This window comes from Artibeus jamaicensis, unplaced genomic scaffold (genome assembly GCF_021234435.1).
Source record: "Artibeus jamaicensis isolate MK-2021 breed Jamaican fruit bat unplaced genomic scaffold, CSHL_Jam_final contig_519, whole genome shotgun sequence".
Lineage (NCBI taxonomy): Eukaryota > Metazoa > Chordata > Mammalia > Chiroptera > Phyllostomidae > Artibeus > Artibeus jamaicensis.
In genome coordinates, this window is record NW_026521871.1 from 35146554 (window position 1) to 35290732 (window position 144179).

At 41.2% G+C, this 144179-nt stretch overlaps 2 protein-coding genes, 1 non-coding gene and 1 pseudogene across 6 annotated transcripts; 2 read left to right on the forward strand and 2 right to left on the reverse strand.

The window, feature by feature from the left end:
• Positions 1 to 1386: 1386 nt before the first annotated feature.
• On the forward strand, positions 1387 to 95229 carry KAT2B (lysine acetyltransferase 2B). Of its 3 annotated transcripts, XM_037143981.2 has the most exons (18): positions 1388 to 1790; positions 29862 to 29988; positions 46103 to 46248; positions 49918 to 50010; positions 51355 to 51536; positions 58275 to 58466; positions 63125 to 63231; positions 67337 to 67462; positions 69717 to 69853; positions 72303 to 72511; positions 73744 to 73870; positions 79851 to 79961; positions 82470 to 82613; positions 86594 to 86708; positions 89058 to 89094; positions 89340 to 89403; positions 89502 to 89586; positions 93175 to 95229. In XM_037143981.2, the coding sequence occupies exons 1-18, from the start codon at positions 1485 to 1487 to the stop codon at positions 93366 to 93368; spliced, it is 2502 nt and encodes an 833-aa protein (XP_036999876.2). In that variant the 5' UTR covers positions 1388 to 1484; the 3' UTR covers positions 93369 to 95229. The 3 variants fall into 3 exon arrangements, with proteins under 3 accessions (XP_053525240.1, XP_053525241.1, XP_036999876.2); XM_053669265.1 differs by lacking the exon at positions 67337 to 67462 and having other exon boundaries at positions 1387 to 1790; XM_053669266.1 differs by lacking the exon at positions 89502 to 89586 and having other exon boundaries at positions 1387 to 1790; positions 93175 to 93266.
• Positions 86696 to 86770, reverse strand: LOC119048415 (uncharacterized; annotated as a pseudogene).
• Positions 95230 to 100066: 4837 nt separating the features above from the next.
• Positions 100067 to 115466, reverse strand: SGO1 (shugoshin 1). 2 transcript variants are annotated; one of them, XM_037143983.2, is made up of 8 exons: positions 115310 to 115466; positions 113090 to 113238; positions 112813 to 113009; positions 107348 to 107421; positions 105640 to 105698; positions 103433 to 104248; positions 101118 to 101307; positions 100067 to 100900 (listed from the first exon to the last, which is right to left on the reverse strand). In XM_037143983.2, the coding sequence occupies exons 2-8, from the start codon at positions 113229 to 113231 to the stop codon at positions 100783 to 100785; spliced, it is 1596 nt and encodes a 531-aa protein (XP_036999878.2). In that variant the 5' UTR covers positions 113232 to 113238; positions 115310 to 115466; the 3' UTR covers positions 100067 to 100782. The 2 variants fall into 2 exon arrangements, with proteins under 2 accessions (XP_036999878.2, XP_036999877.2); XM_037143982.2 differs by having other exon boundaries at positions 105631 to 105698.
• A 10622-nt stretch (positions 115467 to 126088) lies between these two features.
• On the forward strand, positions 126089 to 126192 carry LOC119048431 (U6 spliceosomal RNA). The gene has a single exon (XR_005082334.2). It is a non-coding gene; the product is annotated as a U6 spliceosomal RNA (small nuclear RNA).
• Positions 126193 to 144179: the final 17987 nt, after the last annotated feature.

A 144179-nucleotide genomic window follows, 5' to 3' on the forward strand; every position in this document is an offset into this window, starting at 1 on the left:
GGAGTTGCATGAGAGCTTTATGGCATGCCGAGAATTTTATAATCCTCTATTACATAAAAATTATGACTCATGTTATAAAAGCGGGGCACTTGGCGAAGGGTCCTGGGGAATAGCCCCCGGCTTTTAAAAACTGCTTTAGAAAGACCGATCAAGGGGGCACAAGTTTCCAATGAAAAACTGAAATGTTTATGCCATGTCACTAAACAGCACCGTCATTGTCATCAACAATTTAACAGTTTCGGCGATAGTTGAAGACGCTGAGTTAAGGTTTTCTTTTTTCTTTCTTTTTTAAATTAAGGCCAAAATCAACATTCATTTTTTTTTATGCTTAAATTTTTTTCTTGGTTAATATGTATGCTGGTACATACATAAAAATTTCCAAGTTTTGAAAATTGGAACATTATAGAAAAGAATAGAGCAGGATTATAATCCCACCATGCAGAGATGAGCCCTATTAACAAACTTTCTGTATTCAGACTTTTCCCATTGGGCATACATTTCATTTCGACAGTGCTTTTAGACAACTTCTTTTAACAACTAGCATTTTCGAAAAAATTAACAGAAAATATTAATATAGTTTTTCCTTTCCTCTGGCAGACTGGATCCAGTAATTGCCAGAGAAAAAGAAGTGTTCTTCATTTTTTAAAAAAGTTGGACAGAAAAGTACTTAAAAAGAGAAACAGAAAACATTACGCCTTTATTTTGGGGAATTAGCAACAAAGAAAGGATTAGCATGGACGGGTACTTTGCAAAAATATTTTTTTTTCCCTCTGGCTCCCGCTAGGGTGAAGGAAGTTCTCGGTTCCGAGAGAGGATGGAACAAAGTGGAAGAGCAAATGACTGGGAATCTCGCCGCTGCGCCGCCGCCCCCACTCCAGCGCCTCACCCCCGGCTCGGAGTACGGGGTCGGCTTTGGGGGCTGCGGAGACAGAGGCGGCCAGCAGGTGCCAGGGCTCTGGCTCCCGATCCCCCGCCCCCCATCCCTCAACCCCACCCGAGCTTGGCCTCGCCCCCTGGCGGGGGAGCGCTAGGTGTAGAGGCTCCCGGGCGGGCGGGGGGCGCCCACCCCACGGGCAGCTGGAAGGAGGCCGAGGGAAGCCTCTGTGCTCCTGCATCGCCGGAGACTGGCAGCGCCTGCACGCACCCTCCCCTCCGCTCGCAGCCCGAGGAACATGTCCGCGGCCCGCGCGCAGAGCAGAGCCCCGGGGAGGAGAGCCCGGGGAGGGCGTGTGCAGTGGCGGCGCCTCCGCTAGTGCCCTCCCTCCTGGGGGAACAGCTGCCGCCGCCGCCACCAGCAGCGCCGGCCGCGGCCGGAGCGAGTCGGCTAGCGCGCGAGGGGGAGGGCTGGGGCGGGGAGGGGGGTGGGCGCAGGGGCGGGAGGGCGTGGGGGAGGGTCTCGCTCTCCCTGAGACCAGAGCCCGGGAGGGAGACCCTGGCGGCGGCGGCGCCTGACACTCGGCACCTCCTGCGGTGCTGCGGGCGGCATGTCCGAGGCTGGCGGGGTCGGACCGGGCGGCGGAGCCGGGGCCGGGGCCGGGGTGGGTGCCGGGCTTGGGGGGCTGCCCCCACAGCCCCCCGCGCCGCCGCCGATGCCGCCGCAGGGCTCCCCGTGCGCAGCCGCCGCCGGGGGCTCGGGCTCCTGCGGACCGGCGACGGCAGTGGCGGCAGCGGGCACCGCCGAAGGACCGGGAGGAGGCGGCTCGGCCCGAATCGCCGTGAAGAAGGCGCAACTGCGCTCCGCTCCGCGGGCCAAGAAACTGGAGAAACTCGGAGTGTACTCCGCCTGCAAGGTACTCGCTCGCGGCTCGCGACCGCCGAAGGGGCTGGGGCCCAGCCCGCGGGACCCCCGCCCTCTCCCCTTCCCCCCGCCCGCCCCTGCCTCCCGCCTCCCGCCTCCCGCCTCCTACCTCCTGCCTCCCGCCTGGGGCCGCTGCACCGCGGAAGTGCTCCTGTCGCCCGCGCCCAGTTAGCTTCTCCTCGGACAGGAGTGCTGTTGGGTTGGAAGAAGGGGGATCACTGAGACCGAGCCTTTCTTGCCTCCGTCTTGGAAGGAGTTACCTATGTACCAGCGCCCCTGGGCTGTCCTGGGGCTTTGTTGCTTTGTAGGAGCTCGCCAGGAGCGCCTTCCAAAGAGTGGAACTGTGCTCACTGTGGCGAGCGCCCCAGGACCAAGGGAACGTCTTGGGGGGGGGGATCTGAAAGCCCCTTCTCGTGCCCTTTCCTCGTGTCCCATTGGGAGGACTTGGGGGAGGGAGTGCGGGTAGGAAAGGCTCGCGGACTCCTGCGCTTTTCCGGAGGCAGACGGGGCGAACGCGCCCACTGGGAAGGTGGGCGCAGAGCCAGGTGAGGGTCCTGGAGCTCCAGGCGCCCTCCGAAGAGGGAGGAGGTACCGTGGGGCGCAGTTACAGCCCAGTCAGTGTTGTATTATTGTTTAGTTAAAATGTTGACCCGGAGGCTGGGGGTGTAAACAGGATTTGGCGAAGTGACACCCCAGCGCCCTGGGCGCTATTGCTCAGTTTGAGGACACACGTTTCTTGCCATAGCCTCTTCATCCCAGCACTCGGCACCCCGTAGTCCCTCAGCTGCAGATCCAGCTGTGGGCGTTGTGCTCCCACGGTGGGAGGATTGCCGGAGGCCGCGGGGCAGCCTGGCCGAGTGCTGTCAGCAGCAGCTTTGTTTTGACAGGGTGACAGCTGAGGGGGGCGGGGACTTGGCCTTGTCAGCTCCTGCGGCCTGTGGCTGAGTCGGGGAAGAGACACCCTCACACACTCACACACCTCCCATGTATTCCTCTTGCTTGCTGCAAACAGGGTCAAGTTCCCAGATTCCAGAGTCCCATAACCGAGCTGCAATGGCTGGCCACTTTTGAATTTTGCAGTAAAGATTATTAACCCTGATAGAACTCTCTACCCAGTTCGGCTGTTTTTAGTATTTTCACACGAGCTTCTCAACCGCAGGAGAATGTCTGTGTGTACCCTCTTCCCACGCCATTCACATCCTCATGTATATGTTGACCACCTAACTGTGAACCCTATACTGGGTCACTAAGTATTTGTCGAATGAATGCAGGATCTATCTCAGTGCTTCTGAAACTTTAATGTTTCAGAAGGAATCACCTGGGGTTAAATGGTTGATTCTAATTCAGTAAGTCTGGGGTGGAGCTGAGATTTATCACCACCTCTCAGGTGGTGTGGTGCTAGTCCACTGATCCCAGGCCAAGTGGCAGGACTCTAGTTCAGGCCTGGATAATACACAGGGTCCGGCAGAAGTAACACCTGCGTGTGGTTGGTAGGGTAATAATGTGGATGCAATAATTTATAGTTTTAATTTGAACATTTCACCTACAATGTCATATCATATGAGTGTGACATTGTTATGTTACAGAATCACATGCTTATGATTCTGTAAAAAAAATATTTTGTAATAAAAAGGGATGTTATTAGTGCCAGACCCTGTTATTATTTGTTTCTTTTGAAGTCAGCTAAGAAAACGGAAACTGACACAATGATGCCACATGGTTGGTGTTTCAGAAGGAATGCAAAAAAGATAAAGTGGGGAGTGTGCTTCTAAGAAAGGTGAAGGGCCAGGAGTTGGTTATGAAGGGAGTTAGTCTAATTAAGAGCAAGGTCAGTTACTCAGTGGACTTGTTTAGCAATCAGAGTTGGCCCGTGTAGGAACTGTCAGTTCAGTGTTTCTGTCCTGGCTTTTTATTGGGTTACTATCACGAGCACCTTCTCTCCCTGTTGCCTATTATTGCCTTAGTATCTGGAAACTTTTCCTGAAGTTTTGGTCCTAGCTGACCTTATGTATGAATATATGTGCCTTTGAGATTTCCAAGAGTGAGATGTAGCACTTTTCCTAAAGTTTGTGACTTGAGTCTTTCATGTTCATATGCACAATCAAACTTACAGGAAAGGAAAAACTCCTTCATTCAACCAGTATTTAAAGGGGTCCCAACTGGGTGCCAAGCGTTGCGCCAGATGCCAGAGCTCTGACACCCAGACTCTGTCCTTCTGGAGTTACTGACTCTTTGTGTGTGTGTGTGTGTGTGCATGTGTTGGGGGCCTGGGGAGGTGGGCAGTGAACCAGTTACAATGACATTTTTTAAAAATTGCTTTCTTAGAGTGGTGTTGGAACTTGTAGCAGGGCAGTTTGTGGGCTGGAGCACCGCTGGGGTAGGAATGGCTTCCTGGAGGAAGTGTCAGCGGGTGTTAAGGACTCTTGGCAGAGCGGAGTCGGGTGAGGCGAGGCTTCTTGTAGTGGAGAAACTGAAAGTAGTTATGAAAGCCTGGAGCTGTGCCAACAGGAGCTAGTGCTCCATTGGCTGGGGCCCCCAGTTTGGGGGTGGGTGTGTGTGTGTGTGGCCAAGAGAGCATCGTGGAATTCAGGAATCCTAACACCTCTGGAGTGACATGATCTCAGATTTGCTTTTATTTTATTTTTTTTAACTACTTGACGGGGCATGAGGGGGTGTAAGAGAGCAGAATCAGTGGTTCTTTTGCAGCTTGCCTGTCTCTATACTTTTGGTATGACTGGCCCCTTGGCAAGTCAGAGAGGGCAGAGAGGTTAGAGAATGAGGAGGGACCTGGAAAGATACAAGGTAGTTTGCTGGGGACTGTTGAAAGAAAAACAGGTCCCAGACCTGATAAAAGATCTGGCCTTTAAACTTCACAAGTGAAACAGAAAAAAGAAGGGAGCTGGTTCACAGACAGGGTGGTGTGCCACACCCTAGAGAGAAGAAAAAAGAAAAAAGAAACAAACAAACTTGTTTTGCAGGATCCAGTGTAGAGTTTTTGCTCTATGTTTTGGCAGCAGAGTTCCGTGGCTGGCATGTGGCACATCGCCAGAATGATCATTAAAAATGTAGGTCTGACTGTGTGTTGCTTCTGCTTAGGCCCCTTTAACCTCTCTTTACTGAGTCCCCAAGGCCCTGCATGGCCTGGTTATTGCTATCTCTGGCCCCTTTTCAAGGTCATGGCTTGCTGCAAGGTTCTCTTCTTTCTAAGGGCCTTTGCACATACTGTTCCCTGGTACTGAAGGTCTTCTCACCTTCTCAACTTTCCTTGCAAATATTAGACTCCTTACATTTCCTTTTTTTTTTTTTTTAAAGAGGGAGGGGAAAGGAGGGACAAAGAGAGAGAAACATCCATGTGAGAAAGAAATGTTGATCCATGATGCCTCTTGCATGTGCCCCTACCCAGGACTGAACCAGTAACCTAGGCATGTGCCCTGACCTGAAATTGAACTGGCGACCTTTCAGTTTGTGGGATGATGCCCAAGTCACTGAGTCACACCAGTCAAGGCTCCTTGCGTTCCCTTTATTGCCTTGTCTAGCCTTCCCACTATAAGTTTTTTGAACCCTCTGCACTTTTTCTTCCTGGTGCTTTGATCAGGTTTGAATTGTGTGATCATTGGATGTATGTTTGTTTCTCTGAATAGATTTTAAGTGAAGTGCTTATTGACTGAATGAAAGAACTAGAGAAGAGAAAACTGAGAGATGATTAGCAGGCTAGTAGTAGTGAAATTTTAACTTGACTGCTTCTCGATAATTTGTTTTGTTTCATGCAGGGCACATCTAGGCACCTCACAGATGTCCATGGGACCATGTTTTTAGTGTTATAAAAGAAACCCTAAGTGAATGTATGGCCCCAAACCCAAATCCCCTTGAAGTAAAGTGTAATTTATCTACTAAAAAATGAAAGTCATGGACTGACTCTTCTTAATGAGATAAGCCATTTATACTTGAGGAGGAGCAGTAGGATTTAGGGCCAGACCACAGAGATCAGAGTTCAAACTGACTGTATTTGAAATTTAGGATATCCAGCTGTGTGACCTTGGACAAGGACTTTACCTCAGCCTCCATTACTTTGTCTGTAAAGTAGGAATGATAATGCTACCCTCATGGTTTAACAGTGAGGATTTAAAATGGGCTAATAGGTTTGAGTCAAGCAGCAGGGTGTCTGGCCCATGTGAGCTCCTTGTAAAGCAGCTCAGATTAGAATACCCTTTTAACTCTGAAGTCAAAAAGAACATGGGACCTAGAGTTTGTAATTTTAGCTCTGCCTCTCGTGTGATCTTGGGCATAATTCAGTTTCTCTCTGAGCCTTGATCAGTTCATCTATAAAATGGGGGCCATAAATTCAACCTTGAAATTAAAAGAAGGTCCCCCAAAGTTCCTGGAGCCTAAAATTGCTGGGTTAATGCTGGCTAAATTGAATTGTCTGGTGTTTGACTCATTGTCTCAGAGTCAGTGGCCACGAAGCATTTAAGGAAAACACAGTTGCTTCAGTTCTTGGCAGAGTGCCATACCTAGAGAGTCGCACAGGCACAGGGCTATACAATTAGCCTTAATTTAAAAAACAATGCTTTATACCGGTGTCCAGCCTGCAGCCCAGAATGGCTATGAATGCAGCCCAACGCAAAAATCATACATGTACTCAGAACTTTCTTTTTTTGCTCATCAGCTTTCATTAGTGTTGACGTATTGAATGTGTGGCCCAGGACAACTCTTCTTCCAGTGTGGCCCAGAGATGCCAAAAGGGTGGTGACACTGTATAAAATGGAGAGAGTGGAGGCAGCAGTGCCACCAAGAGAGAAAAAGTGGCCTCTGTTGGCTGGGGGCTGGTGAATGGGGTACCAGGACAAGCCTTAAAGTTGGGGAGAGTCCCGGTCGCTTTGTACTCGTCAGTCCCTCCCTCAGAGAGCAGATGTCTTTTCCAGCTTGTCACCATCTAGAGCAGTGACTATCTCCCAGGAGGTATTCTGCCTGCAAGGGATATTTAGCCATTGTAATGTGGGGAAGGGATTGCTTCTGGCTCTTAGTGATTACAGGCCAGGGTTGTTGCTAAACATCCCATGATGCAAAGGACATCTCCCCCCTCCCCCCAAATCCCAAAGAATTTTCTGGCCCCAAATGATAATAATGCCACAGTTGAGAAACCCTGCTTCAGAGGAAAATTGTGTTGTCCCATAATATTAATACCATTAAATATAGGGGCAGCACAGGAAAAGTTAATGCCTTTAATGTTAACTTGAGTAAGACTCAACATCTGAAATGCTTTGTCGATCATGGGCATATTTTTTTATCACCTTTACTGTGGTACATACTATAGATCATAAAACTCACTTAAGTGTGCAGTTGGTTGCTTTTGAGTAAGTGCATACAGTTAGTTGGGCGTCCCTCACCAAAACCCAGTAAGAACTCTTCCGTCTGCTGCAGAAGGTTTGTTGTTTTAAGATGCTATTTTGTGTCAGTTGATTGTAGGTTTGCAAATACAAGCAATTAAGAATATCTTTCGGAGACTCTTCAGGTAAGTAGTGTTGCTACAGCAAAGCACAAAACATGGAGGGGGGGGTAAATAAAATGCTTAAAAAAATCTGTCTTGAGCCACGTAACGTCTATAGCATACCATTATTTCATGTGTGGTGACTTCTCTGAAAGGACGTATCATGGAGCCAACACACACAGGAAAAATGTTTCATTTGGCCGGCCTGACACACAAAGTCTGAGAGAAATAGGACCAATTTTAATTCTGTTTGCTCATAAACTTTCAGGGAAGATGGAAATTCAAGCCTGCAAAGCCTTCAGATTGCAATTTGCAGTTTTATGTAACTGAGAAACTAGTTTATAGGGCAAAACACAAAATCTGCTGAGGACTGTTTTGTTTTAGGAAAGCATATGCTTCCAAATAACATTCTGTGATGCAGTGCTGGTGGGGTTTTTGTTTCTTGTTACTGGTGGTTTTTTTTTTTTTTAAAGCACTAAGAAACCTAGTTACCTGTCCACATGGGCAGGACTTGATTCCGTGTCTGTGAGGTAAAGCCATAGGGTGGGGCCTGTCATAGGGAGTTGAGAGGGTAAGATATAGAGTTTCACGGGAGGTACCTCGGAATAATGAAAACATCTGCTTCTCAGATGAAAGATCTGGATACTTAGTACAGTGCCAATAAAATATGGATTTCCAAGGCGCAGTGGCTGCTGATTTAGTTCATTTGTCTCTGAATGTAGAGAAAGGTTGCTATTTAGGAACAGCAGCCAATGGTTTCCTAGTCTTAATGGTTTCCTACCCCTAATCCGTTGCAAACCCAAAGGCACCTGTGGCAGAAGAGCATGCGCGCTGACGACCCAGCTGCTTGGTGAAAACCGGAGCATCGCCCTTCTCGGGAGTGTGCTGAGTGCCCTTGGGCACCCGCTTCGCTGCCTGTGTTTCGGTTTCCTCTTTGGTGAAGTGGGAATCAAGGTGCCATCTCATCGACTTACTGTGAAGATGAAATCATTTAGCAGATGTGAAAGTTCTTGGAACACAGGCATTTCACAGACTTCTATTTTATTTCAGTGTTAAAAACTCCATCGGTCTCAGCAGTTTGTGTTTCGCCGAAGTGTAGGCCTCATGTTACTTGATTGTCCTGGGGTTACCTGGGGTTAAAAGAAAGGTGTGGAAGGTCATTTTCTAGCAGGGAACCGAGACCCAAAGAGGTGAAGCAACTTCCTCAAGCTGCAGCAGTGGTTGCTGAGGGAGGAGTTAGCTCACCTGGCTTCTCTTTCCAGGGCAGGGTTTCGCATCTCTTCCCGAACTTGCTCATGGGGTAGAAGCGGTGATGTCCCTCCAGATGGTTGACAGAGAGGATTTCATTTGTTACAGGCATTCTGCTGCTCTCACTGAGGTTTATGGTCCCGCTATTGAGAGGTGTGTTCAAAGACTTTTCTAGGTGGTTGGAGCCCTGCAGGCCATAAAACAAACAGTAAGTGTCCCTTATGACTGGCCCAGGGCAGACAGATGCATACCTTGATTGTTTTAGAGCTGACCACCACAAATGGTAACTGTGTTGGCCCAGTAGAATTTCCTGTAGGAAGGAAGGAAGATGAAAGAGATCCCTACTCAGGTTGTAGGAGGTGCCAGGAGTGCCAGAGAAGTAAGGAAATGACTGTCCTGGATGCTTTAGAAGTCCCCACACTGCTGTAAACAAGGCAGCCTGCATAGCAATGTTTCAGCACGATCCAACGGAAAGTCACTTTTTAAGTTTTAGTTTTATTATCAGACAGTAAAGGGCTGAAATTAGAAACACTGTCTCTAGCCCAGTGAATTTTTAATTCTGTATATATCCATGCAGCTGCCACCCAGAAAAAGCTATAGAGCATTTCTAGCACTTGAGAGGGTTCCCTCATGCCCCTTCCCCACCCCGGGAAACCCTCATTCTGATGTCATTACCAGAAATTAGTTTGCCTTTCTGAAACTTCCCCTCGGTGGAACCACACGGTATGGACTGTTTTGCATCTGGCTTCTGTCACTCAAAATGATGTCTGTGAGCTGCGTCCGTGGTGTGGCGTCTAGCAGTTGAGTGTAAAGACACATTTTTAAAACAAAAATAAGTTAAAAATTGTCAACCAATTTCAGGATGGAAGGCACTGGACGTGGACAGCTTTCTAAAATGGATTTTAGTTGGGCTTTTGAAAGAAAAGATGGGAATTCAAAATCCTGAGTCACTGGGAAGACCCCCCGAGGGCAGGGATATGGACAGGAAGTCAGGCAGGTGTATTTCGCCAACAGGTGTAGATAAGGGTTGCGGTGGAGGGAGTCACAGAGCTGGGGAGGCGCGGGCGGGGCAGGGCTGGTGTCACGGCGGGTGGAATGCCCAGCCTGCAGAGCTCTTGTCCCTTGGTGTCTGTTTCAGAGAGTCCTTACTCTGCTGTCACCCCGTCCTGGTTCTGGAAGATGACTATAGTTCCACCTCTTGTCCTGCGTGCCAGGCAGAACCACACGTGTTGGGACCTGTGGCAGGGTTCCTAGAAGACTGGGCAGAACCTAGTGTATGAAGCTCCAGTGGATATGGGCACCTTTGTGAAACTGACAGCAATTCATCCTAGAAAACTTGTATTAAAATATAAGATAAGCTTATTACTTAATGGAATCATATGGACCATCCACTTACAAGTTTTCCCATAGGCTATATATTTAATGTGATTGGATTTTCATCTCTTTTACGTGTCCATGCATGTACACAGGGGTGTTTATATCTATTGTCATTTATTTATTCATTTAACATTTATTTCTATGGGCCACTTTAGAAGATTTCTGTTCAGGTAGCTCCTGTCTAAACTCCTATGACAGTCACCAACTGATAATTGAAATAGAATGGATTCCTTTGTAATGGCTTTCCTCTCTGGCATCTGATTGTGCCTGCTGGTACTCCCTGCACTGCACACTTTGCTTCTCCAGGTACTGGTGTGGCTCGTTGTCAATTCTCATTTAAGGCCAGCTTCTCAGAGAAGCTTTCCTGACCAGCCCCCTGCCCTGCCCCAGGTCGAAAATAGCAGCATCTCCTCACTGTACAATCTTACCTTGCTTTTCTTTTCTTTACTGCATTTATCAAGACTGGAAAATCACATGTTTATTTAAAATAACTTCTGGTCTGTTTCCTTTATGACAATGGAAACTCCGTGAAGCAGGGGCTTCGGTTTGTTCCGTATCCCAGGTCTGTGCACTGTGCCTTGTGTGTAGTAGGTACTCAACACAGATTTATTAAGTAAATGGGTCATTTCACATTCACCTGTGAGACTGGAGGGAAGAAAGTCCTTTCTTAAAGATGAGGACACTGAGGCTCTGAGAGGTGGGGTAATGCACCCCAAGCATGTGGTTGGCGGCAGGGTGGCCCTGATAACGTCTGCTGACTCAGAGCTGAGGGAGGGTCCCATGACCCCGGTGCACCTGGCGACACAGGACTTGTCTCATGGCCTGGATTTCTGCTCTAAGATGGAGCAAGTCCCATCCACTCTAAGCAAATGACATGACCTTCTCTGACCAATGGTTTCTCTTCCTCAAATGAGAATTAAAATCTCATCAGGGTATCATGAGTATTGTGAGATCAGAGAGTTAAAACCTATGACGTGACAAAAAGGCCCTACGGTATAGTCTAAAAGTCAACATTATGTTACTGAACTAGAAAAAAAATTAATGGCCTGTAAAGGCATGTTTTCTAACTATATTTTTTGCTGCCAGCTTTAACTAAAGACTTTCATAGGTTTTCTTTCATTTGTGCTTCTGTTTGCATACAGAGACCCAGGCACATGGCTTATTATTTTGTTAATCAGGAGATGAATGTATTTATTTTGGGAACAGAGTGTGAATAATATCTCTAAAGATCCACTTGGAATGATACGCCACCTCGCCTTAGGAGGAGGCTTTGCGTAATCTCTTAAGTGACCTCAGGGGAAGACGCAAGACGCTTCCATTAATTCCACCCTGTGCTTATCAGTTCCATTCATTGGGTGCTCTTATCCAGTGTGACCTGTGAGGCATCAGTGGTATGCAGGAGATTCCAGAAGCACAGGAAGGAGACCTGAGTGCTATCGTACTGCCCGATGGTGGCAGCTCTAATTTGCATCAGCTCTAACAAGCTGGTGTTGAAACTGGATGGCCGGGTTCCAAAGAAGCGAAGGTCAGCAGACTTTGAAATAGTGTAGTGAGTCATATAACCCAGGATTTGCACATACCCACAGGGCTACCTGACTCACGCCACCTCCAAGGGAACACGTTCATGAGTGTTGGTTAGGAGCCCGTGCCCAGCTCTGTCCTAGGAGTGTGGTGAGTGACAAAAGGAAGTCAGAGTCACTAGGAACTCCTCATCTTGCTCAGGATACTGATTTAGAGGGAAAGAAATATTAAAGTGAATAATTGAGTGTGAAATCAATGGAGAGCGAAGCCGTCATGAGCAGGGGTCACGTGGACGGGCAGGAGAGGCCAGGCGCAGGCAGAGAGGGAACTCTACAAAACAAAGAAACATAGTTGATGTGAGCAAAGACTCCAGAATGGTTGCAATGTGGACCTGTGCAACAGATGGCCCGGGTGCGAATTCTGATGCGCCGCTTTCTTGCTACGTGGCCCTGGGGGAGATTACTTACCCTTTGCTAGCTGTAAAACTGAGATTGTGGTGATGTCAACTTTTTCCATTCATTCAACAAATTGTTATCTAATGTGCTAGGCGTTGATTCAGGGACTGGGCAGACAGTGGCAGATGGGTCCTTACTCTCGCAGAGCTTGCTTTCAGTGGCAGAAGCAGACAGTACATAAGAAAATAACAGAAAGGCGTAAGTGCCACACAGAGAATGAAAACAGGGAAGTAAATGAGAGTGCCGGGTGGCGGGGCGGGGGTGGGTTCCTTCAGACGCGTGCCCCGAAAGGTCTTTCTGTGGAGGGTGCAGGATCTGGGGCCTGAGTGAAGCCAAGTGGAGGGTGCCATGTGGGGAGTGCAAACACTTGGGGCCAGAAATGGCTTGGTGAGTTCACAAGCCGCCAGGCAACCATTGTGACTAGTTGGGGACAGGTGGGGGTGGGGTGGGGGGCAGAGTAGGAGGAGAGTTGGAAGAGCTAAGTGGTAGATGGGGCCAGGTGGCCCAAGTGTAATTTTCACGCCGTGAACTGATCAGATCTTCATCTCTGATCTGTTTTGACAAATGTGTATCAAGACACAAAACGGTTCCATTGCCCTGGACAGTTCCTTCGTCCTCCTGGCCATTCACATCTCTCTCCCCACCCAGAGGCAACCACTGAGCTAGTCTATGTCCCCCAGGTTAGTTTTGGTATTCTAGATTTCATATACATGATGTCACATGGTACAATCCACACTCTTGTTCACTCAGCATAGTATTTTTGAGATTCATCCACATTGTTGCATGTATCAGTAGTTATTATTATACTATTTTTTGCTGAGGTGTATTGCACTGTGTGGATGTACCGCAGTTTGTTTACCATTTACCTGTTATGGACACTTGGGCTGTTTCTGACGGTTTCAGATTAGATTTGCATTTTAAAGCATCACCTTTGACTGGTCTGGGGAGAATAAAGTATTCTTATTAATAAAGAAAACCAGCCAAAGAATAGAAGGACTAGAGAAAGAGTAGAAAATGAGAGCCAGACGGAGTTACTGAAGTCCGGGTATAAGTGGATAGTGGTGCTTGGCTGAGCGTTAGCAGTTAGAGGGGGCGAAGTAGATAGTTTGGGGCCATATTTTGAGTGTAGCAGCAATGGAATTTGATCCATTCCATCCTCATCCACCCTAATTCATCCATGGTTGGAGGGTGTTGTGTGAATGAAATACAGAAGTGAACCTAATATCGAATTTGTTGGCCTGAACAACTGAAAGGATGGTAGTTTAATTTGCCAAGATGGGCAAGACCATGGGAGAAATAAGTTTGGGGTGGGTGGGAACCAAGAGTTCTTTCTGGGAGGGGTTAAATTAAATCTGTCCCTTAGTAGTCAAGTGTTTTGATAAAATGAGATAATTTATTTAGCAGTTTGGGATAATATCTGGAACATTGTAAATGCTCAGGAAATGGTAGCTAATATCCCACTTAAAAGCGGTGCCAAATCATAATTATTGTGCTTACAAAAGAGACCAGCCAAATGGGAGAAAGATGAAGAAAGAGTAAACAGGAATAGTGAGAAATAGGATCCAGTGGGTAAGGAGGAAATAAATCAGTTGGGAGAAGGTTTTGAATTTCAGGTAGAAAATTTTGAATGGGATCCACTAGAGAATAATGTGTCCTTGCCCTTTAAGAAGGAGGAGGCACCCGGTATTTAGAGAGCCTCTAGGTTTTGGCTCCTGGCTCCTGGGTGAGCTGGGTGAACTCGGGCAAGCCACACCCCTTCTCCAGGCATTGAATTACTTGTCTTATGGGATTGCGGGGAGGGGAAAATAAGATGATGCAGGCTAAAATTACATTGGAAGCTATCAAACAAATGCTCCACATTATTACATGGCCTTTTGGAGTTGTGTGATGTGTTAGACAGTGGGCCCTAGGAATGGGGCTGGAAGTGGGAATGACTTGTAAGTGGGGAGAAAGCTGTGTCTTTTAGCTGACTTTTAAGGGCCTTCCCTGGAACCTTATGAGAATGAAAAAGGTACAAATCTGGGAGAGACTTTGAAAGAAGAATCAGATGGCTGAGGCTGAGGGCCTTGAATGCAGATGAATTGAACCTCCGGAGCTGGGGGAACATTGAGGCCAGTGAAGAGAACAGGATAGCTGAAAAGGCCCCCTTTGGCATTGAGGAAAAACCTTACTGGGCAGATGTGCCAGAGGTAGGCAGTTGGGAATGTGGGTTGAAAGCTCTGTTTTGCAGGTTTGGCTGGTTATGTGTGTTTGCAAGTCATCAGCCCAGATAATGACTGATACCAAGAGATCATGAGCTGTCTAAGGAAGCAACATATATGGCGCTGTTTATTTTGCTCATCCTGGTTGATTTGGTGCCAGAACAACATGCTGAAGAGTGAGAAATGCTGTCAGTCAGCCAGTTGTCTGGGCTGCTCAGTGCCAGCCAAGCAGTTTGACAAACCTTCCAGTGTGCTGAAGACCGAGCCGACCTCTTTGGCAAGTTCACCGATGAAGTCTGGAGTTGGATCTGTGTGTATTAAAAGAGATTCCAGGAATTGTCCTGGATTTAGAATTCTGTGACACACCAGTTCCTCTGCCCTCACGCAGGACCTCTTGAAGCCCTTTTGGGGGTGGCGCGTGTTTGGGTTTGCTCCTGGAGAGGTGAGTCAGATGTGATGAATGGTCTAGCCCACCCCTAGGACGTTTGGTAGTGGTGGAGTCATTCGAGCACCTTCTGAGATGACGTCTGAGTGAGCTGGGTCCTTGGTTCAAGCAGACCTGGTTGTTTAGCATAAAGAGGGCAGTTCCTTGTTGAACTCCAGCACGGGCACAAGCACAAGCACAAGCACTTCCTCCAGATGGGGATGTCCTGCTGGTTTTCTGTTGCTCTGATGTTAATCTTAGCATGGAAGTAAGCTCTCAAATAGGGTGTTTATACCTGCTTTTCAAAATTGATTAATGAATGAATTTTTATCCTCACCTAAGGACATGCCCACTGACTAGAGGAAGAGGAAGGGAGGGAGAGAAACATCACTCAGTTGCCTTTCCCATGTTCCCCAACTGGGAACTGAACCCACAACCCGGACGTTGTTCCCTGACTGGAATCAAACCCATGACCTTTCAGTTTATGGGACAATACACCAACCAACTGAGCTACACCAGCCAGGGCTACACCTGGCTTGTTTTACCCTGGGTCCTTTCTTCATGACATGACTGCATTATCTTTCTCTGTCTTTGACGATTCGATTGTTGTAGTTGTTGTTTCTTGTGGCTTTCCAGACCAAAACTGCACTTGTAATTAAGGTGTTCAGAGCCACTTCTGCTCCCGAGTTACCTCACCGGTGAACTTCTCTGCCCTTCTAGTTCTGTTTTCACTTTCAATTCCAGGCAGATTTGATTTTCTGAGCTCCCCCACTCCTCTTCCCCCACTCCCACTCTTCTTTTCACTTGTGCCAAAAGTTCCCAGATTTCTAAAATCCCAGTTTTAAGTCATAGCTTGTTGGTATCTGCTGGCCTTCCACGTACAACTGGGTGACCCAGAAGGATTGTCCCACAGCGGAGAAAGCAAGAGGGATTGTGTCCTGGAAAGCATTACCTCACCATTTAAATGGAAGCTGTACATGGAAAGCTAACATGGGGAGAGGAGAGTGGTATTCACACCTGCATCCCTCAGACCATGTTTTCCCCTTTCAGATCTTTGATACTCATAGTGTTTCTTCACATGGAAACTCTTTAGAAATGCAGACTCTCAGGCCCCACCCTGGACCTGCTGAATCCGAACCGCATGTCCACAAGATGTCCCAGGTGATTCCGGAGCAGGTTCAAGTTTGAGAAGCGCTGCTGCAAATCACAAGGGCAGTGTTCAGACTGTTTCCAAAGCAGTTCACTGGCAAAGACGAAATTTACTGGAGTCACAACTGCATGCAGCAGACTCCAGGTGGTGTGGTGCTTTTTAAATAGGATTAAAAGATTTTTTTTCCCAAGTAATACATGCACTCCATTAAGAGGAACATTCAGACAGCTCACAGGGGCAGCCAATGAGAACGTAGACCCCCTTACCCCAATTCTCCCCATCCCAGCCTCACTCCTCACCCCTTTTAATCATTTCCAGAAGTTGTTCGCCTCCCCTCCCCGACCCTGTGCTGCAGCTTACATTTTATGCTGCGGTTCCAGGAGGGGAACTCGATTCACTGGACAGAAATCCGCTCTAGATTCCAATGAAGCGCGAGTGAATTCGTGAACGTGCTAGAAAGTTGGGTGTCAAAGGAGCTGTGTGAGGGAGGCCAAAAGGAACACTAGCAACGTGGCCTTGTTATTAGCAAGTTTTAATTGTTTGAAACTCGCCACTAATTTTAAAAACAGGGCAACCTACTTTATGACTCACTTATTCCTGTTATTTGCTCTTTCTTTCTTGCTGAGACAGATTCTGTCAGCGGACGTGTGACCACCTAGACACTGTAATGCTTTCTTTTTTAGATCGGAAAAGGGCAGGTAGAGACCCCCATGTGCTGGTCTTTTTACTTGTTCTTTTTCTTTTTACCCCCAAATGTGATTAAGCTCTTGAATTTGTGAGGAGAAATTAACCCTCAGTTTTGGGATGCACTTCGATGCCACTTTGCAGAAGACTTATTTGAAGATGATTAGTTGCTCGCAGTTCCTGCCTTTAGAACAACAATAACTTTACTGAGTTGTAATTCGCATGCCATAACATTCTGACTTTAAGTGTATAATCTTAAATACTTAAAATCTTACTGTGGTTTTTAGGAAATTGACGGAATTGTACAATTATCATAATCCAGCTTTAGAAGGTGTCTACCACCCCCAAAAGATCCCTGTGTCCATTAGTGGTCAGCCAGACTTGAATCCCCAGCCTGCTACTCTACTTTCTGGCTCTATAAATCTGCTTTTTCTGGACATTCATATAAATAGAATGATACAATATGTGGTGTTTTGCAACTCTCTTCTTACACCTAGTATCCTGTTTTGGAGGGTCACCTGTTGTAGCATATATCAGCGTTTCATTGTTTCTTATTGCCAAGTAATATTCTAACATAGGATCTGCCACATGTTGTCTCTACAGTCGCCAGCTGATGGACATTTGGGTTCTTTCCACTGTTTTGCTGATACAAATGATGTTGCTGCGGACATCTATCTGTGCAGCCGTTGTGTGGGTGTATGTTTCCGCTCCTCTTGGCTTCAACACTAGAAGCGGGTTTGCTGGGTCCGTGGTAGATGTATGTTTAATCTTAAACACATTTTTTTTTTTTTAGTTGTGGCACAAGACGCATCACATAAAATTGAACTATTAACTATCTTAACTATTTTTAACTGTACAGTTTCCATGGCATTAAGCAATTCACATTGTTGTGTAAGCACCACACCATCAAGCCACAGAACTGTTTCCGTCTTGCAAAACTGAAACCTGGTACCCATTCAGCAGGAACTTCCCATTTCTTTCCTCCCAACCCCTGGCATCCACTGTTCTACTTTTCCAACAATTTGACTATTTTATATAAGTGGAATCATACAGTCCGTCTCCTTTTGTGACGGGCTTATTTCACTTAGTGCAGTGTCTTCAAGGTTCATCTGTGTTGTAGCCTATGTCAGAATTTCCCTTCTTTTAAGGCTGACTGGTGCTCCATTGAATGCGTAGCCTGCATTTTGTTTGTCCACTCATCTGCCGATGGATACTTGGATCACTTCTGCCTCTGGCTGTTGTAAATGATGCTTCTGTGAACACGGGTGTACAAACACTCTTCGAGTTCCTGCTGTCACCTGTTTTGGGTATGTAGCCAGTGTGGAATTTCTGGATCATACGGTAATTCTATTCTTAATTTTTTGAGGAATCGCCATACGGTTTTCCAGAGTGGACCATTTTGCATTCCCAACAGTCGTGCACCAGGGTTTTGGCTTCTCCACATGCTCACCAACACTTGTGTTCTGTGTTTTTGGTGATAGCCATCTCAGCTGGTGTGAGGTGGTATCTTATTGTGGTTTTGGTTTGCGCTTCCCTAATGATTAGTGACAGTGAATGTCTTTTCATGGGCCTATTGGTCCTTTGTATGTCTCTGCAGAAATGTCTGTTTGTCCTTTGCCCATTTTTTAAAATCAGGTCATTTATTTTTGTTGTTGTAAACAAATAAGAATATTTATATATTCTGGATCTTCAGCCCACATCAGCTGTTTGATTTGTGAATATCATCTCCCAGTTTGCGGGTTGCCTTTTCACCCTGTTGATTATATTCTTTGATGCACACACGTTTTAGTTTTTGATTGTTCAGTTTTTTTTCTTTTGTTGCCTGTGATTTTGGTGTTGTATTTCAAGATCGCCAAATCCGGTGTCATGAAACTTTCCTCCTAGGGTTTCTTTTAAGAGTTTCATAGTTTTAGGTTTTATGTTTAGGGCTTTGATCCATTTGGAGTGAATTTTTGTTTGTGGTGTAAGGTTAGCGGCTAGCAACTGCATTCTTTGGCCTGTAATTACCCAGTTTTTCCTGCATCATTTGTTGAAAATACTCCCCTTTCCCCCACTGAGTGGCCTTGGCATCTTGTTAAAAATCTTTTTTTTTCTAGTGATCTTTTGCCCTATAAATGCCTTCTTTCAAGAGACTTTTCAGGGAAGTCCTAGCCTAAACGTCTGTAGAGGGCCCAAGAAAATCAGTCGATCACATACGTGAGGGTTTATATTCGGGCCGTCTATTTATTCTACTTCACTGGTCTGTGTGTAACTTTTGAAGAAACTGCCAAACCGTTTTCTCAGGTGGCTACACCACTTTACAGCCCCTCCAACATTGTGTGGGGCTTCCCCTTCTTTTACATCCTCCATGGCACTGGTTGTCGTCTGCCCTTTTGATTGCAGTTTCCCTGTGGGCGTAAGGTTGTATCTCATTATTGTTCTGCTCCTTGACTTTTAAACACTCTGCCATTGTCCAGTCTGGAGCAGAGATGTCGTATAATAGAGTGAGGACCACACACAGCCACAGGAGCAGTTAGTTACCTGCCTACACTCAGTGCCTTTGCAGAGCGGACTGAATATGCTCAGGCAAGTCTCGTAGCCTCTTAGAGCCTCATAATCTTAGATCTTATGAATAATGGGGAACAATGAATATCTTCCTCACACAAAGATTCAAGTGCTGTACTTATTTTGGGTGCTTGGTAGATGTTGGGTTCATGCTTTTTTTACTCCATACATTTCCTGTCCATGTGTTCTTGCTGTGGGACATCCCTGTCACTGGTTTAAGTTTTCCAGCAAATAATGACTTTTAAGGATGACAGAATCTTGCCAGACAGCTTGGCTGTCTCTCTGCAGGTCTGGATGCTGCCCAGATACCTTCACACCCCGCTTACTCATCCACACGGAGTGAACTGCGCGAGCCCTACACCCTTGTCTGTCATCTGGGTCATGATCACTTGTTTATCCAGATTAGCTTCCTTCTCACCATGCATCCTGGCTTCTGTATCCTATGACGACGTCTGTTGCATTCTCTCGACCTCTACCTCTGGATCCTGTTGTGGCATAAACATTTCAGTCCTGCCCCCATCAAAAGCAGTGTGGTGGCCTTTCCTTTCTCAGTTCTGCTCCATCTGCAGAGACTTGCTCGTGGGGGCAGTGAAGTCACCTGGGCAGGCTTCCCCTCCCGGTGCCTGGGCTGCTGGCTGCTGCAGTAATTGGCTTGGCCGCACACTCCCGAAAACACTGCCCTTTAGCTGGTACTTGTTTGAAGCTGCACGGCCATTTCCCCTGCGAGTTCCCGGAGACAGCAGCTGTCTCGCCTAATTAAGGAGAGACATGGGAAAGGTGTTTTGAAGGGAGCCCTCTTATCTTGAAGAACGGTGGCTGGGTTGAACATATGGGAGGGAGATAAGAAGACCAAGGCAGAGGGTATGGTGGCAGCAACTTGGAACATTTGGCAGAAAATGTGTTGCTGGCAGTCAAAGGATAATGTTTGAATGCTTTCTAAAGGACTGAGCATGCCCTCCTTAGTAAATTGGGCAGTGAGTCCCACATGCACTAGAAATTTTGTGCACTTAGGTTTCGAAGTGTCTTTGTCCTATGATACATAGGCAGGAAGCACTTTTCGTAGCCTACCCAAAAACCTTCTAAAGCAAGTGAGCAAAGCTATCACAAAAGGGTGTGTAACGGTCACCACACAGGGCCATTTAGGAACTGTTGGAACTATTCTGTGCCTAAGCTGTTAGGGTTCATAGTGAAGCTGTTGCTTTTGGGTTCCTTTTAAACTCCAATCCAGCAGTGTCCAATAGGAATAAACTGTCGGCTACAAGTAACTTAACATTTTTAAGTAGCCAGATATATTAGTTTCCTAGGACCACCATGACTAATGATCACAAATAGGGTGGATTAGGCAACAGGGAGTTTCTTTATTCACAGATGTGGAGGCCAGAGGTTGGGAAGTCTAGGTGTCAGCAGGGCCATACTCGCCCTGAAGGCTCCAGGAGGAACCCTTCCCTGCCTGGTCGCAGCGTCCAGTGGCTCCTGGCAATGCTTGGGCTTCTTGTAGATACACATGACTCCAGTCTCTGCCTCTGGCTTCACATGGCCGCCTCCCCTGTGTCCCTGTCTCCTTCTCCTTTCTCTCCTACAGACACCAGGTGCTGGGTTTAGGGCCGAGTCTGAATCCAGAATAATTTCATCTCAAGAACCTCAAGACATCATATCTCTTTCCAAACAAGGTCCCATTCTGAGATTCCAGGTGGACGTGAACTCTGGGAGACACTGGTCAACCCACATTACCTGAAAAGTGAGAAAAATGATCAGTTAAATTTCATTAAATTTTCTGTCTTATTTAACCCAACTTTGAAATACCATTATACATGTTAAGGAATTTTTAATGATGTATTTTAACTTTTTTTTGTGCTAAGTCTTTGAAGTCCGGAGTGTATTTTACACTCACACAGCTGGTCAGTGTGGACCTGCCGCCTTTCAAAGACTTGCCCCCCACGTGTGGTTGGCTGCCATGTACGTACTGGCCCACACAACTGGAGGGCCGTGAGGCTGGCGTGGCTGTAGTGCTTCTCAGGGTCTCGCCCTGTATTTTGTCCCTCACTCTTTTCCTCTCTCTCCCCCTTTCATCCTTCTCTTCGTTTTTAGGGAATTTTTTGTCCACTTGGAAAAAGTCTCCATTGTTCTGAACAAAACAAATGAAAATCTACTTAGTAAAAACTACTGGGATCCCAAGACTCAGGGGGAGAAGAACAAAGTTAGCTAGTTTTGAAAGAAAAGTCCTTTATTCAGTTACATTTCTGAGCATCAGTGTTTATTGTTGGTAGAATTCATCAGGCACTTCAGTCGCAAGTGGCTTAAATAAGCGTGGTTACTCTTTGGGATGTAACGTTTTTACACTGAGTATGGGAAACACAAGACTTTATTATTACGAATCCCCCTGCCCTGAGCTTCGTGACCCACCCATTTATCTGCCCCCATGAACACTGCCATTATTCTCTGTCAAGTTCAGACAAGAAATTGCATAAATTTCTTTCTGGGCTGATTGCTGCATGTCTGTTGTAATAATGAAATTAAACTTTATACATCTTTAAAAATCTGTGTTGTCTCTCCAAGAATTGCAAGCTTGTTGGTTGCTTTTGGCTTGAGCCTCGGTGAGGAGGAGGGGGCTTTATAAGCAGGCCCACAGGGAGGACAGTTTTGGACCCTTGAATTCTTAAATGTGGTTTGGGATAAGATGTAGTTCCCACCCCTCCTGGCCCAGCCGATTTATGCTGAGCCTGTGTTACTGTCCTTGGAACTTTTCCCTCAGATGAATCAGTGTTAAAAAAATTAGCAAACAACCTGTGAATATGAGTATCATGGGGAAGAATATGGAGTGCGATGTGAAGGTCCTTCTCCTATCTCACTTTTGCCCCTACATGGGTATATATTTATCTAGTTGCTCTGTATATCCACATACATACATATTTAAATTGCTTATTCCTGTCTGTCTAAAAAACATAATCACATTATGCTAAGTATTGTTCTGTAGCTTGCTTTTCTGCCATTCACAGGGACTCAGAGAGTTTCCACATCAGTATAAATAGCCTTATTCATTTTTTCTATCATCACCATGAGGACATTTTTTTTTTTATCCATTGCTCTCAGAGAGAGAGGAAGGGAGGGAGAGAAACATCCACGGGAGAGAGAAACATCTTTTGGTCATCTCCCGCGTGTGCTTGGGCTGGGGATTGCATGCACCCGGACCTGGGATCCAACTGCAACCTGGGCAGGTGCCCTGACTGGGAATTGAACCCGAAACCTTATGGTTATGGGACAACGCTCTAACAAACTGAGCAACACTGGCCAGGGCCAAATAGCCTTTTTTTTTGATAAAGGTGGCATAATAGTCCGTGGTATCAATCTACCTAATTTTCTTGTCTTATTGAGCAAATCTTAGGGGACATTTTTTTGCTCTGATAAATGGTGTACACGTATCATTGAGCATAAGTGATTATTTCTGTAGGAGAGTTTCCTAGTGGTGTAGTGGGGCCAAGGGGCACGGACATGCCAGTTTGGCTTCCTGAAGGCTGTGCCACAACCAGCCTGTCCTCGCTGACATGGTGTATGAGGGGGGCTGTGCCCTCAGATCTCGGTCAGCTTATGGCAGCATCACGGTCAGCCCATCATTTTTACCCAGTCCACTTACTCTGAGGAAATATCTCCCAGGGCTTTTGATCTGTCGTTTCTCCATTACTATTTACTTTGGTCATTTTGTATAGGTTTATCTTCCGTCAGTTATTTATTTTTCTTTGAATCACCTGAATTTGTCCTTTTTTTCCTTTCAGACTGTGCCCTTTTCTTACTGTTATAGATGACTTTTACATATTCTGGTTAAGTCTTTGATATGTATATTGTAAGTATATGTTCTCTCAACTGATCTGACTTATAAAATTCATAGGTTAACTTGAGAATTGATATCTTCACAATATACAGTCTTCCTATGAAGAACAATGCTTATTTCTTCATTCATTCAGTCTTTAGTAGAAAGTTGACGTTTTTCCTATATAGCTAGTACTTATTTCCTTGAAGATGTATTTTATGACTCTTGCTATTAGGATTTTTTTTTCTGTTACATTTTTAAGTGGTTATTGCCAACATGGAGGGAAGCTTCCGAGTTTTATATGCTGGTGTTGTATCTAAATGACTTATTGACTTCTTTGTTGGTGTTGGTAATCTCTAAGAATCGCATCCCAATTTTTATATATTTTTTATACTTCTAGTACAATGTTGAATAGTGGACAAATTGAGGGAATTCCTTTGTTTTGTTGTTAACTTTAATGGGAATGTACAGTGTAATGTTTGTTTTCCAGTTAAGACAATTTCCTTCTGTACCAAATTTGCTATTTAAAAAAAATTCAGAAATTGATGTTGAATTTTATGAAAAGCTTTTTGTAATCAGTTGCAATGATTTTTTTACCCATTAATTTGTTCACATAATTAATCAATTTATTTCAAAGGGTCTGCTTTTGCATTTCTGTAATAAACTGGGCCTTTTGAGTGACTTCCCATTTCTGTCACCTCTGGTGGGAACGGGGCTGATCTATTCTGTAAGGAGTATAACTTTTCATTTGTTTAGTAAGTGCTGTGGCCGATTTCATAGTGCTTGGGGCCATGGGGTCACCTTAAGCTACACTGAGTGGTCACATCATCTTCAAGTCCTTGCTTTAAAGTATTAACTCTCACAGGTCATCATGACTTGCAAAGCTCTTGGTCCCCGCTGACCCTTCCACCTAACAGGACACTCCTGGTATATTATCATTAACATCTCTATCATCTTCCATTCATATAGCACCTACGTACATTAATTACTTAATGCTCCAGCACTCTTGTGAGATGGATATTTTTATGCTCATGTTTTAGATTGGGAAGCTTGGAGAGGGTAAGTGATTTGCCCAGGGTTCCCACAGTTAGTAAATGTTAGAGTTAAGGTTTAAAACCACGTTTATGTAACTGCGAGGCCTATCTTCTTGACCATGTCACGGATACCGTCACTGGCAGCCTTTCTGCCAACTTCCACCGAAGCTGAAACGGTTTGCCGACCATGACTTTGCCTCTATTGCTTCTCCTGTTGCTGCTGTGGCTTGTTTGAGGGCAGAGTGTCGAGGGACGGTGGGAGAAGGGAACAGGCCCTTGCAGGTGTGCTCAGCAAGGACGCCTGTCCCCAGGTCTCTCGCCTGTCTCTCCTGTGATAGAGGATGGCCTCCAACATCCCATCTCCCTTACCCTCTGGCCCCTTTTCTCTGTGTCTGGCTGCTTTGCTCCGCCAGAATCTAAGGAAGGCAGGATGTTCTGAAAGAACATTCTAGTTTTGCTACAAGAAGATCCAGTCTCTTTCTACAAGGCTACCAGGGAAAATTTCCAGGAAATCTGTTTGCCAAGCAGAGCTTCTGGAGGAATAGGTATAATACCTCAGCCTCTTTGATTCAGTCCCAGAGTCTTATGTTTTCTAGGTCGGTAGTTCCCAGCCTTTTGTTTTTAACTTAGGTTAACTTTTTAAGACAAATATCATAACTAACAAAGGCAAGGGTATTTTTGTTTATAATATTTTTGTTTATGGTGGTAATTTTAGAATTTTAAATTAGATATGTTCTTCTGTCCCCTTTGTAAAAATCCTAGAAAATTCTGACATGGGGAAAGAGTTATTACCTCCCCTTACCCCCTGCCTTTCCTCTCTGTCACACTTCAGATGAGCCTCACTGGTCTCATATCGCATAAAGATGTTCTAGAGGGAGGAAGCGCCTACATGTATTTAACTGTACCCGAGGTGGGGGGGAAGAGGTGTGTCCCAAAGCACGCACATACTATGCTCTTCTGAAATGAACTATCCCACTTGACATTCCCCCTCATCCGTTTAGGTCTCCCAGGCATACCTGTTAGCACGCTTAAAAAAAAAACAAAACAACTGAGGTACCATTGGCTTAAAACAGTATGTGTTCAGGCGCACATTATGATTTGATACCTGTGTACACTGTAGTGCGCTCACCCCCCAAATTCTAGTTTTTATCCAGCACCATGTATTTGACCCCCTTTACTCATTTATTGCTCCCCTCCCCCTCTTCCCCTCTGCTAACCACCAACCTGTTGTCCATATCTCTAAGTTTGTTTTTTGTATTACGTGTGAACAAAATCATACAATTTTTGTCCTTTTTCATCTGACTTATTTTGTTTAGCATAATCCCCTCAGGGTTCATCCATGTCGTTGCAGATGACAACAGCTTATCTTTTTTATGGCTGAGTAGTATTTCATTGTGTGTGTGTGTGTATGTGTGCGTGTGTGTGCATGTATGTATCATATATCTTTATTCATCAGTCAGTGCACACTTAAGTTGTTTCCGTATCTTGGCTATTGTAAATAATGCTGCAGTGAACATAGGGGTGCACATACACCTTTTTGAATTAGTGTTTTCATAATCTTTGGAGAACCCAGAAGGGGAAAGAACCAAAAGACAACCAACAGAATGGGAGAAGATATTTGCAAATGCTATTTTTGATAAGGGCTAATATCCAAAATATTTTAAAAACTCATACAACTCAACAGGAAGAACAAACAACCTGATTAAAAAATGGCAGAGAATCTAAACAGACATTTTTCTAAGGAAGACCTACATATGGCCAGCAGGCACAAGAAAACAGTTCAATGTCTCTAATTACTAGGGATATGCAAATCAAAACCACTTGTTAGAGTGGCTACTAATCAAAAATACAGGAAAACACAAGTGTTGGAGAAGACGTGGAGGAAAGGGAACCCCCGTACACAGTGGCTGTGATTGTACATTGGCGCGGCCACCATGGAATATGGTATGGAGGTTCCTTGAAAAATTGAGACCAGACCTATCGTATGATCCAGCATGTTGTTTTTTAATGGATCCATTGCTAGTGTCCTTTTCTTTTAGATCAGAGCTGCTCATCATTGGCTACACATGGGACTCACTAGCTTAAAAAATACTGATGCCTGTGACCTGTCCCCAGAGATTATGACTTGGTCTGGAGTCAGGTGTGGCTTTTGAGCTTTAAGGAGCTCCTGAGTACTTCCACTGTTTCTCTGTGTTTGAGAACCACTGGGGTAGATTTTGATTTCCGCAGAGATTGCTTGTGTCCCTAGTATCCAGTCCTGTGTTGACATGTGGTAGGTGCTCAGTGTTTGATGAATAGCTAGATGAGATGAGAGGTACATGAGAGCCGAAGTTCGTGTTTAGTTTACTCTCGTCCCTCTCCTCTCTGTGCTCTGCTCATTACCCCCCAAATGCAAAGAAAATGTTCATCATTAGCATTGTGTTCTGAAATAATCCAGTCCTAACCCTGTCTTGTGTGAAAAACAATGGTAAGGTCCCATAGGCGTCAACCTCAAGCGTAGCACTGAGATTTCTGACCTGTGGATGCGTGTTTGGAACCAAGAAGTGGTGCTTTGTCGAGGTTGTTGGAACTTCCTGCAGAAGTAGAGTGTAGGCTGGCAAAACTTTTGGATTGATTCAGAGCAAGTTTGGCTTCTCAAACTTCCTTGTAATGAAGGCACTTCATGCTTAACTAGCTGACTGTGTCTCTGAGACATGGAGTCACAGTGCTGGCCATGGTTGGTTTTAGTCTGATTCATACAGAGTTCCTGCCACATTGACTTCCTGTCCAAGGACACCTGCTGCAGGAGACTTAGAGCATGGTTGCCAGTGTGTCCAGAGATGCAAAATCCATCATGTTTGTCAAAACTGAAATGGTTACAAAGGCACATGCAGACTGATTCCTAAATCCCATGCTTCTTTGGAGTTTTGAACTTCATTCATTACCCATCTGACCCCTACCCTGAAGTAAATCTCGGGCCTTAATAAGAAATGAAACACTTACCTAGACAACTTGGTGTCTTTATGATTTAGGAGAATCTGTGTTTCCTTGGTGGGCCTTGGCTAAGGCCAAGGCCATATGTTCACATATGTATGTGTGTCCCTCCCGATGGCAGAGATTGTATTAGTGACTGTTGTGCTTTCCTGTGCCATAGAATGCATGGTAGATCCTGACCAGGCAGTTTAAAAGAAAACGGAAATAGGATGTCAGGAAATCACTGACAGGAAAATGGATGGATTTTTTTTTAAGCTTCAGTGACTGTTTTTAATGAGAAAAGAAAGTGGGGATGCTTTACCATAATGACCGAAACAAATAGTGAAAGAGAAACAAGGGCATTTGAAGACGTCTGCCTCATGCCCTTATGTTCCGTCCTTATCCCTGTTTCATACCTGGGAGATCTATTTGAGGACAGGACAGATCACATAAACCAGCTAAAGTCCTTATAATTGCCTACAAGCTGGGTCGGCCTTATAGGATGCCTTCCACTCCCCACTTACCTTAATGTCTACAACTGTTTGCTTTACTTACTATGCTCTAGCCACACTAGTCTTGGCTCTTAATGAAGCCAGGTACTCTTTGCCTTTGCATTGGCTGTTCCCTCTGCTTGGGGCACTCTTCCACCAGATAGTTAATGGTCAGCTTCCTCTGTTCCATCAAGTCTTTGCTTTAATGCCACCTTCTTGAAAATACTCAGGAATAATTAAAATAAGTCTATTCCCCCTCTCCCCCCAGTTCTCCTTTCCTCATGTCTTCATCTTTCATTTCATAGCACTATCACTTACAAATGTATTATATAATCACTTTTTTGTGTAGCCTGTTTTCTCATCTCCCAGCACCCCTGTGTCATTTCCACGAGGGCAGGATCATTGTTCCCTTACATACCTAGCAAAAGTACCCAGCACATAGTAGGCCCTCAGTCTGTACTCTTGAATGAATGCCTCAATATGATTCTTTGCCAGTGATTCTTTGGCTTAGAATGCTGTTCTCCAAACTTGAAGGTTCTGGCTATTACAGTTTTTTCCTTTGAGGTTTGGCCTGCCATACTTAATTGATTTGTTGTGACTGTTTTGTCATTATTCTGTCTCTAACCAAAGAGACAGAAAGCGCAGTCAGATCAGGCCAACTGCTCAGAAAAGCCGGAGGGTTTGGGACTTCATCAAAGTAGCTATTCCACTATTAGGAGAGGAGCGGTCCACCGAGGGGCTGGTTTCCTCTGTTCCTACAAAGCTGGTAGGGATGCAAGTTCTCATGAGCGTCTTCCTCAAGAACACAGCGTCTGAGATCTTCCCAGTCTCAGAAGAGGTGGGTGGCTCATTGCAGAGAATTCCAAGGCCCAGTTCAGCTTAGTATCAGAGCAGTGGGGTAACGGCCAGGTCCTTCCTGACACCTGGCAAAATGAAAGAGGGTCACTTGAGCTACTTACGAGCACTTGTGCCTTTGTGGTTGCTGACGTAGGGTCCTGCTTTTGGTCCTGCCTTCTCCATATTCAGTGTGGTGAAATGCGACAAGCAGTAGGCTGGGGCTTGCCAGATTTGCAGGGCCAATGAAAAGGACTTCGCTTCAAAAGCAGATTTTCCTTCTTTCCCCTTGACCCTTCTTGCCTTGCCAATTACTTATTCTTTTTCTCCTACTCTTCTATATATACACATACTTTGGGAACTGTCCCTGTGTTGGAGAGTTTTCTGTATGTGGTCAAGGCAGCAGCCATTCTATAATCTTCTACAAATCAGACTTCTACTAACGCCAGCTGTCTGGTAGACACGGGGCGGCGTGGGGAGGCCACTGCAGGGAGAGAAGGCCTCCGAGGGAACCAAGCTCTAACCCAAAGTCCAAGCACAGAAATCCATGCAATTTGTTTTATAGACCAGCACTGCCTATTAGGCATACCATATGAGCCGTAGGTGTAATTGTAAATGTTCTGGTAGCCACATTAAAGAAGGAGAAAGAACCAGGTCAGATGAATTTTAGTATCTTTTGTTCAGTTCCATGTATCTAAAGTACCAGTGTTTCAGCATGTGATTAATAGTGAAGATTATTGATAAGAAATTTTGCTTTATTTTTGTACCAGCCTTCTAACTCTGGTATGTATTGGACATCTACAGTGCATTTCAACTTGGGCGCTCCTGTGCTCAGTAGCCATGGGAGGCAAGTGGCTACCCTGCTGGACGTGTACCCAGAAAACTCCCACCCAGAGTGATTCAGCCAATGCTGCATGTTATTCTAACAGTTTTCTGGTTTCCCAGCCACAGCAAATTCAAAACATTAAATTCACGGAGTGGTAAACAACAGCAGGGAATGGGTGGAAGTGGCTGGAGTCACTCACTGCAAACATGCCAGCCTCCCAGCCCTTAGGGCCCTCGGAGTATGCAGTGTGGTAGCTTGGTAGAGCAACTGAAAATAACCAATAGCTTTCCATGTTTGTCTTCCTCTTCATAACCCAAGTCACCCCCAAAAGGCTAAATCACATTCGTTGTTCTCTAAGAAAGTAGGTGAGGGTGAGAGTTTCTGGAAAGAGTTAAGGAAGGTTTCTACCAAGTGTTGCTAAAATCCCAGCGGCCTAGTACAGGAGGCGCAGCAAACAGGCACAGATAGGGATCCCAGACTGTCTGATGGGGCCTCTCCGTGTTGTCAAGCTAGGAGTCCACAGAAGACTTGGACAAGTGTGGCTTCAGCTGGGTGCGTCCCTCTGTACGTCCTGAGGATTGCTAACTTCTTCATTTCCACGTGTTTCCTTTCTGGCCCCTGGGGCAGACCCGCAGCTGGAGCCTGGGAGCCAGCAAGGCTCACCCATCATAGCTTGGGCCCCAGCTGTGTTCTAGAGACCTCAGGAATCCGGCTTCTCACTGTGGGAAGCTTTGTGGATGGACTGACCTCTCGGTGGACATTTGCTTGGGGCAGGGGCACCAAAGCATCTGGGATTGCTGTGTGGGCCGCAGGACTCAGAGTCCAGCCAGCAGAAAACGCAATAGCAACAAAACCCCAAATGCTCGAATCTGATACCCTCTGCCTTTTTTCCCTTTTTGTTTCTTGTGCATATTTAGAAAATTATAAAGTCAGGAGCGGAAGGGTAGCTGTCATATAACTAGTGTGTATTGTTCTCATGGAAAAGATTCAGTCTGTTGCATAATTTTGTCTCTTTATTCCTTTTTTTAGGCTGAGGAGTCTTGTAAATGCAATGGCTGGAAAAACCCCAACCCTTCTCCCACTCCCCCCAGAGCCGATCTGCAGCAGATGATTGTCAGTCTGACAGAATCCTGCCGGAGCTGTAGCCATGCCCTAGGTGAGTCCCTAAACCTTCCAGGAAACTCACATGATGTCATTGTTGCCAGAAAGTTCTAACTTACATAAATTCCATGGGTTAAGCAAACTTATCATGAACTCTGGGTTAACCAAACTCTATATGAGACAACAACAAAACAGTCTCTTTAGTCTCGTGAATTTGCTTGGGTGGGGGGTGCGCTTCATGGGAGAGACAAACCCTGCACTGTCTGCACTGGTTCTTCCCCTGTTCCCCGAGAGCCACGTTCCACTGGGGGGTTGCCAGGTAAGATGAATGGGACAGCCGAGCTAGAGTAACATGTATAGGGAGTCCTGATTCGTTCCGATGGGGACCTGCAGGTCTGTGGCCCCCCCAAGGTTGAAACTTCAGTGGAATAGTTGGTTGTCTTATTGCTGTTATTATTTTCTGGTTCCCTCTACTTTCTGGAAATGCTTCATTTTATCTTCCTATTCTTTAGTTTCCTTCATCTGATGGCTCTTTCCTCCTTGGGGTTGTGCTCAGGAAACGTTTACTCATATTTTTCCATTCAGCTTTATCTGTTCCTACAAGGTAGTCAATCACCACGCTGGCAGGACAGACTCTGCCAGAGTTACTCAACTGGACTGTGCTAATACGGTCTTGACCTCATACTAGTTTGAGGTTATTTTTTAAAATTGTATTATGTTTGAGTAGATAAAAGTTAATGGGTAATATGGGTAGTTTTCCTTAGATATTAAAATTCTAGTTCATAAAGGATCTTGGAAGATTATACTTACGTTTTTGCCTTCAGTTATTCAGCGTCCCAAAGAATGTCTTTATGTCCGGTTTACTGTCCAGTGTTGCAAATATTCTCACTAAAGTAGCATTTTCCACCTGACCATTTATAAGTGGGTGGCTTCTTTTTGACATCATTTTTCTCACAAGCTTCCAGCTGATATCAAATGGTACAGCATTGACCTTCAAGGTCAGCATGGTGTTACGCCGAGTCTCAGGTTTTATTTTGTACTCAGCCACAGAGTATCTCAATACTTAACAGGGCGAAACTGTGGAGAGCATGATCTCCCCAGGAAGTTACTGTCCTGGAGTAACCTGAAAAGGGAAGTAGAGAAAGAACACTGATCTCACAAATGAAATAAACATGCTAATAGTTGCATCACCATGTTGATTTAAGTGGCATCTAAAATAGTATAAGTTCTGCCCTGGCTGGTATAGCTCAGTGGATTGAGCACGGGCCTGTGAAGCAAAGATCGCTGGTTCTATTCCCAGTCAGGGCACATGCCTGGGTTGCAGGCCAGGTCCCCAGTAGGGGATACATGAGAGGCAACCACACATTGATGTTTCTTTCCCACTCTTTCTCCTTCCTGTCCCCTCTCTAAAAAGAAATAAATAAATAAAATATTTAAAAAATAGTATAAGTTCTGATTTTTGAAGCAGCCAGTGCAGAGGACAGATTTCAGAAGTTAGAGCAACACCTTTGCTTATCACTTTACCTTTTCCACAACTGATCCCTGAGTGAATGCCCTTTAGAGTCACCTCAGCAAAGGAGCAGTAAAAAGCTGGGCTCAGGCAGACCTGTGGCCCTGGGATTGAACTGTTTTTGGCATTGATTGGGAAACGTCAGTTCTAGTTCAAGAACAGAGTCTTTTTCTCAGCTGAGCACAGTGTCTCCATGTTGAGTATGTGAACGCATGTGAATGCCCACAGGCAAACTAACTTTGTTCCCTTTCATATTTCTTAACCAGATTTGAAAACAAATATCTTTATTTGACAGTGGATAATAGAATGGGGATGAAAGTATACATTTCTTTTACCTGGCAAGTTTATGCCAAAAATTTAACCTACAAGTGAGTTATGATGTACCTTCAAATTAACCAATAAGACAGTTATAGACCTTTGAAAAAATGATATTAAAAAACTACAAACAACTTAAACTTCTCAACATAGGAGATAGATGGTTAAATTATGAAAATCTATGTTATGAAATTTACTATGGCCATTAGAAAAGATGTATTTTCCCACATGGGAAGATATGATTAAAATTAAAATATTATTAGCAGAAAAAGCAGGTCATAGAGCAGCTTAATTGGAGGGTTTATAACTTAGGAAGTATAGGATCCATCAGCCTGGGTTCACATTCTGGTTCTACGACCAGTAGCTGTGAGTTGGAGCATTTTATTTAGATCTGCCTGGATCTCAGTTTTCTTTGTTCAAAGATGGAGTTAATAAGAGTATCTAGCCCTGGCCAGTGTGGGCTCAGTTGGAGCGTCATCCTGTAACTGAAAGCTTGTGGGTTCCATTCCCAGTCAGGGCACATTACCTGGGTTTGCAGGTTCTGTGGCTGGTTTAGGTGTGGCTGTGTGTGACCCCTGATCCTGTTGCTGGTCCTGGGTCGGGGCTTCTCCCTCGCATCAATGTTTCTCTTTTTCCCTTTCTCTCGCTGTAAAAGCAATATATATATAAAAAGTCCTGTCTGGGGTGGTAGTGGGGGTGGGGATAAAAAAATTAAAAATGTAGTATCTACCTCATAGGATTGTTGTGAGAATTCAATGAGGTAACACATGTAAAGGTTTTAGAATGGTGCCCAGCAAATTAATGCATTATTACAAGCTCTTCTTTCACTTCCAGCAACACGGATGAATTCTGTGTAGTTTAAATAAGAAAACTGTGTATAAGAAGGGTACGGGGATAGGTCCTCGAAGCTGAGCACAAAGGAAGACCAGGTTGCAGCAGAGGACCTCAGCTGCTGGAGTTTACGGGCCTTCTGTCCTGGACATCACTGCCCGGCGGTTCTGTTCCAGCTGCCTCCCTCCCTGTGGCTCAGGATCTGAATCCCCAGAAAAGGGGATCTGCTTGGTGTTGGGCCTGTCACGTGCCCAGCTCTCAGAGTGTCACCCACACAGAGAGCTACACAGAAGGTGGTCATCCCCAAATGCATGGGTGTTGACTCAAGAACAGCCCCATGAGAATAATCCCATTTTGTGAGTTTAGAAAATACAACATATTTTAATACATGCAAACAGGAAAATATCTGGAAGGATGGATGTTGAGTTGCTGACAGTGATTTTTTTTCAGGGTATTGGTGCTTTCACAATGTTTTCCCCTTCTTTCTTTTCTCCCTCTTTCCCCTACTGTTGCTCTTCAGTCTGTTTTCTTAAAATTAAAATGTCTACACCTTTTCCAGGACTCTTGGAATTATTTCAGAAAGCCGTAGTATCTTAGCATCAGGGCTGTAGGAAACCTTTCTCTGAGATTATGTTTCCTCCCACTTCCTCCCTTTAAGATTTTTTTTTATTATGTAAAGCTTCAAACATATATAAAGCTAGAACAAATAGTATCAAGGCTCTAGAAAAACCTTTTTCCTGAGATTGGGTCTCCTTCCTCCCTCTTAAAAAAAACCTTTTATTATGGAAAGTTTCAAACATCTGTAAAGTAGAAAGAATAGTTCAATAAACTACCTTCTTCTCATCACCTTATTTACATTTGCCATTTACCCTCCCTGTTTTTTTATCCCCCAGAGTAGTTTAAGCAAATTGCGACAGTCTTTTCTTATTCATGCAGATCACTTTTTTCCAAATGGATAGTTACTTACTTACTTACTTTATTTATTTATACCCCATCACGTGCCCCCTCACGAATTTCCAGTGTCTGTCTGACACCATACATAGTATGTTGTTATTATTATGTTCCCTGTGCTGTACTTTGCATCCCCAAGACTATTTTGTGTCTACTTCTGGAGAAGTCTGTACTTCTCCATCCCTTCTTCACCTTTTTTCACCTAGTCCCCAAGCCCCTCCCCTCTGCCAGCCATCTGCCTGTCCTCTGTGTCTAGAGTCTGTGTCTAGAGTCTGTGTCTAGAGTCTGTGTCTGTTTTGTTTGTCTGTACTGTTCTTCAGGTTCCACATATAAATGAAATCTTATGGTATTTGTCTTTCTCTGACTTCCTTCACTTACATGCAGATTACTTCGTAATGTTTACCAGCAGAGTAGAGGTTGGGGTCCAGGGAATTCTGCAAAGCATCATGCAAGCCTTAATTCTCAAATACCTTTCAATTTGTGCATGCTGTTCTGCTTTCACTGCTCTGAGCGTGGTTAGTTTAGGCACCAGTAATCATATACATGTGTCACTATGTAATACCGCTGGACTTGTAGAAACAAAACATTCAGGCTCATCGATTGAGGGGATATCTAGTCTGTTGATTTGCTGTTGGGCATCGCTTGGCTCAGCCGTACGTGTTCTTTCGACAGCGAGCTCTGGTTTCATGTGGTCTGACAGTCCCTTCCATGCCAGGCGTCCGTGGCCTGCCATCATTTGATACTGTCCTGTGTCTCCCGGGTATGAAACACAGGACTGACAACAGTCCCATCAAGCGGAAATAACATTCACCGGGGAGTTAAGAAGTAAGAATTCTAGGCCTGGCTCAGCTGGTTACCAAGCCCCGTAACCTCTTTTTTCAGTTCAGTGTCTTCATCTGCAGAGTGAAATGGTTTGTCTCGTCCTTCTGTCTAATAATAGAGATGCTCAATACATGGGGCTAATGAGCACATGAAATGTCGCTACTCCGATTTCAGATGTGCTGTGAGTGTAGATAGAATACATGTGAGATTTTGAAAGCTTATTATAAAAAAAGTAAGATACCTTATTAATACTGATTTATATGCCAAAATAATGTTGGATGTATTGTGTTAACAAAATTTATTAAAATTAGTTTCACCTATTTCTTACACATAAAATATGTGTATGGCTCATATTATATTTCTATTGCGTAGTGATGGTCTAGAACCTTATAGTCCATTTTCTGGGATTATTTGATTTTTGAGATTGGTACAAATTTATTTATAAACCTTTTTTGACAAGATTTTATTTATTTTTAGAGAAAGGGGAAGGGAGGAAGAAAGAGAGGGAAAGAAACATCAGTGTGTGGTTGCCTTTCATGTGTCCCCCACTGGGGACCTGGCCCGCAACCCAGGCTTGTGTTCTGACTGGGAATCGAACTGGCGACCCTTTGCTTTGCAGCCTATGCTCAGTCCACTGAAGTACACCAGCCAGGGCTATTTTATAAACATTTGATGAAGGGTGCTAACAAAGTACTTCAGTTAGCCCAAACATATCTGCTTATATTATATAGTATTAATAAAAATTCCTGACTTTGAGCCAGCGTGTTCAAATAGCTACCTGTTCCCATGACCAGCAAAGGAAGAAACACCATTGTTATCAAAACACAATTGGAATTTTTGTCATTTTGGAGTCCATTGTTCTGAACTGTGCCAGAACATACTGATTATTAAACTTGACTACTAAAAATTTTTTTGGTAGTTTTATGTAGAAGGTGTTGATAATTTTTCAACACCATCAGTTTTTTCCTGATATATATTTAGTATATATGATATAATACTTAACATATGTCATATATATTGTATGCACACATATATATTTAAACATTGCAGTAATGGAAAATGGCAGTTGTTTATTACTATGGTTACCTCTGCCACCTGCTTATTTACAGTAGAAACTTTCAAGGAAAGTAAAGAGTTAGCATTAGCAATTATACCAGAACTTGAATAGTATGAAGTATGAAGGGACTACCAGTATTTTTTTATGCACTTATTTCACGCACTTAGATCATAGGCAAATCATTTGATCTAGTACATTTTCTTTGGCCTTCCCACATTTGCACAGACCTCTGCCAGTTCAGTCGCCCCATAGTCCCCATTTCCACGTGTGCCGTGCACATGCCAGATGACGTGGTGCTCAGCCAGCACCCTGACACAGCCACCTGAGTCAGCGTATTTCTCTTGGCTGGGTGTCCTCTGTTTTCCTAATGCTGCCTTTTACACATAGGTCTCAGAGCTGTCCGGACCCGTGATTCTGGGACAGCAGGAGGGAAGGGGCTAAACTGATAATATTGTTTTGCTTGATATAGATTCCTTGCACCTACCTTTCTCTGGTCATGATGTCCTGTTGCTTTGCTCTCCATGTGCCCTCTTTGGCACTGCCAAAGTTCAGGCTTCTTCCCTCAATTTTTTAGCTGTGTCTGCACCAGGGCCTGGAGTACTTACCTCGGTTCTTATGCACCCAACTGCCCAAGGAAGTAGTGATCTACTCTGATCGCATTCTCCAGCATAACCCCTCTGAGCTCCCCATTATTCTTAGAATGAAGTGCAGCTTCAGTTGGGCATGTGGGATTGTTCAGGCCTCTACCATCTGGCCTCCCCCCACCACCCAGGCTGCATTTTGGCCCCCAGGCTGTTTCATGTTCCTTACACTTCCTCTCACCTCTACCTTAGAGGTGGAGGAGACTCGCACCACCTGCAATGCCTTTCCTTCATTTTCTGCCAGGGGAACCCTACTCACCTTCAAGGTTTTACTGCGATAGAACTCGGTACAGAGAATAGAGACACCTTCTTGGAGCTCGATTGCCATGCATCTTTCTGGACAACTACAATTATCTGTACCCTTGTTGGTTTTCTCTACCGGACTGAGGTTAAGGACTGCTCTGGTTCCTAATATATCTAGTTCCTTCACTGATAAATATTCATTAAATTCAGTAATAGTAACAAGGTGGCTGGTTGCTTTTGACCAGAGGCTTTCATAGCTTGTCACCTGTACCTGCTCAGGCCAACACAGTAGTCACTAGACGTGTGTGGTTGCTGAGCACCTGAAGTGTGGCCAGCTTGAATTGAAATGCATCGTGAATGTTACATGTACACAGTTTTATTTACTTATTTTTTTTTTAAGATTTTATTTATTTATTTTAGAGAGACAAAAAGGGAGGGAGAAAAAGAGGGAGAGAAACATCAATGTGTTGAGAGACACATCAGTTGGTTGAATTGTGCTCACCCCTAACCGGGGACCTGGCCCACACAACCCAGGCATGTGCCCTGACTGGGAACCGAACCTGTGGCCTTTCAGTCTGCAGGCTGCGCTCCATCCACTGAGCCACACCAGCCAGGGCTAAATGCACACAGTTTTAAAGCCTTCATACGACGGAACAATGTAAAACATTAATACTTCTTTATATTGGGTACATGTTGAAATGAATAATTTGGTATGTATTAGATTAAATAAGATATATTATTAAAATTAATTTCACCAATTTCTTTAACTCTTTTAAAGTGGCTACTAGAATATTTAAATGGACATATGTGGCTTACATTGTATTTTTACTGGATTCAATTCACCTTTAGGACTCTTAACCTTAAACTTCTCTTTTTCTCCACTCCAGAGGTGAGATTACAAAAGATGAAACCACTTTTAAACTGTAAGCCTTTTGCACATCATCAATTCACAAGGTTTCATTGAAGGAATTTGTTTTACCTCTTTTAGCCTTGATCTCAAATTCCCATGAACCAGAAATGTATTTGAACAGCTTACAAATCCTACAGATGCCCTGCCGTTTGCTTTCTTTCCAGTGCAAGGAGCCAGAGACACATTAGCTGCTGGCCCGGCTGCTGCTGCCTGCTCACCCTGCCTGGCATGTGAGGACTGGCAGGCCGTCCTCCAGTGGTACATGGAGCCAGAGCTTAGCGAGGGTCAGGCACAGGGTGACAGTGCACTTCCTGCTCCCAGCAAGGCAACAGCTGCGCCATGATTCCTAGCAGCAGGCTTTTGGCAGTTCACTCTGTGGCACCCTGGGTATTTGCAAGGCTGACACAGCACTGAGAGGTGCCGTGGCATACCCTCCTGGAGAGATGTAACCACGGCAAAGCCTTCCCCTGTCCTCTGACTCACACCTCTCCTCCCTCCTGCCCTCCAGGCTCGACCAAGAGGAGTGAGCTCTTCCCAAGAGTCAGGGGTTGGCCATTCTAGGGTAATGAGAGCAATGCTTTGTTCCAGGCTCTTGGAAGGCTGTTTGAAAGGAAAGCAGGGTTGTTGACATTTGACATTGAAATTCCACGTGGAGGAAAGATTTTTTAAAAACTTTTTATTTGGACATAATTTTAAACTTACAGAAAAGTCTTGAGAATGAAAAGGAAGAACATCTCTTATACCTTTTGATCATATTTACCTACTGTTGTCGGACTTGGACCAGGAGCAAAGTGGGTCTGCTGTCTGGTCTGGAGATAGGATTCTTGTACAGTCGAGAGAAAAGAGTTTCAGGGACTCTTGCATGGGAGCCTTTGAGGTGTGGTGGAAGATTTATTGGAAGGGTACAGATGCCCCTGAAGACGCCACTGCACTACCGCATCCATGACCAGGTGGCTTAGCTCCCTTGTTCTGCAGGACTCCAGCCTCTGGGACTGCACGAAACCCAGGAAGAGAGCCATGGCTCAGAGATTCTGTGCCCTTACCAGAGAATCAGCACCCGAAGCTTCAGAAGTCTTCAGCTTAGCCTTTGTTGTCCTGCAGCCCACTTTCCACGTTGTTCTTTGTCCTGTGTGGCTGCCACCCCCAGGCCCGTTTGGCTGCTACAGAGAAAACATGTATATCTTGGGCCTTTGTTAAGCTTTGATTACATTTACTTGGGTTTGGGAATGGTTAGGCTTTGTTTTAAACTATTCGGTCTCTTTTCTGGGGCTATGCTGGTGCCTCCCCCTGTCCAGTTTTTCTCTTGGACCTTTTTGGGTTCTGTGCCCTTAACCTATCTGATCCTCTTTGCAGATTTTCCCAGGCTAGACTCCTTCCCTTTATGGTTGCTGTGTTAGCTCCTACTGTGCATACCTCAGAGTTCTGCTTCCTCATCTGGCTTCTGCTGCACATGAGCCCAGCAAAGGAATTTTCCCCTTACTCTTTATGGCCCCCTTCTCCCATTGGTAATCTAGTTAATGGAGGCTGGTAGTTAACCAAAGAGATTAAGAAAGCCAGTCTTTCCTGCCTGGTCAGGATTAAGTCCCCTGGGCTGTTGCTTGGGGTTCTGTGCAGCTTTCTAGTTAGTTAATCAGTCTTAGGTAGTTTAGTTCCCTTCTCTCTTTTTTTAAATACCTAACTAGCTACCTGTGCTAACACTACAGTAACATTTTATCCTATTCGGTTTTGAGTTTCTCTTATATATATAAGTGAGTGAGCGTGTGTACTGTGTGGCTGTTGCATTCAAAATGACTGAGCAAGGAGAGCAATGAATCTGCATCACATTTTGCATTAAGCTTGAACATTCCTCCATGGAAACTATTGGGATGACTCGGAAGGCTGCAGCTACGGGCAACTGGTGATTGGCAGCTTCATCACAACAACGTGTCTGCTCATGCATCACTTCTTGTGTAGTTTTTGGAAAAATACCAAATCACCCAGGTGACTCAGCCCCGCTATAGGCCAGATTGGGTGCCTTGTGACTCCTGGCTTTTCCCAAAACTAAAATCACCTCTGAAAGGGGACAGATTTCAGACTGTTGATGAGATTCAGAAAAATACGATTGGGCAGTTTATGGTGATTGGGAGAACTGTGTGAGGACCCAAGGTGCCCAATTTGAAGGGGACTGAGTTGTCATTGTCCTGTGTACAGTATTTCCTGTATCTTATATCTTCTTTAGTAAACTGCTACATGTTTTTTCATACTACATGGCTGGATACCTTCTAGACAGACCTCATGTATATATGTGTGTGTATGTACACAAACATGAGTCTGTACATATGTGTTTGTGTTTGTACATGTATAGTTCTTTTTTTCCTGGATCACATGAGAATAAGTTACATATGTATCATGGCCCCGTCCCCTAAATACTTAAGTATATATTTCCTAAAAATAAGGATATTCTTTTACATAACCTCAGTTCAGTTACCAACTTCAGTAAATTTTAACATGAATGTAATACTTTATTTAATCTACTGTTGGTATTCCAGTTTTATGAGTTGACCCAAAAATGTTCATTACAGCATATTCTCCTCTCATTAAGCATCTAGTCTGGAATCGCAGACATGTGTAGTTGTTATATGAAGGGAAAAGAGTTCATCTGCTCACACTCAACAGTTCTGACATCCATTGTGTGGGCTTTTCCTCACCACGCAAGTCTCCCAACTCTCCAGTGGACACGGACCTGGTGCCCTACCATTGAACTCAGTTCTGACACTAACTGCGTGTAGGTAGTGCAGACCCTGCAGGTTAAGGGCTCAGTGCCCCTCTCCTCCCCACTTCAGATGCCAATCTCAAGTCCAAGTTACTACCTGTGCTTCTGACAAACCTGCTGTAAATGAGAGGTTCCCATGACCCCCTCTTCAAGTTTGATAATTTTCTCGAGTGACTCACAGAGCTCAGGAAAACAGTTTACTTATTAGATGACCAGTTTATTAGAAAAGGATGCAACTCAGGAGCAGCTGGATGGAAGAGATGCACCGGGCAAGTTGCAGGGAGGAGCGCGGAGCTGCTGTGCCTCTCGGGGTGTGCCACCCGCCCAGCACCTCTGCCTGGACATTGGCCTGGAAGCTCCTGACGCTGTCAGTAAGGGTATTTATGGAGGCCTCATCAGAAGGCATGATTGATTAAGTCAATGGCTACTAGTGATTAAGTCAGCCTCCAGACGCTCTCTCCTCCTGGAGGTGGAGTGATGGCCTGAAAATTCCAACTCTTTAGTCACTTTTTTTGGTGCCCTGGGAATCAGTACCCCCTAACCTCACCCTTAGGGGTTTTCCAAAAGTCACTTAGTTAATATAAACTCAGGTTTGGTTGAAAGGAACTTGTTGTAAGACCCCCCCCTTTCACCTTTCTTGCTCTCATTTCTTATGGAATTCCAACAGATTTAGGAGCACTGTGCCAGGAAAGGGAATTAAGACCAAATATATTTATTTCTTCTTATAAATCACAGTATCAAAGCAGGTCTCTTTAGCCTCTTTTAATCAGCCAGAGTTCTCAGCCTTTCTCTTTTATGACTTCGACATGTTGGTTGGAGGGATGTTTTAAATGTGAAAAAAACCTGTTAAAGAGCTGGCAGAAAATACATTTTGTTATCTTTTGTTGGAAGAGGAAAGACTTTTGCGAGCAAGACCTTAAAGAAATGCCAACTGTAGATTTCACTTGTAAAAAAATGTAAAGTTCCTATACCACCAAACCAACCACCCAATTCAAAACCGCAGCAAAGTCCAGGGGCAGTTGCATTGAACACGACAGACATAACCAAACCAAAACAAAAACCCAACAAACTAAAAAAACAAAACGAAACTTTTCAAACCAAAAAGCCAGCACCCTTAGAAAGCAGGCAGAGGACATGAAAGAGGCAGTGCACAAAGGGACAGGTACAAGTCACCAGGAACACGGAGAGCAACTCCGGGGCGTGCCAGTGAGTGCTGATCAGAACACTGGGGGGCCTGTGGTAACATTTTGGAGTGACTGATTAAATTATTGAGATGGATTCTCCACTGTTGGCAAGGGTGGGGAGAGGTGTGTGCTCTCACACTGATGATGTAACATGTGATACACTGATGCCAAGTTCATTGGAGGGGAAGTTAGAACCTATATCAAAGGTGTAAATAATGAAGGTTTAGTGTTATGAGTTCTGTGGCAGATTAACTACTATTGACGTGTGCCCTGTACTTTACAGATTTTTGTTTCACTTTATTATTTTTACTTTTAATAATGCTTCCAGACTTCTGTCGCAGAGGCAGGAACTTAACTCTCTCAGGTTCTTTTGGCTGGTCTACTCATTTAATTGAAGTGAGACGGGTTAACAAAAGAACCAAGTTTAATTACATACATAGACGTGGTAATCCCACATACATGGGGGAGTCGGAGGCCCCCATCCCACACACAGGAGGTTCCAAGACAGAAAGTTGAGATGAGGTGTGCGTGACATTCTGGGCTGAAGGTGGGGGAGGGCAGTTTGGAGCGTCAGAGGGGAGGAAAGTCACCCTGGATGCTGGCAGATGTTCAGTAATCAGTAGTTTGCCCTGCCATGTAGATTGGTCAACCAAAAGCTATTTCTGGTGATAACTTTTATTATGGGTGAGGCCCCTAATTTAAATTCTTTAAGGGAGAGGTAAAAGTTTCTCACGAGACTCAGGATCTTGATTGCCTTCAACTCAAAATAATTTATATGTCAAAGTGGAACATTTTGGGAGCCCTTTTCAGAACCCCCACACTTGTAACTAATAGAGGTATATCATTTTAAGAAGAGAAAAACATGCTTTCAGATAATCGAAAGAAACCTATTTGCATCAAAAATGCTTCTTTGGAAAAGATTAAGAGAAGGGTTTCTTTCAATAATGAGTGACCTTTTTTAAAATTAAATATGAGTTGACTTTCAGTACAATAAATGGTTTAATTTTACAGCTAGAGGGAAGTGTGCCCCTGGCTGTTGGCATGGGTTGGGATTGGTTGTGGGCCCCTGAGTGAGCCCCGTCTAATTCTGGTCAGGGCTTACTCAGGAACAGAATTCAGATTCGGGGAGACGGTTGTCTGAGGGAAGTGGTGGCGTAGACAACAGTCTGGGGATTCTGTTGGTACCGTAGACTTGAGACCAGAGGTGGGAGTGATGTTGACTTGGAGAGAATGAGGAAGCTCAGCTGATTCTGGTGACTGGCCATGTGTGGGAGGTAAAGGACGATGAACGAATGAATGATGGGCTCCTTGGCAGAAACTGGGCTGGCAAGAGGGAGACAGTAGTTTGAGGAGGGCCACGAGGCTTTTACTGCGAGTCAAGTTTGTTGTGACGATGGAACACTCAACATCATTAGGGTGGAAAGGCTGTGAGGGGGCATTTAGTGAAGACCTGAGCTTCAGGAGAGGTTTGGTAAGAAAAAAAGCAGAGAGTTAGGTGCTCAGGGACTGAAAAGGAGTCTTGGTCAAAAGGAGTCCCTGGTGGGAGCATCTGGGAACATGGCAACCAGGAGACTGTGTATTCAAAATTTGTAGTTAGTCCTAACTGTCCTTACCTGGCTTTCTTATGACGGGGAAGCTCCTCTTTCACAGCAACTTGTCCAGACCTTCTGTCTTCCTTCCGAAGCAGGTGGTTCACTCCATCTTCTTTCCTCTGATCTTCCCTTCCCGCCTCATTCATTCTAGGAAGCCTGACTCTTTCCATACCTGTGTTTACCCCCTTCCCACCCGATCCCTGCCTTTCCTTCATTCTCAGAGGAACAGAAACCCACCTCTGCTATAGAAGTCGCCCTCATTAGTCCAGTAGAGTCTCACCCTGCCTCTTCTGGGAGCCTTGCAGCTTCCTTTCCATTTCCGTCCATCTTCAGCCTCTTATTCCTTCATGCTTTGGGTTATACTCAGAGATCTGAGGGAGATCACAGATTCCCTCCTCAGCAGAGTCAGAGGGAAATGAACTTCCTCAGGTCTCGATTCTTAAGCATTTTATTTTATTTCATTATTTTTAAAAAGATTTTATTTATTTATCTTTAGAGAGGAAGGGAAGGATAGAGGGAGAGAAATATCAATGTATGGTTGCCTCTCGTGAGTCCCCTGCCGGGAACTGGCCTGCAACCCAGGCATGTACCCTGACTGGGAATTGAACTGCAGTTTTTTGGTTCACAGGCCCATGCTCAATCCACTGAGCTACACCAGCCAGGGCAATTCTTAAGCATTTAAATTTTTATCTGGTCTGCTCTTCAAAGTATGTGAGAAAATGTTTCCGAACTGGTTTTCAGACCATGGAGCCCCCACAAGGGGACGGCCTTCTGAAAATAGGACTCTCCACCCCCGGTTCAGAACAGCCTTTCTAATTCTGATCAGGGATTCCTTTGGGTGAAGTAGTTTGTGGGTTAATAAAAAGTGAGCCACTGGTTTTAACAATAAATCACGGCACGTTCTTCTGTGAGTTATATGCTAACACTCTGTGTTAGCACCTCGGAGTGTTTCATCTGCAGAAATTTATCTTATATTGTAGACTGCTTCTTTTCACAGCTTATCACTGGAAAGAAATGAAAACATGGCTAGGTAAAAATAGTCTTAAGTGAAATTACTTCTGTGCATAACCGACATAAAAATCTTGACCTAATTGTCTTCGGAATGAGGCTTATCTCCCAAAGGCTGCAGACTGAACTCAAGGGAAATGTTTCAGTCTTCAGGAAAGGGTGACCTGGCAAACATACTACTTAAAAAGAAGTCTAATTTCAGGCCCCTTTTAGAATGTGAGGAAGCCACAGCATGTATAGCCAAGTGTAAAATAATAGATTCGAAGATTAATTTTTGTGTTTTCACACATATATATTTGTAGCTTTTCTATGATGCAAATCACTTAGAAACACTTGAGTCCACTTGTTCCTTTTCTATTTGATTATGTGATAATACAGTATTGGCACTTTAAAGTGTAGATGCATCCTTAGATTTGCTCTGCGATATCTAAGGCAGACAGGTCACCAAAATTTTCTTCCTCCATCTTACGATTTAAAAATGCTGTCTGTGGGCGCACACACACACGCACATGCAGTCGTGTGCACACGCACACTCATCACCAGTGTCCTATGACCTTGGGCCCATCACTCTGCTTTTCCACAGGTCCACTGCATTAGATAGGAATTTCAGTTGGGTGGCCTCTGTCCCTCTAATTTTAACCCCATTAATCTGGTTTCCTCATGGACACGGAAAGTGCACTCTCGCTATTTAATCCTCCTACCTCTTTGAAATTGCTTTTGATCAGCTATCTTAGTTTGGACTTCCTCAGAAGCAGACTGCAGACAAGGATTTAAGTGCAAGTAGTTTATTTGGGGTAAAGGTCGGGAGTGGAAAAGTGCGACAAAGAGGATGAGGTGGTCAATAAAGAGTGTGTGCTAAGCCAGCTCCCACTGCGGACAGCCGGTGCTCGGGTCTGGGGGAGAATGTGGGAGCCGGTGTAGAATGTTTTCCTCACAGTTATTCCACCTGAGGGGTGAGGGAGGGGAACTTGTACTGTAACTTCTCCAGTCTTTGGTTGAAGGCTGCTCTTGAGGGGCAAGAGTGTGGCAGTGCTTTTTACAGATCAGCAGCCAGGATGTGTGTCCTGAAGTGGTAGGAGAGAGCATGTGGGCAGGGCACCCACAGCACTTTCTGTCCCAGGCTCCTGACTGAACTTTGTGGTTTAATGTCAAGAGCACCATGGTTTCTGGAGTAGACTGACCCATGCTGACACCTCACAGGTATTCCTGAATAATGTTCAGTCCCATCTGCCTTTAGAAAGGCAAGGAAAAGCCTGACTCTACTGCACATATTAGTCTTTCTTTAAAGAGCATCCCAAGCCCTTCAGTGTCTAAGCAAGAGCACACCAAGAGCAATGCCTGAGAGGACCGTGTCCACTCTGCAGCAAGCGTGGCGATAAGTGCTGGGGATCCAGAAAGCAGAGACCTGCTCCTGGCCCAGAGGAGCTCGTGGGCTAGTGGGTGATGATTGGGTGGCTTTCCGAGAGAGGCCTTGTCAACTGGGAAAGGACTTGAAGTGAATTAGCTACTCATAACAAATTTGTTTGTGGGTGCTTTAGAATTTGGGTCAAACCTTCTTCACTTTCAGGCCCTGGTTCTTCCTTGTTGGCTGAATAACATGGCGTGAAACAGCCTGCAGTCTCTCTGAGCCTCAGTTTCCTCGGCCGCCAATAGGATTACTGATACCTATTTCATGAGATTGTTTGAGGATTAACTAAGATAACCTTGAAAACTAAAATAACCTTGGATTTGGGTAGAAGAGAGGACAGGGATGTGGGAGAGAAGGTTAACAGATAAGTCGCTTAACTGTAGTAAGACAGCAGGACAGAGACCGGAAGAGTGGGTTTGGGGTCTTGACCCTGGAGGATGTTCAATCTCAAGCTCCAGTGGGAACTTTGCTGCAGAGAGTGAGGTTCATTGTGTTCAGAAAGGTTGAGGGAAAGGGCCTTCATTTAGTCTTTGTACTGATACGATACTGAACCATTCACAGCATCTAGAACTCAGCTTTCAGGGAGTTTGCTTTTAATGTCCCTCAAGCGCAGACCTCCAAATCCCAGATCCACCTCTAGGACCACAGAACCCTCTTGATGTGGTGGAGCATTTGCTGATAGGGAAACACAGAAGAATTTGACACCATGATGACCTGACTTGGTGCCAAGGAGTTCTGGACTTTAAATATATGTTAGTTAGTATTAGACTGGTTAGCCTCTGGTCCATTTTCGAGGCAGAGGTTCAGAAATTTCCTGTTTGCCATGCAACCTCATGGGTTGGTGTCCTTGAAGGTTTGTGAGAGACAACCTTCCATTCTCAAGTTGAGAGTGTTTGCAGTTTCCAACTAACTTCTCACATATGTTCCTTTCATCTTTGTCCTAAGCTGCTCACGTCTCCCACTTGGAGAACGTATCAGAGGAAGAAATGAATAGACTCCTGGGAATAGTGTTGGATGTGGAGTATCTCTTTACCTGTGTGCACAAGGAAGAGGATGCTGACACCAAGCAAGTTTATTTCTACCTATTCAAGGTACGATTCTAACCTTGTAAAAGGCTTTTCCTCTTTCTCTCATTGTTCGAATGTGCTCCGTTTCCACGTACCAGGTCATGGGCAGGAAGGCTCTCAGCTCTTGGTACATTTTGCCCACAGGGTTTGCTGGCACATGTGTTTCTGCATGACGCACCATATGTTGAACACCTGACTCTCCTTGAGAGCCTTCAGACTTGTATGCCAAGTTCAGTGTCCTTGTTTGCTTGTGCTTATGATTTCTGTCCATCCCCCCATCCATTCACCCACGCGACAGATGTGTATTGCACTCCTGCTCTTCGCATGGCATCCTGTAGGCATAAGGGATAGATCCGTGGGCAAGGAAGTCTTTGCCCTCATGGAGTTTCCATTTGGGTAGAAGAGGCAGACAACCAACAAGTAAATAATATATTTGCAGGTAGTGATAAGTGCTGCGAAGAGAAACAAAGTGTAGGGTAAATGGAATCAGAAGGGCAGGGATGGTGGTGTGGTCGGGGGGCACGGTAGCGAGGAAGCGCAGTTAGGAAAGGCCCCTCAGAGATGACAGTTGAACAGAGATGCAAAAGAGGTGATAGGAGCCTTCTCTGAAAAGGGTTGGGGGAAGAGCCTTCCAGCCAGCAGGAGGCACAAGTGTCTGGGCTGTGTGCCAGATGAGGTGGATGTGACATGGGAATAGCAAGGAGACCAGTGTGCGGAGCCTAGTGAGTGAGGGGAGGCTGGGAGGAGGTGGGCTCAGGGTGGTGGTGTTGGGGGCTTTGACTCTTTAGGCTTCGAGGGGAGCAGTTAGGAATTTCCATATTTGCTCTGGCATCTTCCCACTCTTCTCTGCGTCTTGTTGACGCGAGTCACTGACTAGTGAGTGCCACCGCTCCCCATAGCTGTGTCTTCATGGCTCCACCTCAGGTCCTTTGGATCCTGTCCCTTCCCTGCTTCCAGACCTGTGTCCCCCCAAGCTTCTAATTTCAGTTGGACTGAGAGAGGTGGGAGGGAAACTGGTAATGGGACTAAAAATCGATTCAGAAAGAAGGATGACAAAAGGAATAATTTAAAAAACCAACCTGTTATTGAAGACACTACTGTGCTGTAGTTTGTAAACTTACGAGGATCTTTTAAAAACAAAAACAAAACCCCGAACACTCCATTAGAGCTAGGGAACATTTTCTGCTTCCAGTGAATGCTGGGCTTCATTTTATATGATGAGGGCAGATACATTTTCCACTGAGTTCCCTCTTTTGCTGCTAGGAGTCTTGGTGAAAATTCCGTGCCCAGTTCCTGTAGGTTTTTTGTTGTTTGTTTGAATTTACTTGGTACACCATTTTCCCTTCTTTTTTTTAACTAATGGGTTTTTTGGAGGTCGATAGGGGATAGGAGTGAAGAATAGTATTTTTAAATTAGGGGGTCCTAAGGAAATATTAACTCTAAAAAGGTTAGTTGGGAGGAGAAAGAGAGAAAAGAAGGAGAGAGAGAAAATGTATGAATGAATAACAATTCCCCACAGCCATTAGCAGGCACTGGGCTACTCCAGGTGACAATTTGTTGACATGGCTCTGAGGCCTGAGTCATCAAGGTTGAGCCCTGGCAGGTTCATACGGTTTAGAGCTTCTTTGGAAAAAGATCTGAGTCGAAGGAAAACAGTGCTTGCATGGCTGCAGCTACTATTTGTCTTGGAACTTAGCTCCCTGGCTGTCCCCTGTGCCCTGTTGGAAGTGGAAGGTGGTGTCAAGGTTTCCATCCTGTCAGCCTCCTCTTGACCCACCAAGCACTGCTCTGCTTGGAAGTGCGTCCTCTCTCTCCCTCTTACCGCCCTCTTCTTTAACAGCGCCAATATTTTTGCTTGGGGAACAAGATCCAAAATACTCAGCATTCTTCCCCTCTCCTCCCCACCAAGTCATTCTTTGGGCAAATTTAGTTCTCAATCATTCTTCCTTAACTTTTAAGAGGCAGCTCTCGTGTCTCATACGTTTCAATGATTCAAATGTAGTATACATTTTAGTAGCATTAAAAATAAACTGAAGTCTTAGATGTTGAAAATAAACTCAGTTGAAAAGCTGAGTGCTAAAGCTCAGTGTCTCCCCCGCGCCTGTGAATGTGGCCCCGGAGCCCAGCTCTCTGGGGTTAAATCCAGCTGCATCACTTACCAAATGTGACCTTGGGCTAGTCCTTCTCTCTCAGTTTCCTTATCTGCAAAATGCAAACAATAATAGCCCCTGTGTCAACAGATTGTTTTGACTATTAGATAATATGTACCAAGAACTACAGAGAATGCCTGGCAGAAGTGAGGATGCAAATGCTTGCTATTATTAAAATTTGTTGATACGCCCATTTATCCCAGTGTTATTCTTTTGTAGAAAATAAGATTCAACAGTTCCCCAGTCCAGCAGTTTATCTCCGCAATGAAACCCCCCACAGGCCAAGTTCCCAAACGGTCTTATTTTTACTGGAGGGAAAAAATGGCAACCAGAATTATTTGTATTTAAATTTTATGATCAATTTTTATGTATCCTTAGAATCACGCACAGTGGCTTATTGCACATTTGCTCTTGTAAAGATGGGCATAACACAGCGACTGGATCGACAGCGCCCTGCACTAATAATTTACATGACACCCCTAGAGACCACTGAGGCCCTTGTAGTACATACCCAGATGGGGACACCTGGGGACCTTCAACCTTGTGGGGTTGTCCATGTTCATTAACTCTTAGGAGAATGGGTGCCTTGTTTTGTTTGTATTGAAAAGGCAGTGAGTCGAGAGAGGAGGGGGAAAAAGTAACCAATAAATGCAGGGTCATGTATCATCACTAGCCCACATGTGAAGGTTCGAGCAAAGGTGGAAGGTAAAGAATTTTAATATTAAATTTATTTCCAAACTAGGTTTTGATTAGTGGCTCTCTGTTTTCTTCTCTCTCTGATATTTGCTCTTTGAGGGCTTAGAATTCCAATGGCAGGGATTAGAGCAGCGTTTTGTTTTGTTGGTATTGAAATGCCAGAACACTTGGCCTGCGTTCTGCAGGCGGAGAGGAAATGAAAAAAGACCGCAACAGTGAAAGTTGCCAGTTGAGAGCCCTGCAAAATGCCTTCCAAAGAAGCTCGGGCCTTGGGATTCTGACGGTGATATACGGCTGCCACAGACAGTCCCCGCCTCCCCGACCCCCCACCTCATTTGTGCAAAATAGATCTTGGCCTTTCCGGGGCTTAAACAGGACCCCCCTCTAGGGTGTTATTTAGCATACCTTCAGTGTTCTAGATGGGTGTGTGCAAAGTTTGCATGGTGTACACCAGACCCCTGGGTCAGTCAGTGGAAAGCCAGAAACAGAGTGGGGAGAGGGGACAGTGCGTAGGATACAGGTGTCTGGTGGCCTCTGCTGCCCCAGGCTGCCCACAGTGTGAAAGGTGTCTAGTTCCTCGTGGCTCTGCTCGTGGGTGTGTGCAAACTTGGGTTACCTGGTAGTCAACCCATTTCGTGATTTAAGGCTTTGTTTACATGTAGTTGAGATAAATAGAATATGGTGACTTTCCTTCAAAGCCTCTGTGTGTGTGTGTGTGTGTGTGTGTGTGTGTGTGTGTGTGTGAGAAAGAGAGGGAGGGAGGGAGGGAGGGAGGGAGGGAGGGAGAGGGACAGAGAGGGACAGAGAGAGAAGCTCTGATTGATTTTTAAAAATGATTTCTTTGCAGCTCTTGAGAAAGTCTATTTTACAAAGAGGAAAACCTGTGGTTGAAGGCTCTTTGGAGAAGAAACCCCCATTTGAAAAACCTAGTATTGAACAGGTAAAAAGAGAAAAAGAGAAGTCCCCCCCCCCCCCCCCGCTTTTAAAAATTGCTTTAAGGCTGAATGAACCTTTTAATCTTCCTTTCACATCTTTTTTTCTATCCTCCATACCCCCCTTAGAGATGCTCCCAGTCTGTAGAAATTGTCCTGGGCCCTTTGGCTCAGAAGTGAATACTTAATTAATGACCTAGCTTTTGTCTTTTAGGGTTGCCGTATACTCAGAAATCACTGTGTATTTGGGGAAGGAAAAAATTAAGTAGAACATGTAATTTGTAAAAATATATAAAATATGCTTCTTCTTGGTGTTCATGTTTAAAAATTAAGTCTTTCATTCCTTTGCTTGGAATTGTCTGAAAAAGCTTGTCGATGTGAGGGAATTCAGTAGCAGTGTGAAAAAACTGTGAGCCCAGCAAGCAAAGCAAAAAAGAAATGAGGTTTTTGAGTCCAGAAATTGACTTCCCGCTATATTGTGATTCCTGGAAAGAAGTCGATCTACTCGGGAAATCCGTTGACACGTGCAGACTTTTTCTGTTAGGTGTTGTCAGTCTCTTTCACCAGCATCGTTCTTTAGCCTGTCGTTTGGCTGAATAAATCTCGTACTGTTGACTGAATCTCTTGATGAGGATGATTACAGAAGACACGGTATCAGAGCCCTTATAAATAAATCTATTTTTATCAGTCTGTTTGCAGTAGAAGAAATTTTGTTTTCAAACTCTATTAAATAAGAATTTGTTGTTGTTTTTTAAAATTTGACATTAGGTTAGACGGGACTGTTCTGTAGACAGATTAAATTAATCCACAGATTCTTGACAAAGCTCATAATTTTGAATAGGATTTGTTTTTGGAGGGTAAGCTTGCTGAGACTGAGAGTGACAGTAAAGAGCTTAAAATCTAGTGGAGTTTAGGTATACTAGTGGTCTTTTCATTAAAATTTTGCTAATGTAAAAACATTATTTATCCACGAGCCTCATTAAATGTGAGCTATTGTGTTGATAGTACAGCAAGAATTATTCTGCAAAGTGGTCATATTTTATTGTTTAAGGGGCTTTGACCTTTTCAGTCTGTGATTTTGATTTTCTTTTTAACCTGTCAGGATTGCGGCAGGCACAGAATTGCAACTCACAGCCTCTCTCTCCTGTCACTTTTCATTTGCTGTGATCTGAGGCACAGCGGATGCCCTCTTGGCATTCCTGCTCTCTAACAGGGAAAAGGAAGAGCTTTTTTGTGACTAGGGAAATGTCTGTTCCTTTGCTAAGAATGCACCAGTGCTGCTGTCTGTGTGGGTGTTCAGAATTAGTGTCATTCCAAAGCTGCATGGATAAATTGCCTTTCTTCCTTTTAAGGGCGTGAATAACTTTGTACAGTACAAGTTTAGTCACCTGCCACCCAAAGAAAGGCAGACAATAATGGAGTTGGCCAAAATGTTCCTAAACCGGATCAACTATTGGCATCTGGAGGCCCCATCTCAGCGAAGACTGCGATCTCCCAATGACGATATTTCTGGCTACAAAGAAAACTACACAAGGTAATCAGGTGACCAGTTCTTTGCCGTTGGGCCCCATAGAGCACATCACAGACACAAAATTGCTACTTGTCTCTGCAAGCAAAGGGTTGTCCATTTCCCATGGTGACATCATCAATTCAGAGAAAATGTCTGTGTAGTTTAAGGGTCCAGACTTCCACTTTTTATTCATATCATGATGTTTTGGGGGGTGAGGGATGCAAACCGTAGAGCTGTACTTTCCAATATGATAGCTGCTACTCACAGGGGGCTTCTGAGTGCTCAAAAAATGTGGCTAGGAAAAAGAATGTGAAGTATTTCATCAATAGTGTCTTCTGTTGATTACATTTTAAAATGGTAATATTTTAGATGCATTGAATTAACTAAAATATGTTAATTTTACCTGTTTCTTTTTATTCTTTGATATGACTAGTGGAAAATTTTAAATTGCATGTGGCTTGCATTATATTTCTATTGAACATCGCTGATTTAGATAACAATACCATAACTCTGTAATTCTCACACAAAGATCTCATTTGAAAAATGCAATGACCAGGAATATAAAAAATTTTTAAAGCAATTTTTTAAAAAAGTTTTTTTAAACAGAGGGGAAGGGAGAGAGGAAGAGAAAGAGAGAAACACTGATGTTGGGATCAGTTGGTTGCCTCTCCCACACCCTCAACTGGGGACCTGGCCTGCAAACCAGGCATGTGCCCTGACTGGGAATTGCACTGGCGACCAGTCTGTTTGCAGGCCGGCACTCATCCACTGAGCCACACCAGCCAGGGCTAAAGAATTTGTTTTTAAAGAAGGGGAGGTCACCCTAGTCCCAGCACCATGACAGAACTAATGTTGGTATAGATATTATCTTCCAGCCTTTACTTTTTTAAGTAAATATTTGACATTAGTTAGAATGAAAGAAAATACAGAATTTGCATCCTTTTTGTCTCTCCACTTAACACCTATTGTTTTACTAGCTATGTTATAGTTCGTTGAGTTGATGTACCACAATTTACCTAACCATTTCCCTGTTGGTGGGTATCAAACTCTGAAGACTCTTGGATTGCACATGTTTTTTCCTAAAGTGGGAGTTTATTTTGATTGCTTAGGAACTGATAAATTGCCTTAAAAAATCTTAAACATGGGCTATGCACAATAGAATGACCTATATTTGTTTTCATTAAAGTAAGAAAGTGACTTGGATTCTCCATTCTATTCCTCCTTTATACCTTTCCCTGTAGATTTAATGGGCATAACGAGCTTGCTTAGGGGAATATTATGAGTGTGTGTGTGTGTGTGTATATATATATATATATATATATATATATATATATATATATTTCAGATTTAAAGTACAGAGTGATTTTCATTCTGTACTTTAAAGACCACTCGTCCCCAGGTTATTTTCAGTGATGGCGTGTAGGGATGGGTGTAGTTTAAGGTAGGGCTTTCCCCTCCTGTTCACTGGCCTGATTTCATGAGAACTTCCCCTTTTTCCTCACCTCCCTCCTTTTATAGTAGATACTCCCTCTCTTTTAAGAGAAAGTATTTTCTCTTAATTATCGACTTTTTGAGGAATTACAGATTTCTTGAGAATCAGTTGTTAAAGTATACCTTCATTTCTGCACCTCCATTTTAGAGTTTTACATTAATAACAATTTCTGTATTGTTGTAATGGTTGTTTGAAATGAGTTGAGGTATATCTCTCAAAGATAAATGCCCTTTAACCCCATCTGTGAACAGTGGGCAAAGCCGAATGTTTGTCAGAATATTTGCCATTCTTAACAGGAACAATTGTTTCATCAAGAAGAGGAATTAAATGTGAAGCAACATGGAAGATATTACAGTGTTTTAGAAAGCAGAATGAAAATACTATTAGCACTCAGGACTGACCAAGAAACAGGTGGAACTTACGAATACTTAGGGAGCAGTAAAACTAGAAATACGCGTTTGAACGTATTTTGGGTTTGAACCACAGCCCTGTTCCTTCCTGGTTCTGTGTTTAGACCATCCTTTCACCTCCTGGACCTTCAGTGTCTCTCTGTCCAAGTCTCACTCGGGTGGTGAGTGTTCCACGAGGTGGTTTTGTGCAAAGCGTCTGGTGCCCAGGACAGGTGCTGGGCAGACACTAGTCATCGTTTCCTCCCACACATGTTGTCGCCAAAAGCTCTGTCACTGCCAACAGGGGACTCTTAAGCTAGAGCGTGTACCGCTGAATAAGTGCACCGAGAGTGCACTTGTTGGAACATCACTTTAGAAACTAAGGTCACAAGGGGAAAGGCAGCAGCGGAGTCCTCTTCAGCCCAGCAGCCCGCGCCAACAGCTGAAGGCAGAGAAGGGGAGTCAGCCAGTGATGAAGACAAACCCGCTCAGAGGCTGAAATGAATAGGCCCTGATGAGTTCTGAAACCTGCTGATTTCTAGGTGGAATGTAGACCAAGAGCCTCTGTTAATAATACATAAGGAAATGAAGGTAGACAACCCTTCCTCTGCTTCCCCACCATCACGGATGAAGAAAGGGAAGTAGAAACAACCTGTGAAAATTATGAGGATGATTGTTTCAGGGTAAAACCTCACTGTCCTGACGACTTGGGAATTTAAATAACCACACATTACTGCAACATGGTGTCTCGCTGATACTAATCTTCTAAAAAAAATGGGTAATATTACAGGCTGCAGGCACACTGGACTTTATCTTGATGTGTAAGTGAGCCTCAAGGCCGGTAATGCTGGCTCAGGATATAATTTACAGCAATTGTGGCGATTAGAACCAAGGGGCTGAACCTGGAGCTCCCATCAGAATGAACATGGGGTGAGATGGGATTCTCTGAGGACGAGAGTGGACTCAGAAAATGGTCTGTCTGCTACAGAGCTAACTCTTGAACACTGACCCGATAAAGAAAATTGAACATAAATTGAACAGTAGAACTGCTTAAATTACTTGTACTCTCTGTTTTGAGTGGAGGAAAGATATCTATATTGAAAACATTTGACATCAATGTTAAGATAGACTTAAAGTTGATCATTGGTACAGGTGTATATCAAATATACATTATATATAGTCCCCAGAAATCACCATCGTTTCAAAAAAAAAAAATCTGGGCAAATTTTTGAAATTCCCTGAATTTCATGATGGTGCACTAATATAATTATTCAATGAAGAAATAACCTGCAAATAAAGTATTAGAGGAATGTGATCTATTATAAAATACACCTGACCAACAGAATATGCTAAAAGAAAGTGGCAAATAATTTGTCTTTAATGCTGAGATGTGCAGAACTTTTGAAAGTTAATGTCACCTCTATATTGGGGAGATGTTTTGTAAGGCTGTAGGGCAAGTTAGAAGTAACTAAGTTGATTTTGGTGAAACAATTTCAGGTGAACATCATTCGGTGAAGTATGGCCAGCCACCATCCTTCCTGGGCATTCATAACTAGCCATGTAAGTCTAGGACAGTCTATGAGCAAGCACAGAAGGAACAGTGGGTTAGGGGATGGGAGACCTAGCTTCTAGTCTAAACTCTAATAGTAAGTAGCCTTTAGTTTGGGCGAACTAGGAGAGGTCACTTCAATCCTTTGAAACCCTTAGGACTTTCAGCAAGTAAAGACGAAGACATGGTCTGCTGCCCTCAGGCTCCCCAGTTCTGTCCATGCTTTAAAGAAAGCAAGGTGGTTGAGAATGATCATGACCTGTAAAAAATCTGAGTTATTTGAACAATGAGTAAAGAGCATGCACAGGCCATCACTATTAGGCATGCAAAAATGAATGAGCTAGCCCTTCACTTCTTTTCAGATGTGAAACCAGTCACCTAGGCAGAATCTTTCTCTACATTTAAGTCTTTGGAGGGATGTGTGTGCAGAGACGGGGCACACAAGTTCCCATTTCCATCTCACTACACGCAGGGTCCCTGTCAGTTATTGAAACAGTGCCGAAACGCTGCACTTTGACTCAGTCTCCTTGTCTTATCAAACTTATTTATAAAGTACAATTGGTCTTGGAAGGAAATACAAAACAAAACTAAAAAGTGTCCACTGAGTTCTATAAAATAGTTTTCAAGGAAATGAATGGAAACTTATTATTGGAAAAATTTTTCTAGATGATAAACTGTGCTGCCTCCCTCTTATCCTGGGAAGATTAAATGACCTTGGAAGTACTTTTGGGTAACATTTTATGTTTTTATGATAATACTTATAACCTACCTTTGCTGTAGCAGAAATAACATCTTTCGTAAGTACAGTTGCAGACATCTGTGATCCTTCCTCAGATGGAAATGCTTTTTGGAAAGTAGCACTGCCCAAGAGGTACATAATGTGAACCACACGTGTAATTGAAAATTTCTTTAAAAAAATTATCTATTTATTTATTTTTAGAGAGGCGAAGGGAGGGAGGAAGAGGGAGAGAAACATTGATGTATGAGAGATACATCGATTGGTTGCCTCTCACACACCTCCAACCGGGGACGTGGCCTGCAACCCAGGCATGTCTGACTGGTAATGGAACCAGTGACCTTTCTGTTTGCAGGCCAGCGCTCAGTCCACTGAGCCCCACCAGCCAGGATTAATTTAAATTTTTCTTGTAGCTACATTTTAAAAAGTAAATAAACACAGGACATTTCGCTTTCATGTTTTATTTTACCCAATATATAAAAATATTATTTCATTGTATAATATGAAAAAGTATTCATGATATATTTTTTCCTACTAAGTCTTTTAAATCCAGTGTGTATTTTATACTTACAGCATATCTCAGTTCATTCACTAAATTTTAGGTGGTTGAAGCTAAATGGAGACCTACCAAAACAATAAAGTAGTGGTTAATAGAAAAATATTTCACTTAAATATTTCATGTAAAATATTTCACTTAAAATAAAATTTTAATTTTATTTCATAAAATTAAAAGTAAATTTAAAATAGATTAAAATTAAATAACACTAAAAGTTAAGCTTCTTGGTGTACTAACCACATTATAAGTGCTCAGTACTTAGCTGTGGCTGGTGGCTACTGGTAGCAGCACAGGTGAAGAACATACTCATCATCACAGACAGCTTGATTGGACACTACTGGTCTGAATCCTCAAACTCTGAAATCTTCCATTGGAGGAGATTGGACGTATTTTAATATTAAGTCTTTCAGATAGCCTTGTGAGAGCCTAAGTCTCGTGAAACTGAACTTCACATTATTAAGGTTTGTGAGTGTTTAACTCTTAACATTTGTAGTTTCATACTATTCCTCTAACCTCATTAGGGGGCCACAGACTGACTAACATCCAGAAATGGTCGGCCTTGACAGTGATGAATTTCTCTTTGAAGTGCCCTGTGGATTAACAAAATAAATGCACTTCCTAGCTTGTTTTTGCTACCAAACAAGATCACTGTTTGTGACTTGACAAGATGCAACACAGCACTTAAGATCCCCATTTTGGTATTGCAGTCATAAAGACATTTGAGCGTAAATTATTAAGACAGAAAAGTTGAATGAAGAGTTGAAATGATAGCAGAGTTTTAAGGTTCATTTTGAACGGACTCACACTTTAGGAAAGTTTTCTTTCCTAAAGATGAAAAACCACATACACACACCCCAACACACGGGAAATATGAAGTAATACAGAGTAAGAAAAAAAGCCAATAAGCACCAGTAAATCCATATTACTCCACTCCTCACTGAAGGGCTGAGAGCCCCCGGGAGCTTCCCATAGCTGCTTGGGCACGCCAGCGCCCTTCCGTCCACTGTGAAGGAGGTGCGGAAGACACACGCGGTGGCTAGGTTTCAATTTTTAGAAAGCAGGCCTGACCTGGAAGAGGATGTTTAGATCTGCTACCAAGGAATAAGGATCTGTGCAGTGAAGTTTCTGACCCTGTCCGGGTCTGGCACTGCTCTCTGTGACCCTCAGGGTACATTCCTGTCGCCCTGTCCTGGCATAGCTCTGGGAGACCAACAGGAAAGAGGGCTGATTTTTGAGGAGCTTTCCCGGACTAAACGAGCTTTCCAAATCACGTGCCCTTCCTAGCCAGTGAACCCCAGAACTGTGGTCAGATCTCAAGAAAGCCCCTGGTTTCCCTCTGGGCCTGGGCATTCCTCCAGCCTGGTGCAATGCTGGAGCATAATTTCGACTTTGAGTCTGAGTCATGAAGATGTACCTAAGCAACAGATGGTGGAAGCTTATTACTTCCTGCATTTTGTGACTGAGTTTTAAACAGCCTTGAAGATCTTTATCTCCTCACCAAAGCTTCAGGGGTATGTTGAGTGCTGTGTAGGCATTTTAAAGAAACCTTAAGTTTTTCTCAGAGGACTTGATGGTGAAATTCTAATTCTTTCACAAAAGCTTCCCCTTTCATTTCTTTTTTTTTTTTAAAAATCTTAAGCTACTATTTATGTGCCAGAATCTCTAATTGCTATATGCACTTTTCTGCCCATTTTACAGGTAAGGACATGGAGACTTAAGGGTATAATCAAATTTCCAAAGTCATGCAGCCAGCTAAGTGACATAGCAGAAATTTGACGCCCGGGCTCTCAGATGCAGGACTCCATGCACGGCACTATGAAGTGGAAGGGTTTTCGTAGAGTTGGACCCAAGCGGTTGGTTGTACAAGGGCGAGCTGGTCTCATTCACAGGTTTCACTAGCGGCTAGTGAGACTGTTGTTTGTCCTTGCAGCCCCAGTTTCTGCTGCTCTGGTTCATAGTGTGAGAGAAGCCATAATGAAAGATTTCAGATGATCTGGGGCTTTAAGAGATATTGACCGTGCTTGTCTCCTCTTGCCACAGGTGGCTGTGTTACTGCAACGTGCCCCAGTTCTGTGACAGTCTACCTCGGTATGAGACCACCCAGGTGTTTGGGAGGACACTGCTTCGCTCCGTCTTCACCGTCATGAGACGGCAACTCCTGGAACAAGCGAGGCAGGAAAAAGACAAACTGCCACTTGAGAAACGAACTCTAATCCTCACCCATTTCCCAAAGTAAGGGAGTGGTCTAGTGAGTCTTTGTTTCATCTGGGAGCTTGAGATCGATAAATACGTGCCAAAGCCTGAATCAATAACAAGATCAGCAATGCTAGGAAAAGCATTCAGGGAAGAGGGACAAAGGGACCCCCTGCTCCTCAGCCCCCTCTGAGAGTCCTCCTGGGGACTGCACAGTCCATCTATTGTTAGCTCAAATATGTGTTAACTGCCGCCATAGCTCCCTCAGCCCCCGCCTCATCCCACCTGCGTGCCATTGTCTCTGAGCTTCATAGATTCGGGTGGTGCTTTGTTTTGAGCATTCAGCTGCCAGGAAGCTGGAGGGGGATGGGAGGGGGGCGGTGTGCAGAAGCAGTTTCCATCTACCCAGAAGTGGTGCGAGAGAACGCAAGTGGTTGGTTTTTTCCATCCTAGACCTCCAACCCTTTCTAAGACTAGTGCATCGCTCCTGCCTCAGCTGCAGTGGGCCTGCCCGCTCCCTCTTTGTAAACCAGACTCCCGGAGTGGAGCTGGACAGGAAGAGGGGCCTTCTTCACAGTGCTCTTTGTACCTCAGACGCTCGGTTGCTTGTCGCATGCACATACTCTCGTGCACCTTGCTCCTGGTGCGTGCCAGAGCTCCAATATAGAAATAATCATTTAAACACTTTTCAAATGGGAATAGGAAGTTGCAGTGTTGCACTCGTGGCTTTGGAGATGCATTTCCCAATCTGAGAACTGAATATCTAAGCTAAGAGGCTGGCTGCTGGTGACGGGGAGTGAGTGTGCATGGATGACTTGTCAGGGAGCGGTGACAGCAAAACATGAATGAGACGGTTCATTTTGTGTGTGTCATGCTGCCCAGAGCAGGGCTGGGTAGCGGAGGTAGAAGTGAAAATCTAAAAAGGCTTTCTCAGCTTGCTGGTGTAAAGGAAAAATAGAACTTAAGAGAGAAGGTATTATATTCTTTGACCAAAAACGGAGGGGACCCTGCTTTACCTGTAAAACTAGGTTTTTATTATTAAGTTACTATGACTGGAGTACCTAGTTTGTATCATAAGAACGACAATTTTAAGTTTTTTTAAAAATAAGGTAGGTCCCCACCCTGATCTGTGCAGCTCAGTGGGTTGGGCATCTTCCCACAAAGCAGAAGGTCAACGGTTCGATTCTCAGTCAGGAGACAGGCCTGGGATGCAGGTTCAGTTCCTGGTCAGGGCATGTACGAGAAGCAACTGACTGATGTTGCTCTTGCTCTCATATCGATGTCTCTCTCCCTTTCTTTCTCCCTCCCTTTCCCTCTCTTTAAAAAAAAAATAAGTTAGGTCCAAAACAACCACAAAACAACCACAATCTTTCTACCTGAAAGATTTGCAGGTAGCAATGGAGTGAAAACTCCTCTTGCTCAATACAAACCATAAGCCTTAGGTGAAGATAAAGGGTCCGTCTCATGAGATTTCAGGGAACAGCCAGTATTCACACATAAGTCCTAGCATCCTGACTTTCAGTATTTTCCTGAGAAAACCGGCAACCGAGATAGGACGTGAACAATTTGTCTCCCTCCAGGGGGGAAGGTTCAGAAGCACTTAAATGGCTGTTTGAATGTTACCCCTAAATGCGTTATAACTCCGGGCATGCTGGTCTGTTTCAGTGGCTGCCTTTTAACTAGTCTAAGCTCCTCTCTTTAGAGATTAAAGCAATTTTCTTGCTACTGTCTCTATTGCATTTGCCACATAAGCAGCAGTTTATGTTTTCAGATTATTGTCATCATTTGGTCTCTAAGCCAAGGGACAAAGAGGAAAAGAGGACCCCCCCATTTTTGATGGTGCTTAAAGAAAAATTTTAATTTCGTTGCATAGTGACAGTTTTTTTTCCCCATAGCAAATGTATTTCGCTTCTTGCTGATATTTGCTAATTATAGGGCGGTTTGTTCCTTCAACCCGTAGTCCTGGCGTGCTTGTGCTGTTGAGCTAATCAGTGCTGCTTTTTCTTCTCTTTTACTAATGGTAGGGTAAAATTACCACCCACTTCTCTTTTTAAATCTCTTTTCATGGACTAGGACAACATTGGAGGTTATTAGGGATTTGCACCAACAGGTTTGGCAGCAGAATCACACATGTGTTGAGGCCTGAGGTTGAGTCTTGCACACAGTCGTCAAGCGGGACCTGCGCATACCCTGCCCCCCAGACCCCCAGGGAGGTCACTTGTTCTCAGAGGCGGATTCAGGGCCTTCCTCCTTACCTGCCTCCTCTTCATGCCTTGCCTACATGGCTTTAACTTGTGTCTTTCCCCATCTACCTGCTTACTAGGTTATTATTAAAAGGAGTTTAGTATCTATATTTCATTCTAAAAGTGATACATGTGCATGTTGGTGGAACTCTGGTTAAGAAGCAGCAGAACATCAGCCACAGCCTTACATTTAGTGCTTTCGGATATTTCTATATCTTCTACATGTATTTTTGTTCTTTTACTCTTCATGCAATTTTGTATCCTGTGCTTATAAAATAAGCACACTCTCATGTATTATATGAAACTGTTCTTTACTGTTATGAAATAACTACATATGTATATGCATATATAACACACACAGGATTATTTTCCTAAATTGCTAAAGGCATTTTTCTTTGGCAGGTCCATGCCCCTCTTTGTGAAGAGTGTTCTGATCGTATAATTACTAACAAAGAAGGAGTCTAGAAAAGGAGAGGGAATTCACTTCTGTGATGAAAGGCAGCTGGGCAAATCTTGAGGGCTGTGTAAGGGAAAGGCAGTTCTGCTTAGGAAAAGGGGGCAGTGAATCAAGAACCTCTCATGTGCAAGATCAGCATGTGTGTGATCTTAGGAAGGATTTTAGCTCTTATTGCTGTCTGTCATTCTGTGTTTGGTAGGACACATGCTAATGTGCTTTAAAACATGCCTTAATGGTGGCTTGCTTAGCAAGAAGGAGCAACTCCTGTGGTATCTATAAAGCATGAATTACTCTATTGAGTGAGGTTAGGTATTCACTCAAATGGATCTTGTTTTTAAATCTTCTGTGAGCAGCAAGTCAGAACTCCCAGAACTTTTTCCCATCAGTTTTTACTTCCAAGAAACCATCTCCTCTCTCCCCTGAAACCATCTAAAATCTCACAGACATTGACAAATGAGAAGAATAGTAGTATTTTTACTAATAGTGCTGCTGCTGCTGCTAATGGTGATAACAAGTCTTCGATCAGTTATTCAGAACCTTGGTACTAGATATGTTTTACAATACAAGTATTTAAACATTTTCTAAAGGTAGTCAATATAATGCATGTGCCATATATTAGCTTCAAGGGTGGGGTTAATTCTCCTAAATTAAATCCATTTATAATTATAAAGACTACAAATAGGCTTATGTATGTTAAAGTCAGTTTTTGTTGCCAAATGGGTTATGGGAAATCTTTTTTTAAGGGCTTTTGGATTCTGTGATTTCAGAGAAGGGATATAGATGGCTTATAATAGCTAACCTTTATTATATCATTACCTGTAAACTCCATGAGGACAACTGGTTGTTTTGTCCCTGTCCTTCTAGCACCTAACTCAGTGTCTGGCCCATGGTAGGTGTGCAATCGATACATTTGTTGAATGAATGAATGAATGAATGAATGAAGCACATGCTAGGGCTCAGGCACCATTTTAGGCATGCGCATTAGCTCATCCCTCCCGACCACGCTATGTAGGAATTACTGTTGATATTTCCTTTTTATAAAAGAGATTGGGGAAGAGGAAAGTTAATAACTTGTTTCAAGATCATACAAATAAGTGGTGGTGAGCTTTGTAAATGAATTCTAGCGCCCAAGCTCTTAGCCAGTGTTCTTTGTTCTTCCCCTAGAATTAATGTGTCTTAAAAGTGGCTTGCCGGAAAATATTCCAGTACCAGAGGTGTAGATTTGTGTTGGTATTTTAGCCATAGTTCTTCAGTTTTGGTGTACATGAGTTGTCCAAGGCATGTGCCAAAATTTAGTCCTCAAAGCCTCTTCTCACAGACTTGGATTCAGTATGCCTGGGTAACTGTATTTCAAACAAGGTCTCCAGGTAATTTCTATGGGCCTCTAGAACTTGAGATCCATTGGGTTTACAACGCAACATGGCAGTGTAACTTAGTAATTAACCACTAGTTCAATCTTGGTCCTGAATTACTAACTGTGGGACTTGGTCCCAGTTATTTAACCTCTCTCTGCCATAAGTTTTTTCATCCATAAGGTTATGAAGATCAAATAGGTTAGAGTAAGAGCTGTGTGTGTGTGTGGATGGGGGTAAAGAAAAATAAAATGTATAACTCACTGGGTGGACGTGAGGATTCAGTGAGTCATGAGAACAGTGCAGGCTCGTAGCAAGCACTCGGTGAAGGGTAGCAGCCTCTGTTATGGAAATCACAGCTGCCTGAAGGACTGGAGTCTGCATTTCCACTGGTGTAATGCTCTGTGTAGTCTGTTGTCAGTCTATGCAGAGTCAAAACAAAAGAAAACAAATTTGTAGAATTGCATTTTTGTAAATGTTCCAGGGCTACTCGACTAAGTCATTTAAGTCATAATTGACTAGTGTGTCTCCGAGTTGAATGTGAGATGCTGATGTTCAGGCGATTGTCACAGATGTTGAGGGCTTCCATTTCTCTGGCAGTGCATTAGTTTTGGCTCTTACTATTGCTTTTGCTCTTGTGTCCAGGTTTCTGTCCATGTTAGAAGAAGAAGTTTATAGCCAAAACTCGCCCATCTGGGATCAGGACTTCCTATCAGCCTCTTCCAGAACCAGCCAGCTAGGAATCCAAACAGGTAAATTTCTTTTCGCGTCAATCAGAACAACCAGGAAGTGTTGCTTGCAGTTCACTCTGCATTTATTTGTGTTTTTCATCAAGAAATTGAAGACTGGAGCCAGCAAATTTTGCATCTGCACCTCTGTTACTGAGAAGAGCAGGTGCAAATCAGTTAGAACAATTACTGCTCCTACTCTTGGGTTTGCTTGGCTTGCACATCACAATTTTGTAGGAGGTGTAAAATACCAGGCAGTTCAGCTCTGTAGTCCATTCCTGGCTGTTTTTAAAGGCACTTAACAGTCTTGGTCAATGGCCTGATATGCCCAGGAATCAAGGTTCAGTCTGGTTTCTGCATGCATGATGTCTGTTTTGTGTATCAAATTACCATCATGTATAATGATAGGACGGTGAGTGGAAGACAGCAATCTTGAGTCTCAGGACACGATGAACTTCTCAGTAGGGCCAGGACATCCTTGCCGTTGTTTTGAGTCAGCCAGTGGCATCACCGAGCAATTTTGTGGGGATGGGAGACATGTGATTCGTGGAGTCACACTGATTCCACTGAGAGGATCTGGATTTTTACCTTTGATACTAGGAGAATTGAGAGGTGCCAAAACAGTCATTCATATGTTTCTATGTGGCCATTGGGAGAAACAGAATGCAGAAAAAACTTTAAAGATTTTATTTAGTTTTTTTAGAGGGGAAGGGAGGGAGAAAGAGGGAGAGAAACATCGATATGCAAGAGAAGCACTGATTGGCTGCTGCTTTTGTGCCCCTAACCGGGGACCTGGCCTGCAACCCAGGTATGTGCCCCGACCAGGAATCAAACTGGCTACCTTTCGGTTTGCAGGCACTCAGTCAACTGATCCTCACCAGCAAGGGTAGAATGCAGAATTTTGATCTTAGAGCTTTTAGTATCTCTAGGTCAATGGGTAATAGGGGGGGCTTGTGGGCATCAGTGCCAGGAAAGATAATTTCATTCTTGCTTTTTTTTTCCAAAAAGAATTTTACATGAAATAAAAGTGGCCCTTTTTAGTATATGGTTCTGTGAATTTTTGACAAACACACATTACTGTGTAACCACCACTGCCATCGAAATATAGAACAGTTGCATCGCCCTGAGAAATTCTGTCGCACCCTATATGGTTCTTTCATTGCCATACCCCCAGCCCTGGTGACCCCAATTGGTTTTATTTTCCCCGTAGTTATTATTATTTTTTGCCTTTTCTAAAAGGTACATAGCTTTCTTAGTATGGCTCCTTTTACTCAGCATCATGCATTTGAGAAGGCGTTTAAAGATTTTTTTATTTCACGTAGAGCCCAAGTTTGGGTGTAAATATAATTAAACTCCTACAATGCAGAACACGTAAGGAATGAGGTATTTTGTTTTGGGTCAAACCATTTTAGTTTGCATTCTTGGTACTAAAAGCATGTTTGTGTTTTTTGTTTATTTCGCCTTGGGTCATAGAAGATCATTACCTGTTTCTCTGGCCCAGACCTGTCCAGCTCTGGCGTCTGTCTGTGCATCCTGCGTGCTTCCCCCAAACCGGAGTTCAGTGGACGTGTTTTCTGTGGTGGCTGGGCACATGCCTTTGTGTCCCTGTGCTGTTCACTTTGTCTTTGTCCTGATTCTGCTAGCTTTCAAATGGCATCTCTCCCACACACGCCTCCCTAATTCTTCCTGTGCCCTCCAGCCAACACTGGACCCTCTTCCTCACTTCCACAGAACCTTGACTGTATCCTCCCCTTGGTTCTCAAACTTGGCTGCACAGTAGCATCACCCATGGTGATTTAAAGTAACATTAATTTCTGAGTTCCTTCCCAAGAATGTGCAATGTAATGTGCCTAGGGTGAGGCCAGGATGTTTTAAAAGCTCCCGGGCGACTCTGATGTGTAGCAGTATTTGAGACCTGCTGGCTCATACAACACTTCCCTCATGTCGTCCTGGGCCCATTTTTTAATGGGCACCTTCTCTCTCCTATGAGTGTGACTCCTAACTGGTCAGAGACCCAATTTTGTCACAGTAATAATAATGAATGATACTTCCCTTAAGTGCTTGCCTATGAAGTGTGCTTCATGTCTTTAAGCTTTAACACAAAGCCTGGGAAGTTGCTATTTCAATCTCCCTAACTTCTAGGTGGGAGTTGCCCAAGACCAGGTCTTATTAAGTGATGGAACTGGGTTTTACACCTGGGTCTGTCTAATTCTTAAACACTGTACACTGAATGACAAGCCAGAGCTATAGCTGCTGCATTGCACTGCTTTGCTGTGCATTGCAAATGTGGAGGGAATGAGTGAAGGACATAGTTTCCTCCTTCAAGCAGGGGGACACTGAAGCTATTCAGCACTTAGGTCTTCCCTGGGGGGTCTTCTGGAGAGACCCTCCCTGTTCAGAAGTCCCCCTAACCCTTGCCTGCCCAAAGTGCTTCCCAGTTTGTTCTGATTCCACAAATTACCTGTCATGCACAAGATGGAGAAGGCCGAGGTTGTCACTGTCCCTCTGGGAATTGCATGTTTATTTCTGTAGCTAAGGTTGTAACCCAGTTCAGCTGGATGGTACTCTTCAGCATTACCTGGAGCCATCGGAAACAGGCTGTCTTTTCCTGTTCTACTTTAATTGCAGTGTGTTCTCTTTGGGGAAAGAAGAGTGCAATCATCGACCTAATTGGCATGTCTGCACATCTGTGTAACTGTGATAAATGACATTCATAATGATGGCTCTGCAGTTGTGCAAGATACTCAGATGTCTTCAGAGTCACCAGCGCTACCTCTTTGTGTACACTCACTCCAGTATGCTTTGAGATTCAGGAGGCCTGCATGCGAGAAGGAAAACCATATAGCCTGGCACTTGAGTATATTCTGAGTCTTTCACACAGACGACTGTTGCTCAGTTAGGAGTGCTGCAGACTGGTATCTCTGAGGCTTGAGTTACTTATTCCATCACTTTCTTGGCTGCTGGGAGTGTCCTCTGCACACTGAACGTGGCTGCATTGAAACTTAGGTGAACATTCTCTCTGGACATCTGCCTGCCTTGCTCTACTCTGTTGTATATGTGACCAGTGTGACTGAAAGGGTCTGTATCCCTTATCCACTCTCACCTCATCAGCTACAGATCAGCCCGCACCCTAGCAAAGCAACATCCTATTTCTTACAATAGCTTTAGAAAAATGTTTTGTTCGGAAATGCTCTCAAACTTACTGAAAAGTTAAAAAACAGAACAAAGAAATTTTGTGTACTGTGTATACTTTCCCCGGATTGACCGATGGTTAACATGTTGCCATGCTTGCTTTCTCCCCCCTTCCGTTCTCTCTCTGTTTCTGTTCTATCTCTGTCCCTCTCTCTGTTTTTTCCTAAACTACTTGAAAGTTGCAAACATCATGCCCCTTGGCTGACTTCAGTGGGTATCTCCTAAGAACAAGGCCATTCTCTTACTTAACAGTATAGTTATCAAAGTGAGGAATTTTCATCTCGGTGCAAGGTCAAACCTTATTACTTAATCTATAAGCTCTTTTGTCTTTTTGCCTCTTAATCTCAGTCGTGTGGTTTATAGCATCCTTTGTACCACATCAGGGGCACGTAATGATGGCCTGTCCTGTTTTGTTGGTGTGAAGTTGGATCGCTTGGTCAAGGTGGTATTTTACGAGGTTTCTCCACTGCAATGGTGTCACTTTCCCTTTTGTAATAAAAAAGTACTTTTGTGGGGTGATACTCGGAAACTCTCTGTCTTCATCAGCATTATACTCACAAGGTTTAGCCTACACAGATGATTCTCCTGAACCGATTATTATATGCTGGCTGCCAGTTGTTTTCCTAACTTCCATCATTCCTTCCTTATTTATTTGTTGGCATTCTTCTGTAAGAAAGAGCTTTACCTTCTCCCCACTTATTTATTTTTCTTTTCATTTGTGATTTAATCGGTGTGGACTGAGGTATTTTTATTCTGTTCAGTGGGCTGTAATCCATTGCTGTCTTTATTATCATGCTCACATTGACCCCATTGCTTTTATTTTAAAGGCGACTTCTTTGAGGTATTGGGCGGGAATGGGACAGTCTCACGTACACTTGGTTCCTCATTGCCTAAGAAAAGAGTCATCTAATACCTTATTTTCCTTTCCTTGGGACAGTCATCAATCCACCTCCTGTGGCTGGGACGATTTCGTACAATTCAAACTCATCTTCCCTTGAGCAGCCGAATGGAGGGAGCGCCAGTCCTTCTGGCAAAGGCTCTTCTGGGCTTGAGGCAAACCCAGGTAATCACTTAGGGGACACGACAAAGGGCTGTGAATTGCCTTAGAGGTTCTCTTGTGATCTGAGAAGTACCAGAAGTAGACTTAGACCAACTACAGGTTGTTCATGTCCAGGATTTTAGTGGCTAGAACTGACTTTGAGCTGTATTGGGTAGTTCCTACTGTGTAACATACCAGCCAAAATGCAGAGCCTTAAAACCAAACCATAATCTTTTATTATCACAGCTCGCTCATTCTGTGTGTTACCTGGTCGGTGGCTGCTCTCAGCTGCCGCATTATTAAGTCTTGGCCAGGCTTCCCGAGTCCTACCTGTGGACTGGGGCTCTGTGCCGGGCTCGGCAAGAATACTCAAGCTGGAGCATCTCTGTTCCACATATTTCTCACCCTCCTGGGATCATTGGGCTTTTTTTTTCCCTTCTTTTTTAGGACAGAATATGTCCTTATAATAATGTCAGAAGCACCAGAGAGGAGGCAGAAATAGTTTCTTGAAGCCTAGGCTTAGAACTGGGGTACTATCACTCCTGCCTCATTTTGCCATGCAAAACAAATCACATGGCAGAACTCAGACCGAAGGGCTGGAGAGATAGGCTGTATTCCTTTTGCAGGAAGAACGGTGAAGTCACAGGGCGGAGTGTGGATACCAGGAGGGTACAGACTTTGGCCATTTATGTAATCTGCCACCTGGGCAAAAACATCCCTTAATCCTCAAGTTTTGATTTCACAGATATAGAATGTTTTGAAGGTTGCATTTCTGTCCTAAAGGATACGACCAAATAAATCTTGGGTACAACCAAAGTTTGACTTTAAAGAAGGGGCACAAAAGAGGGAGAGAGGAGGATTTCCCAGGAAGCACCAGGTTTTTAGCGTGTGTGCCATATTTTCTCTCTCCCGCTTTGAAGGCAGATGCCCCTCGATCCAGAAAGTCCGCCAGTGAGCTCGGGCCTCGCCTCAGATTCTTTCTTATCATAACACTATTGGCAGTCAGTCCGTCAAGCTGGGGGGCTGATGAGGCATACACCTCAGCTTGCAGAATAAATAGTTCACTGTGTTACTTTCGGGGCGTCATGGAATTTGAGGGCTTGTTGGTCACTTCCCATACAGCAACGAAGAGAGTTACAAAAACAGAGATTCAACAAAGTTCGATTAATAATTAACATAATGTTTCAGGAAGCATCTTGCATGGGCAGGGTACTCTACATTGCCCTTCTTTTGAACGAAAGTTAGTGAGACCACTGCATGGAAGCATCTTTAGGGGGACTCATTCCCAAAGAATAAACTAGATGGGAATATCTAAAGGGTCTTACAAAATTAACTGTAAAAATAAATACATGGTATACAGAAAAAATTAAGCAAAATCATGCCTGATGGTAGAAGAAAACCAAAAAGCCACCGGCAGTCTAATGAGGAAATTGGGAGAAAGTCCTCCTGGTATTTGTCTGGCTTTCACCAGCATGCGACACGTCAAGAATGGCCCTGCTTTGTGAGGCATCGTTTTAAGGCAGAAAAGCATTTTGAGAGATAATGAATGGAAAAAAAATTGCACCAGTATATTTCAAATGTATATAGACGTATGTACATAAATACATACCCACACATATATAAATATATATACATATGTATGTAAAGGAGAGAATGAACAGAATTACAAGGAAAAATAAATCAAGCAACAGTTGAACATGAAGAGACATCTCTGGGTAATTCATAGATCGAGCAGACAAAACTATCAGTAATCACATAGAAGTTCTGAAAACATCAGCAAACTCAAATGGTAGTATGGATATTGTTACTCCTAAAAATCAGAAAATATGCATTTATTCCAAGAAGACACTACACATTTATTTATAAATAATTATCCGTGTTTTAGGCCATAAAGCAAGTTTCAAGAAATTTTGACATTTTGGTATTACATGGACTACTTTCTCTAACCACAAACAGAGTTACAGATTAATAATGAATGATAACTAGAATAACTCCTTGCATTTACAAATGGACAAATTATGCTTTAATATCTCATATATTAAGTTAAAAATTATCATAGAAAATGGAAAATGTTCAGAATGCATCTGTAGTTGGCAGTCATTGGGACCTCTTCCCTCCTTATTTTCACTGTCCATTGCCACCTCTTTCCTGGGTAAATGGAGATTTGATTTTTATACCCATTAGTGTTATTGGAAAATTGGTTGGATGAGTCAACATATGTTATCTGTTTCATGTTTAAAATAACCCATTGTTTGCCCTTTTATTTTGATCCTCATAGGAGAAAAGAGGAAAATGAATGACTGTCATGTTTTGGAGGAAGCCAAGAAACCCCGAGTTATGGGGGATATTCCAATGGAATTAATCAACGAGGTCATGTCTACCATCACGGACCCTGCAGTGATGGTTGGACCAGAGGTCAGCAGGGTAAACCTGGGCAGCCAGCTGGTAGACCCCTTCTGCTCTCCTAGCCAATGTAGTTGTCCGAAATGGGAGTGGTATCACTGAGAGCATGTCATGCTACCCTAGTTTGCATTTAACCTAGTCGTCAGGGCAGAGAGGGCAGGAAAAGCTGGTTGGAGAGGTGATTTCTTTTGATGCATATCATATCACAGGGAAACTGACTAATAATCTCACACTGTTGAAGCCATTTCTCTTCCTTCAACTCTTTTTCTTTTTAAATCCTTACCCGAAGATATGGTAATTGATGAGAGAGAGAGAGAGAGAGAGAGAGAGAGAGAGAGAGAAAGAGAGAAACAGAAATGTTTGTATGAGAGAAAAACATTGATCAGTTGCCTTTTATCCGCACCCTGACTGGGGATTGAACCTGCAACTTTTTGGTGTACAGGGTGACGTTCCAACTAACTGAGCCACCTGGCCGGGACCTCCCTCAACTTTTTATCTTGAAAAGTTTAAACCACCATACATGTTGCAAAAATTCCATGATAAAGACTTATTAACATTACAGTATGTTTGATTTGTCTCTGTGTCTCTCCCTCCCTTCTTTGAGCCTTTTAGAACCATTTCAGAATTAAATCCAGATGTCATAATGTTTTATCCCTAACTATTTTTTCTGCGTCTTTTAAGACTAGACTATAATTTTACATTAACAAAATGTAGTTATCACTATCAGAAAATTTAGTTAGGTTACAGTATTGTCTAACATGTGGGTTGGCAAACTATAGCCCTGCAGGCCAAATCTGACCCACTAGCTATTGTCAGTAAAGTTTTATTGAAACATATTGTCCATGTCTGCCTTGTATTACAAGAGTAGACTTGCATACTTGAGACAGGGGCCATGTGGCTTGCAAAGTCTGAAATATTTGTTATCTGACCCTTTATAGAAAAGTTTGCTGACACCTCCCCTAATGTACAGCCTATATCCAAATTCCTCATGCATCTAAATTATGTCCTTGATAACATTTGTTGCATTTAGTTCTAATCTCTTCAGTTTCTAATCGAGAATAATTCCCAGCCCTCTTTTTGGTTGTTATGGTGGTGCCTTGTTGAAGATTCCCGGTCACTAGTTCTGTATAACATCCCTCCATTTGGATTTTGTCTGTTTGCTGAAGGTTGGATTCAAATAAAACATTTTGGGCACAAGTGCTGCCATCTCCTCCTGCGTCCCCGTCAGGGGCAGGGCTCTTTAAGGTATTTGTGACAGCTTCCAGGAAATCAAGAAATGGCTTGGAGATTATTTTGCAAAACATCTTTTTAAACATTTTTTTTAAAGCTTGGCTCTGCTAGATTAAAGCATCTATTTTTTATTTGTCATGTTTCCTTAGATATTTATTTTATGGTATTAGGATAATTTAGAGAACTGGAATGTTGTAAGAGAAAGATCTCATTATAAAATTGTCCGTCCCTTTTCCTTCTAGTCACCCAAACCTGGGGACGAAGGCTGTATATAGTACCTTGTGTGTATACCTGTCTTTCAGGGATTTAGGAATTTCACAGATTAGCTGAGCTCAGGTCTTTCAGCTGTAAAATGTAGATGCAGTCACAACTTTCAAAATTTGTTGCGTGGAGGTAGTAGTTGTACCGGAGTTGGCTCCTACTGGCATGCAGAGCTGGTTGTGAAATTTTCAGGAATTTTGTGAGCTGGTTGTTAAATATGTTGGCAGTTTGAAATGACTGCAGTGGTACCTGGTCGCCTGTAGACCAGTGAAAGGAGCAAGTACTCCCAAGCAGGGTTTCTTCCCTGGGGATCTGTTTGTTGAACACGTAACCCACTTACCACCAGGTGGGTTAAACACTCTGGGGAGTATAAAGTGCTGGCTCAGGTTGGGCTGCCTGCTAGGACTGAGAATGGGTCAACAGATTCTCTGGAAAAAAAAAAAAAAACTGTCCTCCAGAAAAGAGGTACCGACTATGTAAATATGACAGCCACCACTGGCCCTGTTGTGAGAGTTTGGGGTCTGTCATCTGGAGGGTCCTAAAGAGCTCAGTCAGAGGGGATTCCTCCAAACCAGGGCTTCACAAACTACAGCCCACAGGCCAAGTCCAGTCTGCCCCCCTCCTTTTAAATAAAGTTTTATTGGAACACTATTACACCCTTTCACTTACGTATTGTCTGTGGCTGCTTCCACGCCACAGCAGAGTTGACTAGTTGCCACAGAGACCTGACCCTTCACAGAAAAGTTTGATGACTCCTAATCTGTACCAAATGTCCATGTATGTGTATAAAATACTCTGATCTCTCAAAATGCTTTACCTACTTTTTCTATTTTGTTTTCATAATGCACGTGTTGTTTGGGACCCTGAAAATCCATAGCTTTATTAGAACACAGAAGAGCACCACTGTCGATCCGTCTTGTCCCCACTGTCTTAAGATCTCTGTAATTTTTTCCTGTCTCCTGTATCCCAGAACAATTTTTTGTCAGCACATTCGGCCAGGGACGAGGCAGCCAGGCTGGAAGAGCGCAGGGGTGTGATTGAATTTCACGTGGTCGGCAATTCCCTGAACCAGAAACCCAACAAGAAGATCCTGATGTGGCTCGTTGGTCTGCAGAATGTGTTCTCCCATCAGCTGCCCCGAATGCCCAAAGAGTACATCACACGGCTTGTCTTTGACCCGTAAGTGGTGCTTTGCCCTCCCTTCTTTTTATTTTTCCTTTTTAAATGAAAGAGGAACTGCTCAGAAAGTGAAAGTCAGCCACAGTCACCCACCGAATCCCTCTGTCTCTTGTCACACTGTGGACACAAAGCTACATGAAAAGAATTGCCGTGTCTAAAGCATTAAGATTAATTTTTCAACAGTTCATACAATTTTTTATTACTGATAAGGAAGCTTTGTGTTTTAAGGTGCTGGCGACTATCCTGGGCTTCATTCATTGTAGCAATGAAAGGATGTAAACACTAAGAAGATGCCCCGCTTTTTGAGTAGTCAGAGCATTCTTGATTTTGGTGTCTTAACTAGGTATCATGGTTGCCTGGGTCCGCAGGCACCGGGAAGATTGTTGGGAGACCAGACGTTAACTTTGAAAATCCACTGCTTAAAAAAAGAGCCCTAGAGAACAGTCATTACATTGCTCGGACGAGAGCTAAAACTATAAAGTGTCGTACATGCATTGTAATTTTAAATTAACTTTACATTCTAAGAAGCTGTCATACAAAGTTAAACTTTGTAAGTTTTTCATGTATAATATTTATACAAATGAACCCTTTTGAATGTAAAGATGTTTTCCTATATTTAAAAAACCTAAAACAACAAAACGAAACTTTCCTGATTGGCTGTATTTTAACATGTATAGCACGATAGCCTGTGTGGATTGTGATTCATGTGTGTGACCGTTCCGAGTGGCATTTTGACGGAGAGGAGGTCGGACAGGATCCTGTAGTGCAGGTTCTGACGGGCTGTGTGTGTGGGTTTTGTATTCTTCCCCATAACGTTTCTGTGCTATTTCTGAGTTAGAGCCATCTTCAGAAACACATGCCACTTCCGTCCATGACAGTGTGCTGTCCCGCTGACTCCCCAGCATGGGGCCCTTGGCCCTGGGTGTGCCCCGATTCCAGTGCTCCGGAACACATACTCTGTTCTTTATTTGTAACCCTCAGACCGTTTTTAGATGGCTGGCATTTTGTGCAGGCAGAATCCCTGTTGAAGACTCGTGTGAGCAGGCTTGCTCTGAAAAGTCCACGTGAAAGAATGGTCTGGGGAGATAACGGCCAGATAAAGGAGGTTTCCATAGAAACTCAGGAAACACACTGCCCCCCTCTTTCCTGGTTGGTTAAGAAGGAACACACCCCCAGAAGTATATTTATATAACCAAGATAGGTAAAACTTTGATACAATCTTATTGTTTCAGGAAACACAAAACCCTGGCTTTAATTAAAGATGGTCGTGTCATTGGTGGTATCTGTTTCCGCATGTTTCCATCTCAAGGATTCACGGAGATTGTTTTCTGTGCTGTGACCTCCAATGAGCAAGTCAAGGTAAGAGCAACCCAAGGACTTAAGGAGAAAGAATGTGGTATTTCTCACGAATGCTACAGAGCTTGGGAAGGTCTCTGTGGGCCTCGTCCAGAGCAGGTCTGAAGTACAGTGCAGGGCTTTCTGAGAAGGGTCCTCTCACTGTGAGCGTCTGTATCTGAGAAGCATGAATGTTCCACATGTCCACAGGTGCAGTTCTACCGAGGCTTTGTTGGACCCTGGGACAGGGTGCAGGGACACTGTGCAGCCCCAGTGCTACTCAAGTATAGTCTATGGCAAGTGAAGGATGTTTGAAAATAAATGGTCACTGTTAACTTACACACACACACACACACACACACACACAGCTGGTGGCAGTGAACCCCCAGGAAGGGTATGGTGTGATGTGGATTAGGAAGATGATTTAGGCACCTTATACTTCCGAAAAAATTTCTTATTCCTTGGTCCCTAATTGGGGTGGGTGGGCAGGAACTAAAGAAATTCTATAATAAGGGAAGCTGTGAGAAATTTCAGTTTATGCCTGTATTTCAGAAGCATTCATGCTGGGTTTGGAATGTAATGTTTTTAGAGGGTGGGGTGTGTGTGTGTGTGTGTGTGTGTGTGTGTGTGTGTGTGTGTGAATAATTTACTTTCCCAATTATCCTTGGCATAGGTCCTTCCCTCCCCAGTAACTATGGCTGTTTTATTGGTGTCGCGGTCGGGACTCCTGTCTGCCTGGAATGAACTAGGCTCTCGAATGACAGGAAGAGCTCTGATCTAGAGGAGGCTATGTTCTACTCGGCCGCCCTTAGGAAAATGGAAGGAGGAAATGTGTCTTTAGAATATTACTCATTTGGTAGTTGTGGAACCCTAAAGAATATCATGTGAAATAATGTGGGTGGCGGGTGGTGGAAGGGCTGTTGAGAAAAATCGTGGGAAGGTCTGGGGCGGTGTTGGCCAGTGAAAAACAAAGTGCCACACAGATGTGAGCCATGCACGTGATTCTGCATATTCTAGTAGCCACATGAAAAGTAAAGCAAAATTTGCCTTGTAAATATACTTTATTTTATCCAGCATATTCAAAGTCTTGCCACTGCAAAGGTACGCAGTGTTATGAAGATTTACTAATGAGACATTCCACATTCTTTGTTTCGTACCAAGTCTCTGAAATAAAATGAATTTTACACCTACCGTTGGGCTCAACTTGGACTAGCCCCATTTCCAGTGCCTACTGTGTGCACATACGGCCCGCAGTTTCTGTATTGGACAGTGCAGGTTCAAAGCCATTGTTGCCTCATGCAGTGCCATTTACAGAAAACAAAAATAAGTCGCTGGAAGGAACTGTTCTCCGAGTGAGGACTGCAACTAGTTAGTGCTGTGGGTACTTTTGCTTTCGTAACAGCTTGACTCTGGTTGTGGGGCCAGTTGTAGCCACTGAGATGATTTATCTCACAAAGCACAAATGGGGCTTTTTGCTGTTGACTCATAGTACTGAGCATGAAAGGGGAGAATTCATTAATCTTATATTCGTATTTCTGACTGGAAAGGTGAGGTCCCCCAGATTTGCTTGAAACAGACCTCTGGTTCTTTTTCAAGGGATTCTGACAGTGTGTCTTTAGATGGGGCTGTTGTTGTGTTGATCACTTTCTTTGTTTCCCTCTCGCCAAAGGGGGAAACAATTCCAAATGCCCAGAGTTTTAGAACTTATTTCAAAGGAAAATTTTGCTTGGCTTTTCATAGGGAGAGGAGCTGGAAAATATGTCCTTGGTTTATAATTTCAGAAAAAAGATGGCATAATTTTCATTTTCAAAGAAAGCTACACCAAGCACCTTGTTTGGAAAGGTTGATTAAGGTTGACTTGGACACTTTCAGGGTTACCAGAGAGAAACTATAAAGGTATTTAATATGAATTGGACACTTTGTCTTATTACTCTCCAGAAGGGTACTTTATTTTTTTTTCCCAAACCATGTAATTTTCTAAAGACTGAAAGGAACGTGGCCAAACATCACAAACCCAGTAGGAAGAACTAGAAAAAAAGTCACTTTTTCTAAGTGACTTATAACAGTAGTTTTAGAAAATAAAAATTATTCTTTCAAAACTGAGTGGAATGGATGAGTTTGTTGGAAGCCAGTGCTTGGTAACTCCTGTTTGTGAAAACAGTGTTAATAAGTAGTTTTAAATTTTTACTTAATATATTAAAAGTCTTGGCTACATTTGGACTTCGTATGCACTCATTCTGGAGTATCGCACTCACCGCCAAATTTCTGTGAATGCTTTAAGCAGGATTTGTTTGTGAATTTAACACAAGGTAATATTCAAGAATTTGCTTTGAGTTCCTCATCTGGTTTGAGAATGTCTTGTCAACTAAGAACTATTTGGATTTGGTGTTCTATGACTGTGCCTCTTTGGAGTTGTATACCTAATACTTACCTACCGTAAAGAATACTTAAATAAACACTGAAGTTGCCAGACAGATTTGGGAAGGGATCCTTTTGGTGGCAGAAATAAAGACATACAAACAAGCATAATTGTGGGGTAAAAATCTAAACATTGGCTTGTAATCGCATCTTGTTGTCAGTGCCTCTTTGACCAAAGAAATATTTAAGCTGCCACTCTTGCCAGTCACAGTGCTAGACTCAGTGCAGATTCAAGTGAGAGGACACAGCCCTGCTCACAGGCAACTTGGCGGATGGGAAGAACTTTTGGAGAGGTGACAGATTAGTGGCCACTGATGAAAAATATCTCATGTAGGTTTTGGGTGGCTGTTTAGAAAAGAATCATATTGTTGTTCTTGAGTGAACTCCCTGGAGAAGGGGAGGAAATTTATGATGCTTACGAGATAGAGGCGTATGAGGCAAAGGCCTCACTCTCTCCCACCAGCTAAACCTGTGTTACAGTAAATCCCATCAGAAAACACATTTCCCACTCATCGCTGGGATATGACTCAGCTCCCTCCATGTAGCCAACCCTTCTTTTGCCTCCAGTTTTTTTCATGTTTCTTTAAAGATAATTTAAAATGACATGGGTCATATACAGATACACTATCAGATAAAACGAAAACCCCACTGCCCCTCCCAGTCCCTGCCATCCTGCTGTTGTCAGGTGGGTGTGCGTCCCGTGTGCAAGAGGCAACTGTGTGCTTTGTCGCCGCCGTTTGCATCAGTGAAATCTACACTGTACATACTTTAAAAAGCTTTCCATGGTTTCTAGGGATCCTTCAACTTCAGTGCTATATGTAGTTATTTGAATTTATGTTAGGGCCAGTTAAAATGAAATAAAATTTAAAATTCAGTGTTTTCGTCCCTCAAGGACTCAATAGCCACATGTGACTGCTGGCTACCATGCAGACCGGAACGCTGCCATCACTGCAGAGCTGTCTGCTAAACAGCACTGACCCAGGGCTGCTCTGTTCTCTATTCCTAGTATAGAGAATTTCACAATGCAGATGCATCGTCATTCGTGTGATCCTTTTCCTATTCACAACATTTATCTTTTTTTCTGTCATAAATAAATGCTCTGTTTGGAAATGGTTCTCTAGACATTGAGAAGTAGAATGGCTGCATGAATGAACACGGCCACTCTAATGAAAAAATTATTTCCAGATTCCCCTTTTCAGCGGATTTACCAATTTACATTTCCACTAGTGGTGTTGGAGAGTACCATGTCCCCCTCTCCTTACTAACACTGGGTACCATCACCCTTAAAGATATTTGCAGGGTGTCGAGTGCAATACTGCTTCTTCTGATAGAGTGTTGTGATTACTATTGGGGTCACACATCATTTTTATATTTGTCCGTAGTAGTTATTGCTGGCTCCTTTCCTTTGAGAATTTTTTAAGGTTGTCTCTCTTTTTTTGGTATTGCTCCTATAGATATATACACATTCTTGATATGACATCTTTATATGTTACAACTATACCTTTCCCATTTGTCATTTGCGTTTTCTATGGGGTATCTTAAGTTGCTTAGGATAATTTTAAAAGTTGAAGTGGTCTACTGAATAGTTAGTCCTTTCTTGTATGTTTTTGCATTTTATATTTTCTTTAAGAAGCTGTTTTGTACCTCCAGGTTATAAACCCATTTTTCTATCTTTTGCATAGGCTTCTTTTTCCTTATATTTAGATTTCCAGTCCATCTTCTTACCTTGTTGTCCATTTGACCTCCTCTTTTAATGCCTACCTTAAACTTCTTTTTTACCTTCTATATCCTCTTCCTTCTTTTCCTTAATTATCTTATACCCTTTTCCTCTATGATGGGTACAAATACATCACTCTGTATCAATGCTGTGCAATAGAAATATATCGTGAGCCTCAAATCCAAGTCACATATGTAATTTTAAAATTTCTAGTATTGCTTCGGCTGGTGTGACTTGGTGGATTGAGTGCAGGGCTGTGAGCCCGGTTCAATTCCCAGTCAGGGCACACGCCTGGGCTGCAGGCCAGGTCCCCAGCAGAGGGCACGTGAGAGGCAACCACACATTGATGTTTCTCTCCCTACCTTTTTCCCATCCTTTCCCTCTTGTCTAAAAATAAAAAAGAATTTTTTCTAGTATCCATATTTTTTAAAAGTAAAATTAAATGGGTGAAATTAATTTTTACATTTTATGTATAACTTGATATGACCAAAATGTTGTCATTTCAACATATAATAAATAGAAATGGTTATTAATGAGAATTTATTTCCCGATGAGTATTTTATACTCTGATACATGTCCTTTTGGACTAGTCACATTTCAGTTGCTTGAAAGCCACTCGTGGCTAGTAGCTACCATACTGAACAGTGCAGGTCTGTACTATAATTACATGTGTATGTCATTATCTTCCCCATTCAACTATCTTCTCCTCAAGGAGAGAGTTATTTCATTCATTATTTTATTCGAGTTTTATCCAGACTCACAGTGTGTCAGTATTGTGATATGTTTGGGAAAAGCTAGGACATGCTTAGGTGACATCAATGGAAGAAGAATTTCCAGAAGAGGGAGACAGACCTCTAGCCTCACATGCTATCGATAGAACATTAGACCAAATAAATAACAGAGATCCTTCTCAACTGGAGGTACCGCAGTTCCATGGGGTCACACCTTATAACCACCTCAGAGTTCTTCAGAAAAGTGTGTCACCGAACCCTAAATATTTACTGATTTTTCAGACTCTGAGACACACCTAGGTTTTAGAGGAGAACAATAGGAAAAAATTTTTGAAGCAAAGAATGTGGTAAAAAAAAGTGCATCTCATAGTCTGAAAAATACGGTATTTGTGTCTGGGTGCTCGAATTTACTTTCACCTCTTTTTATAAGGCTCTAAACAGTCACTTTAAATTTATAGACTTTCTCTAAGCTTTATACATCACTGAAAAACCTGGTAATTGCATTTCGTTTTTCGTATTTTAATTGTTAATTTACTCCACATTTTTCACTTACATTAGTTCCTTCCTAATGTCTTCTGGGCCCCTCAGAAGTCTGGGCTTCTCAGACCTCATTTGGAAAGGCTGGATGAGACCGAGCTGAAAATCCCACATATGTGATGTTGCAGTTGATGAATTGATTTGTAGAATTACAGGGAACACTTGGGGTAGTTAACGCTCCGGTAAAGAGATCACACTTTGTATTCACATTGCTCCTTGCATCTCAGGTTCTTACATATTGTGAAGATAAGTAGACATTCATAATGCATATTTACTCCCAAAACTTCTTTATTAATAATATTCAGCAAGTAATCTTTAGATTTGAACTGGCAGTTGGTAGCCTTCATGTAGTTATTTCTCAAAGAACCAGAAACTTGTATTTCTAAGTGATTCTATCTCAATTCAAGGATTTTGAATGTTTTGGCTTTTAGTTCATTTCAAAGTTCAGAAATATAAGACAGGGTATTAGTATTATATTGGTAAAATCAGTATCAAAGTCCAAATTCCTAAACTTGCCAATATTTCCTGCTGAATTTATACGACTTATTTTTTTTTCCCTTCAGAACCTAACATATTTGTCTGTATACTCATTTCCACATAGGGCTATGGGACGCACCTGATGAATCATTTGAAAGAATTTCATATAAAACATGACATCCTGAACTTCCTCACATATGCTGATGAATATGCAATTGGATATTTCAAGAAACAGGTAAGTTTTTCACTGCGCAACACTATCTGTCATTCTTTTTTTTAAATATGCACGCAGGTAGCCTTCCTTCAAATGAGTCCCCCTCCCCTCAGTGTATTCTACTCATAAGAAGGACATAACATTTACCTTGTACGCCCCAAGCCAGAGGTACGCTCCAGACTGGATTAGGGGGTCGGACCCACACATAGGAAGGTAACTATTTGCTGAGCGAGTGAATGTTGTCTGCAAGGGAAGTATGATATTGCATCCTGCCATTCTCAGTTATGGAATCTGCAGTCTAAGGAGCAATTTTTCTGGGTGAGTCGTGTTCTCCATGTACAAGGGAAACAGATTCAGCCTGTGCAAAGACTCTCTCTACCACAGGGAGGAAACTCTCATGTTTAGAAGTAAGCTCCAGAGAGCTGTTGGTCTGCACTCGTAGGGGTGTCCAACCTTTTGGGGTCTCTGGGCCACACTGGAAGAAGAAGCATCGTCTTGGGGCACACATTAAATACATTGCAACATACAATTACAAAAAAGTCACATAATGGTTTAAGTAGATTTACGGTTTTGTGTTGAGCCGTGTTCTCAGCCATCCCGCGCCCCAGGCGGCCTGTGGGTGGCAGGCTGGGGAACGAACTGCCATCTCAGTCCTTTCTCATCAGAAGTTTTCCACTTGGCTTTTTAAGGGCTATTCTTTTTGCATGTTTATTTTTACAGTGCTGTATAGTTCCTATACATTTTCCACTTAATCTGACTACAAAAGTAATGTCTAGTTACTGTAGAAATTTTAGAAGAGGAAAATTGCTCGCAATTCTACCACTCAGGGAAAGTTAATATGAATTGCTAATGTTTTGATATATACCCTTCTGATATTTTTTTCTGTGTGTGTTTGTGAACGTATGCGTATATATCAATATAAAAATTGGTTAATAGTGTCATTTAATTATTTACCTTTTTACTTAATGTATTCTGATTATTTTCATATAGTCCTCTGAGATTTTGTTGTATAAGTAGAAAATAGTTTATTAAACCAATAACACCTTTTGGGACATTTAGGTGTTTTGTGTATATCAGTGTGGCTGTGTGTGTATGTGTGGTAGTGTGTGTGTGTGTGTGTGTGCATTACCCTCATCTATGGTAATTTGCCTTGAATAAATGTCTAGAAGCAAAGCTGCTTCCAGACATATTTAAGGTTTTGTTATGCATTGCTAAATACTGGAACAGTTTCTGTTCTTGTCAGCAATATAGGAGAGGGCTCAGGAAATTTGTTGATAATTGGAAAGTAGGTTTTTTACCCCTGTCCTTGGTAACAAATTGTATATGTTTGCATTTATTTAGTCATTGTGAGGTTTGACTTGTTTTTCCTTGTTCATTGACCCTTTGTATTAAATATTTTTGAATTGCCAATTAATTCATTGGATTTTGCCTTTTTCCTATTAAAATATTTCATTTTACATTGCTTTATGAAAACTCTTTGCATTTACCGATATTAACCTTTTATCTAATGATTTCCCCCCATTTGTCATGTTTCAACATTGTTTATGGCTTTTTTTAAATGTACAGGATTTTAAAGATTTTTATTACATGAAGTCTGTTCACTTTTCCTTAAAAAAATATAGGTCCTTATGGGACTAGAAAGCTTTCCCTCTTCCGGTGTTAGATAATTCGTCACCTGTATGTTTTTTTCCTCATTCTGTGGGACGTGCATATGGCTTTTATCCTCATGCTCACCTGACAACTCAGTGGGATTGTGTCATGAGTGTGCTTGAGCATCAGCTTTCCTAGGTTGTAGGCACATTGCAAAGTGTGAAGTTGCAGCCCTGATTCTTGAATGACTTGCCTGTAGTCTTGTTTGAGGGAGATGGCAATAATTGCTTGGAAAGTGTTTGCTGAAAGAGTCGGCAGGAAACTGCTGGTGATAGTTCTGAAGTCTGTGGAATTTTCTGCCAAAAACTGAAATAGGCACTGTAAGGAAAATTATGTTTATATTATAAATATATGAATATATCCCCTGTGGCATGATGTTATTACAGCTTAAAGTATGTAAATGAATAGATGGTAAAGCATTTATGTCTGAAAACAGCCATGCATTGTGATGGTCTGGCAGTTTTTTGCCTGTAAAGTTGGGGTTTCATTTTTCTCAACATCAGGGTTTTACTAGGTGTGCTTTTTGACAAGCTTTTCTTTCAGACGTCAGTTCAATGTTAATTATGGATTTGTTGAGAACCCTGGGGGGGGCCTCTATTCCATTTTGGGAGTATTTGTGCAATTTAATGCAAATGGAAACCTTATTTTTACTTAATAGCTGTTTCTGTTAACAAACCACTTTTTAATAATATTGTTATGTTTTTACTATGACTAATTTTTTTACATGGTCTTGCTTCCTGTTTGCACATTTGATTTTTGATGTTTTTAAAGTTCATGAAGCGTATCTTGGTGCTGAGCACTGTACCTAGCACATAGTTAGCACTCAACAGATATATTTTATACATAAGACCCATATGAATGAATTTATTTGCTTTGTAGGGTTTCTCCAAAGAAATTAAAATACCTAAAACCAAATATGTTGGCTACATCAAGGATTATGAAGGAGCCACTCTAATGGGCTGTGAGCTGAATCCACAGATTCCATACACAGAATTTTCTGTCATCATCAAGAAGCAGAAGGAGGTAAGCGTGTGACTGACTGACTCTTGTTCCTCTAATCAGGCCCGTCTCAGCTCTGTGTGTGTGGATTTACTGGGTGTCATAATCTCAGTTTGCTATGGTTTCTCTAGATTTTTTCTTGGAAGCTGTCCTTGGTCCGTCTCCTCTCAGGGTCACCGTTCCTGAGAGGGTCAACAACTTCTTAAATTGGTGTAAAAGTGCAAACTTGTAAAATCTGATGAGTCAACTTCACCTTCAAGGCCTTTTACATTCTGGTCTCAAGCATCCTTCCCAAACTTACCTCTTTAGTTTCTTTTCTAAACCGGTCTCCAGAGGCTACTATTGATGCTTTAACTCTCTTGCTTGGTGCCTTCATCCCTTGCCCACCTCCCTCTCCTAACCCACACACAGACTGAACCACTTCAGGCTGTGTTCCAGCTCCTCCTGGGAACTTCCCCAGCACTAGTTTGAGCCACCCATTGGAACTGCAGTTATTCGTCATCTTACTTAGGCATTTGAGTTAGCATTGTATTAGCCTCTCCTTTTACGAGGTTGCAAGGTCTGAAGGCTACACATCTAGGTATTAAGAGATTTGTTATCTAATATTGGGGTAGAGTCTTACACATCTGAACTGAAAGAGAAGCATAAAGAGAAAGCTTGATAGACTTGAGTACACAGCACTTTTACATTTCTCTAAGATGGGGGAAAAACACAAAAAGAGTATTTATTAATAAATAAGTAAACTTTGTGTGTTAAGCCCAGGATCACCTCGTTGCTCGAAGCTCAAAAACGTGGAGTTTGCAGCTGTGTGTCATTCCACACAATTCCACTTTACACTTCTGTTATTCATTCTAGCACACTTTTCTCCAAAGGTAACTTCCACAAGTTCTTCTATCTTAAATCTTTTTTCCTCATTTTTACTAATGTCCTTTAAACTCAGTTCTTAGTTATTTGTCAGACATCGATATAACTGACATTTGTGTACAGTGTCTGGTGCATAGTAGCTGCTCAATAAGTATTTTCCTTTTACTCCAAGTGGTTCAAATTCATGGTTGGGTTTTTTTTTTTTTTTTGCTTCTTATGGAGGTGAGCAAAAGGTTTTTATTTTATTTTTTTAAGTTAGAAAATAAAAACAACCTTTTGCTGTTGTTTGGTGAAAATGTCAGCCTCAGAGAGAATTCCAAATAGAGTACTTGGAGAGTTAATAAAAGCACAGCAGGCGCCTGTCTCTGTCTCTCTCTGAAGAGCTAGCTTTCTTCATTGTTCTCTTTGGGGCTTAATGAGCAGGTCTGAATTCAGCAGCTCATTGTTAGCCTTAGAGGCTGCTGGCCAACTAAAGCCATCAGGACGCTGTCAGCTGCTCATTCCTCACTCCTCCTCCCAGCAGCCCAATTCACTCCGCAGTGGAGGCAGGATTCCCCTGGCGGGGTCTGCAGATTCCCATAGTCCAGATCTGTTGGCTCGTCCCCTCCGAAGGGGAAAACCATAAACACAGAGCTAACAAAAGCAGTCAGCGTTTCAAAAGACAACACTCCTTCCCCCGTGTTCTTTTTCCTTTCCCAGAAAGGATCTTGTTTCCATCTCTCCTCACCTTCTTTGTCACCAGCCTTCTCTAACATACACCAATGAATGGATGATGCAAGCTTGGAGCTCTCACCTAGTTCTTTTAAAAGAGATCTGAACTCACCAAAATAAAATACTTGGATTCACGTAGTACCTTCTTCTACTGAATTCAAATGATTTTTGCAAGTATCTTTTATTTTAACTTTGAAATCCCCCCTGAGGAAGGCGGGGACTAGTGGTGGTGAGGAACAAACGGTAAATCTACGGAGGACTTTCCTAGCCCCTGAAAGCCTAGAGAGCAAGGGTCGGTTGTGGTTGTGGTTAGAGCGGTTGGACAGGTAGTGCAGAGTGGAGAGCTGAGTACTCCTTTGTGAGTGTTGACTCTAGGGGAGTGGTAGGCTCCCCAGGGGCCGAGTGTCATCTGAGATGGCTGTGGGGGAGATGTGCCTTAAACTCAGCAGCCAGCTGGGGAATTAGCATGCAGAAAGACTCAGAGTCAAAGTAGATTCATGGGCTCCTGAATAACTAGGGCCATAGATGGGTGGGTGGGTAATGAAAGCCACTGTTTGAGAAAGTGCGACTAGGCTGTGAGCAGGCAGAGTTGGCTCTGTGTGTGTGTGTGTGTGTGTGTGTGTGTGTGTGTGTGTGTGTGTGAATGTGTGAGCAGGCTTGGGGGGGGGGGAGAGAAACTTCTTCAATCTTAATTTCTGTGTGTGACTACAAGGGATTGATTGGGTTTGGAGGAGCCAAAGGCAGCGTGAGAAGGAATGAGATTTTTTTGTAAGAAGACATGTTAAGACTTGGCGACATTACAGATGGGGAGGTCTTCCTCCAGTTTTCCTTTTGGGAAGATTAAAACTGACAGCAAAGGAAGGAGAGATGGATTTGAGGAGAGAAAGATGAGAACATGGTAGAATTGAAGACGTTTTCTAGGGAGGTGAAGAGGCTAGAACAGAAAGTGTGTCCTTTCTCCAAAGTGATTTTTGGAGGCACAGCAAGATTAGGAGGCCTCCCTTCCCATTACCAGTCACCCACCAGGAGCCCACACCTTCCAGGTGCCGTGTGAAGGGTGTGGAGACCACCTCATAGGTTGTCATGTCGGAGAATCCCTTGCTAAGGAGAAAATGCATTTCAAAGTGTATTTTCTGAAGGCATTCACTTAAGAGATTGCCATTGGGAGTTTTTTTCCAAAAACATTTGCACTTAGTAATAAATGAGGGGAGAGCACCCATCCAGACCTGTGCTGTCCAAAGTGGCAGCTACTAGCCACGTGTGGCTACTGAGAACTTGATACAGGGCTAGTCCAAATTGGGATGTACTGCGAGAGGAAATACACTCTAATTTCGAAGACCAAGCATGAGTAAAAGAAGGCAAACTATTGTGGTTTTCTTCTCTTGATTATCTGCTGCAGCGGTAATAATTTGGATATATTGGATTAAATAAAAATGTATTTTTAAAATCAGTTTTACCTATTCTTTTTTTTTTTTAAAATGTGGCTACAGAATATTTTATATTACACGAGGGGTGTTTGCATTATGCTCTGTTGGCTAGCACCAGACCAGGTTAACAGGAGTATGCTTTGACTAGTCCCAGGGTTTTATGCAGTTCCTTGTGTAATGGTTAGATTTATGAATTTAGGTTGCAGCAATTATCAGTGCTAAGTCTGAAATCAGGCAGCCCGGAACTGGACATTTTTGTTTACTCTTGTGAGTTCAGTTAATGACTGCTACTGTTTTATTTTTTTCTTTTCCAAAATTCAGTTATGATTTGGTTAATGTCAGGCTGGCGATTTTTTTTTTTTTGGTAATTAGAAATAATTAGCTTGATACATTAGGAATGACTTTGTAAAACAAATACCTCTCAAAATCGTCACATCATGATTGTGATGCCTTAACAGCCGACACTTTGGAGCTGCTATTTTTATGCAGAAAGCAAAGGTTGCCACTCAGGCCTTGAAAATTTGAGTGGTAAGGCGGTCCTCCCAGGCCCAGAAAGCCTCTCTGGGGCCTGTTCTCCTGCTTCTTTAGTCTGGAGGGAATGGTTCCTCGTCACGGTATGTAGAGAGGTTCTGACCCAGGCCTGACACAGATCTCCACTGCTTTTCCTGTAGCTCTGACAGAGATTCTGGGACAAGCTGGGCAAAATAATTAGCTCAACACTAAAGAGGACAGTGGGCCCTCGGGGCAGAGTGTTCTCTTCATATTGACGTTTTTGCTGGCCGGGGACAAGTACTCATAAAGATGGTTGTGTGGATGTACTAAGTAAGCATGGTTTAACAGAATGTTTTCTGGATTTACCTGTTCAATCGAATTCACCCCTTTCTCCCTTTTTGGTTCCTAAAGACTTCATTTTGTTAGGGAAACAGCTCCTTGGGTTGGCTGACTGAAGCTGTAGCTGCAGACTCCCCGCCACTGAACACAGTTTCTTCCTGTGCCTTACAGATCATCAAAAAGCTGATAGAAAGAAAGCAAGCCCAGATTCGAAAAGTCTACCCTGGACTTTCATGTTTTAAGGATGGAGTTCGACAGATTCCGATTGAAAGCATTCCTGGAATTAGTATGTATATAGATCTTCTTTTAGTAACAAACTATAGAAATGAGCCCTGAAAGTATAATCTTTTTATTTTTTATTTTTTATTATTTTTTATTTTTTAACTTCATTTTTATTGTTGACACTATTATACATACCCCATTCTCTCTCCCCTTTGCCCACCCCCACCCAGCCAGCCCTTACCCTCCCTTCCCTCTGGCCTTCACCATATTGTTGGCTGTATCCATGGGCTATGCATATATGCATATGTATTATTTTAAGAATGACATTTCTTGCCCTGGTTGCTGTGGCTCAGTGGATTGATTGAGTGCTGGCCTGTGAAGCAAAAGGTTGCTAGTTCGATTCCCAGTCAGGGCCCAAGCCTGGGTTGTGGGCCACATCCCCAGTAAGTTACATATGAGAGGCAACCACACATTGATGTTTCTTTTTCTCTCTTTCCCTTCCCCTCTGAAAATAAATAAAATCTTTTTTTTTTAAGATTAAAAAAAATTTTTATTTAGTTATTTTTCAAGTACAGTTTTTTTGTTTATTTCTCCCATCCCAGCCTCCCCTGCCCCTTGCTCCCCACCTCCCTCCCATTTCTGAAAGTATAGTCTTGATAGATCTTCACTGAAAAGCAGAATCTTCTGGTAATGCCATCAGCTGTGTTTGAAACTATTTCTAGAGTGCAGTACTTTAAAGAGCGTTTTGCTCAGCCCTTCTCCATCTGGGTTATTTCTAGTCTTTTAAGAAGCCAGCAAATGCTTTCCTTTGATATCCTTTCTCTACTTCCCTTTGTAAACAAACCAAAGAGTGCTTAGACGACCCCTTGTTGTAGCTGTTAATATCCATCATTGATTGAGAGCCTGCTGTTTGTAGCACAGTGCTAGGCACTGCCCGCAGGTGTCCTTGCAAGTAGGGGACTTCTGTTCTTACAGGCAGGGAAACTCTGTCTCGGAATGGTTAAGTTCTCTGACCTCACGTGGCAGGCGCATGGCCAGGAATTGTCAGAGTGAGACAGGCTGTTTCCTACTCCTTCATCATCTCGCTGTTCTCACCGTGTCTCATTGCTGCCATGGGTACAGTCTGTGTAGATCTGTGAACTTTCACATTTCTAGGAACAGTGGTTGAAAATCACATAATTTGTTTCCCTATTTCACACCAGTTTTCCAAAGGGTTCTTATCTGGGAGTATGTGAGCAGTGAGTTGTGTTGAGTTAAAACATACACAGTAGCTCTTTTAGTAGATGAAAAGCTATCAAATATCAGCACTTTTGTTTGGTTCAAGTCCAGGATCTTCGGGTATATGGAAGATTTATAAAGCAAAACAAAGTCAAACGAACTAAAATTCTCCAGAAGAGAACAAGACGTTATTTGTTTTTTTTCATGATATGTTTCATGTATGTGTCTTCTTTACAAAACCTACTCTGTAGGACATCTTGCTTTCATTGCCAGACCAGAATTTTACTTCCTCATATTATCCTGATTAATGTCATAAGAGCTACCACAACACTGAATGCCAGTTTGTGCCAGCCATCGTTCTGTGGGATAACATCACCTAATTTTTGGAATTCTGTTTTACAGATTGGTAAACTGAGAGCCAAAGGTTAAATAACTTATCTGGGGTAAAAATTGAAAAAAAGAAAAAAATTAGCTTTTAAAGAGAAAGCAAGAAATCAAATCCGAGTCTGCTGGACTCTGGAGTATGTTTTCTTTCTCCTACACTAAACCATCTCGCATTATAAGCAAGGTCTTTGCCAAATAAAATATAGACTAGGACAAAGTTTATTCTAACCTAAAATAGCAGCTTAACTCTTCACATGGTGATTGGCAAAAAAAAAAAAAAAAAAAGTGATGTTGAGTTTAAAAAAATACATGTGCTGCCCTGGCTGGTGTGGCTCAGTGGATTGAACATGGGCCTAACGAGTCACTGGTTCGATTCCCAGTTGGGGCACATGCCTGGGTTGCAGGCCGGGTCCCCAGCAGTGATTGTGTGAGTAGTACAGCCACACACTGATGTTTCTCTTCCTCTCTTTCTTCCTTCTTCCCGCTCTGTCTAAAAATAAATAAAATCTTAAAAAACATAAACAATATATGTGCCTACAGTACTGGACGTTATTATTTTTTACGCTTTTCTCTGAAAGGTTAAAGTTCCTTCTTTAAAAAACATTAACCTATAATAGGGCAGTGTTGTCAGTCTTGGGAATGTTTTGTACTGTTAGCTGTATTTGGAGGGAACTAACTGCAGTTAGTTTCAGTCTTTTCAGGAATAGACTGAGGCAGGGCTGTAATTTATTGCATTTCCAATAAGTGTTAACTGTTATTCTCTTTACTCAAAACAGTTCTCACTCAATCTTTAATTTTTGTTGACATATAGGAGAGACAGGCTGGAAACAGAGTGGAAAAGAGAAAAGGTAAGTGGGATGGGCGGGAGGCTATTAATGGAAGTGGTCCCCTCTCCCCTCCCAGCAACTTAGAGAAAATGGACAAACTGACCGTAGTCACCAGTATAAAACACTTGTTGGGTGTCAGTTTTCATAAAAAATTCAGGAATGAATTCAGTTTTAGGTTTTTGTAGAAATGAGCTGAATAGGAATCAACTGGCAAGAGGATAAAAAACTAATCATCGTTTCTCGTTGTTCACCCTTTTCCTTTCAAGTAAAGAGCCCAAAGACTCTGACCAGCTTTACAGCACGCTCAAGAGCATCCTCCAGCAGGTGAAGGTAGGTATTTTCTTTTCGGCCAGCCCATGCAAATGTTTTGAAACGATTTCCCACACAGAATTTCCATATGAGATACCTTGCTTTTTTCTTTACCCAAGAGCCATCAAAGCGCTTGGCCCTTCATGGAACCTGTGAAGAGAACAGAAGCTCCGGGATATTATGAAGTTATAAGGTTCCCCATGGGTAATGCCATTAACCTTTTCTAAGTATAGATTTAAAACTCTCTGGATAGTGGTGTGGGGGACAAATGGTCACTGAGGTTAATTGTAGTCTTCTGTAGTAGGGCAGGGTGTGAATGATGGGCAATGAGATTCCATGTACCTGGGGAAAGCAGTGATGTCAGAGCAGAATGACACAGGAGAGGTGGGTGCCTGTGTTTCTGAGACCTTCTGCAGCTGCCTGGGAGCCCACACACCAACAACACTAGGTGCAGAAAGCCCAGGTGGGGACTGCAGACAGCATGAGATGTGAAATGCTGACTGCTTGGACATAACTTTGCTTATACTCTACCTATGGGGTTGCAAATGGATAAGCATCAGCTTGTGCTCTTGACATATTGTGAGTCTGTTTAAGGATTTTTGAAGATAGTACAGAAGAAGTTAAATGAAGCTGCGTGACGGCTCTACTTCCAGAGGGAGAAATCCTAGTTAACGCAGTCCTTGATCTTTCATGCTCTTGGTGGATACTATTAATGTCCCTCCTTATACTCCTATTTTAAGCTTTGTCCCACATCCAAACCAACCAAACAAAAAAAACGCCATTAGATAGGTACTTAGTAGAATTTGCTGCCGCGCCTGCACCATGCTAAATTGAATGAATTGAGTGAATTAAGAATCCCCAAATTAAACCGATCTGGCATAGTGCAGATGACAGACAACTAGCTGAAAAAAAATTTTTTTCCGTCTGCTGTGTGACCATTTTGGGGAGAGAGCCCATGTGAGCCTGTGTCTTCTGTACCTTTCTACCTGTCATCTACTTCTGGTGCCAGAAAAGGATTCCAGTGTGAAAGAAGGAGCTCTATTAGCTCCCTGATAGCAAAGTCGCTTGTAGATGTTTTCTGTGGCATTCATTTTCACATGAACACTTGATATAATTGTGGTAGTGATTTCAGTAGTCTGTACTCCTTGAAGTAGACATACAGCCAAACGCTCTTCTTTCCCTTTTGTCTCTCTCTGCCTTGCTTCCGTGTATTTCGGCACATGAAAACCAAAGTGAGGGCTGACCGAGTCTAGAGTTCTGAAGGGAAGGGTGATTCGGGAATGAGTATTTCCCATGATGTAAAAAATGTGTTAAAATTCTTTATGTACACTTTAAAACCTAACTGACCTTTGCATCCTCCCTTCCTGGACCACGTCAACTTCTTTCGTGAAATCCTCACGGGAGGTCGTGTGCCTTTGGAGAGAATAGTTTTCTTTCGGCTGTGCACGTGCCCTCTGAAGACCTGCAGTGGTGGGTCCAGCAGGCTTGTCCGTCGTAGCCTGCTCACAGCCTGCTTTCTGGAAGTTGTTTGCTTGGTCCAGTCTGAGAAGGATGTGAGCTTCTCCACACTTGTGTGTGGAGCTGGATGCTTGGCAGGGGAAAATCGACCACACTGATTAAGACCAGTGGTGGGCAGGCTGAGGTGCGTGCTGGGCAAAGTCAGTTAAACCAGCACGTGGTGCTCTGTAGTGGGGCTGTAATAATTTTGCGGGGATGCCTTTAGGTGCTGGACAAAATATGTAGTTTTGTCCCCTAAGGTGGTTGTGTTTTTAAGAAGATAAGTCAATAATTTTACTCTTCCTCATTACCTTCTCTTGTCTCTTTACAAACACATTTCTTTCTCCTGTGCCTTAAAAAACTTTTCTTCCATATGAATGAGGTCTAACCTGTTTTATTTAGGGAACATTGTCAGAATAGTCTAGTTGAAATAGTCTAGCATGTCTTCTTAACCACACGTGGGTTGCGAGGCAGGATTTCCGATTTATCTAAGAATTCACAAGTTGGTGGCAGGGGGAAGAGTGAAAATAGAATGATTTAATGGTGTCTCCATATTTGGTATTACTGATGTTTGTCAGTAATACCAAATCCCCCTCTTTTTTAACTTTTGCTGTTTGGTCAACTGAAAGAATCTGAAAAGGCTAGAGGAAGAAAGATGTTGTCTCTCACTTTAGAATCCAGAGGAAATGTGTAGAATTGGTTTCAATTCTTCAGAAAGGCCCAAACACTTCTATGGTTCTTGTTTTGTTTCTGTTCTGTTTTAGGTTCTCCCCATCTCTTCTGACCCTCTCCCTTCCAAAAAATATGTTTGAAAGGCTTTTAGATGAACTCTTTTTGGTTAAGTTTCATTGTCTTCGTCCCCTTTTAGTTTTGGGGTTAAACGTCTCTTCTAAAACATTATATTTGGCAGGATATCTTCAGTGCTAGGTATTTAGGTGGAAGAAAGATAAATGTCCAATTTCACTAAGAGAAGCACAGCTCACTTGCTCTTCTGTTGTTAGATAAGAAGACATCTTCATCTGTTCATTGACACCCGGGTGAGACATTAGAGGAGTATTTACTGAGCCTTTGTGTGTCTTAACACTTTTTCACTTTTCTCTCTTTCCAAACTATTTTCATGAGAGAAGAAAGAAAATTGAAAGTCAAACTCTGGCCTAACTCTTTAGTTAGGTCAGGCTTTTGTCAAAGGAAATAAGAAAAAGCGGATATTTTTCCATTTTTTCTTTGTGTTCGATTTAGGATTTTGATGCAAATTAATTTCTTCCAGTTTGGGGATGTTGCACATAAATTTATTTGTCTTATTAAATGATTATCCCAATGTATTTGGCTATAAGTTTCTTTCCCTCTGGAAAATTTGATGATGATAGTGGGAATTGAGGTTATTGATATTCAGAAGTATTTCTTTAGTGATTTTGACTTATTTTTCCATCTATAGTTAATGGAGTTTTTAATTATAGAACCAAACTTAGAGACAGCTAGGGACCTATAAGTAGACAATGTTAATAAGTAGAAGATCTTGGCACCTTCTAATTTGCAGGGAATTCTTTAAATCAGTCCTGAGACTGAGCATTACAGGAGCCCCATTGTATTCTTGTAAGTTTAGATGAAACACTGTTCACTTGTAAAAATGATACAATTTAAAGCACGTAGATGTACTGGGAAATTCCTATTTTTTTTTTCACAATAGCCTCAGAAGGCTTATTTGCTTTAGAAAATAGATTACTAAGTAAAGTTTGTCATCATTCTTAAGTCATTTATAGAACATGAAAGGACATCCATTTGTACCATTTTACCTGCCAGGTTGCTGGTGCACTTGCAGGCGTGTTTCTGATCAGTTTCTCTACCTTAGTTCTCTGCAACAACGGAACAACTGGGACTGTGGTTAAAGAAACTCAGTCCGGTTGTTTTAAGTAATGAAATGATTCAATACAAGTGTTCCACCTGATTTAGTCTGTGTAGGTAAAGCCTCTTCTGTATGAATCAGAATGAATAGCTAACAGTACTTAATTCATATTTATCACTGCTAATCTACTACTTATCTTCTTGTACTGAATAAGGGATTGGACCAGATGATTAATAATGGTCCCTTCGGTGTTAAAATGCTGTGAATTTACACGAGCAAGAACACAAGATTTCAGAACTGTTTTCACTGATCATATGAATTTCTCTTATGCAAAGGCACTGGGGTGGTAAAAATGTAATTAAACTGATGGCACAGAGCTTTCAGTCTCACTTGTGTCAACTGACGTTCAAAAGAAGTCACGGTTGCTAATATATATATTTTTTTCTGTGCAGATCTGAAGACCATGAGTGAACGCCTCAAGAATAGGTACTATGTGTCTAAGAAATTATTCATGGCAGACTTACAGCGAGTCTTTACCAATTGCAAAGAGTATAACCCCCCTGAGAGTGAATACTACAAATGTGCCAACATCCTGGAGAAATTCTTCTTCAGTAAAATTAAGGAAGCTGGATTAATTGACAAGTGATTCCCCACCCCCCCCTGCTTCTTAGAAACTCATCGAGCAGTGTGCCTGAAGCAAGGTGGTTTAGTTTTACAAAGAATTGGACATAATGTGTTGAGGATACTTGTAAATGTAATAATTAGCACTTTTGAAAAACAAACAGAAACCTCCTCGTAGCTTTTCAGATACATATTTAAATTAGACTCATAGGACATTTTTATTTTATGAAATAGATTTTAATCTATTTACTACTATCAGTGTAAATTTTCTACGGCATGTCCATTAGGTGAATATTCAATAATAGATGATTGGGGGTTTCCTCAAAACCCGTATATGAGGAAATTGCACATCGTACCAAGATTTGGGGGAATCCAGAAAATTTCAGACCATGAATGTTTCCATTTTTTCTAATGGAATGTGAGAATTTATTTTTATTTTTTTCTGAAGGATTTTAAGGAAGGGATACATGATTAAAAGCCTGTAAAAGGTGAACTGTGGGATGTTTGAAGTCTCTCTGTAGACTTTTTCTCTATATATTTTAAAAACACTCATCTAGGTGAGGTGCTTTGAGCAGTTCTGAAAAATGCAGTTTCATAAAAGCAACTGCTTTGATTTCTAAGGAAGAAATTCTAAATAATGCAAACTTTTTTATAAGCATCGGGTTTTTAATAATTCTGTCTACCTACAAAAAAACTTGTGAGTGTATAACCACTATTTTAATAATTATTTTCTCTACACAAATGTGTAATATTATATTTGACTTTGCTTATGCAGGCCATAAGTTCCAAAAGGCAATTTCCTGGGCCACAAAAGCATACATTTGAAAACACTTGAAATTGAATCAATGTGCTTTAATAGGAAAAGAAGTATAATCTATATATGTACCAAATATGGTGAATACTTGTTCTAATAAATAAAATTTTTTTCCCTTTTCTATGATACACAACCACCCACTGATAACGTACATGTGGACATTTTTCCTTTTGCATCTTCAGATTGTGTATCTTCATTGTCTAAGTGGAATTAAATGACCACCAAGATTTGCTGTCAGTATTTCAAACACCTACATTGGTTTGTAGACCCCGGGTGATACCCCACTAAAATCCATCATACAACCTGATTAACCAGTCTCGGGATTCTGGTCCAGTGCTTGGATTTAGTTGCCCATTAACACTACATAGATGAGTGGAATACCTGCCACCCCAGCTCTGGGAGAACCAACTAATAGGAAACCATTGAAGGCCATCTTGATGGTCTTGACACTAATTTTTGTGACACAAATTTATAAACTGATTTTTGTAAAGAGCTAGGTTTTAACATGATGTTTTCTATTAGCGCAGATGAATTAAGACGATCACTTAAAGTCATTAAAAAAGAGTTGCCAGAGATAATCTGCATTAAGGAAAAAACTTTAAGTTGGAAGTATTGTTTTTAATATGTAAGAGATATTCAGAATGCTCAACATGAAAAATGCCTCAGCTTTTTTTAAGGATAAGAAACCACCTTGAGTGGCATCTAGATTTCTAATGAAGAATGATGATACAGTTTGGATTAAGTATCTTGGACTGGTTTGACACAGTGCTTGGTACTGGATCTGCCGAAGCACCTGTCCAGCTTGGTATCCTGTGAAAGTTTGTTATTTTCTGGGTAGACATTCTTATAGAGTATTGTCTTTAAAATCAGATTGTCTCTTCTATATTGAAAGCATTTTTATGTTTTCTAATTTAAAAATTAATATTTTCTTATAGATATTGTGCAATAAAGCTGAAGTAGGATGTGTGGTTTTTGCAAATGCTTTAACAGCTGATGAAATTTTACATTTGTAAAATTAATATATTGTACTGGTACAAAATAGTTTTAAATTATATTTTAAAAAGCTCTTGAATCTGGTGGTGTGTTTTCTTCTTCTGGTAGATTGATTTTTTAACAGGGTACGATCAGATGGATGGCCATTGACTGTATCCTTAATTCTTAGTCCTTAAGCATTTTGTCCACCATGTTTAGAACTGTTGCACTGGTGGGAAGTTTCATAAAAATCTATAGCCCATCAGTGAGAGATTTTCAAGAGGAGAGTCACTGAACTCTGTGTCTCTTGAGTTGTCCACTACATTTTGTCTACCGTCACTCATTAACCAGGGGAAAAAATCCAGCTAAAAGAGGGCTGTTGGTTTAGAAATTAATTCTTTTCCCAGTTTGTGTACTTTGCTCTTGTGAAATAGATGAATGAGCAGAGCGATAAAAACACAGCTGATTCCTGGGTTCTTCCATACGAGCTTCTCATGTTACTAAAAAATCTGCCTATAGGAAATATTACTATAATATCCTGTTGGGGTATGAGGGGACCCACCAAAGAGCACCCCTCTTCCCTTCTGAATTCTGAACTGAGAGTTCGAGCCTAAGGCATATACAATGGCCAAGATATCTTTATTAATGACAATATGTATATTGGAAAATATGATCTATATATCTGTGGAATATGGGCTAATAGTGAACCCCAGAATGTAAGAGATATTCTGAATGCTCACAATGAAAAAATGCCTCAGCTTTTTAAAGGATAAGAAACTATCTTGAATGGCATTTAGATTTCTAATGAACAATGATGATACCGTGTAGATTAAGTATCTTGGACTGGTTTGACACAGTGCTTTGTACTGGGTTTGCCAAAGCACCTGTCCAGCTTGGTACCCTGTGAAAGTTTATTTTCTGGGTAGACATTCCTACAGAGTATTGCCAGCAGCTCTACCACTGCCAACTCCCCCTGCCCCCAAAGGCATGGCCTTGACCATTAAGCCCAATCAATGCCCAGCCAAGAGCAATTGTGCTGTGTGAGGGCAGGCCAACTCCAAAGAGGCACAGGTGAGTAAGAACTAAAACAATCCAGTCTGGTGTCTCACTCTGGCTCACCAGGTAGGTAAGTCCCTCCCAGAAGGGGAATGAATCAGGGCCAGAGGGAAGCCGGGGGGGGGGGGGGGGGCGGGGGGCGATGGATGTCCTTCTATGGGAAAGTACATGTCTGGAATGGAGGTAAGTTTCTATCATCCCACCCCCATATAGTCAGTCATAGTAAGAAAAACCTCTGTCATTATTTTGATTATTCAACACAACTAAAAACTGTATTCATTAGGAAAAGTGAAAAGACTTTGAGGTTTTCACATTACTTGGACGTAAAATGTATAGTCCTGGAATCTAAGAAGTAAAATAGGATGAGACTGAGGCACTGTGCAGAGGTTAGTAATGGGTCGTCCCCTTGACGCTGACACTCTTCAGACCAGCCCTGAGTGCTTATTGAAGGGAGCCTAAGAGCTGCACGAGGAAAGGTACTGGGGGCAGCTCCGGGCCTTTTCCACATTGTTCTGCTCTGCCCCTTCACTAGCATTCTCCTTTTAGCAAAGTGAAAAACCCAAAGAAAAAGGGGCAAGCTAGTATGGAATTTCAAAAGTCAAAATGACTGGAAGAGGTAGTAATTAAGCTGACTTTTTTTCTTTCTTTCTTTCAAGATGCTTGCAACATATGTTTAGATTTCTTAACTATTCAAATATTTTTTTTTCCTGGCAGAAAAAAGTGAGTGTGTAGAGGGTGGTGGGTGGGGGCCAGGGAAAGTGGTGGCAGGGACTGAAATCAATGCCTCTATTTGAGTCTTAAGGCTGTTGGTGGAGTGGTGGTATTTACCCTCTCCTTTGGGTGCTATATTGGGTACCAGTGCTATTAATACAAGGTGGACATTGGCAGGGCAAAAAGTGTTAGTAATGAATGCCACAGTTGGGTAAAGAGATGAAAAGTGAACTTCAAGAAAAAAAGTAAGTAGAAGGTTTCCAGGTATATTTGGAGGAAGAGCTTAAATAAAGTAAAAAGAAGATGGTGAGGCAGTGAGAACGCTCCCGTGTCCTGAGAAGACCTCTAGGGTATGCTGCGTCTATTTATGCTTTGGATTCTCCACGGGAACATCTTTTTGTGTGTATGTGTGGAAAAGGGAAGCTGTTTGACAATAACAGAGTTGGAGATTTCCTTTAGGTTTATTAAAAAGCAGTATAATTTCAACAAAGCAGAGACAAGCAAGGAAAACAAGTTACCTTTCCTGCTCCCTCTATTATTGGGAAGTCTGATGATACTTGAACCTTGGCAGTTTAAAACTATGAGAAACAACGTACGTAATGTGTGTGTGTGCCTTGCCTGTCTATGCCAATTGAATATAACTAAAACTAAATAATGAAAACTTTTTAATCAAAGAAAACTCAAGGCACATATTGCTTCACTAGTCTGTCGAACATTTAAGGAAAAAGTAATATCCTACATAAACTCAGAAAAGAGGTATTTTCTCAGAAAACATTTTATGAGGCTCTTTTTATTACTTGAATCTAAAGCCAGGAAAAAACCAAAACAAAACCAGTCACTGAGGAAAGATAGGTGTAACCCATGAAAATAAAGACAAGGAATAATATTTGGAATATATAAAGAATCTGTATTAGAAAAATACATTCCAGTAGAAAAGTGGGCAGAAGATGTAACCATAGAATGAGAATGACCAATAAACGTGAATTCTCACAGTTAACTAATACATTTTTTAAGTAACTAAAACAAACTATTTCACACTCATTGGCTTGGCTAATTTTAATGTTCAATAACCCAAGGGGTAGTGGTGGGGAAACAAACTTAAATGGCTCTCAGGAGAGTGCTGGTAGTGCTGGGTCAGGAGAATGGGCACGGCCCCTTTAAGAGAGCCACTCCAGTCCTTGGCATCACCTCCACGGAAACTCACGTGTGCAAGGATGTAGAACGTTCACTGCAGCAATAATTTACAGTCATGAAAAAGGGGAAGTAAACCACCTGTCAAAAGGGTGTCTTATTTATCTATCAAAATACTGTACAACAATGAAAATAAGCTACATTTGCCAACAGGGATAAATTCTCAAAAATGTCGAGCTACCAGTTCCAGAAAGATATGTACGACATAATATTCATGTGAAATGTTAAAACACAAACCAATTCTTAATAGTCTATGGATAAGCGCTACAGCGAGAATACAGAAATATTAACAGAACAAAAACACCAAATTTAGAATAATGATTTTGAAGACAAAGGGAAGGATCAAAGCTAGATCAGAAACTGTCAGCAGAGAAAGATCTATAAAAGCAAAGTCAGCAAATGGTTTGGAGCTGGAGTTGGCAAACTTTTCCATTGAAAGGCTGGAGAAAATATATTTTAGGTTGCAGGCCAAAGAGGTGAAATCAAAGATTTTACATAAGTACTTCAGTAGGGTTCAAATTTAGTGGTTTTTAATCACCAAAATTGATAGTCATGATTTTTTCCCCCCCAACCATTTAAACACACAGAAAAAAACCACCCTGGCTGGGTAGCTTAGTTGATTGGAGTATAGTCCCATACACCAAAAGGTTGCAGGTTTGATTCCAGGTCAGGACACATAATTAGGTTGTAGGTTCAGTCCCTGAACTTACGGACTGAACCTAGAAGGTAATGGATTGATGTTTTTCCCCCCTTTCTCCCTCACTAAAACCAATAAACATTATCCTTGGGTGTGGATTAAAAACCAAAAACAAACTATTTAGCTTGCAGATTATACAGAAGCAGGCAGGGGGCGCTGTTTGGCCCCAAGGCTGAAGTGTGCCCCTGCTGGCCCAGAAGGGCGTTTTCCAATGTAACTTTCTCTGCTGGTGGTAGAGATGCTCCTGCATCTGCATCATCCCCAATATGGTAATCACGAGTCGTATGTGGCTGTTGAGCCTTTGAAATGTGGCCACTACAAAGGATAAATTAAATTTTAAGTTGTAAATTGTATTTAACCTTAAGGTAGTCATTCAAGAGTTTTTATGAATGTAAAGAACAGGTGTAAAGGGAATGGTTGAGTAAATAGTGGAAATAAAGAGATCGTGGTGGAAGAGTAAGACATGAATCAGTGAGGACTGATATTTGACAACAGGGACATCCCAATTTAATAGTAAAGTGCATGGCTTTGGAGGTCAGGAATAAAAAATTTGGGCTAATGAAAAGGATTTGGAGTGTGACTGATACAGAATGCAGAAAGATAGGAAGATACAGTCAAGAAAATTTGAGGTCAGGGTTGGAGGAGCTCCCTCAGTAAAACAGAAGTTGTTGATCATGGACCTGGAGGTCCCACAGTGGAGAGCTGAGAGAAGCATGAAGTTGAGAGTTTGGTGGGAGAGCTGGGAGCTTCATGGCGATGACTACAGAGAAAACCAAAGTGTGGGGAGAGAAATGTTCAAGAAGGATGAGAAAAGTGAGGGTGAGAATGTAATATGACTAGATACGTGTTCTTTGATGTTTAAAGACCAGAAGAAAAGCACAAGCACTACATTATGCAAATTTTATTGCTCTTTAAAAGTGGATAACTTACAGTGCTTTAAAGAGGTATATCAAGCAGTGGCTTCAAACTTGCAGAACTGAACTAATTCCCTCTCACTGGCTGATCAAAAATACAAAAAACAATCCTTGGCATTCATACATTTAACTTTTAGTTTTATGATTAAATAAGTAACTATCCTGAAAGTCCATGACATAATTTGTGATTTTACTGAAGTATCACTTTGAGCAATATACATCCAGAGCTTGGGGTACAGAGTTACTTACCTAGTCCCTCATCCTAAGCAACCATCAAATCTCTGGTCATGAGCTAATACACATTTTATCTGAAAAATTAAATATAATAATGGGATAAGTGAACCACAAACAATAGGTATAGCCTGCAGTGAATGTCAAGAATTTATTTTATTTATTTTTAAACCCTCACCGAGGACAGACTTAATGATTTTAAAAAGAGAGAGGAAGGGAGAGTAGGGGGAGAGGGGAGAAACATCAATGTGAGAGAAAAACATCGATTGGTTGTCTTGTATGTGCTCCAACTGGGTACTGAACCCGCAACCCAGGCATGTGCTCTGAACAGGAATCAAACCCGCGACCCTTCGGTTTATGGGATGACTCTCCAACCAACCGAGCTACTGTGGCCAGGGCAAGAATGCATTTTATTCAAATATTATATAAGGTGTTTCAAAAGATCCTCAGCATGTTTTCAACAATCATTCTAGTATTCCCCACTTAAGGGAAAAATAAAAGTACCAGGAACTTATAATTAGAATATCTTATTTGAATAATTATTAATTTCCAAAGTGCTGGTATAATATACATTTTGATTAAAATGAAGGGTTTTAGGCAGTATAAGAAATATATAGTTGTGCTTAAGTCCAATTATTTACATTTCAATGAAAAAATAAACCAAATCTATTAAAGGTTTAAGAAAAAAGGTCACATTTGAAGTATAGTCTTCGGGAAATGTTCATGATCTATAGTCCCGTCAAGAGAATATCCAAGGGCAAGAGTTCAACCCACTTGTGTGCTACCTTGCAGATTCTCTCTTGGAGCAATAGAAGGGGGTGTGGGATGATTCAAACAGCATCCAACAAATGCTTCATTGTACTTTCTTCATACTTTTTTTTTTGGAACTGCGTCTGCAATCCTTTTTTTGCTTGAAAACAGGCGAATTCAAGAAACATAAATCTGTAAAAGGGTCTCCTCTTCTTAGTTTCCTATAAAGGTAAAAAGAGTTCTTTAGCATCCCAATCAATACTAACTTACTCTTCGGTATAAAGTTATTGTAAAATATGCCGGTGTTAATATTCCCACTTCAGCTTTTTATAAATTTTTTTTAATTTAAAATAAGACTCACTCTTGAACAAAACTCCTTAACCTTACCCTCCCAAAATGTTCCATTGAAAGTTGAGTTCCCACAAATTAAGTACTTACGAAGCAAGTGTGGGTTCCTTATAGTTCACACTGACTGTGCACCGACGCTTAGGCAGAGACACTGCTGGGCTTTCTTTGCTCTTTCTTGGAGAAAGAGAAAGTTTTTTCGTTTTCACTTCAGGATGCAAGGGGACATTGGTGACATCCTTCAGGCCACAATGAGGTGACTGGTGAGTTTCAGGTAGTGCGCCTACAAAAACAACTATTACTGAATATGGTTCCAGAAAAAAAAAAAAAACCTCACAAATTAAATGGTATGCAATTAAATATTCTAAATATATACAAAATCCAGAATTTTAGAAAGTTTTTTAAACTTTCATTTTTTATCCCAGATGACATGGGAATATTAATTATTGTAGGTGTGAAGAATGGATAAATGGTTTACTAAAAGTTAAAATTCTTGAAAATTAAAATACTTAAAATTCTTCTAGGATAGCTTGGGCATAATGAATTAGTTTAAACTATGGAATTTCTTTGTGGTCACACCTTGCTCTTCAGAATCTCCTTCAATACCAAATTTTATCATCATGGTTCTTGTAGTCATAAATCCATCTAAACTCACTCTACTAGATAATTAGAACTCTAAATCACAGCCTCTTGTGTAAACCAGGAGAAACAGGGTTCCCTCTAGTAAACCTAGTAGGTTAAGAGTTACCCAGTATTTTTCCTATCATAAGCATTAAAATGATTCTACTTTGAAACTACATCTATGTTGGGTGCAGGTACCCAGCATACAGTAAAGACTGAAAGACAGTCTCTTCAAAGAGCTTTAAAAAAATCATTCCCCAAGGAAAACTAAATTATAACTATAAAATGACTTTATATTTAGTAACCCTGTTCTCTGGGGTTATCTGGGTTTCAAATATACTTTTTTGTCCCCATGTAAACAAACTGTACTATACTACTTATTCTAATAATTTTCAGTTTAGAAAATATGGTTAAGCAATAACATTAGATCAGTTGCCATGTCCTGGAAAGTTTAATGTATATACATATCCCCCAGGGAACTTGTTAAAAAGGTACAGATTCTGATTCAAGAGTAAGGGGTATAATCTGGGATTCTGCAACTGTAAGACCTCTCCAGGTAATGCTGATCCTGAGTGTCCAGAGCCCATACCCTGAGTAACACTATTTAGAATGTAGTTTCTTTCAAAACCTTGTAATAAAAATTTTCCAATGTACACAAAGATGGAGACCATAGTACAGTGAACCCAGTTACTCAGCTTCAACAATTACCAACATTTTTCCAATCTTGTTTGATTTTTTCTAACATCATTACAGCTTATTTTAAAAAAGATATTACCATGTTATCACCACCTAATTGGCTGACATTGGAAAGTCACTTAACATTTAAGCTTTAGTTTCGTTATAAACAAAACAAACACGATAACACCTTGACTTTACAGTTGTTCTTAGGATCAAACAAAATAGCACGGCAAAAATTTGAGAATGCTACAACCTGATTGTGTATGTTATTTTTACCAAACTAACTAAAATCCCCACGTGAGAATCTTCATGGGCAGGTGCAGGATTGTAATGCTCAACCTTTGAATCATGCTGACTTTTGACCTAACAAAGGTTTTTAGATGTTTTACAAATATCTTACAAAAGATTACTAAGAATACTAAACCCATCAATTGAGATTTTGGTCTTATTAGGCCACCGTCACTATCTAGAAAATTATTTAAAATCATGGTTCCCATCAAATTGAATATAAAGTAAAGTCACTGTATGACAGATCACTGGATTTAGGTTTGAATTCATTTTCAAGGTAATGCTTCAGGTGTGTATAAAAGATATTTTAATTCAACCGCACTCCACAAAAAACGTTTTGCCCTTGCCTTGGAAGGCTTCATTGACTTGAAAGTAAAAATGCTTCCTCCTGAACAAATAGTATTTGTTCTTTAAAAAAATGTTTAATTCAATTTATTGGGGTGATATTAGTTAACAAAACCATAGAGTTTCCAAGTGTACAATTCTATAATATACCATCTGTATACTGACTGTACTGTGTGTTCACCACCCACACAGTTAAGTCCCCTTTGGTCACCATTTATTCCCTGCTTTATCTTCTACCTCCCTCCACATTTGTTCTTAAAGAGGATTTAAATGAACTTAAAGCAGTTGAGAGCGACACAACTGTGCTTTCCACCCCCAGCCCCCCACTATTTAATCAGACTGCTACTTCTCCCAAAGAGCAGATGGCAAGTCTCTAACCTCCCCTGAAGGGACAGATGGTAAGTATAGTATATAAGATTAGGAGTGATCATTTATCATAAACATTAAAAACGCAGGCAAACAAGTAGATTACTTACTGGTAGGAGTTTTTGTTGCCTGAGAACCGTCCAACTCTTTTTCATCCGTGGATCTTAGTGCCCTCTTAGGTCGAGGCCTGGTGACTGGACTCCTACATGAGTCACTGCTGACACTTGGACTGTACTTGCAATTGGGCAAATAGAGGTCATCAGACTCGTCTCCAGAACCACTTGATTCACAGCTGCTCACTTCAAATATATTGCTGTTTTTTTCTGTTTTAGAATCATTGCTCATTTTTTGTCGAAAAGGAGTGAGATGAACACCTTCTTCTGAATTAAAATTGTAAGCATCATTGGAAGTGATAAAATCATCCAACTTTGTTTTGGAAACAGGTTTTTTAATTTTACTTTTGCTGCCTTTATATTTAGACACAAATTTTGCTTTTCTCCTGCTGTTAGCTTTTCTCTTCTCTTCTCTTTTTCTCCTTTGTGCATCTCTATGCTTATTTTTAGTTTGTTCACATTTATTCTCTAAAATGTCTTCCTTTACGTTAGCAGATCTTTCTGGGTGAATCAGCTTTGGTGATGAGTAAATTTGGTCCTTGTTCCATTGACAAACATTTTGTTCTACATTTTGAGACAGGTGCATGTTTACTAGTGCGTCTACAGATCTAATTGTTTCCAATCCAAAAGACTGCTCCAACATAGGACTGACTTCAAAATTATCCAAGGTGTTGATTTGGCATAGATTGTTAAACTGTTTATTTAAATTGCGACGGAGAGATACAGTTCTCGGTAAGATATTATCAGTAGACTTATCTTCACCTGAATCCAAATCAAATCCCAGTCTGTCTTGAGGAATAGTTGGCATTTGCTCTGAGAATTAAAAAAAAAAAAAAAGTAAATGAGAAAAGTAGTTTTACTTAATGAAAATTTTAATTTCAAGGGTTTTAGAATTCAAAGTTAAAAATAGAATAAATGAAAAGTCATTCTGTGGTTCCTTGACATCTATTGTATATAAATAAAAATCTGGGGCACTTAACATTACCATCGATTCATTTGGTGATGATCAACTGAGTGCTTATATCTGACCTATGGAAGAATCTTATATAATGAAGTGGCAGTTAAGGCAGAAGCCGTATGTATTTCTTCCACACTGGTTCAGTGAATGATCTACTATCTCATGCTATTTTTCTAAGTTCAACCCTTAGAACTGGCTCAATTTGAGGTCACTGTCATGCTTAAGGTATGAAAAATAAAAGAATCTGGATAGTAAAAAAAAAAAGAATCTTATATAATCTTCAAAAAAATTCTAACCTGGGGTTTTATGTGTCCCTCATTTAAAAAATAACTAGTAGTTTACCTATGTGTATAGGATTGAGGGGAAAAGAACCTCATATTTCACAGTAGGACAAAGAAAGTGGGAGCTAAGTTGTCTTGAAAAATGAGTAAAACTGGGATAATTGGAAAGCCTTTCAGGTAAGAAATACAATTTTTTAAAAGATTTAATTTATTTACTTTTAGACAGAGAAGATGAAAGAGAGAGAGAGGGAATGAAGCATCAATGAGTGGCTGCCTCTCGCATGCCCCCCACTGGGGGACCTGGCCTGGCACATAGGCGTGTGCCCTGACTGGGAATCAAACCAGTAACCCTTTGATTCACAAGCAGGCGCTCAATCCAGTGAGCCACACCAGCTGGGGTAATTTTCTTTTCTTTTTTTTAAACAAAAGTGAGGATATTTGGTGCTGCTTTATTCAAATGTTTTACTCTCTTCAAAGCTTAGTTCTAATACAGTATTGACTGATATTTGAGAACAGGGACACAATTTAAAAGTAGAAAGAAAGGCACGGTTTTGGAGGTCACCTTTGAGTGTAAACCTTCACTCTCACTATCTCCTAATGTCTTAGGAGATACTTTTCTTCTTTGAGTCTCTATAAAATGGGATTGATTGTACCTATGTAGCAAGGTTGTTGTAAGGGGTGAGACAATATATGTAAAATGCCTAACACAGGGCTTGACACATTGTAGGACTCAGTAAATTGCAGTCATAGTTATAGCTGAGGTTTCTAATTAGAGATTTGGCAAAATAAATGGATGGAATTTAAAACTGTTATTACTCTGTGTAAAATAAACAGATTTGCTCTGAGCAGAAGAATACCAGGCAAGATTTTAAAAGTAAAGGAAAATTTGAGAAATTTAATTATTTACGTATTCTCAAAGACCTCACTAGCCCTTAATCATATTTTCAGATTTTTACCTGAATTACCTTCTATTTGGAATGATTCTCCTTGTTCCAGAGGGTGAGCTTCCTGAAGAGGGGCTTGCCTTAGAAAAAACATTGAAAACAGAAATTTAATTAATAATGATATAATAAAAATAAATTTAAGATTTTCTTAAAATTTTAATTTTCTTTAGCATTATTTCATAATTCCATTCTAAATCAGTACATCTATTTTATGTCAAAAGGAAACCCAAGCATTTATACTGATTACATGGAGGCTGATTTGTTATGCCTGATATTCAACTCCTACTGGAATAATTAACATATCCAATTGGATAGTTCCTCCTTAAACATGCCATAGCTCGTAATTTCATTTAACTGGAGAAACAGCCAATCAGAATTGACTTATAAAATATATTAAAGAAATGCAATTTGATTACTCAACTCTTTAGGAGCCTGCTTTATCATTAGCTGAGTTGTACATTTTTTTCGGTAGTACCTGCTTAACTACTGACTAATGCTTAACCACTAACGTCAACACTGTTCATGGTTTCTTAAAAAAACCTTGTCCCTCTTTGGTGCATGGACAAAGAAAATTTTTTTATTCTCTAATACTGTTACTGGCTGTTTTGTTCTAATTATAACTTTACTCTTTATTTCCTGTAGAGTATTTTTACTTCTAGACATAAAATTTAAATACAGGTTTAGGCAACAGGTTTATGGTAACAAATTAAACAAAACAAATTAAACAAAAAACAATTTTAGAAATTTTATAGACTACTCAACTACCTCCTTTTTTTGCCTGCTACATAAATATTGTCTCAGGTGTTAAAGTTGAACAGTTTTAGAATTAATTATTAAAATTAATATGGGGATACAAATCTTATTAGTGATTACTTCAGTAAGGAGGAGGGGCATGGGCTCAAAAGGGATATGAAGGGATGGTTTGTGGCAGTAGTTCTACTTAAGGACAATTATGGCCCCCTGGGGGGCGGTCGGCAATGTCTGTAGACATTTTTGGTTCCCGTAAGTCAGGGAGAGGAGTGCTACTGGCATTTAGTGGGTAGAGCCAAGGGAGATGCTAAATATGCTTTAGACAGCCCTCCACAACAAAGAATGATCTGGCCCGAAACGTCAGCGTTAAAACTGAGAAACCCTAAGCTGGGGTGCTGGCAATGCTCTGTATCTTCATTGAGGTTTTGGTTTGACTATGTATTAGTCAAACTCACTGAACGTGTAATTAACATCTGTGCATTTTCCTGTATGTAATTACATCTAATAATTCATAGGCAGACAAATAAAGTACACTTGATCCAAGAGATGGGCAAGAGGGTATATGGGATCTGACTGTACTTAAGAGTAAATTATTTTAGCGAGACAGTGTGACACTGCTGTTAAATGTAGTATTTCCTTTCTACAACAGACTATTTGTAGTACCAGCAAATTACCATAATTTGAATAACCAATCTTGCTTACAATAAAAACTTGGTATAAGAAAAATATAACTGAATGGAATAATTTAAAAGCTTTTATTCCTAGACATCAGAAAAGTAATTATAAGAAAGATTTAGTATGGTTATATGTTATATAACAGAATTTCCACACATCAAACTTTCTTAACTATATTCTCAGTAGTAAGAACATCAGACTGAAAATATAACAATCAATGTGATGCAAATTTCCTTCCATAAATGGATCATGGAATTACATCTCTTTTGGTGTTAGTGAGCATAATGAGGAATTTGATACTAACGGTAACTCCTTTGCAGAGAAATCCCCGGCACTGTCACTATTGGGGTCTATTCCAGAGGAACTCACTTCATGATTCTATAATGTATTAAAAGAAAGAAACCACTAGTAAAATATTCATAACAAATCATTTATTCAAAAATAAACAATTACTGATAGTCTATTAGGGTGCCAGGCACTGTTGTAAGATACTAAAAACAAAAATTTAGTCCTACCCTCTTAAAACTTACATTCTTGTATAGGGAGAGAAAAAAAATTTAAAACACAAACATATACATAATTTCAGATAGTGTTAAGTATTATGAAGAAAATACTCAGGGTGATGCGACAGAGTAATTGAGGCTCTTATAGATAGGGTGACTTTTCATCAGAAATCTGAATATAAAAGAACCAGACATTGAAAGAACACGGGAAAAGAAAGCCGTGGAAACAGCAAATACATGATGTAGGAAAAGCCCTGCTGTGTTTAGAAAAGGCCACTGTGGCTGGGGGTTAGTCACTGGGAAGACCAATAAATGTGCACGCAGAGGGCAGATAATGTACAGCTGAGAGCCATGAGTTTGGATTGTAGCCTAAGTCCAGACTGAAGATCAGTCTGGCTACTGTGCGAAACATGGACTGAAATGAGCTGTGGGCTGAAGGCGTTAGGCAGTCAGTACAGTAAATGAAACAAGACATGGTACTAGCTAGGACTAGAATTCTGTGGCTATGGAGGTGACACCAGGGGGAAGGTCTTGAGATAATAAAGCGTGCTCAGACTGGATAGGGGTGGAGGTGAGGACAGTGAGGCAGAGCACTGCTTCTTATGATTTTGAGTAGGACAAAAGGGTAAAGCTGTTTTACTGAGATGGCTAAGACTTATAGAGGGAGGTAGAAGTATACAATATCTTTGTTAGGGAGGGAGTTTTCCTTTGAGATCCTTTATAATTGTTTAGGTGGATATATATTGTGTGTGTAGGTCCTGAGCTATAAATTTGGAAGTTATTAGCAGAACGTCAGTATTTAAAGCTAAGGGAGTAGATAAGATGGGTCTAGGACAATTGACATTTAAAAGAAGCCAGCAAAAGAGACTGACATGGAACAGGCAGACAGAACAAAAACTAGGAGATAAAATGGTATGAAAGCTAAGAGATCAAAGTATTTCTAGCAAAGTGAAACTCTTGTGTTGTATATTACTTCAAGGTCAAGAAGAAAGAGAAGTGACCACTGAATTTGGCAACATGGAGGTTTGGATGGTCTGGACACACAGTGATGAGATAGAATGACACTGATAAAGGCCAGATAAGAGTGAGATCAGAAGTGAATGGAAGCTGAGGAAGTGAAGACACTAAGTGCTCTGTTCCCTGCAAAAGTTCTACTGTGAGTGGGAGCAGAGAAATAAGCAGATAGAGATAAGAGAGGTTTCATTTATTTTCTTTTCCTCTGAAGGGGAGAGATTCTAAAACACATTTGTATGACAGCTAGAATGATTCAGCAGAGGGAGTAAATGGTGGTAGAGAGGGCAAACTTTCAGGGGCAAAGTCCTAGGGGAGACGAGAGGAAGGAGAGGACCCTTCTGTCACTGCAACAAGAGGAAGGATGGAGAACACAGGTATAGATAAAGGCAGGTTGTAGACTTGTGTTAGGAAGATAAGAGTTTAGGACGATTCCTTGGAAGTCATTCTAATTCAGTTTAGTTGTTTTTTGGGGAATTTAATGCACATACAATATGCTTTTAATGTTATGAGTAGGTTAAAACTTCATCAGAAACAAAACAACTAGCAAGTTAATCCCATTAAAAGTTTTAAATTTATTATCAGTATAGTTAATGTTTTAAACTAGTATTATTACTGGGTATATAAAGGAGATATACCTACAGAGTGATATCATTAAAAAACAGATTATTGCCCTGGCTGGTGTAGTTCAGTGGATTGAGCATGGGCCTGCGAACCAGACAATCGAGGTTTGACTCCCAGTCAGGGCACATGCCTGGGTTGCAGGCCAGTTCCCTGCAGGAGACTCATGAAAGGCAACCATACATTGATGTTTCTCTCCCTCTCTCCTTCCCTTTCCCTCTAAAGATAAATAAATAAAATCTTAAAAAAAAAACAAACAGGTTATTAAAGTGATCCTTTATAAAATGTAGGGAACAAAAGGCTATTAGAAATTAATTTCTGATAGATTAAAATATGTCCTTATTAAAGCATTTTAAGCTTCTCTATGACTGCTGAAGTGACTTGCTGAACATGGAGGCACAAGTGTAGACTAATGGTTAAGAATGAGATGTAAGCAACATATGGCAGAAAACAAATATGCTGATGTTTGAAATGCCAAGAATACTTTTGCCACTAAGAATATGTTTTAACAAATACTCAAAAATCATTGATAAATATCACAAGGCCTGCAATAACCAGAGTTTTGCCCCTAGTGGTTTTGTAATTATCTCATGAGATAGTTACTTTATGTTATTCTATGTGTGATTTTAGCAAAGACTTTGGAAAGGGAAGAGGGAGATTCCAGTCTTTGGAAGAATGTTTTTCCCACTGGTTGACAGAAAAAGGAAAATAAAAAAAATTAGGAAAGCTTATAATCTGAAGAAACAAATGTTATTAAATAATCTACCACATGAAGGTAAAGAAATCATATTTAATCATTACAAAGATAATTCTCTACTACACTATACGAATATAATGCATTTATGTGTGGATATATATACATATGCGCGCGCGCACACACACACACACACACACACACACTCTCTATCACACAGAAAAAATGTGGAATCACCTTAGTTGCAGGGACGCAAGAACTCTCACTGACTCTTCTCAACTGAGAGGTGACTTTAGTTCTTCTCTCAGGTCCATATCCCTCCCTAATCCCTATGGGTCTGGCTTTCTTCTCTCACCTCCTGCTAACATAACCATCTTCACTGGCACGGCAAACAAATGGTCCCCCGGGAAGAAAGGAAAATGTTCTGTTAACACCTGACACTCAACTGCTCAACACTGCTTTTCTCTTTCTCTGCCCTGTGAGTTTCCCTGGTAGTGGCTTCTGGTAGAAGGAATGACGAAATGGGCTCATAATTACTCTTCTCGGGATTAATATATGATGAGACACAGAGAATATCCTGAACCAGGACTTCCAGCCAAGATGGAGGCGTAGGTAGACACACTGTGCCTCCTCGGACAACCAAAATGAGGATAACTTAAAACCAAAAAACAACCAGAACTGACAAAACTGAACTGTATGTAAGTCCAACAACCAAGGAGTTAAAACAGACACATTCATCCAGACCGGTAGGAGGGGTGGAATCAGGCAGCTGTGTGGAGAGGGATCATGGGGAAAAAAAGCAGTGGCAGCAGGTGCGAAAGTTGGCAGTGGGCGAACCTTGGGCGCAGGATGGCAACGGGCAGACCTAGCGAGGTGGCAATTGTGAAGCACAAGGCAGCTGGCGGACTGGGTGGTCCCACATGTGCACGCAGATAAACTAGGCAAAACTGGGGAGTGACACAGACTGCAACCCAGGGTCTCAGCGAGGGGAAATAAAGCCTCAAAACACTGACTGAAAACACCTGTGAGGGCTGAGGTGCTGGGAGAGATTCCCAGCCTCACAGGAGTTCGTTGGAGAGACCCACAGGGTCCCAGGATGCACACAAGCCCACTCACCTGGGAATCAGCACCAGAAGGGCCTAAGTTTGCTTGGGGGAAGCCGCGGAAAGGACTGAAATCCGACAGAGAGCGGAGCAAATGCCATTGTTTCCTCTTGGACCGCACCCCCACATACAGTGTCACAACCCAGTAACTGGGATGACCCACCCTGGTGAACACCTAATGTTCTACCCCTCATATGTAACAGGCATGAGAAGAAAAAAAAATGGCCCAAACGGAAGAACAGATCAAAGCTCCACAGCAAATACAACTAAGCAATGAACAGATAGCCAACCTATCAAATGCACAGTTCAAATCACTGGTGATCAGGATGCTCACAGAACTGGTTGAATTTTGTCGCAGATTAGATAAAAAAATGAAGCCTACACTAAGGAAAATGCACAGGGAACCAATAGTAATAGGAAGAAAACTGGGACTCAAATCAAGGGAGTGGACCAGAAGGAAGAAAGAAACAACCAAACACAAAAGAATGAAGAAACAAGAATTCAAAAAAATGAGAATAGGCTTAGGAACCTCCAGGACATCTTTAAACATTCTAATATGTGAATTATAGGGGTACGAGAAGGAGAAGATGAAGAGCAACAAGTGGAAAACTTATTTGAACAAATAATTAAGGAGAACTTCCCCAATCCGGCAAAGGAAATAGACTTCCAGGAAGTCCAGGAAACTCAGAGACTCCCAAAGAGATTGGACCCAAGGAGGAATACATCAAGGCACATCATAATTACATTAGCCAATATTAAAATGAAGGACAGAATTCTAGAAGCAGCAAGAGATAAGGAGATACTTATCTACAAAGGAGTTCCCATCAGACTGTCAGCTGATTTCTTAAAAGAGACCTTATAGGCAAGAAGGGGCTGGAAAGAAGTATTCCAAGTCATGAAATCCAAAGACCTACATCCAAGATTGATCTATCCAGCAAAGCTTCCATTTAGAATGGAAGGGCAGATAAAGTGATTCTCAGATAAGACCAAATTCAAGGAGTTCATCATTACCAAGCTCTTATTATATGAAATGTTAAAGGGACTTACCTAAGAAAAAGAAGATAAAAAAGATGAACAGTGAAAGGACTGCAAACTCACAGTTATTAACAACCACACCTAAAACAAAAGCAAACTAAGAGGACAGCTAGATCAGGAGCAGAACCATAGAAATGAAGATCACATGGAGGGTTAGCAACAGGGGAGTGGGAGAAGGAGGGGGGAGAAGGTACAGAAAATAAGTAGCATAGAAGGTGGGGAGAAAATAGGGGGAGGGCAAGAGTAGTGTGGGAAATGTAGAAGCTAAAGAACTTATGACACATGGGAGGAACGTGGGTTGGGATACAGTGTGCACGGTGGAGGGGAATGAAGGGGATAAAATGGGACAACGATAATAGCTATAAATCAATAGCTATTTGGTTTATATTTAAAACTATAAATATAATCAATAAACTATATTTAAAAAATATCCTAAACCAAGCTTTCTCCATGTCTGTTATATTGTGGCCGTCTCTTCTCTATTACCTTGGACACAAACAGAATCAAATTAAAAACATGGACAGAAAAGTATTCAGGATATTTCTAGCCTGGGAATTAATGTGTAATCTTTATTTAGCCAACTAGTAGGTAAAAATAATTCTCTAAAAGAACTTAAATACATCCCACCCCCAATTAAGGTAGTTCATATAAAACTCCACTGGATGTAGCAAAACTATATAGAAAAGCTAAGATTTATAGCACTGATCAACAGCTACCAGTAATTAAAAACATACTTGATGTAAACTAATTCATAGCTTTACCATTTTTTCTCTAAGATATTGACCCCTTGTAATGAAAATACCTGAGCAGGTTCTTCTGTTTGTTGAGAAGTAAGTTTCTCTTTCAATGCATATAACTGATATGTGAGGTAGTAACATTCTTTTCTCAGCTGTAGGATGATGTCTTGGGCTTCTCTCACTCTGGATTTTTCATTTTCCAGAGCTAAGACTAACATTTTGTTGTTGTCTTGGTAGTTTTTTAGCAGTGTAGAAGTGTTGGCTAAAAGAGGACCAAATTTTTTATTAGTTATTAAATCTAAACTTAAAAAGTGATGCAAAAGCACAACAAGAAAATCTTACTGATTATTTGGCATGGTGGAGCTATAAAAGACTTCCGTTTGCCAATCTCAGCTAAGTTTTTATTCCTTTTCTCTTTCATCCGTTTCTTTATGTCTTCAAGACTATCTTGAAAGGACTTTTTGAGATTCCTTTCCTTGGCCATCTTCTGCCTAGGAATTAAAAAAAAAAAAACAATACTTAGTTTTTATAAAAGATAATATCTGATATAAAACAAACTTAAAAACACAAGCTGTTCATAAAAAATGATTAAATACAGACTTAGTAACTGAAGAATTAGCTCAAAGTATGTAGCTAACCTGGTAATCACCTAGGTTGTGCAGCTTTTAAATCTTGTTAATATTTTGGGCATAATATTGTCCTTCTTGGTACTTTATAGGAAAGGTTTTAATAAATATGAATTTCCAACCCAAAGATTGTACTATACCACTTGTTCTTTAACAAATATTCATGGGAGGCTTACCATATAGTAGGCACTATGGGAATGCTTAATATTTTATTTTGATGTTATTATTATTTATGTTTCCTATAGCCAATGTTTATGACCAACACTTAATGTTAATTTGGCTTATCACATTAGTTCAGAGGCAATCATGTATCTGGCCTTCATGTTCCAGTTTTTCTCTATATTATTATTTTATCAAATTAGATCATGGGATTACTTCTCTCTCTTCCACAATTTTTTAACCCAATATTAAAGATATGAACACACTCTCAAGAAAGTCAAAGTGATCTTCAGAGGTTTTGTTAAATTATGCAACACTATATACAATTTTAACAGGCTATTATTACAATGATAAAGCCAGAACCAGCAGGAACTGGGGCACAGGAACATGTCAGTTTTCTCAAAATTTTTCTAAAACTCAGGGCTGCTAACACCCAGTGCATTGTGAATATAGCAAATCAGACATTAAATACTGACTGTTTTATAATACGGTTAAAGTAGCAAAACATGCATCGACAGTGGAATATGCTATTGAGTGTAATTAATACATAAGTACACTCAAATCTTTCAATGAGGTAAATCAGACAGGCTTCAGTATTCTGCTACTAAGCATGTCAAACTACTTTTCATGAACAGTTACCCTACATCGCACTTTTGCAGATCTTAATATTGCAAAAGATTGTTTCCTACAACAATCTATGCATACAATTTTCACTACAGAGGCTATACCTTCATCTCCTCTTAGTCAAAAAATTCCTGAAACTTACATATTCTTGAGAATTTTCTCCAGGCCTTGCTTTTTGTCTATGCAGTGTCTGGGGTCTTAAATTTAGATATCCTAGGTCTCACTTAAATATTTCCTTTCTGCCAATATCAATAGACGATACACTGGGGTGTTCCCAGCAGAGAAAACACAGCTATTTTTAAAGCACTCACGTTAAGTGAGTTGTGTAGGACAATGTACCACAATGCAGTTTTTGAAGTTCCAACTGGAGATGTTTGAGAGCCCTGAGGATTAAATAACAGATCAAGTTAATTTAGTTGTGGTACTTAAAAACCAAGTGTTATCTTAAAAAAATACTTATTAATTTAATCAGTAGCATAAAAATTGCTGTAACGTTTTCCTGTTGAGGCCGATGATGGTACTAACAGGGGGTGTGGCGGAGAGAGCAGGAATGGGTTTGGTTACAGTGCGAGGCGACAGTCTCGATCTGTATTGGTAAGGGGTCTGGATTAAAAAAAAATACGTAGAATATTTGATCTCCGTCACATTCTTTCATTCACTCCTGTTGCTGCGGCTCCCGGAGGGGCACTGGTCAGGCCCCCTTCCCCAGGGCGACCGACCAAGCAAAAGCGAGGGGATGCACAATAAACCGCTGCAGGTTTGAGTGCCCTTAAGCTGAGCCTGCCTTTTAACTACTGTAAACACTTTATCTGCACATCACTTAATTCACGTCATTCTACAAGGCAGGAAGTTCGGCTCTCCATTTATTAGAGAAGGAAACTGGATCATTGGGAAGCGCGGGTCGGAGAGCAGGGCAGAGAAAGACAGTCCGGTCAGGCCGACTCCACAGACTGAGTTTTCGGCCACTGAACTTAAAACGGCAGATAGACCCTCGTCGGAGAGGAACAGGGGTCACGACCCCTTCACCCACAGCAGAAAATCCTGAGGTCCCCTCTTTGTCCCAGGGGCTTCGGGAAAGCCCGCGGACGAGGGTGGGTGCGTTGCTGGAAAGGGCCAGGAGACCCGCCTCCCGCAGGTACGCCCACTACGATACCTTGGCCACCACTTCTGCCGCAGCTGCTTCCCTCCTCACATTCCCAGGTTCAGCGAACTTGTCCCGCGGACAGCACTCCGAGCTCCCGGACCTCCAGGTCTAAAGCACAGTCTCTCGTCAACCTCCTACTACCGCCACCACATTCGAAATTCGCATCCACGCTTACCCATTGGCTGGTGGGAAGGCGGTCACGTGAGGAGACGGCGCTACCGCGCACGCCGGCAGAGCCCCGCCCCTCCGGGCAACCTCGGGTGACGCACTCTAATCCAGCAACCACATCCGGGCATCCGAGTTCCCAGTCCCGGGAGGGCGGAGCCTGCTGTCAGGCTCCCTGCACTTTTCGGCTCTGAGTTGTTGGCTTTTAGGGGTGGCGCCCGGACCTTTGTGGGGTTGGCCTTTTAAAGCTTCCAGAAGCTTCCTGTTTCTTTAGTTTTGCAGTATCTCCTCTTCGAGCTTGTGCTCTAGGGTTCCCTCTTGTGAGAAGAATCTCCGTTGCTTGGTTGTCCGCTCAAGCAGTCGAACTGCAGCACAAAGGCAGCTTTTAGGGAGCAACAATAGGGAGCAAGTTTTGGATTAACGGGATATTATTGGGGAAGTGGCAGATATCTGAAATATTCAGCTCCAGGTTTTTTCTCTTGCCCGGCTACCTCTGGCTCTTCAACCCTCAGGAAATGGCACCAGCATCCATCCAGTTCCCGACCTCGAAGTCTGGGGAATCTTTCTTATTAATTTTTTAATTCTCTTTTAGCCTTTCATCGTCCAGTCCAGCCAGTTCTGTCAAATCTACTTACTACGTATTTTTCACGTCCAAACCTCACTATTCTCCATCCCTTAATCCAGCCAACTTTCCTTCTGTGAGTTGCTCAAGTACCTACTCTCACTGCTGACTCCACTCCCGTATGTTATCCATAGAGTGGCATTTTGACAAAGCAAATATGATTAACTATGAAACTTATATTATGGCTGCCCAAGCCATTTAAGAACTCCTAGGTGTTTGGTACTTTAAAGAGCCTCATGGTTCCTGGTTCCACCTCTTCTTAATTTTCTTTTATTTACTTGTAATTCTTCTTCCTGCTTTTGCCCATGCTGTTTGTCGAGAAGAGTCTTTCTTCCCCCTGAGTCCCACTTACTTTTATGCATGCTGCGGGTGTCACTGCGCAGCTAAATTCTTCCAGAGCCTTATCTGTCCCCAAAGCTCCATTCATAGCCTGCTTTGTGCTTCCTTAGTGCCATGCACGCTCCCCTTGGTATTTCTTGTGACACTGAATTGTCATTCATTGCCTATTTACTTAAGTTGCAAAAGGGTAGGAACTATAGCTTTCTGTTCATAGTTAGATCTCTAGCACCTGTTTAGCAGTTTGAAGCTGGTAAACAGTACTGGGAAAATAAAACAATGGATAAATAAAACCTAAATAAGAGCTTTGAATTTAGGCCTTCAATTTCTTATAAAGTTGTTTTCTAAAAGATAAGATTTAATTAGTGGGATAATCACATTGTAAGGTATGCAAATGTTGAACCGATGTATTGTACACCTGAAACTAATATAGCTAATATAAAACTGTATACCAACTATACTTACATAAAAATAAATTTGAAAAAAGATAACTAACACTTACCCCTTCACCCTAGTTTAAGCCTCACCTCAAACCTTTCTGGTTTAAGTGGAAGAAATGAGAACTTCCTTCTCTAGCCAACAACTTGTTCTCCAAGGGTCATCAGCTTCCTACACCTGGGCAGTGTGGGTCGTATGCGGAAGAACCAAGGAGGAAGGAGCAGAGAGGTTTTTTAATCACCTGAGGCTAGAGGATATGAAGTGAAGGTGAGAGCAGGGCTGAGTTCATGGGCATGAGACCTGTTCTCAGAAAGGCCCTGCATTTGCTTTAGTGCTCTGCTCTTGCCATTTTGAAGTGCTTAATAATTTATCTTTGAACTTACGACTTGTAAGTGAAGTCTGATGAGACAATGGAGCGTGCACATGAATATAGGAGTTGCAGATAATATGCGTGTCCATCCCTGCCTTTTGCTGCCTCATTGCTACACCATGTCCAGGATGACCACTAAGTGGCTTCCATGACACACTTACTTGGGACAATGTGTTCAGAAGGGCTTCACACTTGGTTTAATGCTCTGCAGCCTTCTTAAAATTCTTAATAGTTTTATCTTTGAACTGTACTCACTTGGAATCTCATTGAACTTTCATGCTTTTTAGCCTAAAGAGATTATTAAAATCTAATCTGAGATTCTTTATTACCAGATAAGTTTTAAAAACTAAAGTTGACTTTATGGAGTCAATAAAACCCCTTGGATATTAGTAAAAGTTTAACTGAAATATATCTAAAAATGTGCATAACTAGTCTGGTTATATGTATTTAAAAAACTAGGCCAAATTTAAAAAGAATAGACATATTTCACAAATAAATTAGTTAGAATATCTTTGATAAAAATGGGGTGACTAGAGAAAAATGTTTTTCAATAGAAAACTATTGTGCACCCATTTTCAGATTCTAGTCCTCTTTATTGTCTTTGAGGTTTTTTTATCTACCTACAAACTGGACTGGGTCCTGAATTCTTCTAGTTTTCTCTAATATCTGGCTACAAATCTCCAAACTAACATTTCTAATTTTCTCCCACCCAATTGTAGTGACTTGGAATCACTAAAAACTAACTCTTCTTTCCCCCACATTCTAACTAGCTAAATGGGGACAACTCAAAACAAACTTCAGCGCCATCACCACAACAGATCATGAATGTGCCATATTCATGCCTAACCTCTGTGTAGACCTCTCAGAGAATTCACCAGAGCACCCTCGCATTACCAGATATTCAAATTCCAAGCAGGAAAATCCATCAGGTCAAAACTGTCATCCTTATTCTGCCATCTAAAGATGTTTGAACTCAAAGCTAGAAAATTTAGACTCAGAAACTAAGTTCATAATTTGCTCCAGCTACTAACCTTTTTTGTTTTCATAGAAATACCTCTTATTAAATACCTGGTTACTCAAACCATATAGTTCTACTTAGATGGAAGTTCATCTGTGATATCACCTCTCGAAGTTATGTTTGTATAGAAGAAAATAGTATACACAGGGTTTGGTACTATTCGTGGTTTCAGGCATCCACTGGGGGTCTTAGGACATATCTCCCTCCTCCTACCCACTTCGGGGGGACTAGTGTACTTTAAAAATCCATAGTGGAAGCAATTCGAAACAGGTAGTAATTAATCATCACATTGGAAAGTGGTTATTCCCCTTATCTCTTTTCTAAAGTATGTTATTCTCTTCAAATATTGGGAATTACTTAATTGTTATGGTTTGACTGTTTTCCCCCAAATTCACATTTTGAAATCCTAATGCTCAATGGGATTATATTAAGAGGTGGGGGTCTTTGGGAGATACTTAGGTCATAAGGGCAGAGTCCTTATTAATGGGATGAATGCTCTTATAAAAGAGACCCCACAGAGCTTTCTAGCCCCTTCTGCCATGTGAGGACACAGCAAGAAGTCACCATTATGAACCAGAAAGCCCTCACTAAACAGTGAGTCTGCCAATGCCATGGTCTTGGAATTCTCAGCCTCCAGAACTGTGAGAAATAAATTTCTGTTGTTTATAAGTCACCCAGACATGGTATTTTGTTATAGCAGCATAAATGAACAAACACACTTATTAAGAGAACTAATTCATAGCACATTGATAGTATCCTGTGTCTAAAGAGGAAAAGGTATGCATGAGGCTTAATCTAGTTGAGAAAACAAGGTCCAGACCTATGGAAAGTTGTATAACAATCATTTTATCGTGAGAAAGCTAATCACCTAAGATATTAAGAAAATGATTATTGCTAAGTGAGAGTTAGAAACTGAATGTTGCTAGTTAGAAAATTAAAGTGATGAAGTGACTTTAATGAAGATTTTATTCATTCACAGAACAAATGTATTTTTAAACACTAAAGTAGACACTGCTCTTGCCTACCTGATATCCCTTTTTGTCTTTATAATAGAATTTCTATATTGTTAGGGTAGCAATGTGCTCAGTGATAATAAACATTTGAAACCTCCCTTTCACAGGAATGGCTAATGTGAATGGAAGAACTTGTATAAGGAACTATGTAAATTCTGGGATGTAGTTTCTTAAGCTTGGAGTTTAAGAAGAGTCTAATTCCTAAAGCAACTGTAGCAAAAAAAGTTTTACTTTTCAAGACACAATTTCTCATGCGGAACTTTCTTGTTTCAATGTCTTTCTTAAAATGCACAAGCTGTTTGAGGACAGGGGCTGTGTCTATTTTGTTTTATATCATATCCCAGAAGAGGCAAAAAGAAATATTTGTTGCATGAATGATTGAATGAATGAATGAATGAATGAAGGAATGAAGGAAACAATGACCAAACTTTGTGCTGAGAAGGATTCTGAGTTAGTGCTATAACCTGGGGAAATAACATCCTTGTCAATTTATTGTGACAGTCATAGGTATGCCATAGGGGAGGAGACACAAATATGCCAGGGATGTGTCATTTTTATTAAAGCTTTGTTATTAACACAGAACATAATGTTATGCTATTTTATTGTTAAGTTAGATTTTGTTATGCTTTGATGTAATGAACTAGTGAGCACTTATATATCAGTAGAACAGTCATAAGCATTAAAGAAATAAATAAGAATGTTAAAGTTGGAATAAAATTAGTTGGCTTTGTTCAATCTGTTTCAAATTATATGTTTTGGAGGTTAAGTGACTTATTGAAGGTCTTACAGTTTCTTGAAGTGATTTCTTGCGTTTTTCCCCCGCAACATGTTCTTGCCTCATCTCATTAACCGCCTCACCTCACCTAATTTAACTACCTATTACAGAGCTATATGACTGGTTATTCTAGTAAAGGGAGAGACAGAGGCAGTATTTTCTGAAGTTTCGGTTGCTTTCTTCATCCAATCTCCTCTCACATCATTTTTATTAAGTGAAGTTAATAGTAAGTACACAAAGATTGAAACTCTGATATAGCTGTTCTTTTCATTTAAAAAAAAAACTTTCTGAATCATACACACTCAACTATACATTCTTTAAAATTTTTATTTATGTATCTTTAGAAGGGAAGGAGAGAAATATCAATGTATGTTTGCTTCTGGTGCATCCCCTGCTGGGAACTGGTCTCTCCTGGGAACTGGCCTGCAACCCAGGCATGTGCCCTGACAGGGAATCAAACCTTCATCTTTTGGTTCACAGGCCGGTGCTCAATACACTGAGCTACACCGGCCAGGGCTTCAACTATACATTTTGATTAGAAACATATTTATTTTACATTCATTTCTATTATGCAAAAATATACCCAAGTATCTACATTGTGGTTTTCCTTGGAAATCTTCATTGCATTTGATATTATTTTCTAATTTCTTTTGTGAACAACTTGTTTCAAACAAACAGGATTTTTCCTAGCCCCGCAACTGCTGAAAGACTAGAATGGAAATGTGCGCTGAGAGAAAGTAATTTTTGCCTTAAGGTGGCACTGTGTGTCAGAGTAAGAGAGGGGCTGACAACTGAATGGCAAAGGAGGTGTGACAACTAGAATATGATTTCTAGAGTACTCAAGAGATGCCCACCGAATTGCAAAGCCCCAATTACTTCTTAGATTTCTGATGGCAGTGCTGTTAGACTAGCATGGCTGGTTACATATGCAATGAACCAGCTTCTTGTGCAATGTGTGACAATAGGAAAAATAAGAATTTATTCTTTTCCAGAATTTTTGTGTCTTAATATTATTTTGCTCAACTAGAAGTGCAATGTTTATTAATAGCATCACAATTTAGTATGGAGTTATAAAAATAACATGGTCAACTCTAGATGTAGATCACACTATTAAATTGCCCCAGGTGCGGAACATTAAATTGTGAATTATTCCTATTAACAGTGGTTGGCGAACTGTCAGATTGGGAGGGTGGACATGTGCACGGAGGGAAGGTAAGTTTTGCTTTACTGGAGAAACAGTGGGATGGATGGTCAGATATTAAAACTTTTTCAACTGGGAAACTTGATAAAGACACAGGCATAGGTCTTGGCTTACCTCATTGAACCTTGACTTTACCACTTTATTAGTTCTCCAGGTGACTCTGATATTTAGCAGACCTTTATGTGCATAGAAATCACCTGGGGGTCTTGTTGAACTGCAGATTCTGACTCAGGAGATTTGAGAACGAGCCTGAGATTCTGCTTCCAAGTGTTGCCAAGGTTGCTCGTCTAAGACAGTGGTTCTCAAACTAGGTGCGCATTGGAATCACCTGGGGACTTTAGACATTTCTGTTTAGTACCACCCCTAGGTATCTTGATTTGATGAGTAGATAGATGGAGTGAAGCCTAGACACTAGTGATTGTTAAAGGCTCCCAGGTGACTCTAACATACAGTTAAGTGTCAGAATCACTGCAATAGGTGATCAATTGGAGGACACCCAGTCTTTGGCCACTCACCCTCTTGACCACTTAGGTTCTAACCCCCCTCTTGGAGACTGATCTACTTTCCTGTCTCCACCTGGGAACATAGTCGTTACACCTCCCTTCTCCATCTTCAAGGTGGAGGGGATTATGCTGCCCATTGAAACACTGCCAATGAGATCAGTGAAAAAAAAAAAAAAAAGCTCTTCTGTTGTGTCGGAGCTCAGTAGCCTGAGTGCCAGCAGGTGGATAAGAGGTCTTCCGAGTAGGTTTTCTGAAATAGAAAGATCTAAATCCAATATTTAAAATCTGGTTTGTACTGGTCAAACCTGGATGATTGGTCTAAAGAGAACTATAGCTTTAGGGTATGCATATTCTTAGCTGTCTGTGTACAGCTTGGCCTGCTGTTACAGAACTCCTGCAGCTTCCAGATGTGCTCCATGACTTATTTTATCCAGTTGCCAGAAAGTTTATCTTCCTGGAGGCTGTTCTGTACGTGGTTGACGATGGCCATCAGGATAGTGGAGAGAACCACGACCTGGATACACTGGGTCAGGCGAAGGGTGAAAAGCTGGCGCCAGCAGGCCTGCACCTGGTTGGTATGGCAGTGCTGCCCCCGGGCCTGGATGACTGTGACTGACCCGGCCCGGTGCAGGGGAAGGAAAAGCAGCAGAAGGTACACTTGCAGATGAAGTGAGCGTTGAGGTACTCTCGAACTGGGATGAATGTTGTGAGCCTAAATATGATGTGATCATCTGAAGGGAGAAGGCCTTTGACTGGTCTCTGCTGATGACATGGGCGTGCCCTCCTCTGCAGCCGAAATTATCTGGTTGTCCCTGGAGATTCCAGCTTCTGTGTATGTAGTACTTCAGCCTCTTGCTGTGTCCCCACTCTGTATTGAACCGGCACCTCCATATCTGTAGCCATGGGGAAGCAAGATCATCAGAGAACCTCAGGATTTGACACCAAAGCGGCCTAAGCAGGTAGTGTCTGCAATGACCCCGGGGGGGGGGAGGGCGAGGTGTGGGGAGGCCTTGCCCCCAGGGATGGTGGATGGCTGGAGCTCCAGGGGCACCAGCTCACAGGAGAGTGGGGAGACAATGCAGCAAGCTGGGATTGGAGTCAATGTGGGTGCTGAAAGGCGAGTGTTACTGTTTTTGTCAGTGTAAAGTCAGAATTCATAACCCTGCTTTCACCAACGCCATCTTTGCACTTTTTTTTAAGGATGGAAAAATTGCTTTATGAAGGCTTAAGAAGCACTGAGTATAATTAAATTGTAGTTCAGAGTTACATGCAATTTAGTAATAGTTTAATTCTCAAATAAAAGTTTTAGGTGAGACCATGAAATTTCCTAACACTTGATTTTAATACATTGCACTAATTTTCTGAAACAACTTAGGGGAACCAATCTCTTACCATAGATGGAGTATTTATGAAAAATATGGCATCAGGTACATTACATAAGTAAATATATAAGTGCATTCCTCCCAAGATTATATGAATGAGGGAACAGGTGTGGCGTATCTCAACAGCAGCACTTCAGTGCAGACTTTGAGACTTGGATTTAATAAACACTTGTCAACACATGGGGTTTTTGGAAAAGGAGCAGACAGCTTGTTTTCAAAACCTGAAGTTTTCTCAGAACTGAAATCAAAATGACAACTGTCTCAGAGGAGGCAAAAAGGGAATGTGAACTTGGTGCAGATCAACCCGGCCCTGCTCATTTATCTGGTGAAGGCGCCAATGGATAACCCTGCACTGTATGTAGGAACATCGGTGCCTGAGTTGGTTCCAGCTGTGATGACTCTGCGTTATAGGCAGACAGCTGTGTCTGCAGCCAGATGCGGACAATGATGACCGAGCCACAAAAATAACCAAACATCCCTCATATCCTGGCTGATATGAATGACGGGTGCTTTTCTAAGACCAGTGACAGCTTTAGCCTCACTCTATACTCACCTTTTAGATAAGAATTATTCAGCTACTCAGTCATAGAATTATCCCATTTCCTGATAACATCCAGTCCAGAGCAAAGCCCTGCTTTCTTGAACCATCCTCTAAATCACCTCACACAATCCCAAATCCTATACCGAGTCCCTTCTAATACCTCTCACTGAAACGCCCCATGTTTCCAACCGCGTGTGTTCTTTACTGTTGCAGCAAGTCAAGAAACCCAGCTGTGTTCCGCTGCAGGTGAGTCCCCACTAGTGTTTGGCTGGAGAACATTCATGAGCATAAGGAACGTTCTGTGGGTTTGTTCCTTTTCCCACCCCTTTGCTGTTAGAATAAAAAGTTTGAATTTTTTATGTTCTGTTATATCTGATAGCTGATGTCTTGATACTTGTAAGATCACGACATTCTGGCCAGGTTCTTCGTTAAGATTGTAACCCACTTCTTTGTCTCTTTGTGTCACCAGATTTTTTCAACGATTGAGAAAAATCTTTGTCTTATTAATTGTGGAGTTTTTCTATTTGTAGCCAAAGTGGCTTTTAAAAAATTTTTATTTAGTTATTTTTCAAGTACAGTTTTTTGTCTATTTCTCCCATCCCAGCCCCCCCCCCAACCCTGTCTCCCCACCTCCCTCCCATTTCCTCCCCCCCACCCCAGTCCTCATCCCTGTGTCTTTCATACTTGTTCCTCAAAATCCCTCCCCATTTTTCCCCTTAAATTCCCTTCCCTCTCCCCTCTGGTCGCTGCCCACTTGTTCTCTATTTCAGTGTCTTTGTTTTTATTCTGTTTGCTTGTTTGTTTTGTTGTTTAGCTTCCTGTTAAAGGTGAGATCATATGGTATTCGTCTTTCAATGCCTGGCCTATTTCACTCAGCATAATGCTTTCCAGTTCCATCCATGTTGCTGCAAAGGGTAGTAGCTCCTTCTTTCTCTCTGCAGCATAGAATTCCATTGTGTATATGTACCACAATTTTTTGATCCATTCATTTACTGCCGGGCACCTAGGTTGCTTCCAACTCTTGGCTATTGTAAATTGTGCTGTTATGAACATTGTGGTGCATAGGTTCTTTGGTATTGATGTTTTGGGATTCTTGGGATATAATCCTAGCAGTGGAATTGCTGGGTCAAAAGGCAGGTCGATTTTTATTTTTCTGAGAAAATTCCATACTGTTTTCCGTAATGGTTGTACCAGTCTGCAATCCCACCAACAGTGAACTAAGGACCCCTTTTCCCCACAACCTCTCCAACATTTGTTGTTTGTTGCTTTGTTTATGATAGCCATCCTGACTGGTGTAAAGTGGTATCTCATTGTGGTTTTAATTTGCATCTCTCTGATAGCTAACGATACTGAGCATCTCTTCATGTGTCTCTAGATATTCTGTATGTCCTCTCTGGAGAAGTGTCTGTCAAAGTGGCTTTTTAAAGCGTGTTTGAGATTCGTAGTTGGTCCACATCTGTGAGGGAATTCCCAAAGGAACTTTGATCTTGTGCATCCATGGGTGAGGATTCCTGGGTGATGTCCATGGTTCATTACCCTTTTGTGGACAAACTGCTGAAGAGTGACATTTTTGCACGTAGCTTCTTTTTCAGTTAATTCTACCTGTAGAACACAGTACTCAGCCATATTGTGTAGCCAGTAGATTTATGACATTTTTTTGTAGGTACCTACTTTCAGTGGCTCTCAGTATTTGAAGGCAGTTGCTGGGGTGAGACATGCTACAATGTTATCCAAGAACCTTTTTTTCAGAATTACACAAGCCTTCATAAGTTGAGTTGCATATGGGTGTAACACACATTTCAAGTAAAAAGATAATCTTTGCATGCATTTTGTGGTCTGTTGGCATAATTAAAGCAATTGTGTATTCATCCTTCTCATGCTTCTATTAAATTAGTGCACCATTCTCTGACCCGTCTAAATTTCTGGATGGAAGTCTCTCCCTTTTGTGAGTCAGCCAGTCTGGGAGGTCAGAAGAGCTGAAAGGAGGCCCAGGGGATTATTATATAAAATGAGCTGCTAAATGATAACTCTGATGTATCATTTTATCACTCTTTGGGGATCAGAATTAAGGTGGGGTAAAGGAGAAGGTCTAAGGAAGAAAAAAAATTGCACCTAAAACTGTTATCACTTCCTTCTACAAAATATTTTAAATATTGAATACCCTAAAGTCACCCCATTTTGATACTAATAGGGAAGAGAGAGAACCAGCAATGTGAAAAACAATTACTCAAAACAAGATTTTGAGTGTCTTACAGAAAATCAATTCTGTTTTATTTCATGAGAAAGATACAAACATTATCTTAGATCTTAGATAATATCATAGATATTAAATGTAAAAAAGTTTTAAATTATTAAGTCTCACGTTTTAAGAGTGGGATTGGCTTTACGATCTGGAAATTTAAAAAAATATTAGTGAGATCACTACTGTCTTCGGTGGCTCATACACTAAAATTGGAGCGAGATAGAGAAGATTAGCACGGCTCCTGTGTGAAGGTGTCACCCAAACTCGTACAGTGTTCAAAAAAATAAGGAGATCACTGAAGGTGTTCCTCTGAGCAGCTTTATAAAGAAGAGGACAAGATAAATATCTATAATCTTTAATATTCTCATGTTAAATGTTACTCATATTTTAATATAATCAGTACATTATTATGACTAAATGGAATACTTTAAGACTAGTATTTTCTTTTGTCTCATCTGTTTAAAGGACTTTTTGTTGTTGTGACTATATCAAATTTTTAACATTACTTCTTTTCAAACAATTTCAGATTTACAGAAAACTTACAAAAGTAATGAAAAGATTGAAAGTTCTGTATATAGATTTTCCAGTTGTTAGCATTGTCTGTTTTTGCATTTTTAAATCTTTGTCTCTCTCTCTCTACATACATACATACATACATACATACATACATGCATACATATTACTGTGGGTTTTGTTTTTTCCTAAACTGCTCCAAATAAGTTGTATATATGATGCCTTATAACCTCTTATTATTTTGAGTATATTTACAATGCAAAAATCAAAATTATGAAATTGATATTTATCTAGCATTACTACTTAACACATAAATTCCACTCAAAGTAGACTTGAATTTATTCCACTCAAAGTAAATGTTCTGCAAATTTTTTTCATGGGTCCAAGATCCATTGCATTTAGTTGTCACTCCAACTTGGAATAGTTCTAAATCTTTGTCTGTTATAACCTTGACATTTTTGATGAGTAAATGTCACATTGCAGGTTCTCTTTTCATTTGGAGTGGCCTGATGTTTCCTCATAGTATGTGCATTTTGGGCAAGAATTTTGTGATGTTTAAATTTTCTATTTTGTATATGGTATATAATATAGATAATTTATCAGAAGAGTAGAACATGTGGGAATTTTAAACACATAAATGTAGGTACTTGCTCAATTTTTTTAACTGATGAAGATAAAGAGTTGGAGGCCACTGTGCTAAGTGATAAATGAGGGTAACCAGCCATAGTCTAGGAGCTGGGTCCTAGAAAGAGGAGAAGGACCATTTCAGCTTGGAACCTGTGGGGGGGCCTAGGCACCTTGAGCCACTGAATCATCCTGGCTCTGGATAAGTACGTAATTCCAAGGTCTGAACACTATGTAATCAGATGCTTTATTCCAATTCAAAAACTTGGTTTAACATTTTGTTATGTAGAAATTCTAAAACCTGTGTTTTCAGGTTTTAGATGCTTGGTTTTAATGGCTGTCATAGATAAAAAAGTTCTTCCAACAATATGTAAGCCCAATCAATATATGTAAGTGGAAAAACTATATCTTTGACTATGCTTTCCAAATTGTACTACTCATCTTTCAAAGATAATCAAAAAATTATGTAAATATCTTTGTTAAAAATAACCAGGAAATTTTCATCTGTTAAAGGTTTATTACTTAAAAAACTTTAACATATAGGTTTAACATCCATTGAAATTATTGAAAGCTTATAACAAGTTAAAACAATTTCTTAGGTTACTTAAGCGTGCAGTTATTAACGTTTTTCTAGGCTACATTATTTTTGGAAACGAAAGCATATAGTAATGGAAACACTTTCAAATTTCTGTTTTCAAGAAGCTCTCTCCATATCATAAATGTCTTTCAAGAAATAGTCATTTGCACATTTATTTTTAGATTAAGTTTTTTTTGGTGTATCACATTCTCACGTTCACTAATTGTCATTGTAGCACAGGGCAGCACCAGTGGATCAGTTCATTTCATTTTGTGAGAAAAACAAACAGCTCATCCTTGAGTCTACCAACTCTTCTAAAGGCATTGCTGGTCTCACCTGCAATGGCTCTGTGTCATTGCTTTAGTGGATGCTGCAGTGCACTGCTCACAGTCCTTCATACTCTGTTGGTGGCCGACAGGTCATTCTCTAGGTATTGCACTCAGTGGAAGAAAAATGCCTCACCCAAGGTCACCTCCCTCCTACCCCAGGGCAGCCCTCACTCAATAACTGGTCAGTGCTGGGTATAAAGGAGGCCTGGTCAGTTTGCTGCAAGGTGGGACAACATGGAAGGGCCACCCAGCTCCAGAGCTTTTCATGGGAATGATTGATTGTGGTATCGCAGTTCAATTTTCCCCTCTGCCTAATCCTGCTTACCTCACTTCCCAGATAGTTGAGCCTGAGCGCACTCTCCAATGAAATGTCTATATGCAGCTGTCCTTAGAATCTGCTTCCCAGGGAACCTGATCTAAAAAGTTACCCTCTGCAAAGAGTGTGAGGCATTCCCTATATTTTAAATGTCTTGTTTCTACTTATCATTCATTCATTCATTCATTTATATTTTACTGATTATGCTGTTACAGTTGTCCCATATCCCCCCTTTATTCCCCTCCACCCTGCAACCACCTCCCACCAGCATCCCCCCTCACTTAGTTCCTGTCCATGGGTCGTACATGTAAGTTCTTTGGCTTCTCCATTTCCTATACTATTCTTAACCTCCCCCTATTTTGTACCTATCATTTATGCTTCTTGTTCCCTATACTTTTCCTCCCATTCTCTCCCTTACCCCCTGCAGATAACCCTCCATGTGATGTCCATTTCTCTGATTCTGTTCCTGCTCTAGATGTTTACTTAGTTTGTCTTGTTTTTGACTTTTTTTAGGTTTAGCTTTTGATAATTGTGAGTTTATTGTCATTTCATCATTCATATTTTTGATCATCTTTTTCTTAGATAAGTCCCTTTAATTAAGTGTGTTATTTTTATAAAGCTAACATCACCTGTGATATTCTGTAGCACTTTGCTCTTTCATTGGCTTTACCATCTTGCTGCAGTAGCTTGCCTGTAAATAACAGGAGGAATGCTTTTTATGTGGGTGGACTTGCCTGTACCCTTGCTAGGGAGTTTTTTAATTCTCATTCAAATAGTTGCTCACAATTTTCTATAGATCATAATTTTTTCTAAAAGAAGTTATCTATTATTATTTAAGATTTTATTTATTTCTTTTTAGAGAGAGTGGGAGGGAAGGAGAAAGAGAAGGAATGAAATATCAATGTGTGGTTGCCTCTTGTGCATCCCCAACTGGGGACCTGGCCCACAACCCAGGCATGTGCCCTGACTAGGAATCGAACCAGTGACCCTTTGGTTCACAGACCTGTGCTCAATCCACTGAGCTACACCAGCCAGGGCCAGAAGTTATTTATTATTGAGGGAAACATTATTTGTTTCCTTTTTTAGTGGCTCCCCCAAAATCTTCTTTTTAAATGTATTTTGTCATTGGAAACAGAATCTAGACAAGACCGTAAGCTGAAATGTGTAAGAAACATCAGTGCTTCATTCAGATATATAGCAAACCTTCAACACTCTAACTTGTTCCAATATTTGTTTCTGCATTCTTCTATAATGCTTTCCATATATCATCCAACAATATTTGCTGACAAAGATACATTTTTAGGTTTCACCACATGCTTTCTGGGGGGGAATTATTTCAGCCATTTTAACTGTGGCAGAACAAGCACTTCCCCAGTGGATGTGACTGTGCTTTTTACCTTTGTGCAAAAGAAGCTTCTAAATATTTATCACCACATTTTATGACACTTTGTAAAATTCTATATTTAGTGTTGCATGACTTTATCAATCCCTGAAAAACTGTAGTGGGCTGTCTTCAGGTTTGAGATGCTTCGGTTTAACATATTCTACTAATATTTATGGCAACATGCTAACATTTGCTACTGCTATTTCTGGCAGTATGGCAAACTAGATTACCCAGAAATCTTCTTGCTATAAAACACTCACACAAGCTAGATAAAAATATAAAAAATATGACTTTAAAATGTGTAGCTGAGCTAGAAGGCATTTAAGGAAATTCCCAATGGGCTAAAAATGAAGTACAAACTGCAAGCCAGAGCCAAAACATAGTGCATGGTGCTTTGACAGAAGGAGGAGTGGGATTGGGAGCGGGTGATGGAACCCTGGGCTCAGGCACTTGAAAGTTCAGATCTTGGTACCTGCTCAAGAACAGGAGATAATGCCTTGGGGTGCCATGACTTTAAAGAATGCATTTGAGACTCCCATAGAAAGCTGAGACCTTTGAAGATTCATCCTAGAAAAACTGTCTACTCACTGGAACAGAATAGTGTCTGAAGGATACTTGTATGTCTTTGTTAAGATTTTAGATAGAAAAAAAGTCTTTCTTAAAAATTCATAACTATATCCCTGTCTTTAGCCAGAGTTGGGATTAAGACATTTCTGTCTGTATGGTTCTGGATACTTTAAGCCAATAAATTAACATAAAAGCGTCGTGAGCTTGTGAAAGCCCTGGGCATTTGGTGAGTAAATGTAGAATTTCCCTGGAGGAACTCCCTCAATCCAGGTAGTACAAGATTCCCACCAATGGAGCTTTGAAGAATTCACAATACGAAATTACAAAGCACGAAGAAAAGCATATGGCATCACTGAGAGTTAGCACACACAATAAGCAGCATAGATGATGAAAAACTTCAGATAAAAGAGCTGAATGGTAAAGGTAAAATAAGTGTGCTTAAAATAGGAAGGATATAACTGGGGTCAAAACCATGAGGAAGAAGCAGACACCATGAAAAAGACCAAGAAAACATTAAAACAAAAGAAAACAAATACAAGCAAATAGAACATTTGGAAATACCTTTTAGCTGTTAAAAACTTGGTGGACAGATTGAAGTTGATTTGACCCACCTGAAGACAGAATTAATACACTGGAAAATAGCTCTAATTGGAAATGGTGATGCAGTTACTTTCATTTTGCCTTTGGATGTTACATTTTGCCCATCTGGCTGCTTTTTGAAGCGAAAGCCTGTTTTGAGTTATTTCCCCATCCCCTATTCTGCTTTAGTGCACAAATCTTACACATTTCTGGGTCCTTCCTCTCTCGGTATGTGTTGCTATGAGTGGACCAATTTGCCAGAGGTATTCCTACCTAGAGCATGTTCTAATGTCCTGAATCTGCTTTCTTACTGATAGCAGATAATTTTTCATAATATTGAAAGTAGCTGCAGTTTAGATGACTGAGTGGATATATCGGTCATCCTGGAGGGAAAGAAGAAAACTAGAAATAGGCAAATTAGTCTTGGTTTTTAAAAAATGGGTAAAGCAGGTTCTATAAAATAGATAATCTCAATTTGCTCACTATTCTGAAAAGATTCTAAACAAAATAATTAAAATGATTTTAAACAATTATATTAAGAAGAACTATAGTGACAATTACATTAAGAAGGTCTTAGGAATAAACCCTGTTTCAGAAGAGCGAGTTATTCTATCTGCCTGCCAGTCTTGTCCATCTGTCTGTCTATCTAATTTACTGATGGAGCAATAGGATATTGTAGATAGAATATACAAAAATTATTATAGACAAGTTAGATAAATGAGCATTAGGTTCATCAAGGTATAGGAAATAGAAACTATTTTAGGTATTTTAAGGGGAAAAGAACTTACCACATTTCATCAAAACTTTTTCAACTGTCAACGCCTCATTACTTCTAAGAAATCCAAAGTGCTATCAAGCTATGCCAAAATGCCTTACTGAATCTTGAGCGAATTGCTTACTTCAGCCTTTTATTGTTTTGAAGTCATTTAATCTACTTTGAGTGATTTCATTATTTCTACTGCTTTCAGTTTCATTGCTTGACATGAGATAGGCAGCTCTTTTGCAGTAATCTCAGTAAACAAAACTGGGAAGCTCTCCCACAGGTTGGGGTTGGCCCACTACAGCCTGTGGGTTGAATCTGTAAAGTTTCACTGGAGCACAACCATGCCCTTGTGCTTATCTATAGTCTACAGCTCCTTTCGTGCTATAAAGGTAGAGTTGAGTAGTTATACCAGTGATCGTGTGACTCACAAAGAGTGGCTGTCCCTTTAAAGAAAAATGTCTGCCAACTCCTGCTATAAGGAAATATATAAGAACTACCGTTTATGCCTATTGTGGCACACTATACCAAGTGTACTACATGTGGAGAAGTCTCTTATCCAGCATGGCCAGGATGGATGTTAGTTGATTGAATCATCCAGCCAATCAGTAAATAAATATAGAGCAACTAACATCCACCGGACAACATATTTAAAGGGGCTTGGAATCAGTTAGTGCACAAGACAAATAGCCATTGTCTTCACGGAGCTTACATTCTAGTTGGCTATGATAGGGCAGGGAGGGTAGAAGGCAATACAGAAGAGATAGAAAAATAACTGAATTAGTATGTAAAACAGATATTACGTCAGTTCATGATAAGTATGTGTTTGGAATAAAGCAGGGAAGGAAGTGCTGGAGCCAGGCTTTAAACTGAACGTGGAGTAGTCTGGGAAGCTTACCAAGGTAATGGCATTGGAGTGAGGACCTGAAGGAGGTGAGGACAGGATTTGCAAGCAGAGGCAATAAAGAGAGGATGTGCCTCATGTTCTGAAGAAAAAGTAAGAAGGTATGTCTTTACAAGGGAGAAAATAAGATGAGAGAAGTAAGAAGAAATAGGGATGCGGTTGGTGCTGATTATGGGCCATGATGAAGTCTTTGGTTATTCCTGTGAGATGAGAAGCTGTTAGAGCATTTTGAGCAGAGGAATAATATGAACCTACTTATCTGTGCTGCTTTGTTGAGAATGGATGAAAATAGGGCAAGACTAGAAGCCCATTACATAGGGCTTTGAAGGCAATTAACGAGCATTGGTAATAATCCACATTAGAGGTGGTGGTTGCTTAGACCATCAAGGTGTGATGAAGGCGGTGAAAAGATATACGGAAACTTTTCACAATGGGAAGCTTTGAATGTATTAAAAATTGAGAGAATATAATGAATCCCTCCAACTTCAAACAATGATTAACTTAGGACTCACTTGATTCTCCTCCTACCATTTTATTTTGAAGAAATCCTACACAATTCTGGACCTATTTTGAAGGTAAAAGCAACAGAATTTGCTGCCAGTTTGGAATGTGGGGTATGCAATTCAAGGGTGATTCTTAGAGCGCCAGGAAGGATGGAGCAGAGACTCCCTGGGATGGGAAAGCCTGAGAAGGAAGTGAGATTGTTTTGGTGGGGGTGGGAGTGGAATTCAGGAGTTTGGATTTTTACAGAGTGGTTTGAGATACCTATTAGCTATTCAAGACAGGCAGCTGGTCTATCTATCTATCTATCTATCTATCTATCTATCTATCTATCTACCTATCTATCTATCATCTCTTTCTGTATCTATTCATCTATATCTAATATGTATCCAGACTTTTTAGTGTGAAAATCCAGAGGGGAGTTGGGGGGCGGTTCTACATGATTGGCATCTGCTGACCTCTCCCATTATATTGCCTTCAAATTCTCCCTCTTTTGGTACTTTGGAAGTGAATTCCAAACCTTGAATGTTAGAAGCATGTGGGGGAGATTTAAAAAATCCTGGTGCCCAGGTTGCACCCCATACCCATCATGTCAGCAACGTCCTGGGATGGCACCAAGCATCAAATGCTGTTTTCGAGTCTCCAGGTGATTCCAGTATTCAGCAGAGTTTGGAAGTGGACTGCTGTTGTCCCTGGCTCACAGTGTGGATCTCCATCCAGCAAATGTCCCCACCAGTAGCGTTGGCCTCACCTGAGAGCTTGTTGGAAATGCAGAATCTCAGGCGTCACCCTGACCACCCCCTAAATCAGAACCTGCATTTTCACAAGCTCTTCCAGGGATTTCTGTTCACGTTACTGTCTGAGAAGCACCATGTTCGTCTCTTGGTTTTATACCTTCTCAGCAGCCATCGTCTCTGTCAAGTGTCAGCCTGTCCATCCTGCTGCCTCATTCTCACTAATCCGTTAAGATTGACATTGGGTACAACCCTTCCAGAAGACTTCCTCATCCTTCCTTCCACATACTCAGGCTGTTCTTCTGGGGACATCCTCTATTCACCTTGGTTATATCCCTATTACAGTTACTGTAATTGTTTGGCCAATGGTCTCCTAGATTATGAACTAACAGTGGCAGAGATTATACCACTGGTAATAGGCGCTCAGTCAGTGTTTGTTGAATTGAGTGGCTAAGGCAGAAATCAGGCACTAGGGACTCATAGGTGTAGATGGCAAAGGGCCTGGATCTGCCAGATCAAATCACTGGAGAGACTGGTGCTAACAAAGAGCAGGCCCTGATGTGTGTGAGCTCTGATCCTTGGGGCTGCATGAAGCTGTTAATTATCTTTTATCTTCCTTGATGTGGGGAGGGAGGCTGTGCTTTGCAAAATGTGTGCTCATATCTAGAAGGGAAATCTGGGTTCTTAAGGTGTAATTTACTCATAGCTCTGGTGGAGAGTGAGGCATTAGGATAGCTTAGATTTCTTTTAAGGCTTCATTAAAATTTTCCTATGATGACTGCTTTTCCTGATTGTGAAATCAGTACACAGAAAATACATGTAAGTCAAATCATTATGCTGCACCCTAAACTTATATAGTGAAGTATATCAATTATATCTTAATAAAACTGTCAAAAAAGCACAAAGAAAATATAAATTATTTGTGATCCCATCATGCTGAAAAAATCAATCTTTTTGACTTAGCCTTTTCTAGTGTTTATATGGAGAAAATAATACTACATGGTGTCTTGTAAGGATTTGGATCACTGGCCCTACTCAGTATCTCTTGACCTGCTTTTCTTTGGCTTGTTCCTGCCACGTGAGCCAAACTCCTCTCATCTCTCATCGTTGTTACTTAGGCACATCGGGCACACTCTCTGTCCAGGTTTTTTACTGGCTCATTTCCAAGTGGGACCATCCCTCCAAATATCCCTCACCTTCTAACTTGTACTCAAACCTCACATTCTCAAAACAGCCTTGCCTAATAATTGTATTTAAAACAGGAACCCACCCTGACATTTCCTTAAACACACTACTTCCAGTTCCCCTTAGCCTTTTCTATTCTGCTTTTCTTAACACAATTTAGGATTTTCTAACATAGTATAGAACGTATTTTATTACATCTATTGTTTATTGCCAGACTTGCTTCCTCTTCACCCCACCCCCTTTCACTTCTAGAATGTAAGTTCTTCAGGAAAGTCTTTTTGAGTATAATAGTGATTGACATATAGTAGATGGTTAATAAGTATTTGTTGAAGGGATGAGTGTATATATAACTAACTAAAATAGTAACATACTGTGACATGCTGTTTTGTAGACTTAGTGATAAACTATTGTTTTTAATTCAGCAATATTCTCTGTCCATCTTCTCATATAAATAAATATTCTTTGACATAGCTATATCCCTGAAAGCTTTCATGATTTCAAACAGTTTCTGTAAGTATTATTAAGCTCAAACCTCAAGTAAGATAAAGAAGAGCTAACCATATCTCATTCATTCATATATATTGTTGAATAAATGAATATCTATGTTATGATGTAAATGTTTATGAAACTATATGAAATATGTTAAAATATACTTTATAAAATAGCATATACATATTTTCATTATATTATATACTCATGTATATAGACAGGTGACTTGAAGTACATGGGTTTGAACTGGAGGGTCTACTTCTACTTACATTTGGATGTTTTTCAGTGAATGCTTGTAAACATATTTTCCCTTCCTTATGATTTTAAAAAATATTTTCCTGTTCAAGTACAGTTGTCTGCATTTTCTCCCCCCCACCCCAGCCATCCCTACCTCCCACCCCTGATTCCACTCTCCCATGGTTTTTTCCTTGTGTCCTTTATAGTTGTTCCTGAAATCCCTGCCCCCACTTCTCCCCATTATCCCCTCCCACCTCCCCTCTGGTTACTGTCAGCTTATTCTTAATTTCAATGCCTCTGGTTATATTTTGCTTGCTTTTTTGTTTTGTTGGTTAGATTCCACTTAAAGTTGAGATCATGTGGTATTTGTCTTTCACTGGCTGGCTATTCACTTAGCATAATGCTTTCCAGTTCCATCCATGCTGTTGCAAAGGGTAGGAAATCCTTCTTTCTCTCTGCTGCATAGAATTCCACTGTGTAAATGTACCCCAGTTTTTGACCCATTCATTTATTGGTGGGCACTTAGGTTGCTTCCAGCACTTGACTATTATAAATTGTGCTGCTATGAACATTGGGGTGCATAGGTTCTTATGAATTATTGTTTCAGGGTTCTTAGGATACAATCCCAGCAGTGGAATTGCTGGGTCAAAAGGCAGAACCATTTTTAGTTTTCTGAGTAAATTCCATACTGTTTTCCAGAGCAGCTGCACCAGTCTGCAATCCTACCAACAGTGCACCAGGGTTCCCTTTTCTCCACAACCTCACCAGCACTTGTTGTTAATTTGTTTGTGATGGCCATTCTGACCAGTGTGAGGTGGTATCTCATTGTGGTTTTAATTTGCATCTCTCTGATGGCTGGTGGTGCTGAGCATCTTTTCATATGCCTCTGGGCCCTCTATATGTCCTCCTTGGAGAAGTGTCTGTTTAGGTCTTTTGTCCATTTTTTAAATTGGGTTGTTTCTCTTTCTGGAGTGGACTCATGTGAGTTCTTTATATAGTTTGGAGATCAAACCCTTGTCCGAGGTATCATTGACAAATATGTTTTCCCATACAGTTGGTTCTCTTTTCATTTTAATGTTGTTTCCTTTAGCCATGCAGAAGCTTTTTATTTTGATGAGATCCCATTTGTTTATTCTTTCCTTTATGACCCTTACTCTAGGAGACATATAAGTGGAAATATTGCTTTGTGGAATATATGAGATTTTCCTGCCTATGTTTTCTTCTAGGACTTTTATGGTGTCACAACTTATATTTAAGTCTTTTGTCAACCTTGAATTTATTTTTGTGTATGGTGTAAGTTGATGATCAAGTTTCATTTTTTTTGCATGTAGCTGTCCAGATCTCCCAACACCATTTGTTGAAGAGTCTATTTTTACTCTATTTTATGCTTCTTCCCCCTTTGTCAAATGTTAATTGACCATAGAGACTTGGGTTTATTTCGGGGCTCTCTGTTCTGTTTCATCAACCTGCGTGTCTGTTCTTATGCCAGTACCAGGCTGTTTTAATTACAGTGGCTTTGCAATACAGTTTGATATTGGGTGTTGTGATTCTTCCTACTTTGTTTTTTTCTCAAAATTGCTGAGGCTATTTGGGGTCCTTTATTGTTCCATATAAATTTTTGAAATGTTTGTTCTCTATTTGTGAAATATGTCATTGGTACTTTAATAGGTATTGCATTGAATCTATAAATTGCTTTGGGTAGTATGGACATTTTGATGCTGTTGATTCTTCCAATCCACAAGCATGGTACATGCTTCTACTTGTTTGTGTCTTCCTTAATTTCTTTCTTCAATGTTTTGTAGTTTTCTGAGTACAGATCTTTTACATCCTTCGTTAGGTTTATTCCTAGGTACTAAATTTTTGTTGTTCTCTCCCTTATGATTTTCTTAATAACATTTTCTTTTGTCTAGCTTACTTTATTGTAAGACTAAAGTATATAATACATATAACATACAACATATATGTTAATAAATGGTTTATATTATCTGTAAAGCTTCCAATCAACAAGTAGGGTTAAAGTATCATATTTAGCTGTATATAATGCATACTCATGTTTTTGATCCAAACTTCCCAGAAAAAACCTTTTATTTTAATTTTTTAATTCAATTACTTACTTATTTATATTTAGAAACAAAACCGATGATCATATTTCAGGGTAGTATTTTGCATATGGATATTGTTATTGCTTTCTAGAGATACACTTTTAATGCATAAGCATACATAAAAAGAATTAAAAACATTTATATAGATAAGAACTAGTACTACCCATGTATAATGTACATCCTTATTTTTCCCTCAAGAATTTGGGCAAAAAAAGTGTGCATTATACACGGCAAAATATGATAGTTGAGTTTTTGTGGAGTCAGCAGTTATACATGGGGGGGTCTGCACACCTAACTCTCACACTATGCAAGGGTCAACTGTATATATATCCTATTCTATGACAAAGTGGTGATAGAGAGGCTGACAAAATAAAAATCCAAATTATGTATTGAAATAGTATCCTCACAGGCAGGAGCCATATGTAACTTAAATTTTTTTCTCCCCAGATTGATATAGTGTAGAATCTCTCTCCAGCTGTTTGGGGTCAGAGCTGCAATGCAGTGGGGTCCGACCTGCTCAATGCAGTGGCTGCTACTTGCCTTGGAGACGTGTGTGACAGCAGCTGTCCCTCCCCCTGTAGGAGAACAAAACATGGCAACCTCTCTTCCTCCCAGCCTTTGGCCCTGTTTCCCTGGGTGACTGGTTCTCTGGTAGATGACAAGATTACTCCAGACTAAAATGCACTTTTTATTCTTAGATATACTTTTCAGGCATGGAGGGGAATTGTGTGTCATGGGGAAGAAGGAAGCAAAGGCTCTTGTGGTTAATGCAAAGAAAGAAGTCCATTTTGCCCCTAGTCCCTTACTTTGTCCCTTGGTCTGGCTCATTCTCCCTTACCCATTGTTCTGCCACTGACCATTGTGATTGTGTGGCCACCTATAGCTTTTTAATCTATTTACCAGCATGGTTCACACATTCCAAACGACAGCAGAGACCTTAGGAACTATAACTTAGACGGGGAAGATGGCCCGTTTTCTTGTTGCTCTTTGGCATTTGTGTTGTTTTTAATTACTTTTTCTTGCTAATTAATTCTGCAAGACAGTGAGTGTGAAGGGTCTTACGTTAGACTACAAATGAAGGCAGAGAAGCCTGGTACCGTCTACTTTCAGAAAGGCATTTTAAAAAAGTGAATGTTCTGAAGTGTACATTACTCTTTTCATTAGAATGAGGAAAATTTCCATGGAGGATGAAATGCAGAAAGCCTTTAAGAAAAACTTCAATTGAGATGCCAGAAGAAAGTGTAACAAGAATTTCTTAAGGCTTATATAACTGTAGAGTAACAGACATTTGTTGTTACCAGCCTGTCCATGTCTTTATCTTTTCTATAGTATATATTTGTCATCTTTAAAAAAAAAACTGTATTTTAAAACTGTTCACATCTTTCAGTCTAAAGAGATTTCTGAGAAATTCTGTTTTCAATGGAAAAGTGGATTTACACAATGAAATGTAATTTATAAAGATAATTTGAACATAAAGTTGACCAGAAGATTATCTTTTCTAGAGTTGAAAGATCAATTTGGTAAGTCTGACATGTATGTACAAAATTATATAACACATATTTATGAGAAGAGAGAGCAGATATAAACACTCTTTTTGAGTAGTCCAGATAATTAGAAAAGAAGTAAAGGGGGGGGAATCCACTAGCAATAAAAAGATTTAATTTCATGCGTAATCAGAGGAAATATGCCAAGTAATTCATCACTGATTCAAATAGTCAAGAAAAACCTAGGAAAAGCCCTAGGAAGCATAATTAGCTATGCAGAAGGTTGAAACATTTGCAAAATGTCACAATTATAAATTGCCACCCCCCCATGAGACCTGAGTAATGCTTTGTCAACAAATCCCAAAAGACTTTTCAGCAGATCTCAACAAAAATACTTGTACATGATGCAGTTTTCACCTAGAGAGAGAAGTGGCTGACTTTGGAAGGCTCGCTTCTTTTTTTTAAATTAAATTTATTGGTGTGACATTGGTTAATAAAATTGTATAGGCTTAAGTGGTACAATTCTATAATACATCATCTGTCTATTGTACTGTGTGTTCACCACCCCAAGTCAAATCTTTCTTCTTATTTTTTGAATGCTTTCTGGAAGTCTGCCACTTAAACTTTCTGGGCTTCATTTCCTCTTCATGAAAAATGTAATGAACTTTGTCTGTCACCCATTTGTCTCCCAAGGGTGTTGTGGAGCATCTACAGGAAGTTCATTTATCCACAGTGCTATGCTGACACTGACAGGCCAATGGGCCTCTCTGGCTCAATAATGTGTTCTTCGTTTCTTCTCATTTGGGGAAGGGAATGTGTTATTATCCCCTAACCTCTTATTGATAATATTTATTTGCTACAGTTCAGACAGCCCTTGATTGAATATGGAACTCAAAAACTTACCATAGACAGGAACTTTGACCAGAAGGCTCATTTCCAGGCCTGGCTGCTATGCATCCTCTTTACAAAGCTTGTTGGGAATGAGTCAAAGGTTCTCATTGCCACGGCTTTGGGTATGCTCAGGAATTATTTGTTCTGTCACTGGTTAGGTCAGAGACTGCCTAGCTGGAGATTTGGTTGGGGTAGAGGGTGGGGTAGGTCTAGGAGGGTAGATGATTTTTTATTTCTTAGATTTCCCTCCTGGCACTTATAGAGCCATAGGAATCTCATCCCTGTGACTTTGGATAACAGGTGGGGTTGGGAGTTCAGGGGAATTTACCTTCCCATTCCTAGGGCAACATTAAAAAGAAGCATGTACTATGGTGTTTGGGATAGAAGTTGGAATGAGACCTCTTTGGAGGGACTCTGGTGAGGTCAGTGTCAGATGCTGCCCATGACTGGTCCTGGGCAAGCTGTTTGGAGCTACAAAGCAATGCACGGTTTGTGGCTGTCTCTGCTGGGCCTGCTTGTGTGTGGGAAGGACCAAGCTGTGTACCAACCACGGCTTCCACCAACACCGAGTCTGTCTGGGAGCAGGTTAGCAAAAGACCTAAGGCGACACATTTTTGTTCTGTCAATTTTTGCTTTTAAATCTAAAGCTATGTTTTAGATGTGTACAAATTTAAAATCTTTATATTGTTTTGGTGAAATGACCTTTTAAATTATGAAGTAGTCATTTTTTCCTAATATTTGTTTAAAGGTTATTTTATTGGATAGTAATATAACTATACTTTGCTACACTTTACACTTATAGTTGTCTTTTATAGAGAAAAATTGACAGCAACAAAAATGTTTAACATGGCTATACATAGGGTAATATCTTCACATTTGGAACAGTATATAACATAATATTACATCTTGTAGTCACCATGAAGAGAATAGAAAACTAGAAAATAAACTGTATTATAATAATACTATTTTTGTACCCCACACAAGAATAGCTTTAAAATGAATCAAATACTTAAATGTTAGACCAAACCCCATAAAAATCCTAGAAGAAAATGTAGGCAGCAAAATCCCAGACATTTTCCATAGAAATTTTTTATCAGATATATTTTCCCAGGCAAGGGAAACAAAAGAAAAATTAAACAAATGGTACTACATCAAACTAAAAAGTTTTTGCACAGCAATGGAAATCATCAACAAAAGACAATCTGCAGAATGGGAGAACATATTCACCAATACATCTGATAAGAGGTTAATATCCAAAATTTATGAGGTACTTGTAAAACTCAACACCAAAAAACCAAACAACCCAATTAAAAATGGGCAAAAGACCTAAGTAGACACTTCTCCAAAAAGGAAAAACAGATGGCCAAAAGACAGATGGAAAGATGTTCAATGTCACTAATCATTAGAGGAATGCAAATTAAAATCAGAATGAGATACCATTTTCCACCTGTCAGAATGGCCATCATCGATAAATCAACAAACAACTAGTGTTGGTGAGGATGTGGAGAAAAGGGGACCCTTCTGCACTGTTGCGGGAACGCAGGCAGACTGGTGCAGCCACCGTGGAAAGCAGTGTGAAGATACATCAAAAAATTAAAAGTGGATCTGCTTTTGGACCTAGAAATCCCACTTCTAGGAATGTATCTGAAGGAACCCAAAACACTAATTTGAAAGAAAATAAGCACCCCTATGTTCATTGCAGCATTATTTACAATTGCCAAGATATGGAAGGAGCCCAAGTGTCCATCAATAGATAAGTGGATAAAACAACTATGGGGCATTTACACAATGGAATTCTACTCAACCATAAAAAAAGAAAAGTTTACCCTTTGCAACAGTATGGATGGACCTGGAGAACATTATGCTTGGTGAAATAAGCCAGTCAGAGAAAAACAAATGCCATATGATGTTACTCACATGCAGAATCTAATGTACAGACTGGTCTAACAAGAAAAACAGAGAGAAATTCAAAGATGGAGAGCAGGGTGACAGCTAGTGGGGGGTGGTTAGGGTGTGGAGGGATTGAGCAAAAAGACTCATGGGCATGGACAACAGTGTGGTGATTGCTGGGAGGAGGGGGTTAGAAGGGAAATTAATTAGTAGTAGAAAATACAATAAAGATAAAAAAGAAAAATATATTTCCATGTCATGAGTTAATTATTTGTTTTGAATAATGAGTGTTACTTTTATTACTAGAAATACAATATAGCTTTTTATTGGCCTGAAAGCCTTCCTCATTACTCTGTAGTTTATAGATAGAAATTTCAAGCTAGAAAAACCATTGTTCTTTAAAAATTATATTTAAAAAATGTCCAGATGCTCTTTTATGTGCTGTATAAATTATTTAAAATAATAAAATGATTATTATTATAGAAACTTTAATTTCTAAAACAATATCTGAGGAGAATAAAACATTTTTATCTATTTTTCCTCAACAAACGTAATCATAAACTGATTAGAATGTGAAATATTGAATTTCAAAAATACTGTTATTACATAATTTTCTATTTGAAACTGATATATTTTTAGGAAGGATAAGATTTTAGAAGTTTAAATGCAAGGTTTTTTTTTTCAGCCATTAATGAATAAAGAGAAATCTCCTCAAGTTAGAACAGATGGATGAGCATGTTGAATGTACAATATATTATTTTGTTAGTATTCCCCTGAGAGTTTAGCAGCAACATAGCAACAATATTAAACTGTCACTTGGTGGAGCTAGAATACTATACATTTCTAACATACTCTTTCAGCAGATTTCTTTGGAAAAAATTGTTTTATGGCATAATCTAAGGCTAATACCCCCAGTTGCCTTTGAGGAAACTCATTTTTTATTGTTTTCTTTATTATTGTGCCAGAGTTTAAGTAAATGCCAAACTTATTTGGCATAAAGTTTTTTTTGCCTGTTTTCATCAAGCTGAATTCAACACTATAATGTCCAAGCCTCTAGGAGTCAGTTAAATAGGTGTATCTTTTACTGATTCAACAATACCTTGGCATATTTTACATGGTACATAAAAGCTCACAATCATTTTACTTGCTAAGTCAATTACTGTAAAACAAGGTGAGCTTTTAGATAGCTTATGAGGCCTAGAATGAAATACCCAATAGATGTTATACAAGTGCTTACTGATGGCCACCAGCCTGTGGGATTCTCTGGCATGGATGGAGATTTTAGAGTCACTCCGTATATTGATGAAAACCTTTAAGATGAAATTTTATGGTAGTCATTAAATGAAGGCTACTGTAGACATGAGAAAGTCTTCTTAAGAATGAACTGAACTCTTGGAAAGTTCTGAATCAGAACCTTTCTTACATTCTTCTTCCCAAAATTGAAAATTCAAAGACAGATTATTTATATTTATGTGTGGGTAGGTAGAGTTTTGTCTCTTCATCAAGGTTTTATTTTGCCAACTTTTCTTCTCAGGAAGTAGACGTACTTCAAAAGGATTGATTCTAAAATAAGGTCAATATGTTTCATATTTAAGATGTCTTAGCTAAGATATATATCTTGAATATTCTAGCAGAATGATAAAATTAATATAGATAGGGACCATTACAATGACATATAAAAAAGAATAGTTGAGGGTTTTAAAGATTTCTTAATTTAGTTTGGTTCCGATACTCTCATACCTAGTTTTTTTTTTTCCCCATAAAAGACTTGTTTTTAGCAGTGAGAAAGATTTCATTTGACCTTGTAAATGACTATTTGGGAGAAGTGTGGAAATAAGGTAATTAGCCTTCTTTGACACATTATTGTTAGGGTAGGTTCAGGTTTTGTGGGACTTGACCTTGAAGGCCTATGCAGTTTAGGTCTCTTTCATATAAAAGGACACAAAATTACAAATGCAAAATTAGGCATGAAAGTCCACATTTTCTTAAAATGAGAAAAAAGTGAAAAATTCAAAATCTAGGAAAGCTGGAAAAAAAACCCTAAAACATCAAAAGACCTGAAAAAAAATATTTTGTTAAATCAACTGTCCACACATCTGCATAATAATTTTTCACAGACTGGCATCTGGCTCTATCTGTTTGCGATCTTGTTTCTTCTCTATGACCCATATAATTTCAGTGCTAGAGTCCATGACATGTCCATGTCA

Bases quoted from the DNA above. Each gene is read 5' to 3' on its own strand.
- KAT2B (XM_037143981.2), top strand. From the start codon at position 1,485: ATGTCCGAGGCTGGCGGGGTCGGACCGGGCGGCGGAGCCGGGGCCGGG. The intron at 46,249-49,917 runs GTACGATTCTAA...ATTTCTTTGCAG, and splicing joins TTTATTTCTACCTATTCAAG to CTCTTGAGAAAGTCTATTTT. The intron at 73,871-79,850 runs GTAAGAGCAACC...ATTTCCACATAG, and splicing joins CCTCCAATGAGCAAGTCAAG to GGCTATGGGACGCACCTGAT.
- SGO1 (XM_037143982.2), bottom strand. From the start codon at position 113,231: ATGGCCAAGGAAAGGAATCTCAAAAAGTCCTTTCAAGATAGTCTTGAA. The intron at 104,249-105,630 runs GTAAAAATCTGA...TTTAATTCTCAG, and splicing joins CCAAATAGAAGGTAATTCAG to AGCAAATGCCAACTATTCCT. The intron at 101,308-103,432 runs GTAAGTAATCTA...TTGTTTTTGTAG, and splicing joins GGCAACAAAAACTCCTACCA to GCGCACTACCTGAAACTCAC.